Source organism: Choristoneura fumiferana, chromosome 7 (assembly GCF_025370935.1).
Source record: "Choristoneura fumiferana chromosome 7, NRCan_CFum_1, whole genome shotgun sequence".
Lineage (NCBI taxonomy): Eukaryota > Metazoa > Arthropoda > Insecta > Lepidoptera > Tortricidae > Choristoneura > Choristoneura fumiferana.
Genome location: NC_133478.1, coordinates 6,634,430 through 6,778,608, shown reverse-complemented (window position 1 = coordinate 6,778,608; position 144,179 = coordinate 6,634,430). Strand labels below are relative to the sequence as shown.

Genomic DNA, 144,179 nt, shown 5'->3' with positions numbered 1-144,179 from the left:
CCGCGCTGCTCCAAATTATTTTTCACCAGGAAATAAATTAAACTGGAGCTTAAGAAAAAATAATTCAGCTACATTACGTACTACATTACGGCTATAGCTGGTGAAATTACTGGCACGTGAGGTATCCCATCTTAGGCCTTTAGATCTGGTGTTGCAGATGTTTATGGGCGGTGGTGATCTCTTACCATCAGGAGATCCACTTGCTCGTTTGCCATCCAGTCGAATAAAAAAAAACATTTAAATCACGATCTCACCTTAATAAATCTAATAAATAACTCGTACTTACATCAAGTTGTGCAATTGTTTTTTAATCCGTTAAACAACACACATGCTTTTCACTCAAAACAAAACACTGGAGTTCGAAATTTAAATTTTAACTTTTTTATCGTGTTCTAATTAAGAAGCGTCCGAGACGCTTGCGCACGTTCGTCAGCCAGCACATTCGTCGCAAAGATCGCGGAGGCACTGCGTTACGTCACCGCGCAAGGTCGTCGGCGCAACCTACAAAGTCGGTTGGATCTCGGAATTTATCTCGCGGCCAAGGTTGTTCACGAAAAGCGGGGAAGCTGCATCTGTACTTATAGTACCTATTAGTTTTTCACGCGTAACTAGAAAAATAGAATAGAAACGTCATCGTTTGGATTTTCTTCCAGAATTGATGTCACTTTTATGCATCTCGTTGCCATCAATTCGTGGGGGAATTTTTGAAATATAGTTTTTGCGTAAAAAAAACATAAAAAGGTAGAGTATTTAAAAAAAACCTTATAAATTTCTAATTATTGTCTTGTAAATTATTTAGTTTAGTGTAACTTCAATTTTGTACCTTTTTAACCATTTTATTATCTTGAAATTATATCACCTTAATTATTTAAATCCTTATATTATGAATCTATAAGCCATCACATAAATCTACTAACCCTAAAATTGGCTGCGTATCTAATAAGATCCAGTGGCGTAGCGTCAGATATTTTTGTGGTAAAGCCGAAGCAAAGATCTCATATATCATTCATATATCATGTAGGTATGTCCTGTAGTCCTATTTTGTAAATATTGGGCAAGCCGATGGGGATAGGGTTGTAGGGAGGCTTCGCCACTGTAAGATACATAATTTAAGATCATCTTTTTGCATTTTTTAAAGTTATTTATGTTAGTTCTACAAGAATCCAACGAGGTCACAGAATAAGTAATAACGAGGCTTGAATTGAGCACACTTGTCTCACGTTGCCAAGTTTAGGGTTTAAATATTGAAAAATAGTGATAGAAATGACACACAATTATATTGAGTTTAAAAAAGTTAGCCACGTAAACTAGGCGTAGGCGCATTTCAGTACTTTCATAGATTTCATTAAATTGTAGTATTTACGAGTAAAATATACCCTATTTGTATCATGATTTCTACAATAACCTATTTTTTGAGTAAATAAAATGTAGAGGAGTTTTGTCAAAGACTTTAAATAAAACAAGAGGTTATTCAATTTTTTTTTCATAGTATTGGTACATAAACCGATTAAAAAAAACTTACTTTGTAATGGGATATTTCTAATTATGTCTTCTTGTCACGGATCTGATGTGTGAATCACAGGAAAATCGAAGGAACTCTTCAAATGTCTTAGGGAAACCAGTGATTTTTGCTCTTGGAAATCTAAATTTGGTGGGCTGGAATTGATAAGGGAGGCCAGTTAACAGATAAATAATATGGTGTACAATGGTCGTTACATACGCTAGACGTAAATCTGATGCCACGTAACGACCACGAACCGGAAGGCAAGACATTGGTAATTCTCCCACTAGGTGAACTGACAACATCACGAGAGTTGCAAGCAACCGGTGGATGCAAGTGTAATTCAAGCGTTTGTATAGAAGCGTGTAACTAGAGATAAAATAAATAAATATCATGGGACACTTGACACCAATAGACCTAGTCTCAAACTAAGCAAAGCTTGTACTATGGACACTAGGTAACGGATAAACATACTTATATAGATAAATATATATTAAACATCCAAGACCCGAGAACGAGATATTTATACAAATATCTGCCCCGGCCGGGATTCGAACCCGGGACCTTAAGCTGCGTAATCAGGTTCTCTAACCACTTAGCCATCCGGTCGTCAGGTGCCCTCATTACATAAACACGAATACGGTTGCGATATTCTAAGGCTCTACTATATTTTCATATCAGCAATTTTCCCCTCATGATATGATTTACATGGCCCTTGGAGGCTCATAAACGCGTTGGGGGGTCGTTAAGTGACGTCGTAAATAGCCTTGTGTCAGTGATGATACTCATGCCATAAAATACTTCATGGGAAAATAGCCAGTACGTATAACGATCTTTAGTACCTACGCGGCAATCTCATTGCTAAATTCATAATAGGGTCAAATGAAAAGACACAGGTAATCTGGGAGCCAATTTTTGAAGCACGTCTTTGAAAATATTAATTGAAAGTGGTGTAGGTAAATCTGGGTATTAGAGAAAAATGTAACTAGTTGTATCCCTACCATTTCTCACCTACGGTGTTCAGACTTGGTCTTTGATGGAAGCTCTAAAGTCCAAAATTGGGGTTTGCCAACAAGCAATATATGCTAGGTTTAAAACTCGTGGATCGGATCCGAAACATCGCCCTGCGCTCAATGACTCAAATCACTGGTGTAGGTCGAACGGCGTCTAAGCTGAAGTGGGACTGGGCTGGCCATGTTTGCCGCATGCCGGATGAGTTGTGGGCCAAGATAACCACCGAGTGGACGCCCACCAACTCGAGAAGGCGACCTGGCAGACCTAGACGGCGATGGTGGAATGAGCTGGACGACTTCTTGAAGGACTGGCCCAAATATGCAGCGGACAGAGAGCAGTGGAAGTATCGGGGGAGGCCTTTGCTTAGCAGTGGGACAGAATAGGCTAATAATAATAATAATAAGTTGTATCCCAGTAGCGTGACGTAGATATTTCTACCACGCAACACATCTGAGTTAGCGTAGGTTAGATTAACCGCGGAGAGCGTCATGGTTGAATGTCCGCGATCCCATGGCGCTCCCATAACGTCAGTGAACAAATGCCGATGTGTTTTTAGTGGGTAATGCTCCCTTAAGGTAGAGAGCCCCACAAAACTTTCCACGGAAAGTATGCAAGCATTTTCACACCACAAAAACAAAAAAAAAACAATCTTACCTAAGAGACAACCAGATGGCAGTTGAGTTGCAATGACGCTACGGCTCACCACGACACTGTTCTGGTTTATATTTACTGATCTACACACCCCACACTACACTTTACATTACACTATTAAGACTCATTTTTTCTTCCATAAATTTGATTCTTGTCGCTTTTGTTTTAAGCTAAGAAATATACTCCAAAACATAACCTTCTACATGTTAGGTCAACATTCAACTGACCTAGCAACAAGAAACGTTTCTACGTCTGTAGGTATCTAATTAAAAAATATCAGAATAAATATCCCCTTATGAATTTTCTTTTCTAAAATTGAATCGGGCAAGTAGCAAGAAATGAATCGCGGGCACAAGAGCCCTCAGCGCGAGGGCGCTCTAACAAACATTTTGTTCTGGAAGACCCTCTTCCACCCCACTTACGCTCGTTCATGTGTTTTTTAACATTTGATGTTCTTTTGGTATGACAATGTGTTTTGGATTTGGGACGGTTTTACTCGCTGATTGTTATTATGATTTACAGAGACAATTATAACTCCTAATCATTACTATTATTTGTGTTTTAATCTACGAGTAGGTACCTACCTAGGTATCTGATTGAGTTGGCTTATAACTTTAAAAATATGTTATCAATATGTAAAGTTGGTCAAAGGAATCATGTTAAGTAGAAATAGTTACGTAGATACTTTAAATATTTGAAATACACCCTGCATCTTTGAATTTAAACTGCCATGAGACACAAACATGTCGGGTATATTTCGACTTTTAATACGTAAGAGACCCGTGTATCATTTGAAAATATCTATGTACATATACCTGTGTTTTCTGTACTGCTTACTATGTTTTGGTGTGCAATAAAGAGTTATTGTATTGTATTGTATCTATTTGAATAATAAAATTGTAGCGTCTTATATGTTAGATTTTTAAATTTGTAGGTACAGTCGATTTCATAAAATTATGATCAAAAATATCTGAACACGCTTCTACGCTGTTAAGAATAGAGTCGTGTTTAGATATTTTTGATCAAATTTTTGCTCACAAGCTTATGAACTCGACTTTACTTTCCTTTATTCATACAGACGAGTCTTAAATAATAAGCTTAGGTGATTTTACCCGACTGCCCGAAGGAGGGTTATTAATTCTAATAATTAATAAGTGTCATACATTCATTTTTAGTACCTACTTATTTAACTAAAAACGTAAAGTCGTATTAAAATTTAAATTTTACAATTTTGCGTAAAATTCCCATGACAGGCATTATGTAAGTAAATCAATGTAACTACTCCAACTGCTACTTATTTTTCTTCGCATTCAAACAAGCTGACTCGTTAGGTAGGTTCAAAGTCTAATAAGCGCTAAACATTCAGTAGACACTTAGTTGAATGAAAACGCCAATATTTGTAAAATGTCTACGTTAGATATAAGGAAATTGGTGGAGGCTCCTACCCGTGGGGCAAGTGATAGAAGACGTGACCTATCGACTTTACATCGATCTTTTGTTTCATTCGCATTGGGTACAGTCGAGTTCATAAATTTCTGAGCAAAAATTTGATCAAAAATATCTAAACATGCTTCTACGCCGTTAACAATAGAGTCGTGTTCAGATATTTTTGATCATATTTTTGCTCACAAGTTTATGAACTCTACTGTACTCGGATTGAAAGTTTGGGTACGGAGGTCTACTTGTGGGCTTTGCGGAGAAATAAAAATTCCAAGTCTTGCTCCTGTTATTTAAGTTTTGTGTTGTTAGTCAGTCAGTCGACTTTACTCATAACAGGTTTTTTTATTCAAAGATTGAGGATCTTAAAGACTCAAGAGCTATCTTGTCGTGATGTAGCTAGTAGAGGCACTTAAGTAGAAAAGTGGGCAGGGACTTGATCGGCTGGGGCAGAAAAGGGTTTGCGTGGTTTTAATGAGTTGTCTTAACTTCCGACCCCTTGTTTTTTACTTCGTTATTGCACATATCAGAGAGGAAAAGGCAAGTTGGGGTAGTATTTTGATTAGCACCTACTTACTCGTAAGGAGAAAAAGTAGAGTTTGAAAGGGCAAAGCTCTAATACACATTTTTAAGCTTCTGTTGACATTCTTTTGTCTTTATCTATCATTTTGAAATTTGTGGTTGTTGTGGTTTAGGATTAGTTAAAGAATTTTGTTTGTTTAGTGTTATGGTTTTTGGCATTGTAGAGGTAGGTACTTTATGTCGAATAACTTCAATTGCGTTTCCACTGAATGAATGTCAATTTATTCCCTGAATTTGGTCATAATAGGAAGATATATTAATATTTAGAATCTATCATATACAATTTATATTTAATATAATTTATAATTACATGCATCTTTTAGGAAAGTCTTGAACTGTATCTTCGGATCAATGGTGGCGCCGGACAGAAATTTGGCGTGGGCAAGAGATATTTTGCGAGGCCCTATTTTGGCGCACTACACATTAGATGACGGATGTTTAAATGAGCAAAAAAACGAGAGACTTTCGAGGCGCGAGGCCCCTCAGACCGCGAGGCTGTGGGTGGTGGCCAACGTCGCTTACGCCGGCGCCGCCTCTGCTTCAGGGTTGTTCCAAATGACTCCATTTATTGCTGACGGGTACATGATCGTTAGTTGACTTTTGTTGCTACACATTTGTATAAAATATTTTTTTAATGATTTGATCATTAAAAACATATCCTTGCCAAAGACTTGTGAACATTTTAACTTAACGGCACCAAATTGGTATGTTAGTTCGAACGCCTAAAAGGAAATACAGCGCCCTCGTAGAAGCACATGCGTGCAAAATTGAATTTTGCTGCGTCATATTGACTAGGCGCTATCCCGAGTAACGTTAAATCTCACAGTCGAATGCGCAATAAATATCGCAGGATATTTTTTCCTTTTGTATATCACAAAAATAATCACTATAAAATGATGATATACTCGTAGTAGTGACAACAGGAAATAAAACAGTGTACAATATCAGCAGTGTGTGTGTGGTGTATTTTTGAGTTGCATAGTGGGTAGGCTTTCCACCAACTGGATTAATTGATCTGGTGAAAGTCATAAATAAGAGCCCAAGAGAAGAGAAGAGAGGAGCTAGTGGTGAAGATAGAGATAAATTTTAGAGCATGCTTGTCTAGGCTACAATAGCCTCCTGAGCTCTTTCGTACTTTATAAAAAATCAATTGACACTAAGAATAACGGCCGAATGTACTTTATAAAGTACTACAAATTGTTTATTGAATAAAGAATTTTCAGAATTTTGAAATAATGTCCAAAATAACAAAGCTGGTGAACCAAAAACAAAAAAGCTGGTGGTGGTGGTGATGGTTGTGGTGGTCTTGAGTATTACTACGCCTGTTAAAAAAAGTTTGGACTCAAGAGGATAGAATTCTCGCATGCTGGCTGGCTACAGAGAAAGAAATGAACACACTTGCGAAGAAATTCAATTCGTGTTGGAGCGATGGTCCAAGTCCTCTCATTCTGAGAATGGGCGTAAAGGTTATAGGCTGAGATGATGATGACGCCTTCTTGGCATAACAAAGCTATACTTGGACATAGGTCGTAAGCATTTTTTCGTAAAAAGCAAAAGTAGCGCATAAAATCCGAGTATTCTACATAGATAAACACTTCCGACCGTCGTCACTTGCACCTCGCTGGTGAGTTCGGAAATGGAATGTTTACTCCCCAACAAGATATTGAATTCTGCGGTATATTTCTAGGTGAACGATTTCATTTTCCGCCCCATTAGCCGTTGCTCATTGCGGTCCAGCAGGCACTTTTGCGATTCTCGGGTAAAAATCTTGCCTTTGACACGGGCCTAATTTTGGGCGGTAGTCGTTAGAAGAAAGGGATACGCCTCGCTTTCTGTTAACGGGTCACGTGGCATGAAAATGTACGTGTATTTTAAGTATTGAAACAATTTGTGATCTTATAAGCGCCCTGCCGCTGTATGTGGCGAAGCCTTTCTTAGCTGGCTCGTTATTTTCAGGGACATACAATTTCATCATCAAATTCAAATTCAAAATTCAAATTTAAATTATTTTTTTAGTAAATAGGCCACAATGGGCACTTTTACACGTCATTTTTTAAACTACCAGCGCTTTCGGAAAGACCATCATTGCCAAGAAGAATGCGCCGCAAGAAACTTGGCAGAAAGTCATTCATCATATAAATCCCACCAAGCCTATATAAAAATCCAACTGCTGGGCGAAAGCCTCATCTCAGAATAATTGCAGCAGCTGGTTGGGTTACTTAGACTTAACATCTCGGCAAATTTAAAAAGTTTATGTAATGGCAAAGTGTACGTCAAACGGTGACCAAAAGTTCACACCAATAATTAGGGATAAATCAAAATCAGGGAATAATTTTAAGACACCTTGTATGGTGTAAGCTCTATTCTATGTAATATAATCCCCTTATTCCTTGTAGTAATACCAACTTAAATAATATTACATTCATGAGATAAATAGTAGTCTCCAAACACCTACAGTATTTTAGGCTTGACTTGCTGGGCCCAGCCATCCATGGCATAGTCGAAATGTACGAATGTAATTGATGTGAGCTTCGGGGCTCGCATTGGGAGAGCAAATCGATAGATTTTGTATAGGTAGAGTCATTCACGATGTCACGTGCCGTGGTTCTTATTACAATGTCATTAATGTCTAATTTTGTCAAAATCACGCGTCTTCGTGGATGGCAATAGGTATATCACATTTACATTAAGTACCTATGTACTTATATTTTCGAAAAGCTGTGAGAGAAACCACAGAATTAGCAATAATATTTTTAGGACGTGAAGTTACAAAAAGAGCTGTGTTTTTGAAATATAGCATACAAGCTGTTGCCCGCGAGTTCGTAAAAAGTATCCTATGTATTAATCCAAATTATAAACTATCTGTACCTTTTTTCATTCAAATTCGTCGAGCGTGATTGAGTAACAAATATTCTTACAAATTTTCTGAATATAAACTGAAAAAAAAAGGATCTGCTAACAGTAACAGAAAAAAATGTTGCTTGTAACATAACTTGAGTGACTACAAAACAAAGGCCTACTAGTAGCTAAAAGTTAGGTGATGTCTTACAAAACCAGTTTTGCAATATCAACATAATTCTGGTTCCTAATTAGTACATTTTGGCTTAACGTCAATTAACTAAACTAGTTCAGCTCTCGATACATATTCAGCGATACAGCTACGATATGCACATTTATACACAGCTAGAAAGACAAACAGACAGATGTTAACAAAATCAGTGGAAAATTATCTTATTGAGACTCTTGAGTAGGTACTTAAATATCAAGAAGGCAATCAAACTAACAGACATTTAGACGCTGTAAGGTATCTTTGAGATTTCTCCTAAATGATACTCTCAACTCTCAATGCTGTTTTTAAGCTTCAATAAGCTTTTTCTGAGCTTAACTCTCATGCAGTTGAGGCAGACGGACTAGAACCAGCTGATAACACTGCTTTCAATTTGGCTGATAAATATGGTGGATGAAAAGCAAATACGTTTTTCGACTTAATAGTAAAGCTTCACTCATTAAAATTGCGACAAAATAGGTATGCATTAAAACTATTATCATTATCAACATATCAGCCCGTAGGATGTCTATTGTGGAGATATATATAGGCCTCTCCCATAGACCTCCAGTTGCTTCGATTGAAAGCGGCCTACACCGTGAACGAATAAAATTATCAAAAAGGAAAAGATAAATAATGATTTATGTATCTACGCCCCATGGCACAGTACATATGTAATGTACATACTACGTGTTAAACTAATGTTATTATGAAGGAAGAATTTCCAAAAATCACCGCAAAACTAAATTTCAAATGTACCTACTGTTAAAAAGTCTTCAGTAACAGCGTCCCGTTGGCACTTTCTGAGCACGTTACTCTGAAAATGGCTTGGCAATTCGAATCACACAGTAAATAGAAACATCCACATTGCACGTATTTTTCCGAACTCTCTCCATTTTCAAATATTACCGAAAAGATGTGTTTTCTTTCATGTGATTCGAGAATAGGCGAATCTACCTCTTTCCTTCCCTTTTACCCACATGATAAGCTTCTCAATTCGACTATTTCAATTGTTTATAAATAAAACAGTGTTTAAAACCCCCGATGCAAATAGAGGGGTGTTATAAGTTAGACGTCCATGTCTGCTGGTGCCATCGTAGCTCTCAAACGGATGGACCGATTCCGATGCGCTTTTTACAGAAAAGCGAGTTTCAGTTTTATGTTTGATAAAAATCGGTTCAGCCGTTTTGAGTCATTGAACTTAGAGATGACAATGTCGGGGAGTTTCCAAATTCTCTAAGTTGGTAAAGTTATTTAAATGAAGACGATATTTAAAGCGAGCCAGAGTCGACAAAACAGTATTTGTCTGAGAATTGTTTATTTAGTTATGTTACGGTTTGATATATGTTTGGCGACATAAAAGCGCCAAGCGCCCCGTAGTCGCGACAACGGGGCGCCACATCCTTCAGTTAGGTACTAACGACTAAACAAGATCACGTGGGCGTCCAATGCCTAACAAGTAACAGTAATGGTTCCAGTGAAATTAAGGAACAGCTAAAGGGATAAGACTTCATTTTTTTTTCATCATAATGTTTCTGATCTAAAAACTTAGCTATTACCAGTGGTCCGTCACTCAAACAATAGAGTTCTTCTCTATCGCTAGCGCTAAAACGTTGATTCTATTCTCATCGGAAGTTGTTACTCGAAAATTTACTCTATGACTGCTCACATCTTCGGTGGTGGTGGTGGGCCGGCTAGTGGGTGAACATAGCGTGTCGATTCTGGTATGTATTATGTATTAAATACATATAAAATAATGTTACATGTGCATTATAAAGAGTATAAAATCAGTATCATTCCATGTTTCATTAGCCCTAATGAAAAATTAAGTATTTTTTACTACCAACAACCAAAGGAGAATAGGTACAATTTAGATCTCTAATCAAAGTCTCTTCACAATGTTTCAGCTCGATATCGAAAACCATAGTGAAATAATGAATATCGTTACGATATAATATATAATTAAGTTAAGTTATGTAATATCTATATCTATTTAATTTAACTGAGCTTAAATGTACAGCAGTCCGATGTTTGACAATCGGTTATAGTTTCACAGTACTCTGTGGATAATGTCGTTGATTGTACATAGAGTAACACTTTATTGTAACTTACATTGTAATATATTATGTACAATTGTTTATTATCCCTAAAATAAATAATACTTAAATAAACAAAGTTTCTTCATACATGTATTTAAGAGCTTACAAAGCAGCCTAATAACATTTAACTAGACTTCATGCCACGAACGGCACGACGAGATATACAGGCTGATTCGGAAGACATGAGCAGGACCAACCCATCCTCCATCATCCAGGAGGACCATCCTCAGTAATTGATAACGGATCGTTCACAATTTCACATTTATTAAGTAAAATCCCATACTTTTAATTGCAAAGTGACCATGCATTTTTTAAATACTTCTTGTTTGCAACATTTAAAAAATCAAACACCCGACTGCCTTAAAAACTAAAAGGAAGAAAATAAGTCTAGTGGTCTAGAACTCTGTCAAGTAGCTAATTTAAAGTTCAACAGTCAGAACCTATTACCTACCAACAATTTTTTATACTTTTTGATATTTATTTGAAAACGGTAGATTAAATGTTTAGAATGGGTTAATTGTTAGCTTTCATTTGATACCTATTATGTTACAATACAATTTTTCTTTCATTCCCCCGCCATATTTTTTTTCGCAGACGCCATATTGTCATTCCGACACTTATGATGAATCCAATGATACCTCATAATTATGTTAAAATCCGTCCAGCTGTTAAGGCTGCAGTGAGGACCAAAGAAATTGTCAAAAATACCCACATACATACATACATACGCTCGAAAAACATAACCCTTCTTCGGGCAGTCGGGTAAAAAGATAACGTTAATCTCACTAACACTGCTACGATATAGTAGCCTTTACTAACTGAATCCGGTAGGGTTAGTCTAGCTCACTTCTCCCTAATCACCCTGTATATGAGTAGAAACGGTATGTTTGTGTAACATTATCTTCATGGCTGAATTATTCCTGCAGATACTTGCACTACCCAACGGGGTCAAGGCTGAAGTTTTATTATTCAGAAGCTCACGAGCTTTTAAGAGCTCGGAGGAAATTGCATTGTGCCAGGAAAATTGGTTCAAAACAGCTGTTATCGTCAAGCTCTCAGCTTTAGACTAGTCGTTGGTGAAGTTGGTGGCCTAGTGGTTTGACCTATCGCCTCTCAAACAGAGGGTCGTGGGTTCAAACCCCGGCTCGCACCTCTGAGTTTTTCCAAATTCATGTGCGGAATTACATTTGAAATTTACCACGAGCTTTGCGGTGAAGGAAAACATCGTGAGGAAACCTGCACAAACCTGCGAAGCAATTCAATGGTGCGTGTGAAGTTCCCAATCCGCACTGGGCCCGCGTGGGAACTATAGCCCAAACCCTCTTGTTCTGAGAGGAGGCCTGTGCCCAGCAGTGGGACGTATATAGGCTGGGATGATGATGGTGAAGTTGTATTTTTAATTGATAAAGTAAAGACCCCAGAACTGTTAAAAAGAAGAATAGAACAGCCACCTGAGAACTACGCGCCTATTCGGCTAAACTAAATATATATATCTGAAAGATCAATATTAAAAAATACAATAAATTGCTGACGCTTATATTATTTAATACAAGAGTGAGAGGGACAGTACGGTACGAACTTCGATTTTCGAATTTCGTAGTAGCCCCCCTCCTGCTGCCCAGAAGCGTTAAATTCGCGACCTAGTCAATCTCCCATGTCCCTTGTAGAATTCACTCAACAAGGAACCACTAAAATATGTAAATAATTGGTGTTCCATTCTCTTCTTTAAGTACTCGTAGAGTTGAACAAAACTGTCCGCAATATAAATGAAGGAAGTAGAATTCGTGGAAGCAAATCAATGCCGAAATAGGATGCTTGTTACCGTAATGGTGACAGTGCGGAGTTAGGATTGGATGCCGGCGAAATCTTATAAGGTACCTTCAGTACCTTCAGTTTTATTTTGTTAGAAACAACTCAATTACGACATTGATTGGTAGCAAACATCTATAGGTAATCTAATGCCGAATTACACAAGCAACAACTTGAATCATAATTCTATAAAACGGCTCAATTTGTGGTGAGTACTCTACTTTGTCACTGTTGTTAATTCGAAACATTTCAAAACTGTCTCAGTCAGTACTGTTATCTATGCGACAAAAGACTAGAGTTAAGCTACTTTTGAATTGAGTGGGTATATTATATTTTATTAAGTTGGTATCGTTACAAGACATGTCCGTACCGTACCGTTTCTACTCATAGGAGGAGGGCTCTGAGGAGGGCGCTGAGGAGCAGGGCTCTGCTTACACTGTATGTATTAAATCACTCGGAAAAAGCGGGGAATATCTTCAACACACGATATACACACAAATCTTCAACACAACGCATACCTATAAATGTGTACAGAACCCTCGGTGCGCGAGTCCGACTCGCACTTGCCCGGTTTTTTCTTTTGTCAATCAAACAAAAATGAAGCGCGTTAGGCCGCTTGTAGACGTCCGTTGTTTTCACCGGACAACGGACCGTTTTTTTATCGGACTTGCGGTTTTGTATGGCTTACAATGAATGTGTGTATATGCACTGGACACTTGTCCGGCGACTTAGCCATACAACACCGCAAGACCGGCAAAAAAACGGTCTACAAGCGGCCTCAAAGTTCGGGAGTGACGCCCACGCAGAACTTTAACTAGCTATGCTATATCTTCATATTTTTTTGATTTATTGTGAAAAGAACAAATTGTGTCTAATATTTTCTGTTAATCTAACCGACGGACTAGTTAGCAGTTTTTAGGACACTTTAGTCAACGGCCGTTATGAAGTAAAAGGACACATTGCAAAACTATGAAGTTTCTGAATATCAACAATATGAGTCATAGACAAAAATGCAATGCTTACTTGTTGCGTGCGACCAAGTAGTAACTATAGCATTATTCTTCAATGGTTGTCATTAACAATAATCAGGAATAACCATAGTTGTGCAAACGGGAAAGATTGAAAAGAAGAAGAAGAAGAAGAAGATAGTTGTGCAATGAGTGTCAGGATTGACTTCTTAGCCTATTATCAAACAGTGTTTGTTTTGCCGCTTCGTGTTTTACTCCACTTTGACTTGCAGTTAATATTTTGATTCTGTTCATAATTAACAGTTGTATAGCATTAATTTAAACATCACTAACACCACGGCGTGTTAGGATTCGGCAAAATATTCAAAATGCGCCCTCAAACGTGTCCGGGGCCGTTTCCCTGGGTCGCCAGCGCGTCCGACGTGAAATGAAAATGGACCGTTATGGAGAAACACGAACCGTGACTGCTTGTTCACATTGTGCATACTTAGGGGCTGTTTCACCATCCATTGATTAGTTTTAACCGACGGTTAAATGTGATGCCGTCTCCGTCTATTCGAACAAAACAAATAGAGATGACATCACACCTAACCGCCTGTTAACACAAATCAATGGATGGTGAAACAGCCCCTTAATGTAAATAAATTAACTCTAACAATTACTTTGCTCACCTGCGACCGCGTGAGCAAAGTAATAAAAGTAATTGTTTGTTCATCGATAATTATGTATGACCTCCGCAAAGTAATGCCTGATTCAATAAACTATGTAAATAAATTCATCATGAATACATTGTTATTTGTAAATTACTCTATTTTCCTATGATTAAGCCTCAAAGTTTTCTTTTTTTGTGCTAAGTATTTCTACGAGTATATGTTATTTTCTTTTTTTTAGATTTTTTTTCTTTATTACGTCCAATAGTCTAGGTATGTTGAAGTCAAATAACAAGTTTCTAGGTCAAAGGGTTTGTATAGGGTGGGTGGTCTGGTTTTTGAGTTTGGTTTTCGAATCAGTAATCCAGTCATAAAAAATGCAGGTTTTTAAACGCTTGTATGTCTATAACTATTTGAACTATGTTCATGAAATTTTGGATTGTAGACAAGCTAAGGGGCCTGAATAAATATACTAAAATTGATGTATGTAATAAATAGGTTTCGAGTTGTGAAGTGAAATACCTACTGCGAACGAGTTTGGATTGGTCAAAGAGCTGCAGAATAAACCCAGTTTAGACCTGCAAGAAAAGTCGTACAATTTGCATTACATTGCGGCGCTCAATTGACCGCTACAAACTCGTTTGCTTTACGGCCTCGCAATGTAACGCAACTTGCACGATTCATCTGGCAGAGACCGTATTGCCTAACGTTTTTGACGTACGCGATCACAATCAAATGACAGATTTCGCATACAAAACTGTCATTAATTTGCGATCGCGAGCGGCAGAAGCGTTAGGCAATACGGCCTCTGATCTAAACCGAGCTTTAAGTTCAGTTTGGATCAGCAAGATAAATTGTGCAAGGCTACGCTCATTCTGGTATCAGTTCAATCCATCACTCTAGTCAGAATGACGACACAATTAGCGTGTAACCCTTTCAACTGACGGACTGATGGTCCAGACTAATAAAAATTAAATGTTTTCAATATGAATATCCGTCAATCTGATGTGAAAGATAGAAAACTAGTATTATGATGGACTGAACTGACGGCAGAATGAGCGCATTACCGAAGTCTACGACTGGCACGATTTTTCTTGCTCGTTCTAGACTTTTCAGTAGCCGAATGCGAGCATGCCGAAGTTGGAGCGCAGACGAGATTAGTGCAATGCGATATGGCCGCATTGAGCCATTACGTGCGCCCTTATTTGCCATTCATGGCGGAGGATTTTCAGTCCACGTCCGAGCGTGTAGCCTCTGCTTTGAGTTGGCCATTTGTTTCATTTTTATAGGCTTTTATCACAACCTTTTTTTAGGGTTCCGTACCTTAACCTAACATTAACTAACCTAACCAACTTAAAAACTTGAAAAACATTGTCATTTTAAAGTTCAATGTTTCAGAAACGGCTGAATCGATTTTGATGAAACTAAGCCAAGAACCACTGCAAGGCTAGCTTTCAATTAGAAAACTGCATCGAAACCGGTTCATCTATTTGAGAATTGCGATGCCACAGATAGATATTGGTGTCAAACTTTTCACCCCCCCCCCCCCTTCAACGTATTAAAAGTTTACTTTTACAGCAAATTGGCACCAAATTTCCTGACTAGATTAAAATTTGGTACACTTTAATGAAGTAAAAAAACAAGAATATAAATTTCTACAAACAGAACCTACCTACCGTGCGACATGTCAATTGATGTATAGTGGGGAAACTTAAAATAGTTTTTACGTATAGGTACATCAATAGCAGCAAACCCTAAAAAAGGTGTGGTTTAATTATGCAATAATATCATTTAACTATTTTAAATAATTTAATCATTGCTTTCATGGGTAGGTGGTACACATAAGAAAGAATCCATACTAATATCTATTATAAATTCGAAAGTTTGTGTGTTTGTATGTTTGTCCGTCTTTCACGACGAAACGGACGACGGATCGACGTGATTTTTGGCATAGAGATAGCTTATGAGCGAGAGTGACATAAGCTACTTTTATCCCGAAAAATGCGCGGCACAGTTCCCGAGGGAGCAAGGCGCGATTACCGAATTTCACGCGGGCGTAGCCGCGGGAAAAAGCTAGTTACACAACAATATGAGCAATGAGGGCTATCGTTTTTTGTCTCACTGGATGGCGCACTGTTGCGTGAGGTTTTTAAGTATGGCTTTCAAAGTCTGTTTTTACGGGTGTGAAAACAAAGTTTAGATTAAAATCATATTTAATACACCTTAAAACCGTACCATAAAAATATCGAGCATGCCACAGTGTTGCATAGTCCCCGTTTTGTTCGGAAAAAAGGGAGGACAAAGGTTTCCGAAAGACAAAACTGTCTCAAAACACAGACATTCATTGCCCCGGAACGCATATTTGCCATAATTAATTTCAGATATTGCAAAATAAGTATTCACAAAATTATTCTAATTATAAATAAACCCGCGTAGCTCATCCAAAAACTATGAGATTTGACATTTCGGAGACCTCCTGAGGTCTACGCTACACTAGCGCCTCTAGTGGCGAATTCATACGCGATAGCCCTCATTGAGTGACTAAATCTGCACATACCTGTGAAGAACTTTAATTATGTGTATGTATGTGTGAAGTTCCCGATTTGGAATGGGCCTGCGTGAGAACTACGGCCCTTGTGCCTTGCATGATGAGCCAGTGGTGGGCAATGAGGGCTATCGTTTTTTGTCTCACTAGATGGCGCACTGTTGCGTGAGGTTTTTAAGTATGGCTTTCAAAGTCTGTTTTTACGGGTGTGAAAACAAAGTTTAGATTAAAATCATATTTAATACACCTTAAAACCGTACCATAAAAATATCGAGCATGCCACAGTGTTGCATAGTCCCCGTTTTGTTCGGAAAAAAGGGAGGACAAAGGTTTCCGAAAGACAAAACTGTCTCAAAACATTCATTGCCCTGGAACGCATATTTGCCATAATTAATTTCAGATATTGCAAAATATTCACAAAATTATTCTAATTATAAATAAACCCGCGAGATTTGACATTTCGGAGACCTCACGCTACACTAGCGCCTCTAGTGGCGAATTCATACGCGATAGCCCTCATTCACTGTGTGATAATTAACTGAGCTTTCCCAGCTAGTTTTAATATCACATATTATTTAAATTGTTGTAAAGATAGGTTAATCAAACAGTGTTTGGGCTCTAGGACGCCAAACATCTGTTATCGAGCGCCGTTAATTACAACCATCCAGCCACGAATCAACTTCTAGGAATACTGAGGTAAAAAGACTATGAAATGTATCTGATACAATTTAGATAGATAGCAATTTTATTTTAATTTTGTTCAAATTAAAGGATAAAATTTTTATGAAAAACTTTGAATAAAAACTAAAAAGGAAAAAAATGGTCTAGTTAACTAGGAAACTTATACTTCAAAATTCGGGACCATTTCAAAATCGTTACCAGATCAAAATTTTCCAGTAAGTACCTATTAAAATGAGTCCCGACTGTTATTGTTTAAGTTATTCAACAGAGTTCTAGACTATTAGACTTATTTTTTTTCATATTTTTTATAGGTAGGTATTCAACTAGGAAACGCTGCCAGCCGTTTGAGCACATAAAACGCCACATGTGCCATTTCTAAATTTAATTTAGTTTTAAGGAAATACATAGTTTTTATTTTAGTTTTAACTTTTTTTAATTTATTTTTTGTTTTTTGGTGTAATATTTTGTGTAAGTACCTAACTTCTTCTTCTTTGCTTGATCACTTCAGGAATGCAAAATATTAATATTAAAGAACCATAATATTATAAAACATTAGAATAAGGTAATTTTAAATTTCGTAATGATTGGGAATCGTAAAGACACTACAGACAATCATTTCTGACAGTTGCATGCTGTCAATTCTTTCTATTTACTTTTATGACCAATCCCATACACCGTTATAACATTTCGATAGCGAAAATAACAACATGTCGACGTCGGTTTCTATCGCCCGATATTGGAAACAGACTCAATCTCGAATCTATCGAACGAGGGAACTGGGAAAAGCCTGTTCAATCGCATCTAAGATAAAAAACGGTGATGTGACACTGCCGCTGTGGACCAAACTGATAACATCGGGAAAGGCAATCGTTTTTCTTTTCTTTTTAACATTTATACGTGTTATTCATTTTCGCTAACTGTAAGGGAAGTTAATTTCTTAAAGAAACTAAGTGGCCTGACTTCTACTTCTTCCTAAACTTGGCAGCGTACTTATCTAATAAGATACATAATTTTAGATCATCTTTTTGTATTTTTTTTTAAAGTTATTTTTGTTAGTTCTACAAGAATCCAACAAGGCTTGAATTGAGTACATTTGTCTCAACTTGCCAAGTTTAGGGTTAAAAGATAAGTAAGAATTAAAAGGGAAACTCCAACAGGTCAAATGAAACTAATTTCATCAAGAAAGTAGTGGTCTAACTCTTACTGTTAAAAAGAGATTTTGAAAAAAATGACTTTCTGCCAAGAGTCTTGCGGCGCATTCATCTTGGCAATGATGGTCTTTCCGAAAGCGCTGCTAGTTTAAAAACCGGCCAAGAGCGTGTCGGACACGCCCGAAATAGGGTTCTGTAGCTATTAAGAAGAAATTAAGTAATATTTTTCGAAGGATTTCGTATTTTATACGGAATATTTCAAGTTTAGGTATATTTTATACCTTAGGCTCCTATTTACTCTTAAACTACTAATAATTCTCAAGAAAACTTAACCGTTATAGTTTTCCTTGTTAGTTTGATATACTTACTACCGTCCTGTTTCCACCCATTGGTTTAGATTTTAGAGGGGGGGGGGGACGCTCGATTTTAATGAAAATTTGCATTTTAAAGTTGAATATTTTGCAAACAGATCACTAAATCGAAAAATCGTTTTAGCAACCCCCTAAAGGTTTTATAAGACCTATCCAACGATACCCCACACTACAAGATTGGATGAGAAAAAAAGAGGTACTCTAAAAAAAATTTTATTTTTATTTTTTATTATACCATTTTGTCGGCATAGTTTACATATATATATTCGTGCAAAATTACACCTTACTAGCATTGATAGTCCCTGAGCAAAGCCACGGACGGACAGACAGACAGACAGACATGGCGAAACTATAAATGACGTGTAAAAGTGCCCTTGCGGCCTATTTACTAAATAAATGATTTGAAAATTTGAAATTTGATACTTAATCAAGGATCTAAATGCTTATTATGCAAGGAAAAACAGTGTAAAAGTGTCTTAATTTGTTTATGCAAGCGCAATCAGCAAAAAAAACCTATCTGTGACATCGTAGATCTTAAACGGATAGAGCAATTTCGATGCGATTTTTTAAAGTGAAAGCGTGTTTCTTTGCGGTTTTCTAGCTTAGTGTCATTAAAATTGGTTCAGATATTTTTGAGATATTGAAGTTTGAAATGACTGGAGGCCGGGGGTTTCAACTTTTCCAAGTTGGATAGGTTATTTCCTGTTACCTACTAATTCCATATAGGTATTTTAATGGCTTTTACAACTTTTTAATTAAAACTTACCTGTTTTAAGACATCTTTACATATACATAAATATTGTACTCGTCATCATCTCAGCCGTAGGACGTCCACTGTTGGACAAAGGCCTCCCCCATAGACCTCCAGTTGTGTCGGTTGGCAGCGGCTTGCAACCACCGTAAACCCGAGGCTTTAACCAGGTCATCCATCCATCTCGTTGGTGGACGTCCTTTGCTGTGCTTGCCGATCCGCGGTCTCCACTCGAGAACTTTTCGGCCCCAACGGCTATCTGTTCTCCGTGTGATATGTTCTGCCCATTGCCACTTCAACGAGCTAATCCGCTTGGCTATTTCGGTGACCCTTGTTCTTCTTCTATTGTACTCGTAGGTTTAAGGTATTAGGTATTTCTCTTTTTAGGGGTAGTTGAGTGGTTTAGTAAAAGCACCTTTGTCGGGAAACTTGAACTCGTTTACTGATCTCTCGAACTACCACTGAATAGAAATCACTACATTACGTACATTATGCTAGCTTATAATACTAGAATATCTCTAAGGTACTGAGATGGCGGCGTGGCTTATCTGGATCGATTGCGCGTGAGATAGATATCACTGTATTCCAAATCAATCGACACGATCCAGATAAGTCATGTGCCAGCCATGGCACATATCTTCCCCCTTTAGGGAAAAACAAAAAAAAAGCAACAAGCTATAAAGCAGTAATATTACCTCAAAGTATAATTATAACTCCATGTTAACGGAGGGATTCGTAGCTCGATACGCCACCGGCCGGTGATTAGGCCTGTGCCATGATCGCTCTCGGCTTGATAACGCTCTTAAGTGGCTCCTTCGACACCTCTATAGCGCAGCTCAGTTGAGTTAAGCCGTGGAAAGACAGACAGGGAAACAACAGCCTTTACACATAGTGTTTTTTGACCGCGCGCCGTCGACGCCTGTTTTACGCCTCGGTGGACGGCGTGTAGTGTAAGCCAAGCCAAGCACTGTAATCATACGCTTGAAAATGAACTCATGAACGCTGGCCTTGGCATTTGGCGGTTCCAGCATCCGCGGTTGCCGTTGCGGTTGCGATTGTGTACTTAAAATAACAAAAATTAAACCCTTAGAGCTTTGGCTTATCGTGTTTTTTATACACGCCAGACAGATTTAAATAATTATTTTATACCAGTAAATATACTACTCGAAATTTAATACAAGTGGAGAAGCAAAAAGTTACACCTCACCTAATAATAAATAATAAATAAATATCAATAAATATCATTGGACAATTCACACCAATTGACCTAGTTCCAAAGTAAGCTTAGCAAAACTTGTGTTATGGGTACTAAGCAACGGATAAATATAATTATATAGATATATACTTAAATACATATTAACACCCAAGACCCGAGAACAAACATTCGTATTTTTCATTTGTATGACACGGGAATCGAACCCGGGACCTCAAGCTTCGTAGTCAGGTTCTCTAACCAATAGGTCATCTTGTCATCAAAATAATAGGGTAGATTCCTAAAAATAGGTACTTAGGTATACAGGGTAGCTCATTTAGATTGGTCAGTATGGGCACAGGTATGGGAAAGTCTGAAACTATAAGACATACGAAAATCTGTTCTTAGGAACCATGTCACGATTTTAATAACAAAAAAACTGTATTCATACTTTAAAAATAAAACTTGTAATCAACTCGGGAATCGAACCCAGACGTTTTGAAAAATAAAACTTACAGGACAAGTTTTTTTTAATGTTTGATGCAATTTTTCTTGTTTACTAAAATCGATGACATGGTTCCTAAGGACAGATCTTCGTAATTTTATGTTTTAGACTTTCTTTCCCATACTGACCGATCTAAATGAGCCAACCTGTATTTAATCCCTCAGTTAGATTTAAAAAAAATATCGGACGCATATTTTATTTCTTTGGATAGTTAAATAGAAATTTATGGACATATAACCGGTTAAAGTTCCGCGTGATGTCACACTTATGTATACTTTTTACTATGGAGTTCCGTCACGGGCCCCCACTCCCAGACTTTGATACGCTTCATCTTTGTAATTTTTTGTTAACTGACAAAAGAAAAAATACGTTTCCAACAATTTTCTAATAATCCAATGACGGACTTAATATAAGTTATACAGACTTTATTATTTTCAAGTGATGTAATTTTAAAATCTGTCTAGCTTCCGCTCCGGTAATATCACAAGGGCGTACTGGCTTGACAGTTCTTCGTAAAATCTTAAAGAGGCAGTGTTGTGTGTTTGGTTTTGTGTATGTGTGGTATATATGTATATATTATGTATTTTACATGTAGTTTATTTGTCTTGATATTATGCATTAGTGTGTACCTATATATGCATGTATGTGTATTTATAATGAATTGTTTGAGTTAATTTGAATGTTCGTTTCTTTTATCTTTTCATTGTACTCGTAGTGTCTACTCTTGTGTCTGATATCCTGTCAATCTAGGTACTATAATTCGGTAACGATAATTCGGTTACATATGTGGGTAAGCGCACCGTGTTGGGTCTACGAAACCAATCGTTCAAAGGTTGACTGGAAGAGATCCCTTTAAGGGATAAGTTCGCCTTTGTACATCTTATTATCCTGTGTTCTGTTATTTTCATGTGTTTTTATGTACAATAAAGCGCTTGAGACCCAAATTGACCACTTGTAACAGCTGAGATTATTGGTGAACGCTTGCCAATCCCTCATATGAGTGTCAAAGCACTTGTATAATTTTTTTATACCAACGAAGTTTGTTGAGGTCATACCCTTAACTTTAAGTTTGAATGAAGACAACACCGTGTTCAGAAATTTTGTAGATAATAATGAATAATTAAGAAAAGCAAACAAAGCTTAATTAATAAAAGCGGAGTAATTAACAGTCTATGTAAGCTTTTAAATATTATTATTGTTTAAAGATTTGGATAAACTGAGGGAGAGAACGTTTTATATAAATACTAGCTTTAACCCGCGGCTTCGCATGTGTATAAGTGTATAACATTAGGTCGGTTAGTACATTAAATTCGCATAGTACCTAATTCCCATCATCATCTTTTTTAATTTCGTATAGTTAACGCATTCATTGCCGCCGACGCATATATGCGTTTTCAGAAGTTCTCGCATGTGCGTCGGTGGCACCTGTGGAAGTCGGGTGGTAGTGAATGCGTTCAAGAACACTCTAAGCTGCGATTGAGACCTCAGAACTTTATCCCGGTTCTGTGGAAATAATAAGAGAAGAGGGTTAAGTATCGGGAGGGCTACTACGAAATTCGAAAATCGAAGGTAGTATCGTACTGTCCCCCTCACTCTCGTATTAAATAATAGGTACAAACGTAAGCGGGACGGCAAAATACGAAGTTCGAATTTTGCACTTCGTAGTATTAGGGCCTGGTATCTGCGTACAAATGTAATCCAAATCCGTCCATCAACACACAAACACACACAGTAGCACTCAGAACTTTCACAATTATATTTTAGCAGGATAGGAAAACGAAAAGAAGTTATATTAAGAGCCTCTTCTGTTGGAAACGAAAATGGACGTTATTTTCATTACGTCGCACTTTCCGTATTTCTAAAGGTTTTTGGAAACGAGTGCTACGTTCTGATGATTGGGCCCAGTGTTCAATGCTCACAGGGTTCGTGAATGGGTTTTGATCTTTATGAACACTTTATTATTATGACCCGCGTTTTTTTGCTTTTTAATTAGGCTCTTTCATCATCTGAGACCATTATGAGGGTTTCCGTGACAGGTTGTTAACGCTACTTATTATGATGTCCGTTTGACAACTTCGAGCGGCACGTTTGTGATTGTTCAAATAGGATTTGATTTGTAGCATTCGAACGTGGCGGATGTAGACAATGTCTAATTTTGCTATTTCTGTTTCTTTGGCTAGTTGAAGTATATTTTTGATAGTGTTTTATGCGGCGATTTACCTTAACAGTGAACAGTGATCACAAAATTCTCAATACTCAATATTTTATTGCTTTTCCACAATGTATGGTTATATACAGATGTTACAAAGAGATTTTGTGATCATCATGGACCCTGTTGGGCACAGCAATATTTATACAAGAGGGCAGCTTTTATATAATAAATAAATTTTATCTTATAGCTAAATATCACAATCACATTAAACTGACTTACTTTAATGCAATTCTTAATCAATTAATATTACATCATGTCCCTTTTATCTATTAGGATTATTTATTAACATTATGTTAAATTTATCATCTATCATCTAGGTATTCATTTATTGAGTAGTAGCATTTTTCTATCATGAATTCTTTAAGTTTATTTATAATTTTTTTTTTCGTTTTTTATGGTGTTTGGCAGTTTATTATATATTTTTACAGACATACTATGTGTACTATTGGAATGGATTTTTAAATTTGATGGGGGTAAAATTAGTCTGTTTTTGTGCCTTAAATAATGTGTTACAGGTAAGTCCTGCCGTTTCTTGAACAAGTTTGGATATTTACGGACGAATTTACATATTTCAATTAAATATATACATGGCAAAGGAAGTATTTTATTGTGCTTAAAATGAGGTTTACAGCTGTCTATGTTTTGTATATTAGCTAGGATACGAAGTAGCTTTTTTTGAAGAGTAAAAAGGGTTTGCGCGTCTGTACTATTTCCCCACAGAATGACTCCGTAGCTAAGCCAGGCGTGTGCGTACGCATAATAGGCACCGATTCTATTGTCTAGTTGTCTCCACGTGGTTTCTGGAATTTTACTATCAAGTTGAAAAAACTACAATCACCGTACAACGTCCTTCTCAAAGAGAATTTACTTTGACACTGGCGAAATCTGCCATATTTTAAAAGAGAAGAAGAAGATTGTTTAAATGAATAAAATGAGCCAATACTAGAGCGATTCCCAAAAAAATCAAAAAATTATTAGATTATTTTTGTGGGTAGTTTAACAAATTTTATGTTTGTGATGTCTTATTTTAGGTTCATCCGATTACCTCCATGTTAGAAAATTGCCATTCTCTACGCGGTGAGTTACTTACAACTTGTTATTATGCTATAGATACAGGCTGCGGCACGTAAGTATAGAGTTGAACGTTAATTATTCTGCGCATGTGGCAGTCAGTGCTTACACGCCAGCCCCGCCCGCTCCGCGCATCGCTCAGTCCCCCACAATACCTTATTTTGTTCTTCTGTGCATCGACGGTCACCGCTATACTTACATACGCAAGAGCGGCAAAAAATCTGGCCCTCAAATGTATGCAGAATCGGTAATTTTGTATGAAGGGTGGGCCAAATTTTGTGCCGCTCAGTATATTTCTGGGCTATACTAAGTCCTTGGCTGTCTGATCTTGTCTTGGCTTGAAGAGTCTTAGAGTTACGCAACGAGGCTTACCTTAGAGAGAGCTATTCTCGGAGTTTCTGAGTAATAGAATGATAACTACATTCAATAAATAATAATATAAAACACCTACAAATTACGTCATAATGTTTTACGAGATTTTTAATCTTTATTGTTATGACAAATTAAAACATTTTATTAATATTTTAAGCCATTCATCTATTCGAAGAACAAACAAAATATAAAATTTAAATTAGAATGAAAAAACTCGAGTTTTCATGAAATTTATACAAGACGTTGACAAGTACATAAAATTGGAAAAGTAATTCAATACATAGAATTTCAATATACATACGGATGGGGTAGTAGGCATTTTAACCTTTTTCCAGGCCCCGCTAATTTAGGTAAGCTACTACAAAATGAATCAAAGTTATATGTTGTTTTACCTATGAGGGATTCATATAAAAACAATTATAATTTTAAATGACTTCAATTGACTTTCTACCATATTGTATATGTAGCAAGCTCGAATATTTCTGTACATTTATGTGGTCACTACTATGCACTATGCCTGGAAAAGGGTAAAATGACAAAAATAGAATGAGTATTTTGCATATTGAAAACTTTTAAAATCCAAAAAACAGCAAAATTCTATTTAATACAATACAATACATGCATCGGTAGTCGCACCGTAGAAACGGTTGAAAGCTTCGTGTTGCCATGGTTACCAGACGCTGCAGAGCCTTCGCTGCCCGCCCTCCGTCGCAGTGTGCGCCTGTGTCCCGACCGCGCAGCACGGACCCTTTCAAATTCGACTTCGGTTCTCGCGTTCCATTTTCGAAACTATTTCATATGTTTAAATTTTGATTACAAGTTGCTAGTTCGAAACATTTTTTGTAGTTTTTTATACGTAGAAATACTGGCCAGAATTGAGTAAATATGGAGAATGAGCAAAGTGCAACTTTGGACCGAGTTTGGATGCAGTTGGAGTGGTTTAAGTGATAGAGCTTTGTGTATTGTGTGTGAGCCATGAGAAAATGTTATTTTGGTACACGGATCAACTTTGAGACATGACGGCGCAAGACCGAGCTAACATTTTTACCGACGACGACGAGGACTTGGTACGTATTTGATTAAAAAATACTTAAATGACAAATAGAGAGTGCCACTTTTATACGCCCCAGTGATGTGCGGTGTACAGTTTATCTCAGGAATTTGATATAATAAGAAGTGTTATTGCTAAAAATTAATTCTTTCATATAGTAGATAGGTTGACAGTAAATTAATTTAAACGTAAATTTTAAACTAGTACAAATGACTATAAAAATCTTGTTTGTTTTATGTGCCTACCTCCAACTCAAATTGCTTTAGATCGCAAATTAAAAAAAACTCATTGATTATCAGCTAAACGAACGTCATCTATTGTATATAGGTATGAAGTAACAAAACACTAAACATATCCATTTTTCACGAAACGCTTTTGTAACAGCACTTGAAACTTTGTTATACGCAGCGCATGTTTCGTAGTTTGTTTAAGTGGAGTGACGGAAAAGGGGTGATCGATGGGTTTGTGCTGCTAGAAAAAGTTCGGGAACTCAATTGTTATGTACACCTTTATTGTATATACGATTTGTAACGTATACGAATATGTATTATGTCAATGTGAGGCTTGTCAATTTACACGTCCAGATATCTAAATACCAAATTTTATCCAAATGCGTCAAGCCTTTTTAGCGTGAAGCAGTAACAAATACACACACACACACACACACACACACACAGTCACAAACTTACGTTTTTATAATATTAGTAAAATAACTCATGTCAAATGTCCATGTGGTGCCTACCCCTGTTTTGGTTAAGAATTCGGTTCTTGAAGTTGTTGACGCGTATGTATACCTAGGACAAACCGTCCAACTTCGAGAAGGAGGTCAATCGTCGATTCCAACTCGGATGGGCAGCGTTTGGGAAACTCCGCAATGTCTTTTCGTCCAAAATTCCTCAGTGCCTTAAGACGAAAGTCTTTAACCAATGTGTGTTGCCAGTGATGACATAGGGATCCGAGACGTGGTGCTTTACTTAAGGCCTTATAAATAGGCTCAGAGTTGCTCAGCGAGCTATGGAAAGAGCTATGCTTGGGGTTTCTCTACGGGACCGAATCAGAAATGAGGAGATACGTAGAAGAACAAGGGTCACCGACATAGCCAAGCGAATCAGCTCTCCATTTCTTCCGTGGATGTCGTAAGAGGCGACTGAGGATATAGGTTAAGGTATACCGTAGGCGACAGGCTAGCAACCTGTCACTATTGTACCGTTTTTGTCAAACTTAAAACCTAATATTGCTAAAAGTGGCTCCGAAGCGGTAACGTTTCGTGTGCTCTGCCTATTTACCCCATTATTTGGGAATACAGGCGTGATGTTTGTATATAAAAGTGTGTGTAAAAGTGAATGTGTAGTAAAATAACATAGCACTTAATGGTTTTCTATTTGATGAGGACAAGATTGACAAGTAACAGTTGACATCTCGTTGCTACCGCCGCAAATATCATCTCGATCACAAAAAAAAACAGTAAATGACAAGGAATAAAAGATATAAAGCTGCAGTTCATCGCTTTTTAAGACAAGGTCCTTTTTAATAGCCTATACAGTGTCCCTCAGCTGGGCAAAGGCCTCCTCTTTCTCCTTCGACTCGTCTCTGGCTTCGGCAAAATGTTGCCAGTCCCGCTGGAAGCGCTCCAAATCGTCCCGCCACCTTTTTTTAGGCCTCCCTCTGCTCCAGTGCCCGTGGCGTGGAACCCAATCAGTGGTGATTTTGGCCCAGCGATCCGGATAGATTAGGTCTATCGAAAAAAAAATAACTTGAAATATTCATATTGCATGCAACCCTTCTGGAAATTTTTACTTGTCAATATTAAGGAGTATTAGAGAGATAAAATAATGGGGTGAGATATATTTGGCATATTTTTAATGTCCGAAACTTATTACGCATAACAGGTTTCGCATAATTTATTTACGCCGAATCTTAAGTTTGCGGAAATTTAATTTGGCATAATTATTTGTAAGCCGAATGATTGTTTACCCGAATATTATATTAGCATCATATTAACATGGCCAAATTTTTATTATGTATAATATTGTTTCACATATATGTAATTTGGCCGAATTTTGATAGCCCGAAGTCCTGTTCAAATCTATGTCCGAAAATAAATTAAGTACTATTTCTTGATTAGTGTAGGTAAGTAATGGTAAATATTAAAACGGGAAATGATAAATCAAGCGGGGCTTCGTCGACCTTGTCACAGTCATATCCCCGCATTATAAAATACTATCACCCACTTGCTAGTTACTAATTTCCAGAGGAGTAGATTGTATTAGGTGAGTAAGCTTATGTAATAAAAAACAGAGCAACGTTGAGGAAAACCATCGTTTCTGTTGTAATATTAAAGGGTATAAAGCATATTATATCTAGGCAAAATTACATTATGCGAAAGTAACTTTCTGGGTAACTAATTTATGCTTAAGTCATTTTCTGCCTAAACAATATTCGGAATTCGCAAATTATGCGTTAAGCCCATTCGTCTTACATTGATTTTGCGTAAAAGAATTCTGAGCAATATAAATACGAGTACTATTATGCGTAAACAGATTATGCAAAATAGAATTATGACATAAAAAAATATTCGTAAACAAGGGGAACCAAAATAATGCTTCGGATTTTGAATGCTCTTTCTTTCGCAGCATACATGGTTGTATTACAGCAGTATTCTTTTTTTAATTTGGATAAGGGTATTTTTGTGTAGAAATTAGGCATGAATGTCAAAAGGATCCAGAGGTTCATTCAGCAAAGAACTTAAACGGTCGGATCACGACATGCCTAGGCATTAACTAGATTTTACGCAAACATCCACTTTCAAGGCTAAAAAGAAAATTCAAAGTCCCTCCTCATTTATAAATGCAACCCCGACTTGTTACCTAGGCATTCCACAAAAAGTAATAAATAAAACAACTCAGACGGGGGAGACACCGGCTAGGGGGAGACTCGGGGAATCCCAAATGCTGAAGTGTCAAACAGTATTCTGACAAATTCCCTAGGCGTCATCTCTACCTTAATACGTGTCGGTGTTGGGCAAAAATAAAAGGTATTTTTACAAATGGTACGACGCCGTAACTTAAGCCGTGTTTTGTACGAGAATACCTATGGGTATCCGGCTAATATACGACGCAGTTGTTACACGTGTGTATGATTGCGTTTGTGTGCTAAGAATATAAGTATGTAGAAGTTGAGCCATTATATCAAAGAGACAATTAAAGTTAACCGACCTCAAAATTATCTGACCCTTTTAAAGAACAACGACAAAAATTAAAATTTTGCTTATCTGTATTAGGCAATGGCAAATTTCAAAGACACAGTCTAAGAAAAATAATTGCTAAATTAACAGAATTACAGTCAAGGGCATAAATATCTATACAGCCATAGCGTCAAATATATGTACCTATACATCGACCTTATGTTTAGTGGCATAAAGGTGTGTAGATATTTTTGTATATATATATTAATATATCTATATATATGCCCTTGACTGTAGCATAGCTAAAAAAAATGACTAGAAAGTAAATCTCGGTTAGCAAGTAAACATTATTTAGGCGTCGATAAAATATTTATTCGCAACAGCATTTTAATCTCAAACATTTTTTTACGTTCAAATGTTATCGAGAGTCGTTATGTGTTCTGACAACGTTTTCCTTAGCATTAACGATATTATTATCGATTCGTTTATATTCTCTTCATAATTATCCTCAAACGTAACTGCCTTATCAATACCTTTCCCATAATAAGCTATGTATTTATCGATTCACTGAACACTCTTAGACGACCGACAGATTCATTTCTTTTCGGCTAACTACATGCAAATTCCCGAGGGACGAGAAATAAACTTCTACAGCGTAATCCGCGGGTAAAATATTACAGTGAATAAACACCAGCACTATCGTCCAAGAAGTACAGTATGGCGCCAAAATGGCTGAATAAAATGATCAGCTCAAGAAATTCATACACCGTATTGCCATGAGATTAGAGTTGCGTTGGTATTTTCTGAGCTTTTCGACAGCTCAGGTATGCTTTTGCTGACTGTACCTAGCACTGTTACCCTTGTTTCCCGGGAAGGTACTGTTTTTCGGCTTGTGGGAAAATTAACGGTTCCCCGGAGAGTCCGGAGGTAACGTTGGGATAGCGGCACTTTTACCGAGTGAGAATTTGCCCACGGTTTTCTAGAATTTAATCTTTTAATTCGAATAACACTTTCCAGGGTGGAACCTTTGTGATACTAACGTCATGTCAATGTCGGCGGCCGATCGTAAAATCCGCCAGATCACGAAATTCCTAGGCATATCGTGAAATGCCGCTATTTCATGAATTGGCTAAGGGACATCCGCCATATCGTTCAAAACTCACCGTTTAGCGATTTGCCTAGTGATGTTTAGGCAGATCATGAAATTCCTAGGCATATCATGAAACGCCGCCATTTCATGATTTGGCCAGTTTAGGCAGATCATGAAATTCTTAGGCATATCATGAAACGCCGCCATATCGGTTCTGGCACTTCGCCGGCCGCTGCCGCGGCACGCTCACTTCGCTCGCTCGGCTCGTGCGTCGTGATCACAATTAATACTAACCACTCCTCGCTTCGCTCGTCGTACCTAAATTTTTTTATATAAATAAATAACAACTAGTGAATACTTTATTTACCAACAAAATACTAACCTCTAAAATACGAGCAGACGTCCATGGTTTTTTCACATTGTGCACAGAATTCGTTTGATTCACATAAAAAGAACGGAGCTGATGTTCAAAAGCTTCTTTTGCACTTCTATTTTGAATTCAATCACTATTTTCGGTTTAAAGATCATTTTATTGCGACGCCGACATTTTTCACGCGCTAAACAAACACGGCCGGTCAGCTGGTCACGGCCGCCATTGCATACGCAGCGCCACCAGTGGCCAAATAAGAAACTATTTTACGATGTGCCCGGTATAGAGCTAGGAATATCGACGAATGCGTTGCTCTAATCGATCTGCCGTATTATTTCTCAGCACATCGTGATATGCCTGGCCAACGTTTAGGCATATCATGAAATGGCGGCGTTTCACGATATGCCTAGGAATTTCGTGATCTGGCGGATTTTACGATCGGCCGCTGACATCAACATCCCGCTTATTTGGGACATGTGTGGACACATTGGTGCCGTCTTATCTTGCTAAGACATCATTGAAGGCTGGTGCGGCGGCTGCAACGGCCGAAACAGCAAAATGCCGTAAATATGAGAATCTGGCAAACAATTTCATATTTGCGGCCTTTGCTGTTGAAACGCTTGGTCCGTGGGGTCCCGAAGCAAAAAACTATTTAATTTAAAAAAAAGAAGCTTTCCCGTTTTACTGGTGGGTGCCCATAGGGCTGGCTCTTTCCTCAGTCAACGTATTGGCATTGCTATACAACGAGGAAACGCAGCCAGCCTTATGGGCACCCTGCCCAATAGCAACGACTTGGGTGATATTTGTAAATATAGATTTTTAGGATTAGAGTAAGTTAGTTTTAGTTCTTTTTTTATTTATTTCTGTTAATTATTGTATATATTATTTGTTTGTTTATAAATAAATTTATACATCCCATACATTTGCCAATAAAATCATAGCGATATTGATAATGAAATGTTCCAACTTAGTAATTACGTAATTCCATTTCCTTGAGTTTGTGCCTATCTTGTCTCAACTAGCTTTACTTTATATCTTTAGCTGTAAATAAACCAACTTCTATCCTTTCTTACTTTATTTGTTCCATTTATGAGTGTGTGACATTAGCTTTTTACAGGCTAGCGTGTAATTAAAATGGTATCGTCTCTTCCTCCCCATATATTAAACACAACTATACTATGCCTTTTCTCTTGCATTAGCGATTTTTAGGATAGTGAAATTAAATTAATTTTGCTTTAGATATGGCAAAATTGATCTTATAAATGGTGTTAACGTGTGACGTGTCTATCCAGATACATTAGCATGCAAATATTATCTTTTTTTTTGTATCTTGTAATTAAAAGGCATGGGGTTCTTTTGAAGTAGTTTGGATGCAATTTGAAAGTAATTTTAAATTTATAGTTTAAAACATTAATCCCAATAAGAGAAAGATGCGATCAATTTCTAACACTAAGCTTCAGCCTGGACAATCTAGAACTTAGTTTCTCTGCGGAATTGAATCGAATGGGAAACAAAGAGGTACTGTTCAATCAAATCAAGAATCATATATCAAACTTTAAAGGAGTGTACACCGGCAATAAAGACTTATATACAAACTGTTATGTAACCACATTCATCAATAGCTGTATGTTGAAGTAAATATTACATTTTCCGTAGAGAGTTAACCTTTGTGATGCCACTATATTTTCTCCGCCCAATACTATTCATTAAGCCCCTCATTGAAATCAAAACTATACATTTACGGCGCCTCGGATGTTAATTAGGCAGGTAATGCTATTCAGGGCAGGTGTAGCCCAAATATAAAAGGACAAAACGATCTCACTCCTCTTTAAGTGTGTCTCCCAGTAGCCGCCGCTTCGCGGGCGTCCTTGAGTTTTTTGGAACGCGTCCAAAACGAAGTTACTCGTTACATAAGCCATCTGCAGTGAGGTTTGATTTATGCATTATGAAAATAAGCATATTACTTATAACATTGTACTCGAATAAAAAAAATCAGAGTTGACTCTTCATTTCCATTCTAATACTCCACAAAATTATATTTTGCTTAATGTAAGTTCAGTTCTTGAGAAAGTTGACTAGCATAGTTCTCCTATTGTAATTATTGGAAGCCTGGATTACAACTACCTCATCTTGCAACATACTTCGAAGCTCGGCGCCATACTGTTCATACCAGCGCGTCATAAGTATTTGCTTCAGGATTCTTGTTACGTAGGGCGTAACACAGCAACAATATGCTACGCGTCTAACATATCACATATTGCAATATTACTATGCGGTTTACTCATACATGATACATACACGTCATGACAACGGCACTGTACTAAAACGTTAATTGGATTTGCGGTTTTATATTGCTCTTGAAGCCAAGCTCTTTGAGCTTCTAGTGAATTGCATATAACCAATTTGAGTTGTATTCGACTTTTCAAATGTATTATTCAATAGATCTGTAAAGTCGTAACCTATTTAGTTTACTATAGGCAGTAGGCACTGTTATTTCCTCAACCGATTAAATTCATTTGGGTTCTACGAATCTTAAAAAGAAAATCAAAACTTTATAAGTATGGCTACAAATCACCAACCTATGCTGTTGTACATTTATTTTCATAATGCACCAACAAAAATAATAAAAATGCCCAGGTACCGAAAACCGAAAAACACCTTTTTCCCTGCTTAGGTCCATAAATCTCAAAACAACGCTACAACAAGGTCGTTACGTTCGTGCATTGTTCCCGGCCCTGCCATTCTCAGCCTTGCAATATTCAGGGGAGCTCGAAAGCGGGGGGTGTTACTCCGCGCAAGGGTCACTAGCGGACCTAGTTAACTGTACTACCTGTGCTGTATCTTCATGAATATCCAAGTTTATGAAGATGTGTTTGATTAGTAGGTCAGTGGTAATTTTGAGTAAGTAATGAAGTATTATACTTTTCATCTCTCCTGTTCGGAAAGTTTAATTTTCATGGGTAGATAGCCGGTGGAAAATTGCGTTTTCATCTCTAGGGTGGAAAGTATTTTTTTTTAATTTTTCGATTAGCCTTGGGAGTCGAAGATAATTGAGTTACGTCAATGACACTTTTTTTCACCGTTTCGGCATGGCCGATGCACGTCGTGACCAAGGAGCTTACATACAACACTGGAGGTTGAACGCCGAACATCCGTTTGAAACAAGAAATTTGATCTTTATTACGTCACGAACACATTCCATCTCTTTCTTTAGTAAGGTTAAGAAAGAGATGGAAGTCATTCGTGAAATGTGAAAGAAGGAGATGGAATATATAAATAAGTAATAAAGGCCAAACTTCTTCCTTCGGCGTTCAACCCCAGTTTCGTATATAAGCTCCTGTGACCAACTCGTTTTTTTTTATAGTCGGTCGTGGCAAGTGGCCAGTCGAAAAGGTACCGTTGGAGGTTGGATATAAGTAAATTCAATTTATTAATATTCTCATTTTTTTTGTAGTATTTTACTTTCCTCACAGTCGAAATGAAAAGTAGAGTGTCTAACTCGGGTGGAATTACCCATTTCCCCTCGAACTATTGGCGCTCTCACTTCGTACGAGCGCCAGAAATATCTCGGGTGAAATGAGTCACTTTCCACCCTTGGTTATCAATCTACTATTGTCGGATGCAGTAGTTGACACCTATTTAGTAAAATATGTACAGTATCACTAAATAAATTTGATATATTAAGGACCACTGTCACGGTCAAAGATTTAAAAAAAATCGTTAAACCTAGTTTACGGTTGATAGTCCCGTTGACTTTTAGATACTAGTAGGTTATGGGTTAACTCGGAGTTAAAAGTTAACTCTGATCTGCGCAAGGCAGCCTAATTGTATTAAAAACTAGCCTTAATCCGCGCCTTAGCTTGCGTCATCCATTAGCATCCCGCAGTCAAATTGAAATTCTAGAATTTAGTTGTTGGTTAAAAACACCATTAAAAATTTTATGTGCATAGTACACATACATGACAAATAAATAATAATAATAATAATCCGTAAAGATCCGTGCGGCGTTTTAGTGCGAAAACGTTTGATTTTAATTTCTACACGATTATTCTACACCTTGATATCAAAATAATCTTCAAAGTGGCGCACCGTGTGGAGTATGAATTAAAAATGCAAGATTCTGCCCATTAATATTCGAACAGCAAACCACTGCAGTTGACTCAAACTCGGGATTACTCTTCTATTCTGGAATATTCAGGAAACTCGGGAATACTCGGTATTCACGAACTGGCGGTTGCATCCGTTAATCTAGACCGACGTGCTTGCTTTATCTGGGTTTCAACTCCCAGCTGTTTGAGTTCTGACATTTCGCGGAAAGGTGCTTTCCGATGCGATGAAAATGAGATCGAAACGAGAATGGGGATAATAATACGTAAACAATAAAATATTAATACAGTAAAAGTGATAAAATAACACGAAAAATAATTATATATTCACATACTACATATGTATACATGGGAACATTTTTGGATTCTCAAAAGATTACGAGTCAAGAAATGTCGAATCTAAGCAAGCTAATATAACTAATATTGCTGTAATTTTTCGATGGTGCTCCAGGAATCGCATAATCAAGGTTCTCTAAAACAACTATAGCAATTATCTACTAGCATAGTGAATCACGCACCACTGAAGTAGTTCAATGGTGATTCTGAACTTTTCAACCTGCATTGGGCCGCGTGGGAAAACATCCCAAGCCCTCTTCTTTTCTTTGGAGATAATGATTCTAAAAACGATTGTTTTTGTTTTGTAATCCCAAAGCATCATCGGAAACTTGCCTGTACATTTACATGTCTTCCTTAAAGTTCTGATATCACCATAATAATGATTGAATTTTTTCCTTTTAAGTTGGATCCCAATTAAAGGTTAATTATCAGTCACATACTTGTTTTTAAATACAGCAAAAGGTTTATTTATTTATTTTGTTCTGGAGGCGCTTAACTTTGATATTTTAAGGTTCCGGGTTTCGTAGCTCAAAATGAACTAAGCTAGTTTTTTTCTCAATCACTTTTATCGTCATATAAAGCAGGCGATAATTACTGCTGGAGTATTTCTTCAGTAAGGACCTTTAAGACGATTTAGCGCTATACAAAGTGCTCACCATGAGATCTTATCAGAACATCGGTCTGCGAGAGATTTACCAAAATTTTGCCTTCGTTACGCGGTCCGGTCACTACTCTTCTAGTTACAGTCCTAACCTAACTTTCAACAATAAACTTTTATATTTTTTTATTAGAGTTAATTCTGCCTTATGTTGTATTGCACAGAACAGAAAACTTATGCATTGTATTATAAATTTCCCGCTGCAAATTGCCGAACATGGAGGCCTGTGTAAACATTTCGTGCTACAGAGACCGCGGAGGGGTTCTTGCGACGTCACTAACCCCTCTTTATACAGCCTTCGTCGCATCACCTTGACATATTGGCTCGAAGTAACAACGTACACTGATATTGTTCGCTGAGGTGCCGTTGCAAATATTGGGTACTGTTTGTTATTACAAGATGAGTAAGATAAGATAGATGTTTGCAAGTAAGATGCAATGGATTTTTTTTTATCTTAACAATAAATATTTCAAAGAGAATGCCATGCGTCAATAGTTTCCTTAGCACACAGCGCAAGCACTGCTGCTTGGTTTTTGGATTAGCTAGCGAGAGTGAGAAAGAGACTTTAGTAGTGGCGACCCTTAGTTAAATCTTCGCATAACTTCTTTCGGATGTTATGAAAATATTGAAATTTTCTCGCACTAAAAGCTTCCGATTGAAGCAGTTTCTAGGTGGATTGCTAGTTCCGTTTATATCTCGACTGAGGAATAGGTTGATAGTATTGAAAAATTATAAACTTCAGGTACAAACTTACTGATATTCTAAAATCACTTTATTCACAGTACACTTCGAATGAAACGCACAAAATTTTACAATATTGTAGATTTTTCTATGGGACCCTAAACAACTGCTATACTTGGTTTGGGTAGGTTTTTAACTAAATGTAAACAAAACAACGTCAACTGGTGTCTTAAACATTGAAATTCCCCCATTAAACTATCCAAATATTTACGAGTACAATTCTGTATTGAAATCTAACTACACTAGTCTAGTTTGCATTACAATGATAGATAAGTAAATTGTTTTAAATCCTTGAATGTACCAAATCTGGCAGCTGAAGTTTGTTTACATTTAGTTAAATACCTATCCAAACCAAGTATTGGTTGATTTAAGATGTTGTTAATAAGACTTACAACTCAGAAATCAAACAGTGGCTTCAATCGCCTACACTAAAGTTACATAATGCAGACAATAAATATGTATGTTAAGCCGCACACTAAGTTACAAGTTTCATAGTTACAAGTTTTCCGGTAAACTAGGTTGACGCCGTGTAAGGTGTGTTATGGCTAAAGTTTGATTAGTTGCTTTGACAACGTATTAAACTACCTACCTATATAATTTCCGGAAGCCCTAGACAGGACCACTATTATAACTTATTATAAGTTTATAAAAGCTTAAACGCTACACGCAAATGCACTCACTGCATACAAAAAGCACATAACTGCATAATATACAAAGTGTCTCTATCCTGTGAATAAAGATGAACAGATCGTGTTGATTAAGGTATTTTTATGTACAAAGCCTTATACCAAACGCCACAGCACGAACGTCTTTACTGATTTACATAAATTAGGTAATTTTATTTTGGAAAGGCAATTGTATGATACACTTTACACTTTATTTATAATGAATATTATAAAATACAATTAGAAAACTAAAACTGAATATAAGCTAAACTAAAACTACAAATTATAAATGTCGTCAAGATTTTAAAAACTTGTTTTATTTTATTAGGTATATTCATTCATTAAAATCAAATAAACTTCCTGAAAAGGAACTCTACATGGGACTTTGATCATTGTCCAGAGGGTAGAGGGTAGAGACCACGTAGAGACACCTTGTAGAAGAGATTCATTGTCATTATTATTTTCGGCTTGTACACTGTACAGGCCTCACTACTTCCTCTTAGATTTATAGGGCTTGGGATTTGGTTTCCACCTTATGTTTCATTATAATCGGTTCAACCATTTTGAATATTATGAATTGACAATATCGGAGGTTTCCAAATTTTCCACGTTGGTTTGTCCAAGTAAAATTAAATATAATGTATGTGAGTTCCAAAAAACAGAAGTGCGAGCCTTTGAACCCACAACCCTCAGAGTGAGATGCCATAGATGAAATCACTAGACTACCACGGCTAGAAAGAGATAACAAGATAATTTTCTCTGGCAAATGATACAGTGATTCAGGACAGCGTCAGCCTCATGTAGGCTGATGATAATGATGGTGGTTTAGAGCACGTTAGACAATAATACAATCTTTGGCTCTAAACCTCGGGTCTTAATAAATTTGCACTACTATTTAAACGTTGCAATTACAAATCGAATTCATCAAAACAATTCCCCAATAACACAGCGCTTACGTTTATTAAGTTATCCGGCACTAATTAGTACATGTTCATGGCCCATGAAAAAGCAATGTGCTCCGCTGCAGATATTTTCTCTACGGCGAAGGGGGCGCGATTTATGGACCATTGGAGTTACCTGCCGCTTATTCGGATCGTGACTAATGTGAGGTGCAGCACTATCCTTAAAGGTACATTGCGGGGTAGGATCAGTTTTTCTTGGTGTACTGCCTTTTCGGCGAAATATGTTTCGGCAAATTTCGCTTAGGAACCAACCTTACGCCGAAGTTTCCCTTCGATGTTAGTTTTTTTTTATAGCAGCCAGGATAACTGCCACTTGGAAAGTAGGTTTTAGGACTTGGAAAGGAAGTACCTATGTATGCATTTGACGAAAACATAAATGACATCGTAATAAAATTCCAGGAAATAACATTTCGCCTTAAAAAAATATGGGAAAAATTGTTTGGGAGCTAATAATTTGCTAAATATTTTTCACCGAAACATTAGTAAACCGTTTTTCTTAATGTTCTTTGAAGTAACTGCCCAGTTTTTGAATTAAAACTACTGTGAGAAACATACATCTAATATATAAAATTCTCGTGTCACAACTTTTGTAACCAAACTCCTCCGAAGCGGCTTGACCGATTTTTATGATTTTTTTTATGTATATTCGGTAGATCTGAGAATAGGACGTAACTATTTTTTATACTTCTACGCGAACGGAGTCGCGGGTAACGGCTAGTAATTAACAAAATGAGATACATGGGCCACTGAAAGTATTAATAGCCAAGCCCGACTTGTTTCAAACCAATCCGTGGTTCCTTGTCAAGGGTACGAACGGAAACTCAAATGTAAACTACACGCCAGCGCAGAGCGCTCTTGTAGCTCGGCTTCTTAGAGCGGGCGAAAGACTTCTTTAATCTTCGTCACAATTATTATTAAGCGGAACTTCATGTTATGTGTTCACCTTCCAGTACGCGATTGCCACCCAAGACTTTTTTGCCCATCTATGGGTTATCCACTAACTTACTTGACTTACTTAAGGACCTTAACATTTCCGTGGTGTGTCTGTAGATCGAGCTATCGAGCAAGCAATGTACGCCGTCCAAAACTTCTCTCTGCGGGCGCCCCGTTGCGAAATACGGCAGTATCTCACAATTTCTAACTTTGTTCCCTTTTATTACACCAACCTACGTAGAACCGTTTTCTCTTAATAGTCCCCCCATTTCCCTTTTTATGCTAAACCTACTTAGAGGGCGAAGTAGCTGTTATTTTTAAGTATCTTCTTAGTATTCCGGAAATATTTTTTGCATAAAAGCTACGAATCATAAAAGGGATAATGGGTAGGAAACTTCTTACTCTCTTTAACATTTCAAGCTGATATGAATTCGCAAGACGCCACTTCCTAGGCTCGAATGCAGAGGTTCCCAACCTTTTATGGACTATTTCCTAGTTTACAAGAAAAAAAAACTAATATACCTTTACGTAATCATACCAATTTTATATGTCTGTTTATTAATAAATAATCACAAAAATAAATATTTCCTTTGGACCTGTAACAACTACTAGAAAAAGCTCCAGCGCCCACAGATAGATATATACAGGTACTTTATATTTTCTGGATGATACGAATACATGTGCTTTAGTCATTGCTGCATGCTTGACTTCTAATAATATTCAAGGTATTTGCAGTTAATATGATGATTTGATAGCAGTGAATGGCAAAGAGAATCTCTCTCGAGTTAAAAACATAGTTTATATTCTCTATCACAGGGCAGACGATTCTATGAAAGCGCTACGCTAATCAAAATTGAGTTTTAAATTCGTTACGCAAAGTTAAAATTGAGTTGCCAAGAAATTCAGAGTTCGGTTAGTGCGTCATACAAAGTTGGCGAAGTATTCGGGGTTCCACGTTATCCTGCAAAAAGTCGCAAAGTTACCCGCAAAGACCCAACTTTGCACAAAGAGAAAATATTAACGTTGATTTTCTTGTTCTCGGTAATTTTGAAATATTTTAGAATAACTACCGGCGTATTTTATTCCGACCATTTTCATGCCGTAAATTATCCAAGTAGATAAACTTGATAAGTATATTTTTATATCTCGTCGCAAACAACTTCACGCTTTTGTTTTGTCTATAGAAGCCTAGTTGTGAGAAGAAGTTGAAAGAAGTTGGAAGAAGAAACTAGTTATTATTATCTCTCTGAACGTAATATTCTTGCATTTTATTACTGAAATTTCTACGACAGTCGTTGTATACAGAGTGCAATTAGAGAAGCAGAAAATACAAGCAAAAACACAACGCTTTAAATAAATTTAATCACTGCTTAGCTGCAGGCGACAAAGTGAAAATAAAAAGCACTTACCGGTATTTTCTGTAAGCACCTACCTGTATTTTTGTCCGTTATTTTCTTACTCAATCCGTTATTTTATATTGACGCTTAAAAGGAAGGAAATGGGTCTGAATTTATAATTTTAATTCTTTGAGGAGATAACCCTACTTGTATTGCCTCCCTGCGTATTTAATTTAAAATAATTGAATCGGGAGGCCTTTTCTATCATCAATCATATTTATTAGCACGAAGTCAAAGCAAACAAGGAATTTCTTAGGTAGGTAACCATACTTATACTTCAACAAGTGATTAGGATACCTACCTACTCGTACTTGGACCGGTGAATAACATTTCGTCACTACTTAAAAAAAAACTCGTACCTCAAAATAGATAATTTTCAGAGTGAACTTTACGAACATTATGCCAAGGTTCAATTTTGTTGTCATATTGATTTTAGATACGAGATTTATTCAAAGTAGAGACGATTTACAGGAATGTTCAGTCAAACTAAACCAAGTTGTCTTACTTTAATAATCTGTAGTCTCAATTTGCGTATTGAGTCAATGCGCAATTCTTATAATTCATTTCATTTTAGAGATAAATAAAACAGCTAAACTTAGTTTAAAGAGTTCCTATCTGTGCTATCTGTCCGTCCACTTGTCCGCCTGTCACGGCCCTGTATATTTTGAACCGTAATAGGCAAATACTTGATTTTTACAAAATGTATTACTATAAATGTGGGATCGTGCGTAGGAAAACAAACTTTTAATTAAAGTTAGAAAAAGTTTATTAAAAATTAAACTATCGAATACGTTAAAAAAGCAAGAGAAAAACAGAAAGCACAACTAGCACGTAGGCTCACCTGAAAGTAACTCATATCTCTTTCACTCACTCGCTTTTCTCATTCACTCCGCAGTAGTCTTCAGTCATTCAGTCTTTTACATCAAATCATTCGTACAAAAATTCACCCTCATTCTCACGTAAATAGCCACATTATTCAGATAACAGGTGATAAAAATAAAGTTACTTAAGTAATTAAAAACTACAAGGGTCTACCAAACTTTTCTTCAGTACGAGTAGTTACAAAATCAAAGTCAAAATATATTTAATCAAGCACTTATGAATGTCAAAAAATATATACCACCGGTTCGGAAAAACCTCTGTTGAAAAGAATCCGGCTAGAAATTTAACGACGTAGGTACGGTCAAGGACTTTCATGAGCCACCACGGAAGCTTTTCAAAGGAAAAGTCATTACGATTTTCTTTGTTAATTAATGCGATGTCACTATGACGTTTACTGTGAAATGGTTCCGTGGTGGGTCAGGGATTAAAGTCCTTGACCGCACAATATCATTTGCAGCGGTAGGTACCCTTTCCCCGTTTTCGCATTTGACTGTGTTTTGTTACTCCCTATTCGATACATCGTTTATTTTTGTATTCAATTTATCTAAATAAGGATCGGCAGCTGTCACATCACGTTACATCGGGCCTTTGTAGGATTTAAAGCCTATTTCTATTCCAACAAAATAAATGTTAAATAAACATGTTTACCTTTTCCAGGCAGCAAACAAGATTAACAAACTTTTGCATAACTTTCCTTATAATTCGCTTCAGGCATTTTTGACATTCAGTGAGTGGAAAATATCAAAGATTATTTATTTAAATGCATAGAAATTAATATTCATGGAGATATTTCTATTACGTATTCAAACTTGAAGGTGTGTATGAAGTTGTTTGCGTAAGTTGTATATGTTAAATTATAATAAAAAATGATTCTAAGGTCTTTTACTTTTCTTTTGTTTTCAATTTAGAAAAGCCCATTACAGAACATACGAAATTCTCAAGTAATTTCACAATGAAAGTTTATACGCCTACAACTGCGTAGAAGAAGCCATCCCAGCCTATTACATCCCACTGCTGGGCACAGGCCTCCTCTCGGAATGAGAGGGTTTCTATTGTTGCTTTCTTTTATTCTACATAAATGTCTACACGCAAAATCGAATGCACACGTTCGCCACATATATATACATACTCACAATTATTATTAAGGTAGACAGAGAAAAAAGAACACCGTTTCACCATGTTTCACCGCCATTCACCGCTCCTTTTAACTATCGACACAAAAAGGGGGGTGTTAAAAGTTTGACGTTAACGCCTGTCTGTCCGTCTGTCTTGTCTGTCTTTGACATTGTAGCTCTCAAACAAATTCACCAATTTTGATGCGTCTTTTTTAAAGTGACAACGGGTTTTTCTGCGGTGGTTCTTAGCTATATTTCATTAGAATCGGTTCTACCATTTTTGAAATATTGATCTTTGAAATTGCAATGTCTGGGATATTTCATCTTTTCAAAGTTGTAAGATTTGTTGTTTAAGATTGATATACTTACTACCATACTGATTTTTTTTTTCATTTTTCCACCCACCGGTTTAGATTTTAGAGGGGTGGGGAGACGCTCGATTTCAATGAAAATTTGCACTTTAAAGTTAAATATTTCGGAAACAAATAACTGAATCGAAAAATCGTCTTAGCAAACCACTAATGGTTTTAAAAGACCTATCCAACAATACGTTTGGATGAGAAATAAAAATCACCCCCACTTTACGTCTATGGGAGGTACCATAAAAAGAACTTTTTTTAATTTTTTATTATACCATTTTTTCGGCATAGTTTACATATATATTTGTGCAAAATTACAGCTTTCTAGCATTGATATTCCCTGAGCAAAGCCGCGGACGGACAGACAGACAGACAGACATGGCGAAACTATAAGGGTTCTGTGTTTGCCATTTTGGCTCCGGAACCCTAACAAGTGCGAGTCGGACTCGCGCACGATGGGTTCCGTACCATTACCGATACAACATTAGACATTAGAATAAAAAACACGTTTTTTTGCCCTGCAGTGGGACACATTATAAGCTAGCTAAAAAAAATATTTTTGAAGTGAATACCTATACGACTATATTTTATGAAAATTTAAAGCGTCTACCTGTTGCTGTTATTAATATCGAGCAAAAAACGACAAAAATCACGTTTTTTTATATGGGAGCCCCCTTAAATATTTTTTTTATTCTGTTTATAGTATTTTTTGTTATAGCGGCCACAGTTAGGTAGGTATAAATAATCTGTGAAAATTTCAAATGTCTAGCTACCCTAAAACTACCAAATTTAAAAAGATAGGAACTGAAATAGTCTTCCCTTGAGACCTGCTAAGTTTTGCAAACTTTTATTAGGTAAATACTACTTAGGCAAATTCTTGGTGGCTTAAAATACTTTCATTAACTCTCCCCTAGGATAATTTCTATTTAAATTATCTCCAGTGCAAGAACTGTTTATGCTCTGTCTGACGGTTGACATTTTTCAACACCCACGTTCTTCCAGTAAATAAACAGAGCTGCTAAGCATATCTGTATAACGCGACGGAATACTTGGGAACTTCGAGAATGGTGATAAAAACAAAATACCATTTATTTATTCAAACAACATCGATCGGTGGCTTGTAGGGAAACGTACTTTTGGAAATGTTTTGTAAACACACGAAAGTATATTGGAGATAGAGCTGAAAATCTGTCACGCCGTCGGTATCCACCAAGTGACTGTGTGGTGTGAGCCCAACTCTGTTTTTGATCTGAAATCAATATACCTATTTAAAATTTACTGGGAAAAAGAAAATTGTTAGCAAAAAAGTAAAACCGATCCAAAAAAATAAAAAAATAACAAAAAATGGAACCGACTACAAAACCCTTGAAAATTTTTTTCTAGGTAGGTACCTACTAGCTCGAAGTCGGTGCCTCAGCACGAGCAGCAATGGAACAATAGTCGTCTACCTCACCTACATACTATGGGTACGGTCTTCTTCATCAGGTCCAGTTTACCAAATGATATTTTCTAAATGTAAATGCTTATCTTAATGCTAAAAATGCCAAAATCGCCATAGGTGTGCCTATAAAATTTGAGGTTTGCCCTCGATTCCATCATCAGATCTTGATTTGGTGACAATGGGACCACCTCAGAAGAGTACCCTTATGAATAAAAAAAAATTGAAAATCGAACTACAATTGACGGAGTAATCGGTGAACATACATAAAAAAAATACAAACATTGGAACATAGAACCTCCTCCTTTTTTGAAGTCGGTTAAAAATTAGAATTTACATGATCATAGTTTAAACCTTTATGCTTCACCATAAACTCGCCTTAGATCAAACACCTAAATTGTTCATTAAATTTTGTAATTTATAATACGAAACTAATTTTAGAAGTTATTAAACATAATCCCTTCAACCGAGCAAAGGTTCGGGGATGGCAAACTTTAGCCCTTCAGTTGATTTACTTGTTTTTTATATAATGTTAGTTAATTAGTTACCTACCTGGTTTTTAGAAAGCTCAGATGCGATTTATGTAGGTACGGGTACAGGACGCTCCAGTGCCACAGCTTTTTATAAATCACGTCGCGAATTTTTGACGAGGCGAAATGTTTCTGCCCCATTTCACTATCGTATGAATACCTGCTATGAATCATGCCTGTGCTGTGGGAGTTGCGGGAATATAAAAATACAGATACATTTTGGTAGTCACTAAGGCTACGCTACCATTGACGCGGCGTGGTGCATGTTTAATAAAAGACAAAACTGATTTAATAGTAACTGAATGGCATATCAACACGCAGCCATAACTACTGAACCTAAAAGCATGAAATTCTGCATACATGAAATCTAAGCGAGGACTTAGGAGTTATTTTAGGGTTTTTGGAAATTCTTAGAGCTTGAACTGGCATGAAATAAGGAATCTTCGACTTGTTAACATCAACTGCAATCAAAAGATAGCGTTCCTAACGCTAAGATTATGTTTCGTTAAATTACCTTCAAGAATATTCTAACAAATTAGTTAAGAGATCAAACACACTTTGTGGGCTTATATCTTATACAGCTATATAACTTATACAGCTCGCTACGTAACTTTAAATTACTGAAACTCTTGAACCCCATTACAGTATACAGTAACTCTTTGACTCCTAAGCCCGCCATAACACAAAAGATTTTGTTGTTGAGTACCTACTAAAGATTAAGTTAAATGCCTGTCATTCAGTCTGAATGCCTCTTTATCATTTTAACATGTTTTAGCTGTTAGAGGGCTCATTTCGCTCAGTCGCCTGCCGACAGCAGCGTTGCTCTACTTATAATGAAGCCGGAAGTTTTAACCAGCGTTAGCTCTTAATAAAATACCGTTACATCGAAGTAGCTTTTACATTCGTCTTTTTTATAAGCAGCTTTTCTTCGTAAGTTGTGGTTAATAAATTTGCGAACCACTGTCGGGCCACTCTCAAAATTTTCTTATTTTTATTTATTATTATTTATTTTTAGTATCCAACTGAGCTAAAATTTGGCACAGTTCGGTCAGGTTGGCCTTCGCAAGAGAGCTTGTTATAGCTTCGCAGTTTGAAATATAATTAAACCAATATTAATCAAAAAGAGTAATTAACTGCAAGGCTTTAAAATCATTCTAACCACGCAACGCTCAGGGCTGTGAAAATAAGCCCGCAGCCGCGTGCGACCTCGATTACTGCCGCCCCTGACACGGATGAATCGCTTTGTGCTATTGATGTGATGATATTGCTTGAGTGTCAAGGTGGTTGATGGGATATTGATAAGCTAGCTGTTTTCGTCTGGGAAAATATAAGTAGATGAAATCAAAACCTTGGTCAAATTAAAAAATGTTACTTACTTGACATTAAAACATTACCTATTTCAAATGCTTCTATTATCCGCTCAAAGGTTGTCTGGTAAAGAAGAGAACCCTTTTTTGGGGTTGAATCGCCTTGAGGACCAAAGCCAATCATCATCATCATATCAGCTATCAGCCCTCATATCAGCCATAGGACGTCCACTGTTTGACATAGGCCTCTCCCATAAACCTTCAGTTGCTTCGGTTGGAAGCAGCCTACATCTACCGTGAATCTGCGGCTTTAACTAGGTCATCCGTCCATCTGGCTGGTGGACGTTCTCGCTGCGCTTACCGATCCGTGGTCTCTATTCGAGAACTTTTCGGCGCCAAGGGCCATCTGTTCTTCGTGCTATAATGGCCTACCATTGCCACTTCAACGAGCTAATTCGCTCGGCTATATCGCCAAAGACACTGTGTCCTTGGTTTTGTTTACCTGTTTTTAAATTTTATATGAGGTGCTTTATAGGAGACAAAGCGTGTGAGAAGAGAGGGCCCAGAGAGTGCCGAACGTCCCCAACTCCTTGGAGCTTACTACGAGGAGGAGAGGGTTCGAGGGGTTTCTTGTTTGGCGAGGCTTGTTCAGTTGTCATTCATTGTGGCATTTTGAGGGGGAGGCCTTTGTTTAGCAGTGGACGTCTTCCGGCTGATGATGATGAATGAGGTAAATATAATCTTTCACCAGAATACGGATATTGGATCTCAAAAACTTTTAGTTGATAAGTTTTTTTTTAGTTTGAATAAGTATTTCAATGATTGAATAAGTATTTCTATATGTTAAAATACATCGCAATAACATGGCAAAAAATCAGCGCTGCAGGCGTCTAACACCTCAGCATCATGCTGAGTCGGAGACCGTTTCGCTTTAGCGGGGACAAACAAAATTGTGTGTAGGTAGGTGTTATGTTCATGTGCGTTTTCATGTAATTATTTTTGGTTTATTTGTTTGTAATTGTGTAAATGTTATTGTATTTGTGTGTCTTTTGTAATAGTAAATAAAAGTCTCCTTTCTTTAGTTCTTTCTTACTCTAGTTGTTATAGAAATATACTGCATTTAATCGTAGGCTACGTAATTATTTACAGTGGAGCAGAAACAGGGGCGCCTGCAAGTGACGCCGCCGCGGGCTTATTTCTGAGCTTTTGACATGCTGACATTTTAGCGTCACGTGGACGCACCTTATTTAAAAATAAACTGAAATAGGTAAAGTGAAACGTAAATAAATTGTAAAGTAGGAAAAACCTAAGGATGGTATGCATAAAGGTTGTGGAGATTGAGTTGAAAACAGGACGGTTTGCTCCAACACTAAAGTACTAAACTTGTTAAGAATTTATTTTTCAATATTTCTTTTAGTGACCTCTTTTTGTTGATTTTTTTGCTTGTGGTCTGAACTAAATCATCATCATCATATCTGCCTTTATAGGCGTTCCACTGGAGATAGACTTTATAGAGACCTCTCAGAATGAGAAGCCTTGGACTGTCTTTCCCACGTGGAAATACTTCCAATTGTTCTAGAAACTTGAAGTGTGGTATGAAGCTAGCTCTCACATATTTTCTAAGTCGCTTCATTCTAATAGAAGTTGAGGATCAGCAGTGAACCATCATGATATTCCTGGGAAAATAGTTTAGATTTCATACCGCAGTCCTGGAGTCGATAGCTTTTATATATAGCACAACCAATATGAAGTCTGAAGATCTAAATTTTTATGCCTGTCTGTGTATATCAATAACAAAACTAAAATGACCCCTTACTGCGTACAGTTTTCTTAGAACCAAGGTTCTGATTAGACTGGATATTCATAGATGTAAATACCTACAAAGTACAAATAAAACAGCAGTCGAGCTACGTTTTAGTCGTGATTCAAAAATACGGCAACTGTTTTTATTTACCAAGAATATGTTGTAGACAATGAGGGTTACAGCTACCATTTTACTAGGCATATTGGTTTTGCGGCCGCTAAGTCTGTAGGATTACCTCCATACCAGGACTCATACTCATACTACGAAGTGCAAAATTCGAACTTCGTATCTTGCCGTCCCGCTGATGCTAATATTATTTAATACAAGAGTGAGAGGGACGGTACGATACGAACTTCAATTTTCGAATTTCGTAGTAGCCCCCAAAGGTTGTGCTCTGATCTATACCGATCGGAGCAGTCATTATCCGAACCACGTAAACGAATCCGACCGGATTTAGGCGTATGGCAGTTCGTGAGATGGTTTAATTCAAGCATTTTTGTTATAAATAAATACGGCTCAGTACATACTCGTACATCCATACATACAATACACACTTGCCCGTCCTATTGCGATAGGCGAAGACTAGAGATTGCCGTACGATCGGTAAGGAAATTTTCCACCGGCGAGGCGACACGAGGCGAGGCAAGACGAGAATTGATATTTGTATGGCTTCATGTCTTCAAATTTTATCGAAGATTCAGTATTGCACATTAAAACACACACTTTTGATGCAAGATTGATATCGAGATGATTGCCGTATTCTATCAATAGGTCAAACATTGTATCATATGTGCGTTTGTCTTTACTACTGCACAAACAAAAGTGCCATCTACGATCCAGGATCCGCATTGCTAATTTTATTAAATAGTAACTAAGCGAAACCTTTATTTAATAAAACATTTGGGAAACATTTTACAACGAAATGAATATTACGCCAACCAAGACATTCTACTAACCGAAAGTTGGCATTTTGAAAAGTGACTTTATAACAGACAGACCAAACATACAGTTGGTAAAACTGAGAAAATCTTTTGATAAGTTGGCAAGTGATCATTTGGCGAAAATAAATCATGCGAAAAGTTGGTTGAGAACTAATAATTGGCAACACAACTTTCGGCGAAAAATTAGAGAACCAGCGGTTTTTAATTTTTAATTATTATATGACAACAAGTTCATTACATGTTTATTCTAAAATATCATAAAAGATAACTGATTGACATAAAAGTTTCGAACTATCTTATCAAATAATGAACATATAATTATATTTTAACAAAATCTTACAAACACAACGTACATTATAGTACATTAAATAAAACACATATAATGTATCGTGTGAGATCATTTGGAAGATGTCGGCAGGTGTCGGCGCTTTCCTCGAAGGCTTAGGACTTGTTATAAATGTCTTAAGAATGAACGAATAAACGAGAACCTCGACTGCTTTAAAAAAAAACTACAAAGGAAAAACAAGTGTAGTAGTCGAAAACTCTTTTAAGTACCTATCTTAAACGTCAGCAATCGAGATCCATGCAAAATCTCAAAAAATCCCAATAGGTACCTAATTGAACTTTAAGTTACCTATTTAACAAAGATCTAGACAGCTAGACATTTCTTATTTATTTTTAGGTTTTAGTTTCAAGTTTTTTTACAGCAGTCGATTTTTTGATTTTACTATTGCTTTTTTTTATTTCATACTTTTTTTAATGTTCCTACTATTTTTTGAAGTTAAAAATTTGTGAAGTGTTAGCTAAATCTAACTATGTAGGGTAGAATAGTGGATTGATAACCAAGGGTTGAAAGTGACCCATTTCGCCCGAGTTAGATATTCTACTTTTCATTTCGACAGTGAGGAAAGTAAAATACCTACTACACGCGCATTTTATAAAAGTGTATTAAGAATAATCAGTTAAAATTTCAAACGGATGTTCGGCGTTCAACCTCTTATAGCTGAGCTCAGATATACGAAAAGCTTTTATTTTAATAATATGACGTAACTAAATTATTTTCGACTCCGTGGATAATCGTAAAAATTAAAACCAAAATGCTTTCCACCCTAGAGATGAAAACGCAATTTCCATCCGGCTATCTACCTATAAAAATTAAACTTTCCGAACAGTAGAGATGAAAAATAAATTGATATTATTGTTAGGTACTTTATTGTAGTATTTATTTTTAAATATTCTTAAAGCTCTGAGTAATATTATATATCTTAGTAGCAATACAGTATTGAGTTATTTAATCGATTCATTTTCAAAATAGATCTGCCAAATCGGAACACGAAATTGTTCCGACTTCAATTTAAACATGAAATTTTATGACACAATCAGTGAAATTCCCGAACCGAAAGCGGAAATTATGTAAATTAATTTATTATTGAATTACGTAAACGCGGAGATTGTTTCGTGTTCCCTTAAAAATAAAAATTGAGTACGTTTGTTCAAATTGCGACGAAATAATAAAATGTAAACGTCCTGTGTAATGGGAGGACGTGACTGGCATCAATAGGTGCGACTGAATTTGTTCTCTGAATAGCTCTAACGTACTTGTCGTCACTGTCGTTGCTGCTTTTTAACTAAGTACTTCAAATTGTGTACTTAGATACTATTTTCATGTGTTTTTTCTGTATTTTTTGTGTAAATTTTGCTGTATATGTGTGTCTTCTTTGTTAGTGAATAAATGTCTTCTTTCTTTCTTTAAATAGGTTTCTGTTAAAAAATATTTTATAATGTAACCTTTTTTTGTTCATTGTACTTTTTCTTGACCGTACTTGCGTTGTCTGTCATTCAACTTACATTATGTTTACAGTCACCAGCAACAATATCTGCCACAGCGGAGCGTGCAAAAATATCTGATGTACGTCCTTCCGGCCTTAGAAATAGAGTCGTATCAGATATTTATGCACGCTTGTTGTGTCAGATATTGGTGCTGGTGACTGTACCAAATAAGTCAATGAGGGCTAAAAGACAGGCGAAATATCGCTAGATGGCGTTAGTATCGTGAGGTTTTTTGACGTTAAGGTCTTGCCTGCAATTGGCTAATAACTAAATAAGCCATAATCTAGCAATATTTCAGCTGTCTTTTAGCCAACAACTGAAAGTGGGGCAAAATGGGCTTACTTTTTATGGGTATGCATTAGCTCGTTGAAGTGGCAATGGGCGGGCCATATAGCACGGAGAGCGGATGGCTGTTGAGGCCGGAAAGTTCTCGAGTGGAGACCGCGGATCGGCAAGCGCAGCGTAGGACATCCACCAACAAGATGGACGGATGACCTGGTTAAAGCTGCGGGTTCACAGTGGATGTAGGTCGGTGCCAACCGAAGCAACTGGAGGTCTGTGGGGGAGGCCTATGTCCAACAGTGGACGTCCTACTGCTGACTGAGATGAGATGATGATGCATGACTATGGATATGAAATGTCACTCATTTAATATTATATTTTGTATTTCAACTATTTTTCTAACTTTTGGGTGTGTTGAATAAACTTTTTTCATTAATTCATTATAATTATGTAATTGATTGACACTTCGGTGCCATCGTATTCCGGTTGAGATTCGACTTTTCCAGATACAAATACATTATACACTATATATGTATTAGTTCCATTCAGATATGCAGCTGTGTTAGAGACAGTCACACATAAAAACATTTCACGTCTGCAACAGGCACATTACAGTTAGTAGAGATATCTCCAATGTCATGTCATAACAGGATACTTAGAGCGAGCTTAGAGCCCTTAGAGCTGTTGTAAAGTATCTATGTTATCATTTAAAAATTTCTTTGAAACCCTCGCAAGAATGCCTTCAGCGCAATAGCTTCGGCAAAAAGGTATTGTATTGTATTGTATTGTAAAACTCTTTATTGTACTTACATAAAAACAAATAAAAATAACATAACACAGGACACAGAAAAAAAACACAAAAAGAAAAAGGTCACAGAGTTCTATGAATTTCAGTTAACGAGAGTCCCGAAGCACAGTATAAACCTAGTGAGTGATCTCCTAACCACACGTCGACTTTGCTCACGCAATTCACCCTGCTGTGCTGCTCACTCTACTGTCTCACTGGCTTTACACCTATTTGTCAAATTTGATAAGAATCTACCTGTATATTTTGTGTGAAAGAATAAAAAGTATCTTCTACATTACAAAGATTTGCTTATCAGCTACATTGCACTTACCGTCGTCACGAGTAAGTAAGTAGTTTACGCCACCTTATCACACCAATAGGGTCATCTGATGGAAAGCAATCACCGCACCTATGGACAATTGGACATCCATAACAAATACTGTTAGTGTCGACGATGTCTCCGATGAAACATGCCGACGTTCATTTGTCTATTACTGGATACCATCAAGACAAAAGCTTATATCTATCACCCCCTTAAAATTGTAGCATATTTTGATTATAACCAAAATTGACAATCCATTTATTGAATTAAAATTAGTATAATGATTTAAGATCGTAAAAGTAAGGCGCTCACAGTTTGTAGATAAGTAACTGAGTTTAAACTGTGCCCCAAGGAACGTGGAACAAATTACGTTCAGTCCAAATGCACTCCCATCTCCTGTAACTACCTTTGTTTGACGCTGTTGGTTAACTTAGAAAGCTAGCTGGATGTTTGTTCGCTAATGTAGTTCAAACTTAAATGGTAATGGCTGTCCCGACTTACGAGTATTGGTGGATGGATTCTAAAGTAGTTCAAGTAATATAATAAATTCGAAAGTTTGCGTGCGTGTAAACATGTGTTTGTTTAATACACTTTCACGTATGTAGATAGCTGAATTTTGGGAAATACACTTAGGTTAATTTTTAATCAAATTTTCCGACAATCAAGCATGTGCGAGTGTCTTATTTATCAAAATCTCAACTGTTAAATCTAAGCAAGATGAGTGTTGTTCATGCAATATGTAAATGGAACCATGATGATTTTTTCTGAATTTGCATAAATATTCAGTAACATTCCGGAAATAAATAATTAAAACAAGCAATTTATAGATTTGAATGAGATCTGCTAAAAAATCTTGAATGAATACTTTTCACTTCGTAATTAATATTGGTCGATTTAGTGGAAATTCAAAGATTTATCTTTCATCCCTTTTATAGACCATAAATAAAAATCATATTTATTATTATTATAAATTAAAACTTCACAATGCCTGTATAATATAAAACAAAATAAAGGTAACTAAAACTACATACAAACTAAAATTATAAATAAAAAAGTTGCCCAAAATCACTGCCAGGTGGTAAGGTGCCCAGAAGGCTGGCAGCATTACCACGCTGTATGGCAATGCTTAATCTTTGTGCTAAGAAAAAGCTAGCCCTCTGGTCACCCGAAGCCGTAATCAATTTGGATGACAATGATTTATAAATATTAAAAGCACTCAAACCCCAAGGACCCATGGTTTCTACCCCAAACGGCTCAAAAATGTAGGCACTACTGATGCCTACATATTTGCGCCGTTTGAGGCATTCCGCAGAGTCTGCAGCGGCACCGGCCCTGTTGGCTGTAGATGGAAGGTGGGACGGCGCGAGTGTGTCGACGCAAGTGGTGTCCCAAACCAACGGCCGTCCCATTTTCCATGGCATGAGCGTCATGCCGTCGGGCCTCTTGCCGTCGTCGCGGACCAAGCCCGAAGGTTCCAAAACGGCTGGTGCTCCGGCACTGACCAAGGCCCGGCGGATGACGTCGTTAAGGGCTGCATGCCGCGGGATGCGTCCAGTACTGCTGCGGCAGGAGAGTCCATGGTGGCCGAGGCAGTCGACCTGCATACCGCAATGGCAGCGATGTGGGGCAACACAAGCCACTCCCAAACGGAGACACACAGCGAGCCGGAATGTGTTGTCGTCAAGAAAAGTGCCTGTATTTGTGGATGGTAAGGCGTGAAGCCAAGCACCAGATTCCAATTTCGCAACGGCAAGGAGGCAGGCGCGCTCTGTAGGGTTGGTAGACGTATGGTAAAGGTTATCCCACACCATTCTACAGAGCGGCTCATCCCATTGCCGCTGCGAACTGGGAAAAATGGGTAAATCAGCAGACGGGCAAGCTGACTTCCATGCTGTTTTAGCTTCGTTCAAGTAAGGTACAACTAGGTTGTCTAGAGGAGTTTTGAGTATCTTGGCGACAAGATCTTGAGTATAGTGGACCGAGGATAGAAAGGCAGGGAGGGAAACGTGAGAAATTTGACGGATGCCCAAGCCTCCGTGACGAATGGGCAATGATGACTGAGACCATGATTTATCTAAAATGTTAATATTGAAAATGGATATGAAAGTATTTTTAATGATGGAATCTAGATTTTCTAAAAGATGTGGATATTTCCAAAGATGGTTGCAGACAATAGCGGATGATTGTGTAAGCTACGTGAAGGTTAATTTTAAATAGACGATCAGAATTTGAATTAAATGTTTGTATTTTATCATCAATGAATTCGGGGAAAGACTCCTCAAGAATTGGAGATCCAAGGAGATTTAGCGAACGTTTATTAACAATCTTGATATTAGGGGCAATAGCCTGAAATTTGAAGCATTTTGAAGAATTTAAATCTAAGCCGATACCCGAAATTTTTCGGTTAAAACCCGCAGGTCATCAAAGACTTCGCATACATTACCACCTAAGGTACCATCATCTAAATACCAAACATTGAATTTGGAATTTAAGCTTTGAATGATAGGATGGATGGCAAGGCTAAAGAGAGCTGGCCCGAGAGGATCGCTCTGTTGGCAACCAACAGCAGAAGAAATTGTGTGGTTTTTGTAAAGAAGTTTGGATGGAGAACTATAACATTGCCAAACGAAGTTGTAAATAAGCGGAGCGTGCTTTTGAACTTCTTTGAAAAGTATATCTCTTTTGACAGAATTGAATGCGTTCTTAACATCTACCTTAAGCACAACTTCGCCTGGTTGTTGCAATATAAAAGAACGAAGGGAGTGAACTGCTGCTTCGCATCCGCCTTTGGAACCAAAACCCAACTGAGTAGGCTGAAAATGCTTACTCAGCAGTTCGGAAGATGCGTTGCAGCAGGTTTTGGCAACAAGGCGGCGGTAGGTTGTACCAACCGCTATGAGTCTGATCCCACCGTCCTTTTTAATAAGGGCACATAAGTTAGCACCATATAAAATTTCAGTTATTGTTTTTTCCCGCCAACATACAATTACATAGAGCCGTCAGATTTGCAAGCAGCGTCTCGCCAGAGTTTCCAGAACTCTGGCTAAGGAGATCTTTCAGGTGTTGTGGTGTCAAGCCGTCAAATCCCCCTGCGGAACCACTCTGAAAAGAATTGACGGCTCTGAGAATTTAATAAAAATTAAATCTTGTTAAAAAAATCTTGTACTCTTTATATTATCGACCTAGGTAGGATAGGACGGGATAGGATAGAATATCTGTTTCACCCAGTTTTGTAACGAATATTTTTCGCATCTTGTAAAAATAAGACGCTTCTCCGCTCTCTTTAAAAATTAAACGCCAACATTTGCAAAAGAAATAAGTAAAGCATTTCAATAATCCAATAAAGATTTCTGCCGCGAAATTTGACCCGTTAACCCTGTTCCTTGAGTTGGAAACGAAACAACGTCCCCTGACAATATCGATTCCACGAAAACCGTGACAGCCCCAAACACGGAGTACCTAACTACCTATAATAGGAGAAGGCAAGTATAGGCATTCTCCACTAAGAAAATTAAACGGCATAGACAATGGCCATGAAAGAAAATGTGCGTTTTTGCACTTTAAAATCAGCGTGCAGTGTTAGTATTTTCGGACCGATACAAAGAAAAGAGTCTTTTAAAACCTCAAGTACTCTTTTCACCAATGAACGACAAAAGACTCGTTAGTTACCTATTTTTACTCATGTTATGGACGTCTTTGGGTGGCGGTAATTGTTAAACATACTTGTTATTCTATCCGGAAAAAAAATCATATCTGTGTGGTTGTTTTGTTTTGGTATGAGTCTGTAAAGACAGAACAAATAAAACACTTCATGGGTGAGGCCTTTGCTGTATAGCCGAGCAAGAAATTCCTTTACTCTTGTAAGGTTCTATGTTCCAATGTTTGTATTTTTTTTTATGTATGTTCACCGATTACTCAGTCAATTTTGGACCGATTTTCAAAATTATTTTTTTATTCGAAAGGGTATTCTTCTGAGGTGGTCCCATTGTCACCAAGTCAAGATCTGATGATGAGATCCTAGGGAAATCGAGGGCAAACTTCAAATTGTATAGGCAGAAAGTATCATTTGGGAACCTGGACCTGATTAAGAAGACCGTGATGACCAATGGAACTCATCAAAGCTAAGTAATGCTCGCTCGTCTATAAACGATCATGATTAATATACCTAGATAAGCGACTAAGAAGAAGCTTTAAGTTAATGATTCTTTCGAACTGATCTGATGCTGAAGCCAGGGTCGGAACTCTGTTATAAAACAAAGCAACTAAGTCGTGTTTGGGCTTAATGGAATCGTTGTAAGATGTACTTTGGCTACAAATCACTAAAAAGTGAAAAATAAAGAAAATTTTTAACAAAAAAGTAAAACCGACTCCAAAAAAAAAAAAAATAACAAAAAATGGAACCGACTACAAAACCCTTTAAAATATTTTTCTAGGTACGTACTAGCTCGAAGTCGGTGACTCAGCACGACCCAGCAGGAGGGATTGAAACCCATAGTATGTAAAAGAGGTAGACGACTATTGTCCCACTCCTGCTGACTCGTGCTGAGGCACCGACTTCGAGCTAGTACGTACCTAGAAAAATATTTTCAAGGGTTTTGTAGTCGGTTCCATTTATTGTTATTTTTTTTTTTGGAGTCGGTTTTACTTTTTTGTTAAAAAAATTATTTTGTTGTTAGCACTTGTTTGGTTGACTATTCATACCTGACCTGAGGTCGCTTGTAGACGTCCGTTGCTTTCACCGGACAACGGACCTTGGCTTACAATGCACCGGACACTTGTCACTTGTAATTTCACCGGATGCATCGCCCCCTCCCCTCGGCGCAACGGACACCGGTCCGGCAAGGGTCCGGCGTAAGAAAGGCAGTCATTCATGCCAGTGTATTGGTGTATGTAGACGCTACTGGACTTATCACCCGTTTTCTGTTAATTAGCCGCCGTCTACTTGTTGACATCCATTCGGTAAAAGTATTACATGTATACAAGGATATCCGTTTATAAACGGTCCGTCTACAAGCGGCCTGAAAGTGGGAGAAAATGCGGTACAAAAATGAGCTACAGGCAACTCTCGACACAAATGCCTCATGGCCCGCCCCTAAGGATATTTCATAACAATAAATCTAATCTAAAGATCTTGCTGCGTCAAAGATAAGCAAATCCATGTGTTGTTAAGCGTAAGTATTGCGAACAATAACGTTATTTGTTTAAAAGGTTGCCTGGATGGGAGAGATCGCTCTTAAGCGATAAGGCCGCCTCTTGCTTACCTTGTAATTTTCTCTGTGTACCTGTTTTCTGTATCGCTTACTATTTCTGGTGTACAATAAAGAGTAATTGTATTGTATTGTATTGTATTTGTGGATTTTTTCTCCTTATGTGTTTGTTTATTTGTTTTGTTGGAATAGGTTTCCTGGAAACGGAATCGTCTTGAGCGAATCGAGTGAACTTTGCTTACGTAACTAGATTCCGCATTACACGATGCGCTGCGAAGTTTTATGTTAGCACAAGGTTTCCGCTTATTCTGGTTAATATTGTAATGAGAAAACTTGAGGCACACAACACTAAAACATATGGTGTGCTTGGTAGTTCGTGACTTAGTATTTGTGTTGAAAACCAGGTTTTGTGCTTGTCAACGGCGCGCTTTCGGTCGATAGAGCATCGTAGCTGGAATTGAAGTTGTCATAGTTGGAAGCTTTTTATTTTCATTCTTATAATTGGTTACCTGGGTAAATAAATAAATTCCATTGTGTCCTTCAGATCATCAGAAAATATTACACAGGTTTTTTCTTTTTCTCAAAAAAAATTATAAAGATGACGAAGCGCGTCATAGTTTGGGAGTGGGGGGGAGACGTCACGCATTGCATTCACGTCACGATATGGATGGATTTTACGAAGGATGAAGGCAATGAAGGAAAACTTCATGTGGAAACCTGCACATAACCCGCGAAGCGAAGCAATTCAACGGTATGTGTGAATTTCCTAACCTGCAGTGAGCCCGTGTGGGAACTACGGCCCCAACCCTCTCATTTTGATTGGAGGCCTGCGGCCAGCAGTGGGATAATGATGATGATGATGAGATTGATGAGATCCTTTTACCTTAGAATCACTGAACAGAGTTACTCTGTTTAAACTGAAATTGTGGAGCTGAATCAATGTGTTTAAAAATAGGTTATTAATTTACTTCGTAAGATTCAAATCTAAGTATAGTAATAAGGCCTTGCCAAAATGTTCACGTATTTTATTCAATATGTCATTCAGGATTGATACTCCAATCTATACTCAGGTTTTACTGAACTGTTTACGGAACCCTTCATGTACAAGTCCGACTCGCACTTAACCATTTTTTTATTTCCTACTACTATATTTTAGGTGGGAACTATAGCCCAAGCCCTCTTGTTCTGAGAGGAGGCCTGTGCCCAGCTGTGGGACGTATATAGGCTGGGATGATGATGATGATTATGATCTTTTAGGTGTACCTATTAATGCTTTGGTCTTCAAAATAGATGATTACATTTTAAACTAAATGACATTTTCATATAATTTATTGAATCAGGCGTTACTTTGTGAAGGTCCCTATCAATGAACTAAAAGATTTTCTGTGCTCACCCGCGATCTAAAATAAAAAAACCTAGGTCGCATTTTCTTGGCCAAGTGTGCAAAAAAAGGGCGCAAACGCGTAAAGAGAGCGATGTATTTGTCCGCTTATACGCAGAAGGTCACTGGGAGCGGCCACCTTAACCGTCATAATAATATCTTGAATCATAACATAAAGCACTTGTTCCTCTTCCGCTGACGATAATAAGATAGTATCTTAATGAAACGGTCCCTTTTAAGTGGTCACATGTGATTACGTGTACAAAACGGTTATCATGTGTGACAAGAATTAATAGCTCACTGTGGGTACGGCGGGAAAGATAAAGATCTACATGAAGTACTTTGCTCATTTGAATTTAGTATTCGATGTGAACGTAACTTTACAAAGTTTTCTGGAGAATGAAAAAGAAAATAAGTGGCATTAACTATTTTGTTGGTGAGACTTGGTTGGTTAACTATTTTGTTTCCACAGTTGTTTAGGAGTTAGGGTCCTACCGTAAAATTCTGCACTGCAGCTATCTGTTTTTTATTACAATGGGAATTAATTAATAGGTTACAACATGGGTTTAGACAGCGCCACGGGGTTTATACAGGGTCGCTATATGTCGCTGAGCAACTCTGTGCCTATTCATAAGGCCTATAGGAAAACACCACGTCTCGGATCCATATTGTCCTTACTGGCAACACACTTACACTAGTTGAAGACTGGAGAAAAACGCATAAGCGATAGTCAAATAAACGTACTGGAAAAATTTACAAGTAGGTAAGTTCATACTGAGTAAGTAAATGTACTGAGGCTGATGATTTTTTTAATTAGAATTTTATTTCTGCCGTACTAATACAGTAACTAAATAAAAATTCAGAGACTTCCTAAGTACGTTCCATTGTCCACTTGGTACTAAAACATTATGGAGTGCTGCACGTTTGCCATTCAATTTAAATTTTATGAGTCTCATAAATTTGAAATGTTCCGGCCAACTTTCTGCAGCTGAATCGGTATTGACAACTTCCCCAACTATTGGAAAATTCGAGGGCTATTGCAATCACTTGGATAAGTAGTTTTTGGAGAACAAGAGGCGTAATTCATTTTAGTTGGGCAATAGTTTAAGTACCACACTATTCGGTATTATAATGGAGTCGGGAATGTATGCGACACGCTATCAATGTGAGTTTCTCTAGTACAAGCTTTTGTTTCGTAAGAAACTAATGTAATCTTTCTTGTAAAGTTTCCGGGAGACAACTACGGGATACACGAACAACTACACGTATTTGTTTTTAAGGATAAGAGGGCACCGTCAGGGTGCCAAAAAAGTGTTCAATGATACAATTTCAAATAAAAATGTTTTGTTGGATAATAAGTAATAATAATAATAATTTCAGCATACAACTTCGTTGCTGTCAGTTTCGAGATCCTGGGTCCTTGGGGTCCCGGCGCACACAAATTAATTAAAGACGTGCAAAAGGGGCCCTGGTCGATACTACTGGAGACCAAAGGGCTGGCAGCTATCTGTCTCAACGAATCGCCATCGCCATTCAACGAGGGAATGCTGCCAGCCTTTTGGGCGCCATGCCACGGGGGCCTCTTTGGGGTTCCGTAGTCAACTAGGAAGGAACTCATATTTAGATTTATTTTAGTTGATATTAAGTTTATATGTTAGGTATTTATAGTTAGTTAAGTTTTACTTATGATTATAATTTGTTGGTAATTTTATGGATTATTGTTAATTTATCAGACCACACCGTTAGAGACATCGGGACAACGTGAGAGTTGCGGGAAGCCGGTGGATGCAAGCTGTGGTGTTCTAAGGGTGAAGCCTTTGTTCAGCAGTAGACGTCTTCCGGCTGATGATGATGATGATAATGATGATGATTATTAGACCATAATATATGAGTTTATAAGTTCCTTATTTTCATTCGCGTTTAAGTGTCTTTTGAATACTAAAAGTACCTAGCCAAAAAGGAAAAAAGTGATATCTGACAGTTGGTAACGGGTGAGAGATCAACGAAAATATATCTGCAAAGTTTCACGCCGCCTGTGCGCAGGGGGCCGTTTAAAAGTTCAGAAGGTTGGATTCATAAAAAAAAGTTATGGTAACCTAGTGTTTTGACCCAGCAGCAGTGGGGGCACACTTAAAACGTCACCTATATTGGTACTAATACTCTTTGCCCAGCAGACTCTAAAGCAGAAGGCCGTGGGTTCGAGGCTGGGCTCGCACTTCTGATTTTTTAAGATTTGTGCAAAATTACATTTAAAATTTAACATAGCTTTTCGGGAAAGGAAACCACTGTGAGAAAACTATCTACACCGGACCCGCGTGGAAAATGCAGCCTAAGCCTTCTTAATTTGAGAGGAGTCCTGTACTCAAATTTGGGACGGGTATAATATTCAATACAAAACAATAAAATACATTGTATTGTTGTTGTTGTTGTTGTTTTATTGTACACCACAAATAGTAAGTGATACTGAAACCGGTAAGCAATAGGCGGCCTTATGGCTTAAGAGCGAGCTCTTCCAGGCAACCTTTTTGACAGAAAGAAGTAAGAGCTAATTTACAGCAGGTGGTGTATTTTCCGCAGCAGATATTCAAAGGGTTCCGACTAAAGGTTGTAGCTACATCCTATTTTTTTTCTGACTCTTCTTCTTTGATAGTTAATTTGACCCTCAGGCACAGTATAGTGACTTAATAATATCACTACACTAAGACGAAGACTCATTCTTTATGACATTAATAATAAACAGGATGCACACATTATTTACTGTGACATTATTATATATTCCATTACTTGCTTTTAATAAGCTTTAAATAACTAGCCTCTCCATGACACTTCAAATTAATATATCAATCGCAGTACATTATCGTGAGTAACATAATTCGGAGGAAGTAATCCATTCAGTGAATTGGCAAAACAATTCAATTTGGCGAGGCTTGCCGCCGAGCCTTGGGTACGGCTGGCGACATAAGTATTTTGTCATATGCTTCGAGTAGGGGTGAAATTGTGATGTAACATGGGATGCATTGTGTAAGGAAAATTTTGCCGTTAGGTTTAGTGCACATTTAAAGTGTTTTTTTTTATAAATTATTTCCTTCTTTCTTTAAAAAAATTACAAGCACGCTATAGCTCGGTTTTTGTTTAATTATGTTGATTTGTTAATAAAATGTGTGCAACGGAAATTATAGAAAAGATTCTATAGCTTGCTTGTGTTTTTGTTTTGCCAAGTCATCATATTAGAATATTAGTTTCATGCGGAGCCTTTTATAGACTGCGCATGGAATTTATGAAATAAAAACGGGCAAGAAAAATAAGTTTGTACTTTGTAGTCGTCAGTTTCACTTAAGTATAGTTTCATAAAAAAAATCTTTAATATCCATTTGAATCGTCATCCTCGAACGAATCCTCAATTGATCGCACAAAAATTTAATAATCATTTTATAGAAAAGGGTAAATTAATAAGTAATGCTAATAATTACAATAATAATCTATATAGCACACTGACATATGATTCATCTCGCTCTTTATTTATGCAACCAACAAGCCCAAATGAAATACTCAATATAATTTATTCTCTTAAAAATAGCAACAGCACTGGTTATGATGGAATATGCACAAAAATAATAAAAAGAGTAGCGCATATAATAGCATCACCTATTACCTATATTACAAATTTGTGTATATTACAGGGTGATTTTCCTGAAAAGTTGAAAGTAACAATTGTGCGACCACTTTTTAAAAAAGGAGACAAAGAAAATATAGATAACTATAGGCCGATTGCTCTCCTTCCCATTTTTTCAAAGATTATTGAAAAGGTGATCTGTAACCGTATTACTGAATATTTTGAGTCCAATAATCTATTTGCGCAAGAACAGAAGGGATTTCGTAGGAATAGGTCAATAAATATGGCTATTTTTGACTTACTACAAGTAGTTATGGATAATATGGATAAAAAAAGACCAGCATGTGCCCTTTACATGGATTTAACTAAAGCTTTTGACCTGGTTGACCATAATATTTTGATGAAGAAGCTGTATAAGTATGGAATACGCGGCAACATTTATAATCTTTTAGAGTCTTATCTAGTTGGTAGAAAACAAGTGGTACAATTAAATCATATATGTTTGAAAACAAGATCTGAGGTTACTTTTTCATCCAATTTCGGAGTAATTAGTCAGGGAGTACCGCAGGGGAGCATACTAGGCCCATTATTGTTTCTCATTTTCATAAACGATCTGCCACAGGCAATTGACCACCCAATGGTTCTTTTTGCCGACGATAGCACAGTGGTACTGACTGGAGAAAATTCACAGACATGTCAAAAAAATATAAATAATGCACTGGAATTAATAATCAATTGGCTAAATCTTAACAATCTATGTATAAATTTAGATAAAACCAAAATAATGAATTTTTATCAAAGGACAAATAGCATGGCTAATGTAACTGTGACATATAACAATCATATAATTGAAGAAACGAATAATACACAATTTTTAGGATTAAGTTTGGACAATAAATTGCTATGGAAAAATCAAGTTGACACTATATGTAGCAAATTAAATAGATTCTCATTTGCATTGTATAATTTAAGTAAAAAAGTAAGTCGGCCTGCAGTACTCATCGCCTATCATGCGTATATAACATCTACATTACGTTATGGTATCATCTTCTGGGGCAATTCGACTGATCGGGAGTTGGTGTTTAAGGCTCAAAAAAAGTGTCTTCGTTCTGTTTGCGGACTTAAACCAGCTCAATCATGCAAGCCTTACTTCATTGAATTAAAAATATTAACTTTTCCCTGTTTATATATATTCGAAACAGCTATGTATGTTAGGTCAAATATTAACCAATTCTCAGTTTTTAATAGTGTACGGCAGCGACATAAGATCGTAAACAAACGATCAAAAACAGCCTTATGTGCAAAAAGTGCATTCGGTATGGCACCCAAATTGTATAATAAGTTACCTGAATTTATAAGAGCATCCGAAAGGCAAGAGTTTAAAAAACTTTTATTCAATTTTTTGACTCAAAATGCATTTTACTCTATAAAAGAATACTTAGATTATAAGCCTAATAATATTTATTAAAGTTAACTGTAATTAACACTGAATATTTGCATGCCCATTAGCAGGCAGAATACACTGCACACAAATTGTAATACACATCAACATCCACTTGACTGTATTCTAGCAAATAAAGTATATTTTGATTTTGATTTTGATTTTGATATGAAACAGTTGGGAAATTAAACATTGAGAAAAATAATTTAGCGAAAAGCTAGAATCTTGTTGAAATCATGTAGAATGTAAACGAATGAAGATTTAACATGTTTTTTTTCCTGTATTTAAATTTATCTCTCAGCGTATAGCATTCGAGCGACCATGTTAGTAGAAGTCTTGAGGCCTATATGCAAAATTAAGCTTTTGTAAATCGGACGTCCGCTCAAAATATTCCATCCCGTTAGCCGGCATAAATCAAAACTAAACGTCTCCAAACAAGGATAATCCGATACTAAAATATCACCCTGAATCCCTAATGGGCAATATATCACTGCGGGTCATCCCTGTTTCCCATTTTCCGTCGATACCCAAAAATAAAGGCAGTGGACTGTAATTATACTCACAAAGGTTGCCGTCCACTGGTATTGAGGTGAAATTAATAGGGTATCCGACAACGAGTATCATGCGATCTTTTCTTTATCACCCTGTGGTAATGTCCCACTGCTGGGAAAAATCTTCTCCCCTGGCCATAGCATTCACAAAGCTACAAGTTACAATTTACAAGCGGTAGTCTCTTTTCAATGCATACTGTTCTCTTTTCAATGAAGACTACCGCTTGTAAATTGTAACATGTAGCTTCGTGAAATAGGGCACAGGTCATCCTGCCATTTAAAAAAAATATTTAAGTTGATGATCGTTTTATGGTCAATCGATCATAGAATGGATCGGAGCGCATCGATGAATACTTTCTACCATACCAACAATTATTCGTATCTAATCGATGTCAATCCATGGTAAAACGGAATTGCCTACTTTTATTCCTACCCCCGGATTTTTAATCCCACTTAAAAAAATTAAACAAAGTTTCGTCATTGTCAAAGTTGCATTTCAGGGGATCGCAAGGTATGCGCCCGCTAGAAATATTATATGAAGTTCTGTTGTTACCATGTTTTTTTCTATTTTCGATAAAAGAGCCGTTTTTACGAGAGACAACTTACAAGCCGTCTTTTGAACGAGAAGTACTCGGGCCGGAGTCCATAATATATCATACAAAAATGGAACGAAAAACAACGGAAAACGTATCAATGAACAACTTAACTACAATAAAAATATAACAACAATGTCGACAGTAAAAAAAAATAAGAGAACAAGAGTCGCTGGAAAACGATTACGAATTCAGTCTCGAATGTTAGTGCATTGAGTGACGTCTCGCGTCAAGCGGCCCACAGCTTAAAAACTCGGGTGTAATACCAGGACAATAAATAAATTTTATTATGCATACGAAAACAGTTCTCTCTTTGTAAATTAATATATCAAAGCGTAGTAAATGCCAAAGTAAAGATTTTCATCAGTAAATTAAAATATTTTATTCTGATTAAGAAATACAGTTTTTAATGGGAAGTCGATTTCTGGCAAATGTGGAAATGTTTTTTGATAACGGCAACATCTTTGTTTACATTTATCCATGGGATTAAAAATTCGGGTTTATTGCCATCCGCGAAGACGCGTGATTTTGACAAAATTAGACATTAATGTTAATGACATTGTAAGAAGAACCACGGCACGCGTCATCGTGAATGACTCTACCTATAAATATTCGTGTTTGAAACATCATAGTTTCCAAGTCAAATTGATGAGTTTGTTTTAAAAGTTTTTTTGTAGTATGTACCTACTTAGCCTTCTTTAGCCGTGGTGGCCTAGTGGTTTGACCTATCGCCTCTCAAGCAGAGGGTCGTGGGTTGAAACCGCGGCTCACACCTCTGAGTTTGTCGAAATTCATGTGCGGAATTACATTTGAAATTTACCACGAGCTTTGCGGTGAAGGAAAACATCGTGAGGAAACCTGCACGAAACTGTGAAGTGATTCAATGGTGCGTGCGAAGTTCCCAATCCGCACTGGGCCCGCGTGGGAACTATGGCCCAATCCCTCTTGTTCTGAGAGGAGGCCTGTGCCCAGCAGTGGGACGTTATAGGCTGGGATAATGATGACTAGCCTTTTTATTCGTCAATTGGGCCGCATAATACGCTCAGCACCCTCTTAATTCAGGTTTAATTCTCACTTTTTTTCGTTTGTGGTCGCCTAATTTCTCCACCATACAGCAGATGTTAAAGAGTAGAATAATTTTTAGCTAATGTAATGTACGATAAAATGCCCATTTGCACGACGGGATTGGTGGATGCTGGCCTTTACGCGTGGGGCGTGACGAAATGTGCTACTAATATCATATTATATTAAAAGCTGACTCAGCTAAGTGCGGCCAATTAATGACCGCCCCTAATGCAGGCTAACGTTAATGTTCGGTTTCATTGTTCATCGAGCCTTCGTCAAATCTTTAAGGCGAATCTAATTTTGACGGATTTGTCATGTTTGTTTTTGACAGACTTTTATTAGGGAAATTCTGAGATTTCGCGAAAATTTTCGTGGGAATTCCCAAAAATCACATCGTGGATTTCATTAACGGTTTATACTCTAGGATTCGCGTTAGCAGAATAAAGCAAATACTATGTTTTATCCCCAAGATCTAGCTATGTAACATACATATCAAATTTGGTCCAAAGCAGCAAAATATACACACATACACTTGCAAACTATTGCATATTAAATGTAATTAGTAACTACGATTTTGTTCAAACAAACACATTAGTGCGCTAATAAATTTAGGTATTCTAGACTTTATAAAGGCGACTCGGACTAAAGCCAGAGGCCGTATTGCCTAGAACATTTCTGACGCTCGCAAAAACTGTCATTTGATTGCGATTACGATGAAACGGTTAATATACCGGGTGTGGCCTGTAATACGAGCAAAAAATTAAAACATAGATCTTCCCCGTCAAACTGAAAAACAATGACATTAAGTAGTAAAGCGACTTTTAAAAATAATGGAGTCTTTGAATCTTCCTTTTTTCATACAAATTAAATACTGCTATCAATGTACGCCATCCTAGAACACAACTGACGTCGCCTGTCACGCTACAAACATCAAGCATTATGTCTTACATTGCTTCTTCGAATAAACTTAAAAGTGTAATAAAAATTAAAAAACTTACTATTTAAAATAATCGCTGAACTAATGTTGTTCAGTTTGACGAGTCTGATCTATATTTTAACTATTTGCTCATATTACAGGCCACACCCGGTATATATTACCTAATAGAATAACTAAATATAGTTCTAATGGTAAAATATAGGGAAAAATTAAATAATACTTTTATGTTTCCCTAAAAAATACCAAAATTAATTTGTTATATGTTCAAGCGTAGGTACACTTACACTCGGTGACTTCATAGCTTATGGTATCCTAAATAATATAAAAGAATAACTAGGTAGAATACGTAGATAGCTAACACGAACAAATTGCGCCGTGAAAAGTTTAATTTATGTTGCAAAAATTGTCAGCAAAAATGTCCCTACGCGACTCATTCATCTCAATGTTGGGTTTAACACTTTGGCCCTCGGGAATATGGTGACCTTTGGAAGCATTAGCCAGGATTACACCCATTAAATTGTGCGTTAGTATCGACGACATCAAAGAATAAACGGTTATCTACGGAATTGCAGTTTTACAGTAAAAAAAACGTATTTAGTTTTTTGTCTTGCCTGAGCAGCAGTTACTTATTAACAATGGAAACTGTTCTAGCTAATGTAATATTGCTATGCATTATTTCATGCTATTTGTTTTCCTAAAATAAATAAATACATATTTTTTATCCTAAAATAAGATAGATATTTTTTATTTAACATCTGTCTGCGTACTTACGTTAGTCTAAATAGCTGTTTCAATGTCTTGATGCCAGAAGGTAGTTAGTCTATTCTCTAATTCTTTTTATTTTTCTTTTTTTATAGGTATATAAGAGTTGTTCTTAATTTCGTTAACAGAAATAATACACTTCAGCTTTTTTTTAATAAAAAAACCCTCCGAAACCCTTACCGAAGTTCCAAATAGAACCGTTCAGTGAGTAAAAGTTGTACGTAAACTTCCAGGGCTATCTTTTTTTTTAATTTCCTTTTACATATAACTTTGTCGGAACTAAAAAGTAGATTGGGAATACAACTGGCATTTGTAGACTACGTCATTTATATTTTTTACAAAAAATTAACTAACACTGTTATTCGCTGAAGCTTCAGGTAATCGAATCGAATCAGGCAATTATCAAAAACACTAAACCTTAAAAAAGTGGTTTTGTGCTCTAAGGATTCCGAAAAAATTTAAAGACATACAAAAATAAGTTTCTATAAGTATACCTGTATGAAAAACAATGATGCGATTCATAGTTTTTGGTGCTTTTTCCTTTACTAGTGTTGTGAGCTTTTCCTTCCTTCCCAACGCATTTGGTTTTACTTTTTGCTCCAAACGTAAGGTCAGAGATCACATTTATCTACTGACAGACCAACACAGTCCAGGCAAAAGCCTTTATCACCCCCACTCATTTATTCTAAGCCGACCCTTCAATTACTCGAAACCCTTCTTTTTGCTTGTAGAGTTTTTAATTTAAATTTTTACCTCTATTCTAATTATATTGTCCTAAACAAACTTCATTAATCAAACAGCGGCAAAAAAGATATCCAAAAATGACCAGATGGAAATACAAAATTGATTGATGTCGTTTTTCATGCCATTACGAAGCGAATTTCGTCACTCAGAATGATTATGAAAAAGCAACGATTAATAAATGGCCACGGCATATTTCTGTAGCTAGGTTTTTTGTTCGCACTCTCGTTTCACAGACACTCACTTTTTACAAAGTGTAGCTTCAGTGATTGTCTTTTCACCGAGAATAATCTTGGAACAAAGTTTTAATAATTCTAGGTGGTGGTCATCGAACACTTTTTTATTTTTATTTGACTGGATGGCAAACGAGCAAGCGGGTCTCCTGATGGTAAGAGATCACCACCGCCCATAAACATCTGCAACACCAGAGGTATTGCAGATGCGTTGCCAACCTAGAAGCCTAAGATGGGATACCTCAAGTGCCAGTAATTTCACCGGCTGTCTTACTCTCCACGCCGAAACACAACAGTGCAAGCACTGCTGCTTCACGGGAGGATTAGCGAGTAAGATGATGGTAGCAATCCGGGCGGACCTTGCACAAGGTCCTACCTTCTGCAACACTGAGTTTAATATACTAATTAAAAAATAATAGGTACAACATGTAACATGATTCGAGCATACCTATTTCGATGGTAACAGTCTTTTATTCCAAATGCCTGGATCACCAGAAATATTTGTGCTCTTTGAGGAAGATCCTGAGGGCGTATTTTATTGGGTCAATGTAAATAAAGTGGGCTGATTCTTCGCAATTCTATCCCGTGGGTCCATATTCCACGCACCGAACAAATATGGCCCTACTTGAGTTCGCAGGCGTTTAATATACCTCCTAAAATATTTATTGGGACCTTTAACGGGAAAATGTATTGGATTGATTGGCTGCTATAAGTCACCGGATTTTATGTTGTGTTCGATTTTTATGTTTTGTTATATTCAATAAGCTCCCGCTCCCGGTGTTCTTAGACGTACTTATATTTATACATATTTATTGAACATAACTTTTTCGTTCACGTGCTATAAACACGTTTTGATGGGCCTTTCATAAGATTTATAAAAGCCGTAGCGATATCATAATAATCTTACTTCTGAACGCCAGACTAGTTGATTTGAGCCTGGCCGTTGTTAATAGAAATACCAACAGAATTTTCTTTATAAAATTCCACCTTGCCAAATTTACGAACCATCCTTTCAAATTCCTCGCATAAGAAAGAAACTTAATCGCGTACCAGAACGGAACTTTTTCTGGCGGAGCATTCCATACATCTGCCAAAGAAATCATCGTGAAATAGATTAATAATATTTAAAAAGGGTACGCGATTCAGACCCTATGATAGTTAACCTATATGCAACAAATGTGTATTCATGCAGCTCCTCCACTTCCTCACTCTAAGAACACATAAAAATCACACAAATGTAACTATCACTACACGACGTGTTTCAAACTCAATCAGATTTCATCCTTAGAACAACACAACCATCGTTAAGCTAACAGATGTTTAAAATATACCTTGTTGAGTTTCTTGCCGGATTCTTCTCAACAGAGGTTTTTCCGAACCGGTGGCAGATTTTTTTTGACATTAAAAAGTGCTTGTTATAGCCTAAATTGAATAAAGATATTTTGACTTTGTCTTTGACTTTGACTTTGAAACAGCTAGCTAGCGTAAGGTCGCGGGTGAGCAAAGTAATTGCTTATAATTTTTTGGGGTCTATATCGGCTCACATACTTATTGAAAGTCCGAATGTAATATTTGTCAAAATGAATCATTATTGTTCAAAATTGTTATAAAACAAACCTAACCTACAGTTTTTTATAGGAGTATCAAGATTTCAGAACAATGTAAGGGTAATTATGACAAACGATGATTCGGACAAAAACTACGGTATGACTAGCGAGGAGTATGCGAACTTTGGTGCTCCCAATTTATTGATATGGACCTCACTCCGAAGGCAGGAAGAATTAACAATGGTTGTTGTTACAGCGTCCTCGCCAGCAAAGTCTGGGCGGCGTGCTGCGGCGTGAAGGAAACTGGAAGTGCTTCATGTTGACGCTGATGATAGCTGGCTGCCTCGGATCCGTCGCCTGGTGCAACACCGCCAAGATTGACCGCGAGCTTATTGATCTACACACGTGAGTCTACATCTAAATAACAAGAGTGCATGATGCACTAGAAAATGTTTCGAGCTGAAGCAAGGTTAATTACGTACAGATGTACCTAGTGAATAATGCTATTCTTATCGTAGTTACATTCGTATTTGTCGTGCTAATTCTGTCAGCTTCAGTACTCATCAAGACGGCGTAAAGGAAGGTCGCATCGAGAGATTAATAATCGATGTATGTACATTGTGTTACCGGCAGCCAAGCTTTCTTTCAGGAAGTGTAAACGTATTTCTGTAACTTAACCATAACATTAATTTAATTAATAAACTAAATTCAGACTTGGTTATCTTTCTAACAAAATTATAATTGCCCGCAAAGTAAATTAACAAGGTAATAATCAAAGTATCTATTATTACTTAGCTGTACGTTACTGGCAATTATAATAACGTTAGAAAGTTAACAAAGTCTCAATTTTAGTTTATTAAAATTAAGTAGTCGGGTGTTCCGAATTTTTCACGATGTCAAAGGATTATTCATTATATCTGTACCTACTGGTGACTGATCAGTGGATAGCAGCAGTAGCGGTAGCAATCGACAGTGAAAAATGCATGGTTGCGACGACCAGTTAGTCTCTTGGTTGTCGCAATTTACGAGTACGTATAGCAAGTCGTTTAGTCGCTCGAGTAATCATCAATTCGTACATACGTATGAACATGTTAACATCAATAGAAGTGCCAGTCATCGGTGACAGCAATGAGTCACCGGCGACTAGTAATTGTCAGTACATAATAGCTCTGATGATCACTGGCACCTTCGCTTCGTCGTCTAGTGCAACATCTTCAAGATTATCGAAAATACAAACTGAGACATGGATGCACAGAAAAACCAGAAAAAGAGACCAGCGCTGGGAATCGAACCCAGGTCCTCAGCAATCCATGCTGCGTGCTATAACCCCTACACCACCACTGGACAGGAGTCTGACACGATTTTCTAAAAAAAAATCCAAAAAGACTCCAAAATTCTAATCATAATATGCAAGATTGACTGCGAGTTCATCAATTTACACTCGTAAATACCTCTAGATATCTGCACGAAGACATCACAAAATGCTTCTTAAAAGCACAGGCTGATTACATACGGTTAAGGCCCTACCTTATGTATCTATTTATAGGTACGTACGTAATTTCATCATGGATTCACTAAGTATGAATTTCCGTACAAACGTTCCTTTGTACCAACATAATTGGTAATTAAAATAGTATGATTTGGTTTGTTATACGAAAAGGTCGAATTAATAAATATACGTTCATTATGAAGGAATTTCACGGGTATAAGGACCTCTCCAAAGTTCATATTACTCCAATTTAAATTTTACCTTCATTTATCGAACAAATACATCTCAAGTGGGTCTATTGAAATAACAGGCTCCGGTATTTTGGCAATGCCCAATATATAAAACAAATATGAATACTGCAACGTAATAATCATTCTGCTTGCACATTCCACGTTGAACCTGGGCAAAGTTAGGTCAGTTCCATACAATTTGGCACTATTTAACCTAAGATTTATGTTGAAGGAATACTCTCCTCTGGTTCGCGCAAACCCGACTATATAACATATTAGTCCATTACCAAAGTTTGGTTAGTTAAATTTATGTTCTCAAATGTCAGAGGTAGCTCTGGTGAAAGGTTTCTGCGGATAAGCAAGGTAAAGTAGTTTTGTTCATTGATAGGATCTAAGCAAAGTAACGCCTGAATCAATCAACTAACTATAGATCGACAAACAGACAAACGTATGAAATTACACAAAAAGGTTCCTTTTTTGTTACCATCATCATCACATCATCCCAGCCTATTACATCCCTCTGCTAGTCACAGGTCTCCAGTCCTCTCGGAATAAAAATACCTACTTGGGCCATAGTTCCCACGCAGGCCCAATGCGGATTGGAAACTAAGATTGAATTACTTCGCTGGTTTGCGCATTTTTCCTTTTGATGTTTTCCTTCACCATGACTCGTTTTTACTCCAACACCAGACGGACCTAACTTCTAAATTAGTTACTTGTCCCTCAGATTCCCGATAAAACGCACAGTCCGTGAGTCACCCTGCGACGTCGGTTACGCCTACATCCCCATCGCGTTCGTGCTGCTTCTATACCTGGTGTACCTGGTGGAATGCTACCACAGCACGGCCAGGATACAGCTGGCGAGGAGAGTGGACACAGCGGCTGTGAGTGCCAGGGTACATGCCATGAGGACAGCGACGCCAAGGGTTTGGTAAGAACAGTTTTTTAATAACTGACTATCATCTTCGCAGTGGGATTATCTTAGTGACTTTGCTAATCATCGCCAACACACCTGACTTCTGACTCTGTATTGCGAGCAACCCTGCAATGTCGGTTAAGTCTTCATCTCCATCGCTTTCGTGCTGCTCGTATACCAGATGTATCTGATGGAATGCTAGCACAGCACGGCCAGAATACAGCTGGCGAGGAGAGTGGACACAGCGGCTGTGAGCGCCAGGGTGCATGCCATGAGGACAGCCACTCCAACGGTTTGGTAAGAACACAAACAGATGTGAGATTTGTTCTACCTAAGCAGGTTATTAGATTAATTTTTAAACACATCGGGGCCCAATTGTATAATAGAGTACAAGCAAATATTTAGTATTAGTATATTTCCATACAATGTTTATGATAGGTATGTGTGGAGATTAAGTTAAAAAATAATAGGACACTAACCCCCTGTTTCACCATCCATTGATTAAATTTATTTGACGGATAAAATAAATGTGATGCCGTCTCTGTTTGTTTTGATCGAATAGACGGAGCCGTCTCCGTCGACGACATTTATTCGTCAAATAAAATTGATCAATGGGTGGTGAAACAGCCCAGCCATATCTTAAATCTTTTTAGTTGACTGCGCCAAAATTAGCCATGTAAATTGAAGTGGCTAGGTTCACTATTCCTATGCACGCATAATGATCAGTATTATGAATTATCAAAGGGCATTAACATACTAATTAGACGCATTACGGTGAAAACGGCCGATCCCAGCTATTACCCCCTAAATCCGCAGTAACACCAGTTTCAAAACATCGAAGCTTGTGAATAAAATTACCATAGTGCTGATGTGTTGATAACGCGTGGAAATGGTATGCTATCGGGACCCGCGTAACGATAGTGATCATGTGATCAACCATAATACTACGACGGTGGCTCGGCCTTGGTACTTCGGGGCTTTATTTATGGCCCGATCTTATAAAAGACGCCAACGGAAGCTTTGTTCCAACCGCCATTTTTATGAATAGGCGGATTGATTTATTCGACGTTTGAACTCGATTCGGTCGTTTTGAAAATCTGAAAAAAGTCAGGTAAGATTGGTGTATGTTGGAAACAGATTTTTTAAAATATAGTGGTTATAGGAGGTTATGAAATATGCATTTATATCAGTATAGAGTTTTACCAAATCATCTTTAAAATGAAGAAGACTCCATTGACCAAAGAGTATTAGTACCTATAGAGGAACCATTGATATAATTAAAGTCGTAGTTTGACTGTAGTGTTTGTGTACCGAAAAAAAAATGCAATCCTATGAAGAGCCGATGACGAAGCTACATGACTACTCTTCTATCAAAATAGTCTGTCTATGCCCCATCAGTTTGATTGACAGGACAGCATACGCAGTACACAGATTACTAGTATGTAGCTGACGCAGTATATCCAATTTCAACTTTGATAACGATTTTTTTTTGGATATTTTTCTTACACTGCACAACCAGAGGCTTTATTGTCTCACACTTGAAATAACAATCGGTAGAAAGAGAAAGAGGGCTCGTCTTACCGTGTGACAGAAAGAAATAGTGAAAACGATTTTGATTTCAAGTACACAATAAGGCCTCAGATTTTACCACCATCGATTGATTTCAAAACAATCGACTGCAGCTAACTCTAAGCGAGCGAACTCTAAGTCCAAACAGCTCCTTTGATTGAAGCCAACATTCTAAACGAGTTAACTCGATAATTATTGAGGAATTCTGTCGAATACACTTAAATCCTCATGAAAAGTGACTATTGAATAGAAACAGGATCTGTTTCGGTCCCGTGGGATCACGCTAATCGCCTTACCGCTTCACGCCTGCGATTCAGCCACTAAATTTGCTTTTCCAATTACTTAAGTGACAATCCCGTTGATTAATACACGAAGGTCCTCGTAATTAAATAATAGTCGGCTGTTTTTGTATCGCGGTAACTTAGCTATTGGTAGGTTAGTTATTTTTTATACAAAATAGGAATTTACTCGTACAATAAAAGAAGGTTAAATCTGAGATTAGACGTTAAACCTATAAATTCCTATCATTCATAAACACACTAAGTACTAGTTTAACGATAAAAATAAACGAAAGAAATATTGGAATGATAAAATTTTGACAATGAAATTGTCAAACATTCAATAATAAACATCTATTCAACATGAGTTATTTTGGCATCTGAGCAATACGAGGGTGTAATTATTTCCAAACGTAAAATAGGTTTCTCTGAGCAAAACCGCTAATTTCACATTTTAAAATATTATGAAGGTTAAACACGTAGTTTAATAATTCTCATATTTTCATTTTGACTTAAAAGAAAGCATAAAAATAAAATAAAAATACCACTTAATGTAAACAAAAGTAAGTACCTACTCAAAAAAAATTAAGCCCCTTACGGACCCTCTCGCAATTCTAAAACATACCTTTACACGTAGCTGTATAAGTTATTAGTACTGTGCAGTAATAGTAATTTATTGGTGCAGGTGGAAGGCGATTTGCTACCACTACGTGCGTCGCAAGCGGCAGGTCACGCGATATCGGAACGGTGACGCCTATACAACCACCCAGGTGGGGTCCCATGTTTATAATACTCTAGTTTATATAGTTAGGTGGCTAACATCAAGTCTTTCTTAATCTTAAGGCGTTTAACGTATCTAAGCACACTTTACATTTGTTAAGCGTCCGAATTTCCGCGGTTTAATTTACGCACCGATGTATTTTTGCTGATATGACACCAATAAGTGCGGAAACTAAGCGAAAGAACTGCGGCTTGATTACGCCTACAATGCCAGTCAATTACTAGCCGCACATAACGCCCGATCGAAGTTCGTTTGTAATTTCTACTTAGATACGCCAAAACGTGACGTAATTCCAGCAAATGTGTAGTGATTGAAACACCATTGCGGGCGTAATCACGCTAAAATTCTGACGCGTAATTTTGGCATAATGTGTTTGAACCTTTCAACAATTCATTCAACTTGGAAACTAAATTGACAGCTAAAAAGTACAAAAATGATTTGAATGAGTTTCATTCCAGGTTTCAGATTTTATTTGAAGAAACCTAGTAGTATTTGATAGCTCGATATTTTTATGCACTTCCAATGGTCCGACTGACTGTAAATTTGTTACAAGTGTAGAACTTCAATGACGTTGTAAAAGTGAAAACAATCAAATCCACAAACACATTTTTTAAAGTCACATGAATATTCCTCATCATCATCATCGTTAGTCAAAAGAAGTCCATATTATAAGCTTCGCCCAAAGAAAGCCACAGTGACCGGTCCCACGCCACCTGCCGTCGTTGGACTTCTGCGGCCTTTACCAGGTCACCAGGTCTTCCGGTTCAAAATTCATCATCATCATCAGCCCACAGCAGTCCACTGCTCGACATAGGCCTCTTCCATGGCGCGCCACAACACTGTCTTCAGCCCCTCGCATCCATCCGCCGCCAGCGACCCTCTTAAGGTCGCCCGTCCACCGTGCCTCAGGACACCCTACACTACGTGGTTCAAAATTAAGAATCTTTAAATTTACTCTGTAGGTCTACTATGAGCGAGTGAACACGCATAGCGCTAGTACTTCTTTCGCGCATGCGTGCTGCGGTCAGCGCGACGCATCACGGAACCTAGTCCTTGATTCCTGCACTCCCATCACTAAAGTGCGCTTCAGCAAGGGTTTTGCTTTTGCTAACATCGAGGCGGCCAGTGGTTAGTATTACGCTTAAAATTAAGATGAGTAAAACCATCTCTTACACAAACATGCGTAGCTCCGGAGACATCAACTATACCATAACCAATTTAAATTGTTTACCACTGTATTTTCTTGAAACATTAACATTTTTGTTTTTAATGAACATTACTGGAATGTAAACTCTCACACGCTGAAAAAACTACAAAAAATAACCCTAATTACTGAAATAAAACGCTAGCTACTCTATAATTAAATGAGTTGATTAAGGTTAATCATGTCACCAGAATTGCCCTGTCTATACATAGCACTAATAATAGGAGGAATAGAAATTACATGTGAGCTAAAAACACGACCACGACACACGTTTTTTTTATTTCTGATAAATTTGCCAGATGGTCCAGTTCATTAATATTAACTACCTCGTTATTTTGTTGAATACGTTAATGCTTCTAAGGATCGACCACAGGTGCTCAAAATACACTGACGCCCTTTAAATGCACTGACGTGCGTACTTCACCGTGTTTTGAACACTGGTACATGGTCGATCGTTAAATTGTTTATTAGTGACTTATTAATTTAATTACATTTTGTAAATTGAAGTAGGCATAAGTTTTAATAAACTCAGTAATAGTTTTACAGAATTATTATCTCTTTCAAAGGCAAATGTTATGAGTCTAAATAAGTGTTATCTTTTGACTTACGCACGGCTGCGACTTTGCCTTTGTGGAAACGAGTTTGTTTAATTTCCACAGAAAATATTCAGGGTAAGGAATATTATTTTTCAGAATTCGAAGATCAAAGGTCGAGGTTTTTCGCCGAGCACGAGCGTTTCGATGACTTCATGGAGATGCGGGAGGGGTTGGACTTGATAGGTGTTAGTTCTTTCAAGGAATACATGGTCGCATACAGGTACAAATTAGACTTTATGCTACATCTCTGATGTGGTTTGCACGGAGCGGGTGGGCGCTTATTGAAAAAAAATTTGAGCAGCGATAACTGCACGCGTCATGCGAAGGATTTTACCCGTAAATCTTACCGCAGGCGTGCGCCCGCTCCGTGCACCCGCACTAGCTGGCGTAGGCCCTTAGGGTCATGCACGCACATAATAAGAAACAGAAGTTTGTTTTCCATGGACACAAAATAGGATACAAACTAAGTTATCAAACTTCTATTAATCTTAAATGAGCTCAAAGTTAGCCAGGAGACATGCTGACGCACAAAAATTTATCAAAAAATATTTGCTGCAGACCCAAGCTTTTTTTCTAATTTCCACGGAAAAGACACAAACAAATTCTGTGTTGGACCCTTAAATGTTAAATCCACTTTTTTATTACTTGACAAAGTATTTAAGGGTGTCTTGCAATAAACTAGTAGATCTAAATTAAATTTTAAACTCAGTTTAGTAGACTCCAAATGAATGGTATTCTCAAACTTAATTTAGTTTTAATACCTTAAACTAAATTTATTTTTTACTGCTGGTCTTAAGTTTGCAATGAAGCAGTGTATTGAATTTTAATCTATATACAATAATTAATCACTAATTACGTTAGTAACTAGATTTTTTGTTTGTACAGGGATGCAGATAATTGTCCGTGGTACTCGTCTCAGTGGCTATTTTGGACTCTTTCCTGCCTCTTACTCTCCTGGCCACTTCGAATTGTCATAGAATGTAATACCGCCTACGTACATTATACAGTGAGTATTTTTGTCAACAGTTTAAAATTTTAAATTAGAATAATTCAGCTCCCATTTAATCTGTTTTTTTTTTAATATCTCGGGTCGCTGAGGTAGTCCAACCGAGACAGTGAGCTTTGCCAAACGTTGTGCCACGTTGTGCAGATTTAATTTTCCATTAGAATGGGCGCTGGGTGCTTAGGGAACTGAGATTATTTTTTTCTACAGATAACTAAAATATTCGGCACAAACTACGAGCTGGATGCCAGCAGGCAGCTGGATATCGACACTCACATGTCAGACACACTTCCACCTGTTCCTCAGAGAAATTACGGGTGGGCCATCGCGGACGAGCAAAGTGCGCTGTTGTGTTCCGCACCCCGCCCACCCCGAGCACTTCCCCTGTCCCATGCCTCCACCGTCGACAGCCTCGAGCTATTCGCAGCCATCCGAGAGAACTGTGCCTTAGTCCCCTCCTACTCAGAAGCCATGCGCATCGATGCTGCCCTCAGAGAAGATCCATCAGAAAACGAACTAAACAACGTGGCAATCAACATAGAACCAGAGCTACGGCCGAACAGACCAGCCATTAAAGCGGCCTCATTCGATGACCCCGGACACAGGCCCAGAATCCCATTAACAGGCACGCATTCTAGTCATAGCATTTCAGCTAGCGCCAGGTCACATGAAGCTAAGCAACAGAATAGGAGATCATGGGCGGGTATGGTATCAACAAATAGAACGGCGAGACAGATTCTCGAAGAGATCCGATCCGCTGCCCCAGTTTGTTACCAGCCAATGCCAGAGACACAGCCGTCACAGATTAATAGAAACGCTGAGAGTACGCTTTACTTTTCAAGGGAATTGTCACCGACGTGTTCTAGAGATCCCTTTGGCGGTCGAGCGCAGACCACACCGACTGATGAGCCACCGTCTTATGAAGAAGCGCTGAAGCTTCCAGCTTTAAGGAAGCTGACGCGATCAATCACGGGCACCGATCTAGCCGGACCCAGGAGAGCTTTTCTAAGGGATGTTCTGTCAAATAGGAGGTCTTGCCTCGAAGGGGTGGGGGTGCTTGCTGGGGCTAAGTCCGTGAGACTGCCATACAGCGACCCCAGTGACGAGACACCTCTATAGCGCTTTTATAAAATCGTGCAATTATTGACTCTATGGTGCATTCTTTACTCAACTAGTGGTGCCCGCGGCTTCGTCCGCGATAAAGTCTACGTTTTTATTCTGCCTCTATTTATTTTATTTAGCGGTATTGGGTACTAGTGGCCAGAACCAAGCTGTAAATAATATAAAGATAGTTTAGTTAGAGTTAGTTCATTGGAATTTGACATTGTTCAAGAAACAACAAAGTGGCCATCATTCAGACTAAAAATAGACCTATTCTATGTTTTAGATTTAAGGTACGAGTCGAGTTGGCTTTGGTGTTGGGAAGACGGCTTGAAATAGGAATAATCGAAGTAGATAGTTTAAAGAAAGAGCTTGCACAATTATTACTATTTAGTATTCGATAGTTGTAGATAGTAACGGAGTACATTCAACGTCGGCTTGCGTACAATTTATTGTAATTAATTGTAGATAGGTTTTAAATGGATCCGAGATCCACTGGACTAAACAACAAAAAACATTTACCTATTTGATACTCCTTTCCCCTTCGCCCGCGTACGTAACCGGAGTTTCGTAACCGGGTGCGGAAGAAATTTTTTTCGGTCTTTTTTGAAACCGGTTACGAAAGAAAACTATTTTGTTCTTATACGAAACCAGTTACGAACGAACACTTTTTGTTCTTGCACGAAACTAGGATCAGGGATCGACTTCTGGTTTTTTACTGAAGCTTATTTTCACAGTAGTGTTTTTTTTTTCAATCAGAATCGACACAGACATAGTATTGACTTTTGTGTATACTTTTGGCCCTTCGGGCCGATGTAAACTTAACATAACCTAAACCTATCTATGATTCTGTGTCGATTAAAATTGAGAAATTAAAATTTGTGAATGAGTTTCGAAATAAGATTCTATATTCTGTATGGGTAACCAGTTTAGAAAACAGAATTATTTCTCTTCATTCGAAACCAGGTTTCCGAAAAAGAAAAATAATTCTGTTTTCTAAACTGGTTTCGAACCTTTGGTTTCCAAAGTGGCCGAAGGGCTCCTTTCAAAGAGAAAAATAAATAAATTTATGAACAGCTTCTTGATTACTGCGGTCTGGGAAAGCGCTTTTTTTAAATGACCCTCGTATATTTTATTCTACAAAAGAATTTTATTTTTGTCACTGCTATTAAGATTTTTCTTTAGAAATGTAAAATCACCATTTCGTTCGTAGGCTTTCAGAGAGCCGTCAACAAGTTATTGTGAAAGGAGGTGATTACTTAGAATGAGACTTGTGTAGTGCGTGTATAAGGCAGTGCCTTACAGCGTCATTCTTTGGGCCCTAGACATTTTTGGGACGTAGCGATATTGCGTCTTATGAATTAGGATTCATTTACTTTTACCTTACGAAATTTCGCGAGAATTGGAAATGTGTTTTATAAGTGAAACAGGGAAAATATTTATGTAGTACCTACATTAAATAATTTAGACAGTGAGTTACAATTTCGTATAAGACTCGACCACCTGAGATAATGTTGGTGGAGAACTTATCGTGAAATTGGGATGTTACCTTATCAGATGAGTGCATATTGCTTGAGTCAATATTAAGGTACCGAAAAACGGGGTGAGTAGGGACACAATTCAAGTTCAAACCTCGATAAAAAAATATTTTCATATGTGACAAGTTGATTTTATAGATAAAAAATGTTCCAGTGCTTTGAATTTTAGATTAATAATGGTTATCCGTCGTTTAGTTAAATAGTTTAAACAATAAACACTAAAGTATAGGCGAATTCCAGCTCACCCCGCAGTGGGGTCAGAAGAGATTGGAACAAATAAATAAAAAATGACGCTAACAATTTACCAGAAAAAAGGAGATATAATATGTCTAAAAATATAACTAAACTACTTTAGAGCAAGCTGAGCCAGAAATTTTAAGTAGCAAGTGAAAACACAAAATATTAGTTCTATCCCCGCTCTCCCCGCAATCCCTTCTCACCCCGTTTTACGGTACATACACCGCGAGTTTTATTAAGAGAAGAAATTGCTGATCTACTCGTAATTATTAGCAAAACCTTATTTTATCTGCCGTAAAGCCTAGTTTAGACCTGCACGAAAAAACATGCAAGTTGCATTACATTGTGAATCCTTAAAACCAACGAGTTTGTAGTGGCCAATCGAACGCCGCAATGTAATGCAACTTGTAATATTTTTCTTGCAGGTCTAAATTGGGCTTGAGAGTATACGAATTAGTACATACTGTCAAGCAATATAAATCCGACTTTTCAACCAGTAAATCATGAGAAGCAATGTCTATACGCTATATATATACAGTGCACTAGTTCATTAATTATTATAGTAAGTATATTGTATTTGTATACTAATGTATACATAAATGTTGTTTAGAATAAGTACGGCCCGCGTGTACTGGATTGTTATGAGCATTTATTCTAAACTTGTTAATGTCTTACTGACCCTTTCTCCTTGTCCGTCCTCGTCTTCTATGCCTACCTTACTATTATTATTTTTATTTTTGACTTGCTTACTATTCTACTGTATTGAATAATGTTTTTGTAAAAGTATTTTTCATCTTTCTAAAGTTTATGCACATCTACTATCCATTGCTGACGGGTCTAAAGCGTGGTTTCCATTGCGAGTTCTAGTTGGTCTTATATATTGGTGTTTTCATTGAGGCAAAGCGAAAGGCAACGTTCGCAATCAACTATCACATTACTAAGAGAAGTGGGGCTAGATGTAAATATAAACTAACATGATTAGTTACTTTTGGACGTATCCTCTCTGCTTCAATTGTCTATTAACTAAATGGCGAATAAAACGGCCTTTATGGAACTGGCTCCGCTTGCATTGGAAACCACACTTAAGGGTGAGTCTACTTTGCGAACATTTACTTATTCCGAGTGTACTTGTTTACCTATTTGGTGAATACGGCGAAGTGTAATGCAAGTAGGTACAAATGTTCGCTAGCTAACGTAACTACTAACGTAACTGTTGGACAAATGCGTAGATCAATTTGTGAGCATTTACATGTTTTGTACTTGCAGTGAAGACCGTGCTTAATTTTGCCAAAAGTGATATTAATGTAATTTACCGTTAAGATGTTTAGATATTTGACTAATTAGGCGCACTTTGTTCAATTAATGTCAAGTACGTCAGTCAGGAACCAAATTAGGTATTTTGTGAGCCATATAAGGAGAAGTATAAGATAAAAGTGCAAGAGCCAATAGCTGCCATCGTTAATTTTATGTCATTAGCAATTAAGGTGACAGCAGGGTGGCATCTATTGGACATTGTGTCGAGCATTGGGATGTTTACCTTGTGTCCAAAAATTGTTTTTGTACTTCATGTGCGGGGTTACACTTACAGTCGAAGAGTTAGAATCGTAAAATTCTATGACATGAAAATGTTTGTCGAGGAAAATCGTTATTAAAATTTACGGTACAAGGAGACATGTTTTACTAGTTAAACTACTTTGAATGTGAACTACAACAGTGCCATAATAGAATACAGTGAACAAAGAAACAATGTATCGTGTTATTTAACGATTCTGTAAAAATATTAATTAAACGTTATCTCTAAACATGTATACACGCACAGTCATATGAACAGTATATTAATATACCTATGTCTAGAATAAAAAAAATGTTGCACGTTTCACTATACTCTTTGCAATGGGTGGGTAAAACAATGGTTAATTCGTATGAATAAGTACGATTTAATTTGCGTTTATAGACTGCATTCATGTTTTATAAACTACAAGGTGTTTTAAAATAATTATTCGGAAAAAAATATTGGTCTGACTTTTTTCGAGACATTTCGTTCATGAAATTTAAACTCTTTTTCTTTAAAACCGATCAGCGATTTCAAATTCAAATAGTCAAAATATAGCCCTAAATTTTATTCACTTATCCAGAAAAACACACGACGGGAAAGTACTCCAAAAATAACAGTTTTCAATTCGAACTAGACCTGCCCTCTCATTGCCCAGTACTAGGACATAATATTATAGGTTTAATATCTGGAGCTGAATTAATGAGTGTATAATTTTGGAATACCTACTCGTAGGATAGATAGAGTATGCTAGAAACTGCATAGAAAACTCACAAAAATACCTAATTATAAATCAAGTGCCGTAAAATAAAGAATCTTACGTCGGTGGGTAAGTTGTAATTACGCTTTTACTATACTTTATATAGACGTATTGTAAATTATTGATACACATACTTTGATCTCATTGCGAAGTTAAGAGTCAATCATAATAACTTATTTGTAGACTGTTGTAAGTAAGAAGGTGCAACTGCAACTGTGGGGCAATTCCAACTATCCTTAGATGGCAACGAAATTAGGATAGTTTGACATACCCCACAGTTACGTTTCGCCTTTTTCATGTATTTCAACGTTTGTCAATGTATTTGTTCTTTAATTTTTGTACTTATAATAGTAATAAATGGTTTACATACATACATTAACTCTATAGAGATGTGCTACTGCACCTGTGTGTAAATTTCTTTAAATAACACCGAAATTATTAAGATTAATTTGAAATGCCTCACTATTATATTAGTTCTGGAATGAGAGGTGTATATTACACGTGTATGGCAATTCAAACCACCCTTAAATTATACCGAAACTATCTAGGAAAGTTAAAAATGCCCCACATTTACATAAGCTTTGTAAGGAGGGGCTATTGCAGTACTTGATACTTGAAAAAATTAAAGCATTTTGTGCATAGTATGCGTTTAAGAAAAAAAAACCTAATAGTCATGAATTACGCATTCTCATTGCTCAATTTAATTTCACATGCAGCAGCCGATTTCTTTTGATTGGTCCAATTATTGTTTCAGCACGCCGGGAATGAAATTCAGAAATTATATTCTAAAAAGTCGTATCGTATTATGAAATACGTATTTGATACGACCTGTTTTCGTAATGTGTTACATTGTTATCGTGTTTTACGAGCCATGAATGAGTCAGCTGTTAAATGTACATATTGGGCAGTTTTGGGTACTGGATTTAGGTCGTCTATGGCCACATTTTCGAGCAGTGTTGTGAAAAAGTAGTAGGTAACCACTTTTTGTATTGTACTCTTTTAATGTGAGCTGTATTTGTTCATGTGAAGCACTTTGGGCGAGGGTAGTAAAGAGGTAGCATTATAATGACCAGTGGATGTCATAATCTGAAGACTTGACACTTTGTAGCCCCGCCATCTATCTGATGTGTTTACTCGCTCAATGTAGACGACACTTAAAAGGATTGTGTATCCACATGGCGATAACAGTTCACACCCTCTGAACAATAAAGGCTGACTTTGTTTGTTTTTTTTTATATAATTCTTAATTGGGTAACCTTAACGACATTAAGACTAACACTTATTGTTTTATTTAATGAATAAATTGTAAAACTAATTTCGGTCATTACTTTGTTTAAATAATAAATCAACATTTTATAATACTTTCTAAGAATTAAGATTGTTTTGTGATTAACGCCATTTAAAATAATTATCGTAATTAATTAAAGTTCAGGGAGTGGAAAACGTTATTGCCTTTTGTATAAAAAGGAAAATTTCCACTTTTTCTTCACAATCTTGAAATGCTCTAAATACCTATATAAGGATTGTTTGTCATTGACTTCATTTTATCACGGTTAAAAATTATAAAATATAAAAATGAAAGTTGTTTGATGTTAATTTATTTTCTGACTCTAACTATATTAAAAAGCTTTTAACAAAGTTTTTTTGCTTAGTTTTGTTAACTTTGACAATGTGATCAAAGAAAAAATAAAGTTACGCTAAAAGTAAATCAATATTTTCGATTGTAAATTATTGGCGAAGAAGAGAAGTTTATTATTTTCAATAAACTATGTTATAAAGTAATAATTGTTTTAATTTATTTTAACATTTCCCTTAGCCCAATATTTAGCAAAGCGTGATGAAATTTGGGATGCAAAGTTAGAAATATAGCAACAAAGAAAATTACAGATGCTTTTAATAAAGAGCCTTTCAATAAATTTGAAGTTTTTTTTACATACAATACACATCGTAAAATATGACATTTCCGGGCAAATTAAACAATGATAAATTGTTATGGGAACTAATAGACACAACTTTAGAAATAGATACCTGTGAGATATGTTTTCAGTAGGTAACTGGTTCGTAGCTGGCTGCAACTACTAGCTAAAATATATGCGTAAACAAGGGAAACATGAATTACTAGACAATATAATGCATTAACTTATTGAACATGAAACTACCGTGGGACTCACTCATATTAAATATAATGATCCGGATGTTTCCACAAGGGTATCGGAGCACATACGCAGTATGAGGAAACAGGACGACAAGGGGGGTCTGCTGTGGCCGAGCACTCAATGGACTCGGATTTGACGCACTATATCAGATTTGATAAGGTATCAGTACTTGCGAGGGAGAAATTTTTCATTCCGCGGAAAGTGCGTGAAGCCATCGAGATTAGTCGTCGGCCGAATTTCAACCGAGATAGTGGTTGGACGGTACCTCCGAGTTGGAAAACGGTGTTAAATACTCGTGCTGCGTCATCGGTGTGTGTGAACGTACCTTTACAGAGCGATGTGGTTAGTGTTGTGTGCTACCCTACATTTGACAGTTGTAATGATGATGAAAACTCGGGTAGTTGTGTGCCGGTGTCAGTTTCGTCGGGTAGTCGCGCGAGCAGAGCAGCGGCGCGCAGTGCGCGTGTTGCAGCAGCCGCTGAGTCGCGTTGCTCCGAAGACGAAGGGCTACGGATTAGCCCGAAACATGTCGAGCTAAACTCGATTTAAGACGTGAGTTATCCGGGTCATTATATTTAACATTAACTTATTGAGATTGCATGAGAGGGCTGACCGTGGGCGAGACCGCTTTACGTAGGTGTAATACATCATCACGCCGGAGATAGCTGTTTGAGGAGTTTTGGGCGGGTTTCTTTAGGGGCTCTTTGATTTTAGCACAATGTCCACAAGGCTCGACTCTCGCAAATAAATATATCAGTACGTCAGTTTGATTTAAAAAATCTGTTTTTTTTTTGTTATATAATAGGTACGAGTATAAACAAAAAAATACGGACATACAGGGAGTGAGGATGGTCAGAGGATCATGGGGTTTTAAATTCAAGGTTCGATTTATATAACTGAGCTAGTTTTAAATAAATAAATAAATATCACGGGAAAATTCACACCAATTGACCTAGTCCCAAAGTAAGCTTAGCAAAGCTTGTGTTATGGGTACTAAGCAACGGATAAATATAATCATATAGATAGATACATACTTAAATACATATAGATACATAAAGTAGTAGTGTAGTTATATACATAGTTTTTTTCTGCAACTTTTTAAATTATGATCACTGTTAATTTTTTTCTTGTTCATACAGATTAAATGTAATTTTCAATGTAAGCGACATAATACAAAATTGAATGTTTATCTACATAAGAGATGTCCAATAAATATAAAAAAAATAAAAAAATTAAAGGCCCCGTACCAAGAGACAGCGATAACACCGCAATATCCGATACATTTAACGATTAAACTTTGAGGATCAATAAATTATCATAAACGTAAATAGCTAGCTTAGTGCTGTTAGTCGGGGACATCCTGTATAGCCGGTAAAATATTTCGTGTCACGTGTCACGTCACACCTACATACGTACATTTTTAACGAACTTTGAGGCGCTTCATATTTGTAATTTTTCGATAAATTGACAAAAGAAAAAATTCGTGTTCAATAGTTTTCTCATAATCTAACTGACAGATTACATACTTTTTTTTGACAAAGAATCTACCCAATTAAGGGCGAAATAAAATTATAGGAAGAAAAATGATTCAAACCTACCTTTGTAAACAAAGCAGTCGATTTTCTTTCACAGTATTTGCATTCTATTTTATACATTCCGTCCCTACAAAGTAGCCTGCCCCTAAGCTGGCTTTATCTCGTTCATACAATAGTGGTTTCGTCGCATGAAAAATACCGTATTTATGGCGCTTTTATAGAGTCGGTGACGATGACGGCCATAACGGGAGGCGGCTTAGTTCCGTAAATAAAAATAAGTTTATAATGTTGCGAGTAAAATCTTTATCACTGTCCAGGAGCGACTAACCTCAGTATAAGGCAGCCTGTCCACTGGAGCGGAGCGAGGTAGCGGAGCGGAGCGGCGAACGAGATAAAATCATTTATTGCATCAGAGGGCCAATTGCGCAACGTTTCTGACACTCTCGATCACAAATGACAGTTTTTGTATGCGAAAACTGTCATTTGACTGTGATCGCGAGTATTAGAACCCTCAGGCGTTACTTTGCGGAGGTGCAATCAAACAAGTACAAGTAATTACTTTTCTCACCTGTGACTTTATGTTAGCTAATTCTATGCAACAAATGTGTGTTTATGCAGTTCCAACTATCACCGCCACCACACTATACTGACGCGTTTCGAACTCAACCAGAGTTCTTCCTCAGAGCAAAAGAACCGTTCACCATGCTACCAGATGTTAGAATCTTCGTTCATTATAATTCATTTCATTCTTCTGTTAGATGTTGGTCTAAGTCTAACATCTGGTAGCATGGCTTGGTGTACGGTTGTGCCCAGTGTTGCCAACTCCGAGAAAGTCGCTAAAATTAATTCCCCAGGATTCGCCCAGGAGCGAGCGGACTCAGGCAGGATTTGTCAGGTTATTAAAGATAGAGTATTTAAATAAATAAATGCAAAACTTAGATATGAGAGAAAATTGAATGTCTTGTTTTGAATATTTTTTAATAGCTAAAGCTAGAGCATATACGAATGGAGCTTTAATTAAATTTGTCGCTTTCCATATAGATCTCTTGGCATTGTATAATATTCTGTTTCGATTTGTCAAAAAATGTATCCATTATTGGTCCTAGAACTGTTTTAATTAGTATTCCACAAGTCGCCAGATAAGTCGCTAAACCATTTTTATCGTCAAAACTTTTTTTTGGTCGCTAAGACTTAAGCAAAAGTCGCTAAATTGGCAACACTGGTTGTGCCGCTCTGCTAATGAAGTATGGTTAAGTTCGAAACGCGTCAGTTTAGTGTGGTGGTGGTGATAGTTAGGTTTGTAAGTAATTATTTATAGTTTTAAACTAGGATCCTTTAATGAGTGAAACTAGTGGGAAGTTATAAACCACTATAAACACAGTTAAATTACTATACAGGTAGAGAATGGCCCTACATTTAATTGGGTCCGTGTAGTAATGACAACATGACAAACCTACGGTACAACCCCAAATAAAGGGTCAAATAATTTATGTTCTTTAATATTGTTTACGTCTAAAGTTTGCTTTAAAATGGCCCTTATTGTATATAAGTATAGGAAGTTGCTACTTAACATTAATTTATATACTGTATCTACCTATCTACTTTTATGAGTTCTTTTAAAATGAATCATGCATAGATCTTGTTAGGTAATAGCAAGCCGTGACGTCACTTATTTGCAGATTCAATCAACCAACTGAGATGAGATAATTTCACACGACAAAAAAAACTAAGTCACACTAATTAATTACAATCGCTGCTACGAAACGCTAGCGAGTTGATAAAAGGCGAAGTTGATAAAAAAGTTGGTAAAACCGAATTGATAAAAGTTAATCCTGATCGATCGCGTCTCCAGAACCGCCTTGTGTAACAAGTTGTGCTTTCCAATAATGAGCAATTTAATAAAACACGCTCTCTCCCGCTTTGCTGTAATCTCTCTGAACCGGGAACATTTAAGAGCTGTGGTCCTCCGTAAACGCAGCCTTTCCGAGACGAAAATTAATTCCTTGCTCAGAGCAAATTGGATTATCGAGAGCCCTCCCAATTTTACCTCTTTAATGCGGGATCGATATAACGCTTATAAAGAGTCCTGTCTTTGGAACACTTGAAGCAACACTGTATTTGAGTATTTTTATCCTACTAATATTATAAATGTGTAAGTTTGTAAAGATGTATGGATGTTTGGAGGTTTGGATGTTTGGATCTTTGTTACTCAATCACGTCTAAACTTTTCGAAATTCGGTATACAGATAGTTTAAGACCCGAGCACGTAGGATAATTTTTATCCCGGAAAATTTCATAGTTCCCGCGGGATACTTAGCGATGAAGGAATACTACGCGGATGGAGTCGCGGGGAACAGGCTATCTCGAGAACTGGGTACATTCCTGGGCAAAAAAATCCGTTTAGTCTGTCGGTTAAGTTATTTGTCAATCACAGAAAATTATACAAAGATGCGCGTCAAAATGCATTAGTGGGGGCAGTGACGTCCTTAGTAATAAGTGTTTTGGTAAAAATTTCAGTTTTAATACAAGCATTTTTTGCTGACTGTACTTTTTATTGACTGTATTTCCTGTCTGTTCTTGTACTTGTATTGTCACCTAAACTACATATTTGCATGCGAAATTTCAAGTCGATGCCAATACCAATTTTCAAGTCAATCCAACTAGGTACTGGAAGTTGGTCGAATTTAACTTCCAAGATTTGATTACAGACAGACAGAGAGACGGACAACGGGACAGGTGAAACTAAATAAAATCTTGTAAAAAGTGTACGTATGTAACGTCACACGGAACTTTAACGTGTCCATTTTTTTTGTGTAACTGACAAGAAAAAATACGTGTCCGATATTTTTTGTACATCTAATTCTATTTTTCAGGAAACCAGTCCATTATTTGAGATATAAAAGTATTCTGCGTTCGTATCCGAATCGTTATTTATCTACTTTTAAAACTTAATCTGAATCCGCGCAACTGTTCACGCGTGATTGAACCACAAACAAAGCAACAAAATATTTCCCCAATTATAATATTAACAAGTTGTATGAGTAATGTTGATAATAAGCAAGGAATATAAAGCGTTACGGCGTAAAGTAATCAAATTAATGCCAAGGACGTGAATACGGCCTGTAATTAATTAAATTCCCTGTGTAAATTAGTTTGATGTAAACAATGCTTTGCGACTGTAATTATATTCAAATAAATCGCGAAAAACAGTAATTTACTAGGTCTATTTACCTTTGGTTAGGGAAGTATTTACCGTAAGTAAACCACTTGTTTATCTAGTAATGAATGGTTTATGACTGTTAAATGTTTGATAAATATTTTTTCTTCTTAAGATAGGTACGCAGAAAAAAGTTTTTCGTCACACTTGCTCGTCAATGATGGATGTTATTCCATGCCTGCAAACTAAAGGACAATGGCATCAATTTTCCCGGGGGAGTTATGGATTTACGTATGGTTTTTCTCTCAAGGGGGTTATGACTTTAGTTTTAAAAAGTAGGTAGGCACGTCATTTCAGACTAAAGAGGTTTCAAGTCAGCCAACCTTTTATTTACAACCTGATACCATAAAAAGTTTCCACGCATCATGAACTTTGTTATTTTTATATTTTAAATTTATATCAAATTGTTTTGCAATAATTTTAGTATTTTTTTTTCCAATTTCGTAATAGCCCCTCAGCTAACGTTCCGCGCGTCAATCCGTAAACTGATATTGTAACAAGTTCTATTTCCGACAGTAAATAGGCCAGTCTTCCTCACATAGCGAGTGTCCTTAACACACCTGTGTTTAGGAATGCCATTATGGATTCTGGTTTAGTTTAGTTTAGTTTATTTATTCATTCAATACATCATTACATTATAATTTACATAAATGTGGTGAAGAAGAAAAGCTTATGGACTCTTTAAAAACTTCCATAATCTGGCTACAGCTCATAGATTGTCACCGCGCGGTTTATTAATTAATATTTTTCGATTTTGTATATAAATTGGGTGAGTTTGGCTGTGGTGAACTAAGGGTGATTTAGGCAACCCGATGGGATTTGAGTTGTATGAAGCCGACGCCACTGATAAGCTTAACGTATGAAATCTCATTACGATACAGATATCTGTATCGTAATGAGAACCATTACGCTACAGCCGTGTTTATTATAGAATCCAATTTCGTAATGCTGGTCATTATCTATGGTTTTTGAACGCATAATGGAGGATTTACTATATGGGTGTAGATAAGAAAAGTTTTTACTTTATGAATAAGATGGTAAGAGTTTGAATGTTGATTGTACTGTCAATCACTCACATGAGTGCATCTGCTAGATCGACTAGATAGTCGATCCAGATGCAAGCCATCTGTGATAAAATAAGGTGAGCAACAATTACTATTTCTTGTAATTCTGGAAAAGTTATTTATGTACAGTAAATGACTCGTTGCTGGAGATACCAATGTTCAATAAATAACACTCTGCTGTCACTTCTATTGCTAATGACATAAAAATGACGACTACTGGGACTATGACGAGCACTCGGACGTTTACTTTACTTAAAAATATTTTCAACTTTCAAATCATTTCAGCGACGAGCGCTTTTCAGCCCGATCGGCAGGTGCATGCCCAGGAAAGGGAAGAGTGGCGGAGAAAAGGGGAGGCCTTTGCCCAGCAGTGGGACATATTACCGGCTACATACAAAAAAATATTTCAGGCAGGGTTAAGACAGATCAGCTGGAAATCATAGCTTGGTCTTCCACATCTTTGACCTTTAGATATATCTCCATTAAACACTGGTACCTATCCATCACTACAAAAAGCAAATTATCATACAAACTTAACATTTAATCCATCATCACATTACAATATCACTACGCTACGTGTTTTTCCTCAATTAAAGCCATCATCAGCCCAACCCGAAACCAATACGACCGCCGAACGATTAACAAGCCTAATAATGGGCACTGTCGACTCTTGCATTTTTGAGTTTCACCAACCCTTACCTGTATCCCTAAATTCAATCAATGTCCTTGCGCTTGGTAGAATCCTATGATTTGTTGAGCTCGACCCAATTCGAGCCCACGTTGATTCAACCTGGTAACTTTATTTGGCTACGTTTTTCGGCCGTTTTCCTCGTCGCAGTTCACTTGTTTGCTATAATTTCGGATCCATTTACATTGGATCCGTTCCATATTTTTTGCGTTGCGTTGCGTGTTTTATGAGTAGGTAAATTTGTTCTGTGAGTTGAATTGAAATTGACAGCTAGTGATGTTATGACTACCAGGTACTGTGTATAATTTGTTTAGTTAAAAAATAAACTAAACAGCTGCTTTACCACTTTGTAGACAGGCATTAAGTTTCAAACATGGCAAGCTTGAATGTAGGTATTTTGATTCTTAAGTGAGCTTTAATTTTTCAAATCAATTAAGGATGTCTTTACATGTTTTGTAGTACCTACACTGTCCGATTGTGTGCCTGGTTCAGGTTACGTGTATACTTTCGTTTTGTTTTGCTCCAATACTCAAAATTCCAACTATTATTGTTTAATTTATTTATTTATTTATTTGGACCTTCAACAATAAGTACACAGTAATAATATATTAGTTTTTATTTAACTTAAAACTGACCGTGATTGACCCTTATCTCACCTGATGTTAAGTGCTGATGAGGCCAAATGTGTATCTCACCGGTTCAGTAACAGCCTATAATATACACTCTAGCCTTGAAAAGCCGTAGATTGTATTTATCCGGAAATACAGACGACGGGAGCAAATTCCATTCCTTAGCAGTTCGCATTATACCCATAACACAAGCTTTGCTAAGCTTACTTTGGGACTAGGTCAATTGGTGTGAATTGTCCTGTGATATTTATTTATTTTATTTTATTTTATTATGAAAGATGAAGCAAACTGCACGCAGATGAAATAAACGTATATTAATAGTATTAAACTCAAACTCAAACTCACAACATTTATTGACAAGAAAAACACACACACACATTAATTTACAACTACCCATAGCCACCATAAACGTAGACTAGTTCACCCCTATGGCTCAGTTAGTCAGCTACAGTTATCTGTAAGTTGTGAGTGCGATATCATATTAAACACAAAACCGACGTTATCTCAAACAGAACACGCATTGATAATTGCAATTCTAAATTACTGGCTTCATTATTTAAGAGACAACGCGGTAATAACAGGCAGTATTAAAAAAAGCCGTCGCAGATTACCCTCGCCCTTTTCATACAACCTGTCACTTGTAAAAAGCCTTTGACTGGAAGCTTTCCCTGTCTCTGAATGCCACTTTATCTCGAAACATCCGATTAAACGTTGAACACAGAGCTTTGGTGAACCTTACGCAGCATAAATAAGCTTTTCTCTGAGAATTTCCGAGCTTCGAAGCTATACACGACAACCAATGACGTGTAAGCTCGCGTTTATTGAAGCTTTTTGACGTGTACTGAGCCTCCTCTACCTGTGGAGTTTTTAACGTTTGAGAACTATTTGTACCTATCATGTTCACGTTTACTTGTTATGATTTTTTTGATAAAAATCATTTTTTTTTTGCTTATTGTGTTTACTTACTTTGCATTATGATCCAAACTACATTTAGTCAGATTTCAAGTAACTCTAGTAACTAAAAGTGGGTGAAATTCTGAAATCAAATAATAAGAGGAATAACAAAAGATAGACAGTACTGTACGAATGCGACAACTTTTTGATGTACACGTTTCTTAAAATAATACACGTTATCATTTGTATTTCCTTATTTAATGGCGACCGCCTGCAAAGGTGCCTTTTTGCAATGACGATCTTTACCAATGAACTAAAATAATTTCCTTGCTCACCCGCGACCTTACGATAGCTAAGCTTATGCAAAATATGCGTGTTCATGCAGTGCATACAGTGACACAACCGTACACCATGCTCCATGTGAGCATGGTGTACGGTTGTGTCACTCTGAAGATGAGCTCTGGTTGAGTTCGAAACGCGTCAGTGTAGTGTGGTGGTGGTGATAGATGGGTTTGTGTGATTTGTGTGTGTTCTTACAGTGTGGAGGTGGAGGAACTGCATGAACACGCATATTTTGCATAAGCTTAGCTATCGTAAGGTCGCGGGTGAGCAAGGTAATTATTTTAGTTCATTGATATGGACTTCCGCAAAGTAACGCCTGATTCAATAAATTAGACGATCTTTACGTAGTAGACAAGTAGTACAAGACAGATGTAAGTAATAAAATAAACACAACGTGACTAGAGAAGTTTTTCTATCGATGCCAATTCCAATGTTTACTAAAAAGGTTACAAAAATAAAGTAAATTGAAGCTCTTGAGCGTCATGAAAAGCAAATATGAGAAGCACAAAAACAATTGAGTCCTTTGTAAAACAAATGAGAATTATACATTTTTGACAAGGGTGTTTGGTACGTAAAGACCGGGTCCGTCAATGACAGTAATGGACAGTGACGTATATCCCTCTTTATAAAAACAAAAAGGCCATTACGGTGAATATAATACAATATGTACTTATTGGCGCCTAAAAAGCTATATATAGTAAATCCCTTCTTGCTAGTAGTAGTGTTTTATACAGTGCTGGCATGGATGGGACTGACGTTACCTACTATTTTTATGGAGGGTAGAGTAAGAAAAATTCACTCATATTGGGGAGCAGTTGCAGAACTGTCCAGCTGTAAAGCCCAGTTTAGACTTGCAGGAAAAACTTACATTGCTAGGTCATTAAGGGGACGAGCTTGAAGTGATCAATCGAGTGCAGCAATGTAATGCTACTTGCAAGATTTTCCAAACTATATTAAACTGGGCTTTAATTGCAAATAACAGTTCAAATCCCTCCAGAGAGGCACCAGAGTACTCGTAGAAGAGAGTAAGAAATGAAGTTGAAGTTGTTTATGGAGTCTCACTTCAGTGAGGCGATTTCGTCAAGTGCCTCAAGTCAGGCGTTTGTTTACATCCGAATTATCTTTATTTACTGTTAAATGTCTAATTAAAACTTTACCGATGCTAGGTATTTAGCATTTGGCGCTTTAAAATTTAACGAATCACTTCGTTCCCCATTATTTCATTTGTATAATTTTACTTGTCATACCATCGTTTGCCATAAATACATAGAACTGTGCTGTTTTCAGGATTTTAATGTCATCTTACAGAATGCATTAGATTAGGTTAGTTCAATATCAATTCCGAAAAAAGTACCGTTTCAAAAATAAATTAGTTTATGAAAATGAAAATGATGGAAAACGATACATTATCGGACATGAAATTCGGGTAAACGATAGAAAACCAAAATTTACCTACGTGCTAGTGCTACTGTATTGCCACGTATTTAACGTCTTTCAAATACACAGAGAAGCCTCTCAACCTCTAACGTCTATAACTTTTCTATTAGGAAATGGCAATTTGATTGTATCCAATTGTAAGTTAACGTAAGTTTTTTTTTAATACAATAAATCGGTCATGGACAAGAACCAATAATGTTTTTTTTTCGAACGAATCCTACTTTTTTTAAACTTATTAGTTTTAACATTAGTTTTATTAGACTAATGTTCAAATAACTTATGATCTGAACTAGTGAGCTTTAAGGCATTGCATCCTTGTTGTCCATTACTGGGTACTAGTGCTTAATATGTCTATGATTGGTGCCGTCATCCTAATTAAATAGGTTAAAAAAAAACTTAAGTGAGTCGCCTTCTAGGGTCAGCAGGTTAGTCGGTATAATTACATTTCTGTGCCAAAGAAATATTCAGGGCGCCCGCTAAATTGCCAACGAACCGGTCTTAACCAAACTTTAAATTTTGATTAAGGCAAAATCAAGTTAAGCATATAAATCGTTTCTTAAAGCACAAGGAGGGTATGAAGCTAGATTTTGTTCCTATCGTCTGGTCACTAAAAGCCGAAACAAAAACAATTCTGCTCGAAATTGGAACCGTGCGATTGTGAAACTGTGAAACAAAACCCAGACAAATAAAAGCTTTTTTCAACGGAACTCTAAAAAAATTCTGTCACGAATTTCGTTTCAAAAAGTATTGTGCGTTCAATTAAACGGAATAACTGCCAAGATTTATTCATTCGTTTTATTAATTGGTATACAAGGTGGTTGTAAGTCATCCTACAAATTTGAATACGATATTTGATTCAACATCGGTATAAAAACATGATTAAAATGTTAAAGGAAAACAAAAATAGTGGTTCATGTTACTGTAATATGAAACAATAAAACAGCATTAAAGAATGTCCTTTGATGTTTAAATATTGGCTTGTTTTAGCAGTAATCTTCCATATTTGATATTTTAATTTCGCATGACGAATCTGATTGCGTATTTAATTATTTAAATCGCATTCCTGCCCCACGCCTTAGCATAACAAGCTGTTAGAATAAGAGAACAAATATTTTATTTTAATTTCTTAGATTAACATTGCGATAATATGAAAAGAATTACAATTTGCCGTGAGTTCTTGCATTGTAGAAATATTAAGAAATAATTACATTCCTCGGCTTTTTTTCTTCGAGTAAAATATAGCTCGTTTTGATGCCGTACTCACAAATGTGAAATAATATTACAATACAATACAATACAAAGACTCTTTATTGTACACCAGACATAGTAAGCGATACAGAAAACAGATACACAGAAAAAAATATTACAAGGTGAGCAATAGGCGGCCTTATCGCTTAAGAGCGATCTCTTCCAGGCAACCTTTTATTAAATAGTGTGTTGGCAACAAGTTTCCACGATTTGTTAATTTAATTAAAGCGTTGTTTGTGTATTAGCATTGATGTTTCTATGTGTGGGTGCAAAAATCCCATTGGCATAATTTTATATTACATTTATGTTTTTAACCATGTGACTTACTCGACTTCAAAAAAAGGAGGAGGTTATCAATTCGGTTGTATATTTTTTAAAACCACTGGAGCTAGAGATTTGAAATTTGACACGCGTATTCCTTCCGGACCACAGAGATGTATCTACTAAGGTTGTTCGAAGTTCTAGCAGAATAGACAGCAGGTTATTTTTATTTTTCCACAAGGGTGAGTAGGACAGGACAAGACGGCTTTAGCTGGTTTGAAATATATATTTTTTATTATTTACTGAGCGGCAAAAAACTGGCGTTCAAATGTATGCAGTAATAGGTATAATTTTGTATGTAGTGGACCAAATTTTGTGCCGCTAAGTATATTAATTATATTAATTTAATAAATCATGAATTTCTGTTTTTTCCACTTTCACTTCCGACTTCGCTTCCGTTAACCCCCGCCTCCGTATCCGTCTACGTTAAGAAAGTACTCGTTACAACCCTACCTACTGTAAAGACTAGACTAGAAGACTACTATGTTCAAATGCAAATCTGTTCCCACACGTAATTTAAGTTTTCCTATTTACAATTTTCCCCACTCTGCTGTCCTGGATGTATGTCACCGGAATTAAGTGTGTACACTTGAATAATGTATCTCAATTCAAGTACCAGGATAAACGAGGCGGATAAATGTACGGAGAACACTCATAAAATATGACGTTGACTATGAACATATGGGGTAGTGAAATGTATGCCATTTGTTATTGTTGGCTTGAAGATACTAGGTACTCGAAATGTTCGGTATTCTTATTCGAGTTACTAAGAAGCGGAATTCGTATGCTTATGAACAGTTAACATCCATTTTTAAGGTTCTGTAACTCAAAAGGAAACACCGTTGTAGGATCGCTTTACTTACGGTCCGCCTGTCGGTCGGACATGAAACTTTTCTAAGTAAACGTTGGAAATACCAATTTAAAATCACTAACAAAAAATTGGCAGTTATGAAAAAGTGTATTTTCATACAAAAAACCAGTTGTGTAGATTTATGGAATTTGGCAATTTACTAAGAAGTCACAACACCAATAATTAAAGAAGTCCGGAAAACATTGATCACGGTTTTTAGCCCCCGGCGTAAAAAGGACGGTATTTATTATAAGTTTAACGCCCAAATCTGTCTGTCTGTAGAACGGATAGTCCGATTTCGATCAGGTTATTTTTAAGTGAAAGCTAGTTTTCTTGCGATGGTTCTTAGCTATGTTTCATTAAAACGAACTTTGAATTGACAATGTCGAGGGCTTTTCTAAGTTGGTTAAGGTATGTAGCGGAGAAGCAAGATAAATTAGTGCAGTTCATTTTAAAATTAACTTAATTACGCAAATTCTACGTCCAAAAGCTAACCTATTTATGTTTTAATTGCTAATAATAATTGCTATAATATTTAATTTAATTGCTATAATAGTCGTACAGTTATTTTGTGTGGCACTCGTAGATGGAAGCGAAGTTTCAAAGGGCTTGATTAGGGAATAAAGCATCAATGAAGCGACGTAATCATAGAGGGATTGATATAACAACATTTGATGTAACTGTAAACTGTAACATTGGTATAATTCGATATGTTCGAGAAGAAAACTTTTTATGACTGTTTTATGAAATTAACCAAACCAAATCTAACCCAATGCACGCACATCTTATACAATAAAATCGGCCAAAATAGGGTAAGTGACTTAATAAGAAAACAAACAAGCTGAGATATGTCGTGCATAGGAGAAATTCGTGTCTGTATCACTGGCCAGTGGTGGTGTAGTGGTATTGCACGTGGCACGGAATGTTGAGGACCTGGGTTCGATTCCCAGCACTGGTCTTATTTTTCTGGTTTTTCTATGCATCTATATTTCAGTTTGTATTTTCGATATGGGTTTTACGGGATGACCGTTTAACGGTGGACTGTTTTATGTGGATTTTGAGGCACTGGAGTCGGTGAAGCAGTTTAAATTAATTAAAAAGGCAGAGATTAATTGCAGCCGTGTATTTCTCAATAGCACGCACGGAAGAAGGGGCGATATTGCCAACAATAAAAAGTATTAAAAATGAACAATTTTTAGCTGGTGTTGCTAGCTATAAAAGTAACAAAAAATTTGGAATTGAAATAAAAAATACAAAAAGATTCCAAAAACCAATCAAAATAGGGTAATTATTTTTCTAAAAATTTCGTATTGTGGACGGAATCTTTCAAGTTTAGGTAGGTATATTTTATTTAGGTTGCTATTTTTATTCTTAAACTACTACGAGTATTATATTCTTAAGTAATCTTAGCCGTTAATTAAGCCGTAATTTTCCTTCCTTGTAATTTTATTATACTTACTACCATCCTGAATATTTTCCAACCAACAGTTTAGATTTTAGAGGGAGGGGGGGAGAACGAACGATTTTAATGAAAATTTTCACTTTAAAGTTGAATATTTCGCAAACAGATTTCGCAATTGTTTTAAAAGACCTAAGTACGTTGACTACGGAACCCAAAAAAAGAATCCTGTGAAGTTCACTTCTTGAATAAAGCGTATTAATCAAATGTAGCAATAAGAAGCGGCCACTACTTAGCAGTCGCTACTTAAAAAACGGAGACAGTACAGAATCGCAGTGACGTGCCGTAAGTGTCGCGATTTCATCGCATGTAAAGTTTCATTTCATTTCAGTTCAGTTCAGTTCAGTTCAGTTCAGTTCATTTCATTTCATTTCATTTCATTTCATTTCATTTCATTTCATTTCATTTCATTTCATTTCATTTCATTTCATTTCATTTCATTTCATTTCATTTCATTTCATTTCATTTCATTTCATTTCATGTTCTCCACACCGCTGCTTAAAATACGCAAACGGTGCGGAATCGCAGTTTGCGTATTTTAAGCCACCGTTTTTTAAGCAGCGGTGTGGAGTGCATGCGATAAACACGGTACGCATACGATGCGTCACTGCGATTCCGTACCGTCACCGTTTTTTTAGCAGCGCTGTGGCCGCTCCTTTATACCAAATATTATAGTTGAAGCTCGAAAGTTTGTCTGCGAAAAAATCCCGAGGGAATTCCCAAAAATTATATCGTGGTTTTCATCGACGTTGCAACATGCCAAAAGTTGAAATTTCGTGATTTTGTCCAGATTCCGTGGGAATATCGGGATAAAAAACCGGCAAAGTGCGAGTCGGAGTCGCGCACCGAGGGTTCCGTGCAAACCTATTAGGTAGTAACTTTAAAATTATTAAAAATATTTTTATTAAGTATAAATATGATGTAACTAGAAATTTACGGTTTTCGCAATTTTTCCTTTATCTGTGCTATACGGAGGTGCTATAAGACGTTGCTTCGTACCAAATTTCAAGATTCTGAGTTCACGGGAAGTACCCTGTAGATTTTGATTCCCTTGCGAGTTTCGAAAATTTGCAATTTTTTTTTTTATTCAACTGCAACTCCAGTGGTATTGCAGATGCGTTGCCAACCTAGAGGCCTAAGATGGAATACCTCAAGTGCCAGTAATTTCACTGGAATTTGCGGCATAAACGGCTGTATCTTTTGATTGCGTTGGCTTAGAAGTTTGATTTTTCACAGCTCCAAGGGGCAGTAGACCTGAGTATTTGAAATAAATTTCAGCTTGATACCTTGACGCGTTCTTGAGAAAAAGAGTCTTGACAGACGGACGGACAACAAAGTAATCCTATAAGGGTTCCATTTTTTCCTTTCGAGGTACGGAACCCTAAAAGTAGCCTATGTTAGCTTAATTGATTTTATTAGTTATCAACAAAAATAGCTAACAAAATTGTTGGGTAAAATTCAATACCAGTACTAGTACCATGTATTTGTAATTATTCCCGATTCGTAACTAATAATTACTTACCTGTTGTGTTAATAAAAAATATAGCAATAAAATGAAAAATACGCCTGAATCCTTATAAAATGACTGGTTGAATATAAAATCTTTCAGAAACCATAAAACGTGAAGGAAGCAAGCGCTAAACATGCTCACGAAACAAATAAACACACTATAATGTTCGTCGTAAAACGTACCCCTACAATCATTTGGACCATTTGGACCTCAGTTTGGACCGACGTTCACACTAACTGTCACTAGGAGGCGTTTTAATGAATTTCAAATAACATCGGGATCAGATTTGATGACAATAGCTCGATGCCAGCGACAAAATTGTTGCCAGTTTTTTTTTATCATTCAACCTTTTTTACTTGTTTTTGAGCCTTCAATGTACGCGAGGTGACGACGCGGGGGTTTTACTTCTCTCGACTTGCTCCTCTTTTAGAATACCTGTGCAATCTGTGCATATTGAAACCGGGTGTACACGAGGTAAGTGAATATATTTAAGTATCTTTGTAGTGTGTGGTGTTTGGAGAACTGATGGCCATTGGGACCGAAATGTTCTCGAATGGGGGGCGTGGATCGGCAAGCGCAGCTTAGGACGTCCACTAACGAGATGGACGGATAAGTACCTCGTTAAAACCCAGGTCCACGGTGGATGCAGGCCGCATAATGGTCTATGGGGAGGCCAATATCTGTGATGGTGATGATGATGATGATGATGATGATGAATAAATATTATTTATATTAAATGATATTGTAACGGATAACTCACGTCTTAAATCGAGTTTAGCTCCTGAGAAGAAGGGCTACGAAATAGCCTGAAACATGTCGAGCTAAACTCGATTTAAGATATGAGTTATCCGTTACAATATCATTTACTTAATATGAGTGAGTCTCACGGTAGTTTCATGTTCAAAATATTATTTAATTGTATAATGAAACATAATTTGAAGTTTCGTGCCCAACTACAATCTGGTTCTCAAATTTAGCAGAGATCCAAGGTCACATAGAAGATAACATTTATTTCCGGATTTTCAGCAGATAAATCCACTAAAGGTTGCCGTTAGCATGATTGATAGAAAAATGCTTAAAGAGCATCAGATTATTCGAAACTATTGTTGTGGTTAGTAATATTAAAATACGAGTAGATCCTAGATATCTACAAGGTGTTAATTAAATAACTGAAAACCTCAGACACCCCAAAAGTTTTTTTTTAAGTCACTGATTGCTTTTTTTAAAACCATCATTATTTTGAAAGATATTAGTGTGTTTTGCTAAGTCAGTAATTCTACTCCATTTCTAACTCTTACACGGCCTGATTTAAAACATAGTGTAATCGATTCTACTCTCGATTCTGAGCAAACTACTTTCTGGTTTTCAGTTATTTAATTACCAGCCTGTATTATTATGAAATTGCCGTAACTTTCGACAATTATGAAAAATGTTCCATTAAAAGTTCTAAGAATGCTTAATGTTCAATTTTATGTCAAAGTCAAAGTCAAAATATCTTTATTCAATTTAGGCTATAACAAGCACTTATGAATGTCAAAAAAAATCTACCACCGGTTCAGAAAAACCTCTGCTGAGAAGAATCCGGCAAGAAACTCAACGAGGTATATATATATTTTTTTAAACAGATTTACACTATTATTAAATGATATGTATATATCACAAGTAGTTAACACAACTTTATTCTTAACACAGTAGGTTCGCTATTTGAAGGGATCGCTAATGCGGATCGGAATTATTTCCAAATATCCCTGTCCATGATATAATCATTAACTTTATAATACGCCTTTGATATTAATGTCTTCTTGACAATAGATCTGAATTTTCTATCCGTTTCATTTATAATATTTTTTGGAATTTTATTATAAAAACGTATGCAATTTCCCAAAAAAGCCTTTTTGGTTTTACCTAGTCTGTACGATGGAACTTTAAGCTTCCCTGTGTTTCTAGTAGCCTTTGGCGTATCGATGTCCAAGATGATAATAGTAGATCGTACCAACAATAATTTATTAGAAGTTACTGAAATTGCATTGTGTTGTAGACGTTGTAGTCAATCATCTACATGAGCGCTGGTCAATAATAATATAATAAGAAGTGTAGAAGATCAAACGACAATTGCTAGATTTTTTAATGGACAAAATGGATTCGTTTTATAAGGTATAGGAACAATTAAAACAAAAAAAATATTCAAAAATAACCTAATCATTCCCCTGGCCCTATAGGTATACTACGAAGTGCAAAATTCGAACTTCGTCTGTTGCCGTCCCGCTGACGCTAATATTATTTAATACGAGAGTGAGAGGAACGATACGATACGAACTTCGAGTTTCGAATTTCGTAGTAGCCCCCCCTGGTGAAGAATTCCCATTATGCTAACTGCCTGCATTTTCGCATTGAATTAAAAATGCCAATAAAAAATATGGAAGTACCGCAACATCACTAAAACTACAAAAACCTGGCCAATTAGATTAAAACTTATGGAACTCGCAGGAGTTAGGAGAAATCTCATAGTATAAATATGTATTATGCTCGTTCAAACACGAAAACTTTTCGCTAAACATTCGGCAAACAAATTTCCGTGTTCCTCTAAAACCTGACGCTACGTACGGCTAATTATACATAATCAACAAGTAATATATTAACTCGTCAACTTAATTCTACAAACAAGCCACAAGATCGTATTAAATTAATATCTGAAAGCCTAGCGTCCCGACGAGCTAATCTAACTGCATTTACGGCAGATCTTGTATTTCAAAGGCCCTGTGAAGCGTGCTTCATTTGATTACGTCTTGTTTATGTTTGCTTTTACACACTGAATACATAATTTTATACGGAATCTTCCAAGTTTAGGTATATTTTATACCTTAGGCTGCTATTTAAGAGTAAAACTACTAATAATTCTCAAGCAAACATAGCCGTTATAGTTTTCCTTGAAAGTTTGATATACTTACTACCATCCTGAATTTTTTCAAATTTTTTCACCCACCTGTTTAGATTTTAGAGGAGGGGAAGCTCGATTTTTATGAAAATTTGCACTTTAAAGTTGAATATTTCGCAAAAATATCAATGAATCGAAATATCAACTTAGCAAACCCCTAATGGTTTTAAAAGACCTATCCAGCGATAACTCACACTATAGGGTTGGATGAGAAAAAAAAATCATCCCCACTTAACGTCGATGGGAGGTAATTTATTTTTTATTTTTATTGTACCATTTTGTCGACATAGTTTACATATATCCGTGCAAAATTACCTTTCTAGCATTGATAGTCCCTGAGCATAGCCGCGGCCGGACGGACAGACAGACAGACAGACAGACAGACATGGCGAAACTATAAGGATTCCGTTTTTGCCATTTGGGCTCCGGAACACTCGTCTCTTCTCGCCCCGCCGGTGGAAAATCAGCTACACTGACGCGTTTCGAACTCAACCAGAGCTCATCTTCAGAGTGACACAACCGTACACCATGCTACCAGTTGTTAGACTAACGAACCACAACCACCGTTTTAATTTGTCACCGTAACTCCTCAAGTACCCACATATATTTTATGAAACAAAACAAAACTACCCACAAATTATTAATAAATTTTTTAACCGTCCAGTTTTGAAGGACGGTTAAAAATTTGGTTAAAAACCTTGATTTTTAGTTATTTACTGTCAAGGAATGTTTAATTAACTACCATTGCTGAAATTAGATCCAAGCCGTAGCAAAATTCTTTTAGTTCATTGATATGGACCTCCGCAAAGTAACGCCTGATTCAATAAATTACATAACGTACTACTTACAAAGTAAACAAAATTATGACTTCATCTAATTACTTACTTCTTTTATTCATCATCATCATTATTACGACATCACAAAAAATGTTTAGCACCTCTTCTTCTATGACCTTCTAGACCCCAATGTTATCCTGAATGGACTATAGTTGGAGTTCGGAATAACACATAGGCTAGTTTATATCTCAAAATCTCAACCGTTAGGATTAGAGACATGAGGTGCGGGCGTAATTTCTGGGAATTCCCATAGGTTTAGTGAATTCCTGAATTTAAATTCATCCGCCGGATCTTATTTACGCAGTTTGGCAGTGTAATTTACTTTGTAATAATTTATGTGTCATTATGAAATAAACGATTAATTAATTATGGTTTACGCGTGCGAAGGTGCGGGTAAATTCTAGTCGGTGATAAAATTAAGGAGCGACCACGCTGCTTAAAAAACCGTGATGGTATGGAATCGCAGTGAAGTGCCGTAAGCGTCACGATTTTATCGCATGCTCATCACGTCACTCCTCAAAATACGCAGATGGTGTGGAATTGCAGTGACGTGTCGTAAACGTTACGACTTTTCGTGGAGAGCATGCGGTAAAGTCCTGACGCTTACGGCATGTCACTACAAGTCCGTGCCGTCTCCGTATTTTGAGAAGCGGGGGGCTATCTTAAAACTTAACACAGCTTAAAAATCTTAATCTTAATTCGAAAATACAAACTGAAATATAGATGCATAGAAAAAACAGAAAAATAAGACCAGCGCTGGGAATCGAACTCAGGTCCTCAGCATTCCGAGCCACGTGCTATGTACCACTACACTACCACTGGACAGTGATACAGACACGAATTTCTCCTATGCACATATCTCAGCTTGTTTGTTTTCTTATTTAGTCACTTAAGCAGCGACACTAGCGACATTTAGATGTCGCTAGTGTCGCTGATAGGCTGTAGTCATCGAGAAACTTTTAGCACCCCATTGGAACTAACCGCTCACCCGGACAAGAGGTGTCGTTATTAAGCAATCAAATTAAGATTGTTTTTTTTGTAATCTTTTTGTATTTTTAATTTCAATTTCAAACTTGTAATTTTTTTTTTGTTAAATCTTAATTACCTAACATGGCTTATTTATAAATAAGTTTTACCGTTCTGGAATGAAAAGTAAGATGGCCTATCATTGCCGTCCAGTTTCAAAGCCACGGAACCGCCGGCAATTAACTAAGCCCAAAAAGGCTTTACTTTTGATCCTGTTGGCGACAAAGTGCGACGATCAGTAAGACGGCAATGAGATTAAAACGGACTGTGGAGATTTATCGGCCTTATAAGGTGGTTCAAAGTCAATCAAAGAGCAATGAAGAAGGATATGCTTTGGTTTGTCTGCGTAATTATCTTTTATCTATATATTTTTAATTTGTTTTGTTATGCTAGCTTTCATATTTGAAAAAAAATTACTTGCTGCCAAGTTTCTTGCGGCGCATTCTTCTTGGCAATGATGGAATTTTCGAAATAGGCGACACTAGAAAAGACTCACTGACCGTGATTGACCCCTATCTCACCTGATGTAAAGTGCAAATGAGGCCATACACCACAGTTCCATCTTGACTCACAATAAATTTTTTGTTAATAGTGGAAACTGTTGTAGCGACTGTAATATTTTTATGTGTTTTATACTTTGTATTATTTCTAGCTGGTTGTTTTCGTAAAATAAATAAATAAATAAATAAACGGCTTTTGAAACCGTTACCGGTATTGCCAGTGTAATGACGCTTCGACATTTATAAACACCATTAGGCTGCGTTTCAGATATGCGAGGATGCGTTGCGAGGAATCTATAATATAAAAGTGAACCGCCAGAATGGGACAAAAACGAGACAGAGCAGGATGGCGCTCTACAACACCATTTTGACACGTTTCTCCCAAACAACGCATTATTTCTCTGGAATTTTAAAGCAATTCGATTCTTTGACCTTGAGAATCGCGAAAAACTTGAGCAAATATGTATTGGGTGTGTAGGTACATTTTGTATATTAAGCAAAATAAAATCACAAGTTTTAATTTCGAGCCAAAAACGAGCAATCTATTATCTATGCCAGTGTTGCCATTCAGCGAAAAAGAAATCTATTCATTATCCTGCATTGCAGTCTGTAAAGCTCTTTACCCATTCATTGCCGCGCGCCAGATTACGCAGTCATGAAATTTGGTACGTAGATAGCTGGATGTCTGAAATAACACATAGGCTACTTTTATTCCAATATTCCCACGGGATAGTTGTTCTTAACACAACACCTCAATGAAGATTACGATATAAATTTTGGGATTTCCCACAGGATTTTTTTTAAATCCCGGAATTTCAATTATAACTACCTGATCGAATAATTTACGCGTGCGAACTCTAGTATAATATGTTTTTCATGAAACAATAGAAAGCTTCATTTACCTACCCTCGCACAGCACAGCTCTAGTGAAAACACCTTAGTACAGCGAGGATAGTAAAATTGTTTTAACTGTATCATCATCGTTTATTAATCGAAAGTTATTTACGACTTTTAGGTGGAACCATTTTAACAAGGAAAGAACGGATCAAAACGTGGCATAATCTTGCTTATCTTTAATTGGGATCGTTAGCAAGTCCAACGGGCGGGACAATGCACAAATTTGCCGGCCTTATACTCCTCTAAGCCTATTATGAACACAAACAGAGGACGGAGTTCAAATAGCTTGCCGCGAGATATACTTCATTTATAAAGTTACTCTACCCGCGGCTTCGATTTTAACCTTTACATCCGACAGTTGTATATAAATTCTGAGATTTCACTAAATTCACGAGCATGAAACAAAAGGATATCTTAAATGAATCCAATATCACCTTGGTCAAGACGAAATAATGTTTTCTTTATGGTGTTCGCTGTTTGTAATTGGCATAAAATAAATATTGTCTTTATGTTCTTTATTTAAGACATTCGCTTTGAAACAAGAATTCTGTAGTTTTGCTAAGAATATAAATAATTTATTTTTAGTGGAATATATGTATGTATTTGGGCAAAACTCGGGCATTTCATACTGAGACAACATATTGTCAGGTGAATCCTTTAATATTCTTAGCAAAAGAGACATATTTGCCGAGGCAAGACTCATGTATTTTGTACTGTAAGTTTCAAAACGTTTTAGTAGCATGCAGAACACCCGTTAATATTCTGGTATTTTACATATGTAAAGCTAAATTCTGTAGGAATGTCATGTTAAATCATGTTAAGTTTCTCGATCGCGGATCGCCAAGCGCAGCGTGGGACGTCCACCAACGAGATGGACGGATGACGGATGGTAAAACACAGGTATTGGCTGGGTGCAAGCCGCTTCCAACCGAGGCCACTGAAGGTGTATGGGGGAGGCCTAAGTCCAACAGTGGACGTCCTATGGCAGAAATGATGATGATGATGATGATGATCATGTTAAATAGAAGCATGTTTGTTATTCCAATGATTATTTGATCATTTTTGCGTGAGGCCCTGTTTACATTACGAGTTGAGTGATACCTATCTGCTCGATCGATTTATTGTAACTTCTTAGCATCGCGGCCCGCTACGTCATACTGCTTGAATTATATATCTTCACTATTACTTGAACAAACCATTAAAGTAGCTTTATCTTTTTGTTTTACAGTAAAAGTACAACTAAACATGAAATAAACAAGCCCTGACATAACCGAAATAAATCACACCGTTTGAATAAATTTTACTTAAGTACCACATTAATAATAATAATAATAATGATTTATTTGCCAGAATACACAGAACATAAATACAAGACATTCAACTTTAATGAACTAAAATGAATTCACAAACCCTTTGTTCACCCAAACCACGGTATCACAGTAATTTTGTATTATAAATTAATACGTGATAGGTTTGATTTTTGTCACAATGTCGCGATGAAATTTCAAAACGTCAAGCCTCGGAGCCAGCAAAGTTGCGGACGATAGGTGGCGCTGATGTCGTGTACAGAGCCAATATATAAGTTTTCCAAGGTAGGTACCTAAGCAACAGGCGGCCACATCGCTTCAGAGATATCTCTAGTAGTAGTAGGTAGGTAGTAATTGATTGCCCTTACCGTTTTCGTATCAGAAGACTCTTGGTGACGTTTCGTTGAATCTCTATTGTGAGAAGGAAGCCCTATGAAACCTCGCAGTCGACATTCGGCTCGATCACAATAGGAAGCGACGCGAAAGAAATACAGGAAATCGGAATATTCGTTAAAATTTCGACAAAGCTTTATTAGACTGTATTTACAACAAAACAATCGTTAACAACAACACCGTAAGTGGTTTCATCTGTTTTTTTCTTTCTTCTCGTTCATTTTCCTGTCCGTGGAAAAACACAAACAATCCGTTTCATCTTCAAAGAGTGATACAATTTATACGCTCACAAAGTTGCGAGTGATAAATATCGAATTACGTGTTGGTATATTTTGAAACCTCTTTCTTGACTTCGATATGCGTGAAGACGAAAAAAGGGCCAGTAGCTACTGTTATTTATAGTTTCGCCATGACCGTCTGTCCGTCCGTCCATAGACTAATTAGCTTGGGAACTGTTAAGCTTGAACCACACAGTGCGGTGGCGGGGCGGTGCGGCGCGGCACAGAGGCGGTACCGTTTGTAATATTCGAGCTAACATGAAAGAGGGCACACAGAATACCGCGTGGAAATAAGCGTGGCGCGGTATTCTATGTGGCCTCTTTCACGTTAGATCGAAAGTGCAAATTTTCATTAAAATCCAGCGTTTTACTCTTAAATAGCAGCCTAAGGTATAAAATATACCTAAACTTGGAAGATTCCGTATAAAATACGAAATCCTTAGAAAAATATTACTTTATTTTTTCGTGATAGCTACGGAACCCTATTTTGGGCGTGTCCGACACGCTCTTGGCCGGTTTTTAAGCTCACAACATAACGTATCAATTGCAGAACTATGCCGGTCAAAATAGCCTGTACAAGTATGAACACAGGTATATTGTGAAAGGCGGCGAGCCATGGCGCGATCAAAGCCAGCGCCCCTTTGATGTCGCCGCTGCCAACATTGCTGCTAATAATCCCATTATTGTATAGCTTTAGCATCGCTTGTGGATGAGTGACCTAAAAAGTGATGTATTTTAAATTGATTGCCTTAGTTTTGGTTGTGGTGACATCAAAGGCATAGTACGAGTATGTTTGTTGAGTGAGTTCGGTGTGAGACTTTTTTTTTTTCTTCTTAAAATAATTGGTAGGTACGCATAATAAAGCTTTAAGTACTTACTCAACTCAAAGGCCTCCACTCAGCATGTGTTGCCACACGTAATGTACCTACCTACCTATTGGCTCTGTGCACGACATCAGCGCCACCTAGCGTCCGCAACTTTTTTGGCTCTGGTGCGCTGACGTTTTGAAATTTCGTCGCGACATTGTGACAAAAATTAAACCTATAACGTCATCATCATCATCATCTCAGCCTATAATGTCCCACTGCTGGGCACCTATAACGTATTAATGTATAATACAAAATTACTGTGATACCGTGATTTGGGTGGACAAAAGGTTGAGAATTCATTTTTGTTCATTAAAATTAAATGAGTTCAGTAAAATTTATTCAAGACGTGTGTTTTATTTCCGTTATGTCAGGATTTGTTTACTTCATGTTTAGTTGTACTTTTACTGTAAAACAAAAAGATAAAGCTATCTTATTGGTTTCTTTGAATAATAGTAAAATTATATAATTGTTCTTATATCGCTAGTAATAAATGAAATATCGTTTTCAGATCAAAATGAGTATCATTTTGAAGACCGGTTTTGTGAGTATCACTCAATATAAAATTTCAACCACAAACCGTTTCATAAGGAAAATTGTTGCTGGACATGTCTGAGATGTAGAGGAATTAAGAACAAAACAGGGACAGTGTTCAATAATTCAAGCTCGCATCATAAGACAAACATCTATTACTAAAATTAGTTAAAGTCTATACAAATTGCTTTGTTAATGACAGATTAATATGAGTATGACAGATGACAGAGCCTAGATTATTTCTTCTTTTGGTCACTATGAGCGCTGCGATAGATTTCATTACCTCCACCTAGTACTTCGCACCCTCCCATGTGGAGCCCACACGTTATAATACATACATATGCAAGCCAGTTCCTTTGCCCCAGTCGAAAGACGAAGAAAGAAGAAATATATATGTGGAGTGTGGTATGCGTGTATTGAAGCGTAATGAGATGATGTACGTTTGAATTTGAACGAAGAATGAATACTGAGTTTGAGTGAAGAACAAATGAGATGTTATGGCAGTTGACGACGTACGAAGAACGTAAACAGACGTGTGAGTTTATTGTGTTTTCCTTTCTAACGAAATTTTATACGATTTGTATCATTTTTTTCAAATTCGCTGGCCAATAAAGGCAACTACAAACTACTGCTCCGTTTCATTCACAAACTGGTTCCCACAACATTATTTATTAGTAATCTGCGAACAAGAATATGACGTGGCTCCTGTGTGAAACAAAAATTACTGCCGTCGTGGCAATAATCTCAAAAACATTTTCTAGCCCTTCTCAGTGCGATGCCTCCGAAAGAAAAAAGAAAGGTAGGTAGTTTGAGTCATCCGAAACGGAGCGTACCCAAGTATATGAAGAAATTTTGTTTTGCCATATGTAAGTAAAAAAAAAACAATTTTATATTTATAGCGACTGATTTAGATTTGATTTTGTTTTTATTTTTCAAAACATGATTGTGTCGATAGCAGGTTTCTGCTACTGAGAGAAGAAGATGGCTCTTTCATCAGTAACAAAAGGAGTGTTAATAATAACAAAGACACCTTTGACTACGTTTAGTTTCTTGTAAGCGCCATGATGTATCAATTTTCACCGCTCCTAAAACTTCAACGTCGAAGCAAACTGAACAGCAATCGAATCCGACCGTTCGTTTGAAGCCAGTGAAACTTTATTCATTAACAACCACCGGTACCCGCGATTACACGTTCCAAATAGGAACCAGTACAAAAAGTCTTCTATCGGCTTACGAGTTTAAAATTAGAATTTCTAATCCCTTTTTTTATTTCAGCAACAGCTCGTGGAGAAATTAATACTGGCTGAAAATGGTGAACCTTAAATTGTGTATTTTTTATTAAGGGTGTCCCTTGAAATGTCGACAAACTATTCGTGGAATTTCATTTCATCGAAAATAATTCATAGAATATTCAATACTAATATTTTGTCTTGGAGTAATTTCACTTCATCGACTACTCATTACATATTTAAAAAAAAATAGAACAACAGTACAAGGATTATTATTTTCTTAAAAATACATTTCATCAACTATTCATGAGACAGAACAACTAAATATCGCTGTTTATTTCTTCGACGTATTATTATAAAACACCAGAAAATAGGTTAGGTTTGAACTACGACCTCAAAAAAATGGCTACCAGAATAGTAGGTTAGGTTAGAACAGTGACCCTAAAAAAATAAACCGGTACCAGAAAAATAGGTTGGGTTGGGTTAGAACCGCGACCCCAACAAAAACAAATCGCTGCCAGAAAAGTAGGTTAGGTTAGGTTAGAACTGCGACCCCATCAAAAATAAATCGCTACCAGTAAATTATGTTAGGTTACAACTACGATCCCAAGAAAAATAAATTGCTACCAGAAAAGTAGGTTAGGTTAAGTTAGAACTGCGACCCCAACAAAAATAAATCGCTACAAAAATAAAGAAATAAATAAATTTCATTCAAAAAGTATGAAATAATAAAATATGAAATGAAGTTCTGCCAAATAAACTATCTATTAAATAATATTTCCAGAAATTTAAAATCGGTGATTTAAAAGTTCTTATTTTAATTATTCGAGGTAATGAATTGTAAAAAATCTCGTGGGAAGTTTAAAAAATGCGAAGAACTCATGACATTGCGATGGGTCCTACGTACAAGGGCTTAAGTGTAAAATTCTTACTTTACAGGACGGGCTTTCAAAGTCAAAAACTGTAGTAACTCAGAGATGGTGTATCCGAGACGTCTAAACCTTGGCACACTAACTAATATAGTACTCTGTTCTTCAGAATAAATTTTAATAAAATATTTTTTCATTAAAGTTATTGTACATACGCCCATATACGTGAATTTCCGGGAAATAAACTATTGTTCAAAAAGGTAGCAAAAAGATCTATGTGGTACTTTGGCTCATATACGTGTTCAACTTTAAAATCTTTGGTGAAAAATACGTCACCCAAGATACTTGGAGAAATGAAAAAAAGTAATACAATCACATTACGATGTAGCATATCGGGGTAGCGGCGTTCCGCTTGACGTACAAGTACCTAAATGGCAGTTATGCCCACAGATTTTAATAAAACCGCCCGGGATTTACCGCGTAAAAGTATCAAACGTAAATTTTGCCCTTTTACGTTAAAATTGCATCTAGTTCGGCCTTTTTACTTCAATGATAACTTAAAAAATAATTAAATAACAATGTTTTTTAAGCCACTATCTAAATATTATATGTAGTTTATACATATCTATAACGCACAAAACTCAAAATTGAAAAAATCACTTTGGCCCTTATACATAGGACCCATCGATGTGTTGAAGCAACGACATTTATTTTATTGTGCAAAATTAAGTAACGTAAATGCCCAATAGATGACACCCTTCTGTCACCTCTATTGCTAATGACATAAGATTAACGATGGCAACTATTGGAAAAGTGACGAGCACTCGTACATTTACCTTAGCCAGTCATTAACTATTATGCTTTGGTACAAGGTGTTTCGGGAGACGGCGTGAGCAAGACTTACTCAATGGGAACTTTGCAAGAATTAATCGTGGTCTACATACCTACTTATAGTTGCACGCCCGTGCCTAATTTCGCGTCTCTAAAATTAGCGGTTGAGATTTGGGATTTTATACCAATTGGGCATCATTGGAGTGAAAAGAAACCTTTGTGATAGGTAGCTAGACGTTCAGCTATCTACATACCAAATTGCACCTAAAACCGTCTCGTCGTTTTACGGTGAAGAAATAATAAACACACGTCCGCAATAGGTACTCACAAAATTTCGCATTTATAGGTGTAGCTTTAAATTTTGCACAGGCTTGCATTTATTCGTGGGAGAGCGCTAAAGACGAAACATTTCTATGTTTGTGGTTGTTGTCGTTCTTGAAATGATTATTTAAAAAAAAATCGTAGTACCGATTCCAATAATTGAGATGTTGACCACTTTTTAGGTCAAAGGTGTAACAAACAGGGGAGGTGATGTAACAAACCGTTAAAGGACGAACTAATAGGGGAGATTTTTTCTGGTAAGATCGATGAGAAAGGCGCCATGGTGTCGCGACGGCGAGGCGGCAAACGGTCCAATCTTCATAATAATTCATATAATATACGACCGAGTAGTGTAGGGTGCGGCGAGGTCCACACGCATCTTCAACTCTCAATTGTTTCATCCTTGTAAAGAAAGGGTTGAATAGGATGGCGGCATTACGTCTTAACGACAGCTTTGGTCAACAAAATAGTAGATTGTACAATAAGAGCATAAAACGAGTCATTTTACCCGAGACGTTTATATAGCCACCCGAGCCGGAGAGGTGAGCCGGAGAGGAGTCGAGGGGAAAATGGGTTTAATGCTAGAGCTCTACACTGCTTTTCACTTCGATTGCGAGGAGATGAATTAGCATTAGTGGAAACAATTGTTCACTTATTAGGTACTTACCTTTTTTTCTCATGCATTGCTATATAATTATATTTTTTTAGTTATATTGATTTATCATAGCTGTAAAGTTTCGGATAAAAAGTGACGTGTCCCAATACACCAAACCAAAAGCAAATAATGTGCATCGAAACTACACAGTTAAATTTCATTCTGAACGTGTTAAATACGCCGCAGTGATGACAAGTTAATCAAAACAAAGTCTTATTTCCAAACTGAGAACCGAATTCGAACTACATTTTAACAAATGAAATCAGAGAAGCACATTATTAACCGTTTATTAATGCAATTTAAATAGAGTTAACATAAGGTTTATGTAGTAACTATAAAGATATAAAGGATACAACAAAAAACAACAACTTGGCCTATACATTTAAACATTCCATTGCTAAGTACAGGTCTCTTCTCTGCATGAGACGGCTTGCGCCGTAGTTCCCATGTGGGTGCAGTGCATATTGAGAACTTGAAATGAAAAATAAATAAATAGAGTTTATTTGTCATAAGTGGGTATGCAGTGGTCTCAATTTAATAGATTATAATAACATATCTCGTGGTATCTAAGCTTCTAATGTGTGTGTTCTATTTTGCACACGAACTCTGAAAACTCAGAAGTCCGAGTTTGAACCCATATCCTCCGCATGAAAGGTCAAGGTCAAATCTAAAGAAAGAATAAGAATGAAATAACTAAGTATCTAACGTACCTAACCTAACCTAACCTGCAAAGAAAAATAGTCCCCAAAGTGCGGTTACATTTTTAAATGTAAATCATATGTCAATCGTTCCTGCGGTGCGGGATTATGATATCTTACAAATTCTTGGCAGACTATTGTATTATTCCCCTATGATGAGTTTTGTGACACTTGAAAATTATCCGAATTACGCATCGTTTCCATTAAAGAGACTCCATCGAATACGATAGAAAAATATTTATTTTGTTAAATGACGCAATGTGTAAAACGGAACAGAGTAGTGACGTGACACAAAATTATCGGCAATAGCCGCGGTTCATTATTCGATAACAGGGAACACTACATTTTTTAATTTTTAAACAGAACTTGCAAGATTTTGTAAACCAACCACCAGTGTCGAGAGTTTTAATACTGATGCTATCTGTAACCATATTTCATGGGTACCTACTATGAGAGGCGTGAGATACCCACATTATTAAAATTAACTCAATCTTTAAAAGAGTCTGAGCTGTAACCAGACTTTACACGTTCCACGCGAATGAAGCCGTCGGGGAAAACTGGAAAATATATATAATATTTTTAATATAATACTTCTTCAAAAATAGGCACTAATATCTCTTAGAAAAATCGATAGTTCACTCGATAAATGGTACATCTCTAAAACAGTCAAACTCGAAACGTCACAGAACTCATCATAGGTGAAAAATATTATAAGTCGCGGACAAATCTAGTTACGTACAAATAAAAAATCGGATATCAACCGGATAAAACTTTGTTGTCAACCCCTGTTTTACATCTACAATTATGTATTTAAATATTATGTACTATGTACAGGGATGATGCATTTCTTCCCGGTTTTAGTGTAGAAATTGACAAGCTAGCGTTACGTCGTTGTTTCACAAACTCGTTGAAATGTAATCCGAGAGACAGTCGTTATTAATTAAAGGTGTCAACTGAACATTCAATTTGACGGGGATCTAGTGCAGAAAATCGCATAAAGTCAGATGAAAAGAGGAGCGACGGAATTCTTCAAGTAGATTAATTTAGTCTCCTTTTGGTGCTAGAGATTAAATGGGAAGACATTTTACTAATTTCAAATAAACATCGGAGAAATTGACGCCAATCGCGTGACAGTTTTTGACAGTATTAAGATCAATTAGGAACAATATTAGGAACAATTATTATTTTTTAACCTGTTAGCCCGCGACCCGTCCCTGTAGAATTCGTTTATCGCTATCCCGCGGAAACTATGATATGTCGGCGGCCGATCGTAAAATTCGCCAGATCACGAAACTCCTAGGCATAATCGTGAAATGGCGCCATTTCATGAACTGGAGGGATATCCGGCATATCGTTCAAAACTCACCGTTTAACGATTTGTCTAGTGACGTTAAGGGCCGTTAGGCAAATCATGAAATTCCTAGGCATATCATGAAACGCCGCCATTTCATGATTTGGCCAGTTAAGGCAGATCATGAAATTTCTAGGCATATCATGAAACGCCGCCATATCGGTCACTCCATTCATTCATCACCATATCGTTCGCCGGCCGCTGCCGCGGCACGCTTGCTTCGCTCACTCGGCTCGTGCGTTGTGGTCACAATTCATACTAACAACTTCTCGCTTCGCTCGCCGTACCAAAATTTTTCTTTTTTTCGGCATATCACGATGCCTGGCCAACTTTTAGGCATATCATGAAATGGCGCCATTTCACGAAATGCCTGTAGGAATTTCGTGATCTAGCGGATTTTACGATCGGCCGCCGACATATATACCGAATTTTCATGTGATCTCTATGTATATACTTGTGTTCTCTGTACTGTTTACTGTATTGGTGTGCAATAAAGAGTTATTGTATTGTATTGTATTGTAAATCGGTTCAGCGGTTAAGATGTGAAAAAGTAATAAACAAACAAACAGACTTGCCTACAAACTTTCACATTTATAATATTAGTGGGATACATCCCGTTTAACAGATATTATCATTTTTGTTTTGTTTTTAAGCTCAACTCTTTAAGTTTCAACTAATAAAATACCAATTTTAACTTAAAGTCTACATTCGTAACGTAACTGAGCAATCCTTCATTTTTGACGCTTATTCTCTCAGGAAAGATAAATGGTAATGTTTAAAGCTAACGTTAAAAAAGCTATTTCTGGGCAACGACTGAATTTTCTTTCTTTTCCCTTGAGTCTGGAAAACTTGACGAGCGCTGTATTTTGGTAAGTTCAACTTTTAAAGTTGAACGTGGTTTTTGAATAACCTTTGTCCTAGCTTTAATACTACGCCACATCCGTGGTAGAAGGAAAACAGGCACTAGCGCCTGGACCAGAGGAGTACGCCTACTCTTACCAATTTTCATAGGTGACAGTGATGGACTGGCTGTACAATCCCAAGTTCCAGCTCTGTACTAATATACAAGTTGTCTTCAAATAATTCCTGAACATTTTAGTATTTACTTTTAGCATAATTGATTAGATTACCTGAACATTCCTGTAGAGGTTTTTTAACCAAAATTTTTGATTCATAGTGTACTCACAGCTTAGACGCGGTCGCGGTACACTGAAAACCGATCGCTGCATAGAAACGTTGTCAAGTATAAACAAAAATCCCTAAAACATATTTACAGGATTATTCAGTCAACAATTGCAAGACATCTTGTAAAACTTTTGAGATACGACAGGATACGACGTGATTTATGCGATATTTCAAGTCAAGCAGGAGGCTCATCCTTAAAATAAGTCTCTCGGACCACGCAATGCTCCTTGACAGACAGACAGGGACGTGTTGCGTAGGAGGGTTACTTAACAGAGTTAGCACATGAGTGCATACGAGTGAAATAGTAACAAAATCATTTATTTTGGGCGACATGACCCCGCACTATAAATACATTAGGCAAATGCGTTCAATAATAACTTAATGTTGTACAGGTAACGGTTGGGGGAGAAAAGTCCTCTAGTAGCGACCACAAACCGGAAGACGAAGCGTAGAGAAGCCTCCCAGGTGGATGCAAGGGGCGAGATGTCACACCAGGTAAGGTTAGGTCAGCTTTTTGTCAGCAAAGCTCGAGGAGGTTCAATTATACCAGCAATTAGCTCCGCGAAGCGAGGCTCTGTCATTTTATACTTAAAATTATATACTTACTATTTACTTATAATATACATTATGTCTTATATTATTTAATTCGACTATTCATTATGTAAACCGTTCATTATTTTCCCAGAAAATATGCAGTTTCTTGCTATACATTTCATTCTTATACTGATTGAACACGCATGCAGATTGAAATTTATGCATTTGATTTAAAACCAAAATTAATTTAGTGCAATTGTTGTTGTATGGGATTGCGTACACACCACTGCGTACGTTTACCCCACAACGACCCTATGGGGTGTCTCTGACCATGGGGCGTTAAATTCAAGGTTCGATTCTACTAGCATAACTGAGCTACTTTTGTTTAGTAACATTTTCAAATAACTTTAATTTAGATTATTTATTGATCCTCTATACTCCGCCTACACACTACACTACACTATGTCCGTCCGACTACAGGACCAGAGCACGAAGCCTATTCCTCTGCAGCGGGGAGTCAGACAAGGAGATGTGATCTCTCCGAAACTGTTCACCGCTGCATTGGAGGATGCTTTTAAGGTTTTGGACTGGAAAGGACGAGGCATCAACATTAATGGCGAGTACTTCACTTATCTTCGATTCGCCGACGATATTTTAGTCATGGCTGAGACCATGGAGGACCTCAGTGCTATGCTCGCTGACCTCAGTAAAGTTTCCGACCGAGTTGGCCTGAGAATGAACATGGGCAAGACAAAAGTCATGTCTAATGTCCATATTGTGCCAACTCCCGTAATAGTCGGAGGCTCTGCGCTCGAAGTTGTTAACGACTATGTATACCTAGGACAAACGGTCCAGTTAGATAGGTCCAACTTCGAGAAAGAGATCACTCGTCGAATCCGACTCGGCTGGGCAGCGTTCGGGAAGCTTCGCAGTGTCTTTTCATCCAAGTTACCGCAGTGTTTGAAGTCAAAAGTCTTTGACCAGTGTGTGTTGCCAGTGATGACATACGGATCTGAGACGTGGGCGCTAACGATGGGCCTCATGAGGAAGCTCAAAGTCACTCAAAGGGCTATGGAGAGGGCTATGCTCGGGGTTTCTCTGCGGGATAGAATCAGAAATGATGATATCCGCAGTAGAACTAAGGTTACCGACATAGCCCGAAGAATTGCGAAACTGAAGTGGCAATGGGCGGGGCACATTGCTCGCAGGACTGATGGCCGATGGGGTCAAAAGGTTCTCGAATGGCGTCCGCGGACCGGGAGACGAGCTGTCGGTAGGCCTCCAACAAGATGGAGCGACGACCTGGTTAAGATCGCGGGATCGCGGTGGATGCGAAAAGCACAAGACCGGTCTGAGTGGAGAGCCTTGGGGGAGGCCTATGTCCAGCAGTGGACGTCTTTCGGCTGACATGATGATGATGATGATGATTGATCCTCAAAGTTTAATCGTTAAATCAATGTATCTGGCTTTATCGTTGTATCTTGGTACGGGGGCCTTTAAATATTTTTTGACATTTATTTGACATCTCTTAGATAACCAGTTATCAATGTGCTATATTAAATGTGCTGTATGTCAGTTTTGTATTGTATCGCATACCTAAAAAAATGAAATTAACAGTGACCATTATTTTTTTAAAGTTGCAGAACAGAAGTAACTCAGTTATGCGACTTGAACCTTGGATTTAAACCCTATAGCCAAAGACTCCCTTTATAATATGCTTCCATGTATAAAGAATTCGTTTTCTTAACTAAAGCAAACGTCCCTACGTCAGACACTAATGCTCTTCGTTTTATTCCATTGGTGTTCCAGTAGTTTATTCAAATAAGGCCGGAGACGAAATTGCCTCATTATTGCATTAACGACGTGGACGGCGTTAAATTTGGTGTAAAGTTCGAAAAAACTGACGGAACGGTCTTTTGTTACTTTTAAGTTATAGGAGGTTTTCTATAGATATTCAAATAGGCTGCTGGAGCGGAGCAGGGTATACATACTACATAAATACGAAAAACGAAATTCCGAAAGTCGGAATCACGAACTTCAAAATACTGATTTTTATAATTCCGAGTGTTTTAAAACTCCTAATATGACTGTTCCGATTCTTCATAAATCCGATTTTTATAAATCCGAAAATTAAAAATATCTAAGGTTTAAAATACCGATTTTCAAAATTCCGAATATCATTAAACCGATCAATAATAAATCCCGACTTCTGAACGTAAGCTATGTAGGTTAGATTGATAAAAAAAAGTATTAACTGATTCATTTTCAGCAATGTGACACAATGTCGACGCAGTTAAGGCGCTTCGTGCCTTGACTCAATTCTAACCTAACCTAACCTAACCTATGCAGGTCAATTTACCTAAATTGATTGATATTAATACGAGATTCGAAATTCAAGATTCCGATTATTAAAACCACGAAGTTTATTTTGCTGAATGTTATATTTCCGAATTAGCGATGTCATTTCGGAAATTTGATAGTCGGAATACTGTACTTCGGGCCAATAACATTTCGTGTAATTCATTCTTCGTAGTTTTAAAAATCGGATACTTATTGAAAAAAAATCGATATTTTGAAATTCGGAAAAATAAATTTCGTGAACTTAATAAAGTAATCGGAATTATATGTCTTTGGAATTGTGAAAATCGGAGTTTAGAAAATCGAAATTAGCAAATTCTGAATAAATATTTCGGAGTATTTTGGTGTTCCCAGCGGAGCAAGGCAGCGATGCGGATTGTGGGGGTGATGCGAAATGGACTTGCGGACTGTATATGCCTATAGACATGAAGCTAGAAAGCGGAGCGGAGCGAGAAAGTAATGCGGAGCGGAGTTACGGAGATGCAGAAGTAGATAGCGGAGCAGAGCGAGAAAGTCATTCGGAGCGGAGTTACGGAGATACAGAGATAGATAGCCGAGCAGAGCGAGAAATTAACGCGGAGCGGAGTTACGGAGATACAGAGGTAGATAGCGGAGCAGAGCGAGAAAGTAATGCGGAGCGGAGTTGCGAACTGTTTTTCCATTCGCGGAGCTTGCCCACTCGCGCTCGTTTTTCCGTCCCACTTCTCAATCGTTTGTCTGCTCCGCTTCCTCGCTCCGCTCTCGGTTTTGTATGTTTTTTTAAGCTAGTTACCATCTCACTCATTGTAAGTACAAACAGTACGTAAGAAGATAATTATTTAAAACAACGTAAGGTAAATGCGTTTGTTTGCACATATCTTTGATTTGTTACGATATTTAAGTGAAAGATCCAATTTCAAGTTAAATTAAATGTAAACATCGCACTGTGACAACGCATGAAACCGCAGCAATAAGTTTCAATCATAACCTAGTGGTTACAAGCCCAGGCGAACATTATATTGCTTGCCATGAAGGTTTCAAATTCTGTTCTGAGCTAACGAATGAGCAATGTATTGGTAACAAAACGGTGGGATCGCAGTTAAGATTTGTCCACTAATTGAAGTGATGGCAACTTGGGATCTCCGCTCGTCACAACTTTGTAGAAGAGCGTGATGGATTCGAAACTCGTTTTAACAAGATTTTCCTCTTTCTGATTATACCTATGTGAACTTTTCGGGGACGAAATCCATGAATATTTAAGAGTATCTCAGATATTCTTCGATGAGCGCTCATTATAAATTTTGTATAGGTAGAGTCGGTGACATATATCTCTGTATCGGAATCGGAAGCCATGGTGGCCTACTGGCTTGACCCATGGTATGTTAAGCAGAGGATCATGGATTCAAATCAGGGCTCGCATCTCTGAGCTTTTCGAAATTTAGAAAGAATAATCATTTGAGCTTTTTGCTGACAATACTTGCATTGTTATAAATTACTTTTTCTGTACCAAACAAGTCAATGTCATTGACCGTTCTTCGGAAACGATCCTGGCCCAACTACCAGAATTTCACAACCAGATTATTATATTGTCACCAAATTATTAAATATTGTTTTGTGTTAGAAAAATAGTTTACAAATTCCCAGGACCTTTTGATCATCATCATGTCAGCTGTTGGACCTAGGCCTCCCCCAAGGCTCTCCACTCAGACCGGTCTTGTGCTTTCCGCATCCACCGCGATCCCGCGATCTTAACCAGGTGGTCGCTCCATCTTGTTGGAGGCCTACCGGCAGCTCTTCTCCTGGTCCGCGGACGCCATTCGAGAACCTCGAGGCCGTCAATCCTACGAGCAATGTGCCCCGCCCACTGCCACTTCAGTTTCGCAATTATTCGGGTTAAACAACATCCGTTCATCCATCCCAGCCTATTTACGTCCCACTGCTGGGCACATACCTCCTCTCAGAATGAAACAACATAAAACCTTTTAATTAATAACAAATAACTAGTTATCCTTTACAATTTTTTTCTTAAGAGCGTTTATACCTGCTGAGCTGGCAACGTTGCAATTTTTATGGAATATTCGAGAAAAACTAACAAAAATGCAACGTTGCCAGCTCAGCCGGTATAAAGGCTCTTAATACTATTACAACATGACGATGCAATAAGTGTTTTAGGTAAAACTGAATACTGGCTCCTAGTTTTTGCTTATTAGGTCATAACCGTATTCGTTTCACATTCACGACCCTGACAACGTCTTACAGACCACACAACACGACCTTGGTTTCGATTTTGCTATCTGCCCACTATCCCGGGAGACCTACGCAGCCACCATGTTAAAAAAGAAATGAAGATCACGATAAATTGGCATACTTTCTTGGCAAGCTACGTTGGCATGACGCAATCCTGCGTCGCCAACATTACCATGTTATCTTACCTCAATTCAAAGGAAAATATAGCTTGTTTCATTGTAGCAGGGTGTGTGTTAGTTTTCTTTGTTAGTTTGTTTGCCTGGGATGTTTGCAGACTAGTCGGCGCCCTGGCGTCGGTCCGTCGGTGAGATGAAGTCATCGTGTTGCGAAATGAGTTATTAAGGTTACCCCTTACGGCAATGGAATAGGGTCCTAAAAATCTAATTATTTCGTCAGTAAGGCTAACTATTAACAAATATTGGACACGTATATTTTCTTTTGTGAATTAAACCAAAGATGATTAATACCTAAGTTAATAAACATCGTTAATTGATAGAATAATCTACTTCTACACACATGGATATTATAACATCTACCGGTATGTCTTATTCTTATTTATTTGCTTTTATCTATTAGAATTAGTGAACCAATTTTGATTTATTTACAGTTCCAAAGCCAAAAAATCTCAGATTTACGGTAACTTTTTGTTAATAGCTGGTAGATTAGATACATAATTCATATACTTGATGATAATTAACTATTACACGGATTTATTCACGGGTTGCACTGATATTCAGCATTATAGGAGCGTGCAGGAGATAAGGACTAGCCAATATAAGTGTGGAAAATGTCAAGCAACAAGGGCTAATAATTAATCATAAAAAATCACGATACTAAAACAAAGTCTCCTTTACCTATCATTAGTAGCTGTAGCTGTTCTAATCTTCTGAGTCAATGATTGTTATGAAAGTTGGTTTAATAAAGTTTATACGTTAACGATTTTGGTTTGGCGTGCATGTCGGGGTATGTATATCTACTGCCTGCTACTGTAGTAAAAGGAGTATGGCAAATAAATGATGTAGTCACTGCCTCGATTTTTTTCCTCGCTTAATGCATTGTAAGACGTTGTATGATATACATGTCGAAAGTAGGAAATTCCCAACTCGTGCCGGCTCAAAACACTCGCTTCGCTCGTGTTTCAAGTTCTCCGCCACTCGTTGGGAATTGCCTACTTTCCGCATTTGTATCATAAATAACTATTAACACAAACCTTGTATACGTCATACTACATGTACCCATGTTTCATGGTTTGCTATCGCCAGGTTACCACAGAAACTCGCGTCAAAGCCACTCGCGAGCCTGTGTACCTACACCATGTGATTAATTCATCTAGTTACGTGAGCCACGATCAAAGGACCGCAGACGCCTACCTTCTGAATAATAGATTAATGTACGTCACACACATGGTCTCGCAGTGCCGCTACTAAGTCTTCTTAAACGCTAACCACATGATTAAGGCTGTTTTGCGCGAATAAATAAATCTAGATTTAGTAGTTAAGCCTGGCTTAAGCTTGGCAGTTCCATACATTTTGACACTACTAAACTGAGCTTATGTGTTACCAGCAAGTAGCCATAAGTGCTGGATTGACGTTAAATCGCTGACGTTTAATGTACCTAAGCTAATTTTTTAAAGCACAAAGTATAAATTCGGAATATACCTACCAGCTACCAGAGAGTAAATGGGAAAGTTTTTCAGAAATATTTAATCCAAAATTTATTGTATTAATATGATGATGATGGCTTTTACAAATGTGAATTTTTGTGAGAAAGTGCGAGCGTGTGTGTGTGTGTGTGTGTGTGTGTGTGTATTCACGTTAAAACGGTTAGGCGGATTTGAATGAAATTTGGTATGTACCTATATAGCTAGACGTCAGGAATAATATATATGGTAAGCTACTTTTTATTTCGGTATTCCTAGAGGATAAAACCCTAAACCCTTAACCACTAAGTGTAGAAAGGTGAAACTTTAATGATTGTCCTTCAAACGACTTTAATGAAGATTGCCGTGTACCTATAAGGTGGTCCCCACCCCACGGCTAGTGGAAATAGCTATATCTCCTTTTATTGATACAGAAACACCTGTTAAAATTTTAACTGGTGACTAAAAATTTACCTAAAACATTTGTTTTTTAATCGGTTTTAAAATTCAAATAAGAAAATAGCTACATAGAGTATCATCATATCAGCCGTACGAAGTCCACTGTTGAATCATGTTCTGTTAAAAAAAATCCGGCAAGAAACTCGACAAATCATTTTTTTTAAAGAAAAAACATTGATCTACAATGTTTTTTTTATTATTTTCCATCACAAGTATAGGTTTTAATAAGTCTACATTTTTACAAGCTTCTTCTTCTTACTTTGATATTACAAAACTTGAGCTGTTATCATGTCCATGTTTTTCAGCGAATTTTAAGTGATTCTTTTATAATGAAAACAAGCGTTACCTAACATCCCGTATTCAAAACTTGATGTTAATAGAGCTTTTTAGTTTAATGAAATATAAACTCGCCCATGAAATCCTTTAAACTAGTTTAGCGTACAAAGGCGAAGATAACAATGAAATGCACAAAATACTGCTGCAAAGCCTGCAGGCTAAATGAGAACAGTTTATTCTATAAAACAACTCCATCTTTATACTTCAGTGTATAGGCCCGAGAACAGAGATTGCATAGGTATGCGGTTCCACCCGGGTTGAACTTAGCGAAATAAATTTTACGATGATTTCTTTGGCATATGTAATATAATATAATTATATTACTTGCAGTGAAAAAGTTTCACGTTGGAACGCGATTCAGCTTCCTCGTTATACCTACGTTAAAATTTAGTTTGTTTTTCCACTGGAAAAATAACCAACCTCGCGAACCTTTGGTTCGAATTCGTAGAACAAAATTTAAAAACTGATGAATAGTGAAACAGCCCCGTCCACGTTCGAATCAAATCTGTTTATTGTATCACCGTCCCTTGATATTTATATAATATTTTGTTTGAACAGGGATGAAACGAAAATAGATTTTACATTTCAATCAATTTAAAAACCTGGATACTGAAATCTAGGTATTTATGTATACTAACTAGTAAGTACCAGTACAATAATTTAAGATTGTTGTTCATATATGAACAACTCTATTATACAAAAATTGAGACACAAACACAATACGTTAATAAATTAAACGTTAAGATACATGTTCAAGGCGAACTTATCCCTTTAACGGATCCCTACCAGAACATTAATTCATTTAATCCAGTAAACGACTTTTGCAGTTTCTATATTTAATTAAAAAATTCAGAATCTAATACAACTGGAACTACATCGCAGGTACACAAGCAGCAGGCGAGGTCGCTTTGGGGAAACTTTACGCCAAAGCACCCGCTTTACCCGAAATTAATTTCGTTTTTCAGCAGTAAACCATTCAACTTGGAACATTTAATATCGTACCTATTTTATTTTAGCCTCGAAATATACAAAATGTAGATTTTATTTTGTGAAACGCTATAGGCGTGAAGTAACCTTTTGAGTACGGGTAAAGGACACTGGATTTGAAAAAAAAAAAACTATTTGATAAAACTCGCTAATATTTTCTAAGCCAGTTGCTATTTAATTGTATTTTACAATGAATTGTAGTCGTCTTTGAACCTTGATCTCTGGTATAACCAATTTTTTGAACAACTTTGTTAAAAACTAAATAAAACTAAGAAAAAAAAATTAAAAGCTGTTTATTTCAATAAAAGAATACACGCACATTCCATTAATTAACTACTAACCCTTAATTAATAGGATTGTTGCAGCCATTGTTTATAATATTACTTAAATAATATTTATTTTAATTTTAACCTATGCACCTTGAATTTGTAGCTTGAATGACATTTCTATTCATCTTATTATCAATTCTGTGTTAATAATTTTATTCTATAAAGATATTACAGAATTAAGGTATGTATGTACGCTTCGCCATCAGGCATACAAATGGTTTAGTTAAACATTTAAATTCAAGTAATTTATTTGTTCTACTGTGTATTTATGAACAGTTGGCTACCTCTGACTTCATTCGGTCAAACATCGTGCTCCAAAACTAATTATGTGGTTTATCAGCGGTGGTCACACGCAGAATATAACGTTTTGTCGTGCCATAAATTAACGTATTGTTCATCCAAATGAATTACCTACCTGCCTGGAATACTTTCTAGGGTTCCGTTCCCGAAGGAAACCCTATTTATGTCGTTAAACCGTCCGAGCGTCTGTCTAGATCACAGTATCTCAAGAAGCGTAATATATAAAAAATACTTAGGCAGTTGAAATTTAAATAAAATAATGATAAATTTTTAAAAATCCTGAAACATTTACAGTTTCAGAATAAAATACATTTGGCCAAACGAAACATTTCAGAAACAAATATTTAAAAAAAAAATGTTTTGTTTAGACTTTAGTGAGAACCTGTCTGTGGGCTCACCTCTTAAAATTCACCATACCATGCTTTAAGTACATCATTAGTGCGCCACAGTTCCAAAATTGCCAAATCATGTCAACCAATCTCGTTCCAAGACGCCTTTTCCAGGGTTTCGGCTTACATCATTTGTCACTGTATACGGTTGATACAGGGAGTGTCACGGAAGTCTCGACATTGTCTAGGGGAGATCATTTGGATGTGAGATCCTCGTACATGCGATACGATGAGTTTACGAATTTCAAGAGCGTCTGCTGACAAATAACTAATGGTGTTTTCTATACCTACTGCGTTTGTCAACAATGAAAAACTTTTTGAATAGAATGGAATCATTTATTCGCTATTCGCCGAAACACATTACACATGGAAAAAAAAGAAAAAAAAAACAAGTTTTTGCGGAATCGCGAAGCAGTCCTAGCTCAGCAGTGTTTTGAGTGTTTTAATAGAGTTTTATTCTCGACAGAGATACGTTCATGTTCTGTGATAACGTCGTTTTAGCTTAATTAACAGTTAGATGTATGTTCGTTGGAGCATTCATTGAACATAATAAGTAAGGAATAAATCTCATAGAGGACCCGAAGTAAAATCGACTTTCACTGGTTTGTTAGCCAGGTCAAAATATATTTTAGCAAATAATTAATTAAGTTTCTAGACAAAACCCATATGGGTTGCCAAAAAAAATGTACCTGAATAAGTATTAGTTGGGTAATTAAGATTATAAAAAATAATTATCTTTTCAAATTTCACTAACGTGCTTTCCAATAGAACTAAAAGCTTCTATTTTATTTGATAAACAATCACAAACAGATGAGTAGGTACGTACACATTTCAAGTAAGAATTTGTAGCGATTTAAAATGACATGTTTAGACACCCAAAAAAACCAAAGATAAAAAAAATACCACGAGCTTTAAGGTGAAGGAAAACATCGTGAGGAAACCTGCACAAAATTGCGAAGCAATTCAATGGTGTGAGTGAAGTTCCCAATCCGCACTGGGCCCGCGTGGTAACTACGGTCCAAGCCCTCTCATTTTGAGAGGAGCCCTGTGCCCAGCAGTGGGACATATAAAGGCTGGGATGGGATGGTTAAGAAAACACTGAACTGAAATCATAATTTAACTTTTTTCCGGCAAATAACCATTAGCCTGTCACTTATATTATAGAGAATGTCACACTGTCCGAAATATTCCGTCTCTCACTGAAATTCACAAAAGCTGTTAGAGTTTTGGCATGCGCCATAAATCAAACCAAGGTGTGAGATACCTTTTAAGATGAATTCGTAAGGTATATTCAGAATAGTGAACGGTTATCCCTGGCTTTCTGTGGTATTGATTTTTTTGAAAATTGTGAATATTATAGAATGGTGCAGTTGTGATCAAAGACATGTTAACACTTTACTATACCTTTTCGCTGTCACTTGTGTTTGATCTTTCCTATAAAATGCTGACGAAGAACTATTTCTCATAAATAACTTGTAAACTAAGTGGTCATGTATTTATCTATCTATGCATATAATGTTTTAGACGTGTATTTAAAAAATAAAAATAAAATGGGTATTTCAGACCACATAGGATAGGGGATCCTTTTTGTCCATAGCATTGTTATATGTATGGTTATTTTTATTATATTATTGCCTTTTTTTTAACCCGCTGACAATTGTACGACCTTCTAAAATCTAGTCTTTTCTTTTTTCTGTTGAGTTCTCTCTATGTATCTCTTCTGTATCGATTACTATTTTAGTGTTCAATAAAGAGTAATTGTATTGTTTATTAGTCCTTTACCATTTAAAAACATAAAAAGGAACAAACTCCAAAACCTAGAAATTTTATTCTTCTATTACCTAATACCTTGAATTCTCCTATTGTTCTCTATATCGACATAATCGTATATCGGAATCGCTACCAGACCAAATCAGTATACCAATTTTCACATTGAGTTTGTGTCGTTACTACAAAACTATTAGGTGGCTTTTCCACTACATACATACATACATACATAAAATCACGCCTCTTTCCCAACACTTCATTTACTTATCCTCGGCTCGGCTCGGAAACAGCTCGGCGGAGCGAGGGTACGTAAATGAAGCGTTTCTATTGGTTCTTGGCAAACACATTCCTAGCACATCTTTGATGGAAACGCAGCCTTATTATCTACTTGCTGTATTTTGTACCTTACCTAGAACCTCAATCGTCAAACGGGTAAAATTTGAACTGAACTTAAAACTAGACGTAATTGGGTATTTCAGAAAAAAGTGTGCCCTGCACTTTTTAACCGACTTCAAATAAGGAGGAGGGTATCAATTCGATTGTATTTTTTTTATGTTTGTTACCTCAGAACTCCGTCATTTATGAACCGATTTGAATTATTTTTTTTGCGTTCCGTCCGTTCCGTCCCATAAGCACCAAATCCGGATCTGATGATTGGATCTTAAGGAAATCGCGGGAACTCTTCAAATGTTCTAGGGACACCTATAGTAAATTGGGTATATTTAGTAGTAACTCGTGCATTTGCTTTTGAAAATCATCATTTGGTGAAGTGGAACTGATGATGAAGACCACAGTTGACCATATCGGAGTTACTACTCAATAACCAGTATTTCACGGGGTTGAATTTTAATAACTTTGGTAAGCAATTTATACTCCTCGTAATGCATATGGTTAAACGGGTGATGAAGCACCAGGCAGAACTCCTCAATAATGAACGTCTCTGCATCGGAAAAAGCAATCTTTCGTAAAAGGTGACGAGCGGTTGATATTAAACTATTGTATCTTAGATTATTTACACTAAAAAGCGTGAAAAAACAATTATAACAAAAAATTGAACCGACTACAAAAAACCATGAAAATTATTTTCTACCAGTCTGAAGTCGGTCGGTGCCTCGGCGCGAGCCAGCAGGAGTAATTGAAACCCAATATAAAGTGCGTAGGTTAGGGTAGATGACTATAGGTCCACTCCTGCTGGCTCGTGCTGAGGCACCCACCGACTTCAGAGTGGTAGAAAATTAAAAAAATAATTAATGGTTTTTAGTAATCGGATCAATTTTTTGTTATATTTTTTTTTATTAAACCTAACAAATTTTAGGTTATATATCTACTCCGAACCACGAGCACTATCGATTTAAGCAATAAAAAAGTGTCCCACTTTTAATTGTCAGTTTTGTGACGCAGTTAACCATACATGTTTTCTGGACCGTCACAAAACTGACTAATAAATTTTGTATGGAAAATTAAGAATAATTAAGGCAAAACGGGTACATTTTTTTCTGGAAATCCCCAAATTATAGTACAAGCAATTTTGTGTTTACAGTAACTGTCTATTACAAGTTCTTTTAGCGATACCGAATCTGACCTAAAATTGGTACATTGATTTTCCTGTATACAGGCTGATACGGGTAGCAAGCGTATGTGGTGACAAATAAAGTTGAGCTTCGGACATTACGTCATGGAATATAAAAAAGATCGGGCGCGTGCCGCGAATAATAAACCTACAATAACGGTATCACGATTCCTCAGGCTTCGGAAAACTGGAGATATTAGATTTTAAGGAATGGCGTAATCTGGCAATGACGTTTTTATTTTGAGAGTTTGCTTGGCGCCGCCTTTTTGTGGTTTTGTAAATTAGTGTTTGACAAAGTCTGGGAAACTTTTCGTACTTTTTTTGCTTATAGTGTCTATAGATTTTCATACAAATCTCGATAGTCATTTTGGGAGTTTCTCTTCGTAGGAATCGATAATAATATTTATATAACTTCCCCCAGTATGGAAATTTTGTAAGGAATGAAATTAATAACAAGAGTTAACTCAAAAACGTTGCGTTTTAGCGCAAATTTACCTTACGAAAATTATTAAAAAAAATCGTAACGGAACGGACACATCCATTCAATATTTTGGGAACACATCTGGAGACCCTGTTTTTACAGCTCGGAATCATGGACTCAGTGTACCTCCCAAATTTTGTTGAAATCGGAGAGATAAACTCAGGGGAAAAAAAAGATCCATACGTGCATGGCAGAATACAGTCGACTCTCGTTAATTCAAACCTTCTATAATTCGAACCTCTCTATAATTCGAAGTTGTCACGAGTTCCCTAAAACATCTCTTCATATGGTTTAAACCATTTGATAATTCGTAAACCTTGATAATTCGTAATATTTTAAGAGCCCCTCGAAGAGTCGACTGTATATACATACGGATATTCCCACAGCAGCTACAGGCACCTCGGGTCACCGGGGTCACTCCAGGAAGTCTTCGGCAACGTGAAGGGTCTGCTACTGCTGGGTCTGTCTGTCTGGAGGAAGCCCTCCAGGAACTAGGCTGGCATGAATAGTGCCTATAGCTAATCACGCCCGATACTACGACGATACCTTCCACCATCACCGACGCAGTACCTCGCTCTCCATTGCCTATGCGTGAGCGCGGCGTAAGGCAGTGCCTCGTGCAAAAGATCGAAACTTGTCGAACCGTTCCATTTAATAAAATCATATCTCACAAGAGCATAACACATTCGCTTCCGCAATCGCTACGCGGCTACGCTCGTTGCGCGTAGCAGCATTTTTCCGCTTTGCAGCGAAAACTGCCTACGAACAGAGAACGCGCCTAGCGTGTTCTTAGCACTGAAAGTAAAATGAGATCTATAAAATATCTAAAATTAACTTATTCCACAGATGTACAACACATTCAGTATAATGTATCAATGGCGCGACATGAGAAAAGCTGAAAATGTCGTAGCCGCCGGCTACGAGCGTAGCGGGTGCTACGCCGTAGGCCGCTACGCACGCTGCTACAGATTTATCATATTTTCTGGGTTATCGACGTTAAATTTAAAAAGTGTGAGAGATACTTATAATAGTTTAGGCTGTCCATTTGTCTCGCAATCATTAACGTTATAAATAAGTGAAAAAGAATTGATATGCAACTTAGTCATTTTTGAAACGTCGACTTAAAATACATATGTATACGGACGTTACTACTGGATGGACTCAAGTAAACCTGACTTGAGTTTTTCATCTATAGTCTTTTATATGTCTAAAAAAAATCAACTAAATAATTTATAGTCTCAAAATTGACTATTTATATGCCCAAACGGCGGTTCCCGACGCGCTCTAGTAACATGGTTTACCTGTACGTACACTCAGCATCGCGAGTAGATGAGCGGTGGAGCTCAAAATTACGTACACACTCGAACAACAATACAGGTTTTGTTTTATTTTTTATTTTACGAACCTATACTTTGTTTTTTTAGCATAAGAAAGAAGTTACCTAAGCGATTTTGACGTGTCTTTTTATTGAAAAACACTTTAGAAAAATATGTCACAGCAAATATGTACTTAAAAATTTAATAAATAAATTAAAAAAAATATCATGGGACACTTGACACCAATTGACCTAGTTCCAAACTAAGCAAAGCGTGTACTGTGGATACAGGCAAGGACACAGGTACATTCTTTTGGTACCTATCTTAAGTAATAGTTACTTTTTTTTTAAAAAGGTTTCTCAATAAAGACAACAAAATATGGAACTTGTTTTACGATTTTTAATTTATTTTTTAAATTTGTAATTTAACCAAAACTGTTTACCTTACTATTCTGCAACCATACAATAATCATGACAGCTACATAATTATGTGCTTCTTCTTCTTCTACCCTGCAAGAAACCAACATATGTTACACAGGCTCAACTATATTCACTCAAAATGCTAGCGTGTTTCATACTCTGGTACGAGTTCATTTTCAAAGCTGCTCTGAGCATATAACTAACTGATCTGAAATAAAACAAATGACGTTTTAACTAGAAGACATTCACAGAAACCCTAATTAACCTACGTTATTTTTCTATTGTCTACCGTATTATTTTTAGTTTTTAATTCTGTCAAAAAACTACATACATTAACAGCGTTTATACCTGCTGAGCTAGCAACGTTGCATTTTTGTTAGTTTTTCTCGATTATTCCATAAAAATTTAATGAAAATTAAATAGTAGATTGTACAACAACAGCATAAAATGAACCATTTTACCCAAGACGTTCATATAGGTGGATAGACGTCGAGGGGAAAATAGGTTTAATGCTCGAGTTTTACACTCTGCTTTTCACTTAGATTGCGAGGAAATGAAATGGCAATAGTGAAAACAATTGTTCACTTTCTATATAACTTTTATTTTTCATGTATTATTGTATAATTATATTTTTTTTTGTTTATTGATTTATTTGATGAATTTTTAGTTTTATTTAAACTAAAAATTATTAAAAAATATGTAGAAACTTTTTTGATTCGTGGCTGTTAACACCTGATTACATTGGTCTTAGAGGAAGATTTTACTTTATGCACTCGAGCATAAAAAGTCATTTTATGTCTTCTACATCCAGCATAAACACGAACTTTACGAGCATAAGAAGTGAAAAATATTTTCTGATAAAACACTTCTTAATATATAAGTTAATGTGTATACTCCAATAATTATTCGTGATAGACTTTTATATTCCTTAAAAACGAATTAATGTTTATGACCGGTTTTTAAAGAAAATAAAAGTCTATAACGAATTAATTATTGGAGTAGACACATTAACGTATATATTACTAAGAAGTGTTCTATCAGACAACATTATTAATTTTCATTAATTTTTTATGGAATAATCGAGAAAAACTTACAAAAATGCAACATTGCCAGCTCAGCATGTATAAACGCTCTTAATGTTTGAGACATACGCCAGCAAGAATGTTCATGTCGCTCGGGACCCTCTCGGTTTTCTTCATTTTCCTGAAGATTCAATTAAGAAAAAAAAGGAAAACTGAACTTTTTTTCTGACTTTCGAACGACATTAGTATAATAGTATAATGATTACTTATTAAATTTAACAAACTCTTAACAAGAGATAAGGCAAAGTAACCAATCGATCAATCAATAGAGTTGTCGATTGTTTTGAACCGCTCATAACTTGCGCTGCTCACTGTATGCAAGCATGACGGTCGTAAAAATACCCAGCCTCATTGTGACAACAACGGCGTAGGTATTTTCACACGTAAAGGTAAAATGTGAATTTTGTGAATGCATTATGTAGATCGAGGTTCCTGGGATGTTTGTTAAGAATGTGTAGTTGTATATCTGTGTTCTACATATACGTACACCGAGAGTTGTAGAGAACGGAAAAGAAAATTAAATTCTTCTACGAAGGAGATATGAACACAATTTTTCAATTACGGAACCAGCCAAGCGTGAGTTGTTTTCAAGATAATAATCGAGATATGCGAAATACACTATGAATAGCCGTATCTAAAATATCCAGAGTTAGCAGAGCCCTGCTTTCAAGCAAAATATACGCAGTGTGACACAATTTCACACCTAGTAATTATTTTAGACCCCCTGAATTTATAATTTTATTTTATTTTTCAAAAAAAATATTTAAGAATATAAACTTATAGAAAATACAATCATATACCTAAGAGCTAAATACTACTAAATAATAAATCTACTAGCTTACTTAAATAATATTTTTATATTATAAAAAAGACCGCCTCGAATCATTCCTGGCGCAAAGGCGCCCAACACGCTAGCCGCGTTCCCGCGTCGAACGGCGATAGATAGCCTTTGCATCAAGAACGACTCGGAGCGAGAGTCTAATCCCCGGTGTCTTCTTCTTTTATTTTTGGTAAGTATTGTACCCACTGCCCAAATTTCATAGTCATGGATCGTTCTTACCTGTGATAAAGACATACATAAAGAAACTTTATAGAATAATGAAAATTTGGCTCTCGCGCACTCTTAAATCTTATCTTATTTGAGTTATTTAAAAGTGTGTGTGTGTGTGTGTGTGTATAGGTATAGACTGTCTACATGTAATACGATAGCGATTCTCTCTATGTTTGTTTATAATGATGAATATTTAATACGTTTATTATGTATTCAAACCAGCTTAACCGAAACACTTACTTATGGACAATTTCCCGTAACTATCAAGATGTTAAACTATGAGTGAAAGGTGGGTTTCCATTGCACGCTGCCTTACTACGCAGTAAATGAGTGGATTAGTTGGACGAACACCCTCCTAAATGTTTTATGGATTTTTTTACCGTGTTTAACAAATATTTTCATATACATTGATCGATGTTCAAAGTGTACGGCGACAAAGGGGTGATTTCGTTTTAAATTGACTCATAATTATCTCCAGTAATGTATCAGATTATTTTTAAGAATGTGTGTAGCTATATTATTATGTTTTTTGCAGAGAACTAATATGAAAAATAAACAATATATTTACTACATGCATAAAAGTGCTATAGAAGATAATTGATGTAAAAGCTAAATTATATTAAAAAAAGGTCTACGTGGTTTGTGCATATTTTTGTGTAGGTAGGTATATGTTATGCCTATCCAATTTATTAAAAGTGTAAACAAACCGATTTCATCAAAATTCTTGTATAAACACCCACTGGATCGAATCACTAACACATTTATCTATAATTCGTGTCTTTTAACTAGACGTCTAATCACTTTTTTCACAAAAAATCACTTGATTTCAATATTTATTTTTCATTTGAAAAATCTTCGTCAAAATCTGATGTTATTTCTTGATTGAAACATGTGTATAATCTGTAGTATCATAGACTAGCGTAGAGATGATGAAAAATTTTTCATTTTAAAATCGATTAATGCGCGGATGAATAAGCGATTTTTATTTACTTTCCTTAAAATTAAAAAAATAGTTACTGCTTATTTAATTGAATAAACAGTCTTTGGAATTAAATCAAGTATTGTAAATAATAAAATAGACAAAAATACGTTGATCTTTGTAATTAATAAATAATCGTTTTACTGAACAGATTAATAATTTTGCAATAGGTTCTAGGTTTTCACATCACTAAATGTCTATGGTTGGGTTAATGGCGTCTTTGTTTAAGCTTGTCATAAATTGGATTGGAATACAATATACTACAATTATTTTTGCTTACTATCCAGGGGTTTTGCGAATAGTCACATCCGCAAACGCAGTCGCGGAACTTCCGCATCAAAACAAATCTGCTATAATCAAAACTATTCATGTGGATACGAATGTAGCACAAGCCGTAAAAAGAATATCACAAGAACCAAAAGTAACGTGTGACGCTAGAGTATGGACACAGGCTCCCGGCCACAAGATTACTAATTCAGAGGGTACGACTCGACCGCAGTTCACGCCGGGTCGTATTTTAGACCTCTAGCTATTGATGCCAATTTGATATAATACTGGCAACGGGTTGATTTTTGTTAAGTTTCCCATACTTTTAAAAAGAAGTCGGAACAACTACACATGCATCAGCGACTGAACAGTTAAGTAGTTAGAAAACCTTAGTACAAAGTACAAAGCTTAGGGACCTATCTCGTTCGAAAATATGAATAATTATTCTCGAATTTTGCGTGTATTTACGTACCTATGTTGCTATTATATAAGTATGTCCCGCAATGTATAGCTACTGGAACGACTTTACTGGATTAACGTAAACAGGGTTACAGCCTTATAGGTAGCCAACGCATCTGCAATCCTTGTATATGTACTTATTTCGAGGATCTCGGAAACAACTCCAATGATTTTGATGTAATTAGGTGTATGGATGTTTTCGGTGGCCAAAAATATAGCTCTAGCTTGGTATTGTATCTAGAAAGCGCGTGTTTAATATTTATTTAGTTTTTAAGTTTGATATATAGTACATTTTATTACACGCAAGAAATTTAGAGAACGAATTCTTCTGTAACTTTTAGTTTTTCAAGTTTACCTATTTAGTAAGATAAGTAAAATTCTCCGAAAAAAACATGATTTGGCAAAGTAAAAGAAATCCGAGCGAAGGTCGATAGCCCACCTACATTTATTTTAAACAAAGAGTAAATGCAACCTGCAAGCAAGCTCGGGATTATGTTCATGGCTGCTGTTCCTACAAAGACGTAATATGTGACGTCACAGCCTTGTGGCGTGCACTGCGCAACGCCTTTTGTTTGGCAGCCATCCCGATGACGTCATCTTGCGGTTAAACTGACACATACTGCTTTCAGTTGTCATTTTACTGAGTAAGGGATCCGGATTAAGGTCTATTCATCCTTCCGTTTCTTATCATGTAAACAAACACTTCTCGAAGACACTGTCACACTTTTTTCACGGATTACTGAATAACCATCACCTAAAATCTTGTTTTATACTTATGGAAACTCACAAAGTATTGAAATCAACCAAGTAACCACTGAAAAATATCATTTCTAATAAGATTGCCTCAATAATCGAAAGAATGAATTAATAACCTCAAAAATATCTGCCATTGCCATGTCTAGATTTTGTCTATGATCGAATTGATGGGAAACGACAACTTATCGATATGGATAAATGTGGCATTATTACCTAATGTAGAGATTTCGGAAAATGCATTGAAATCAATCATAATAATTACTCGGAATTGTTGTGGTTGATTTCAATATTTATTTTAAACGAGGACGGACACGGACAGTGCGTAGGTGTCTATAGTTACGCTAAACGTCATTTCATATTGAGCTGAATCTTAAAAAAGAAGAAAAAATATAATGAAAACTTGGCTGTAATGGTGTTCAACCTTTGCCTTTTCCACTTGAGGAAATAATGTTAAATAAAATAAAAAGAGTTCAATCTAGAAATGTCTTCGTTTCGCTACTTCGCTTGATGTCGTACGTTACGTGTGGTCTTTTTGTGATATTTCTGACGACTTGGCTAGCTTACGGATTTATTTATGTTAATAGCAAAATAATCGGTCACATTTTATGTATATTTTATCGACTTTTCCAATCACTAGTCATTGTCTATGATCACCTGTGACGTCACGTTTGTTTACATGATAAGACACGGAAGGATGAATAGACTTTACTTACGCTCGAGGAGAATTATACGTCACAACCCGTGGTCACAACCGTTTATAACGCCATCGAAGGGACAGTAAATATTTAGTCGTTAAACCAGTGTTATTTTGGTACCTTCGTCGTACCTAACCAGACTTACCTGAGTAGAATAGGTAGAAGCATCGAATTAAGGAACTGATCTATTTATGTAAGTATATAATATGTATTGAGACTTTGTTCTTGTTAGGATAACTGGTGTTGCAATAAACGGTTCGAACTGTAAGTTTGTATACAAATAAGCCGTGGTCAACCCATCGAGCCTCAAGCACTTTAGGATCATGGGTCCAGAGTGCCTAGTAAGAAAAAGTTTGACCTATGGCTTCAGAGGTCGTAGATTCAAGCCACGGAAAATGTTATAAATTGAATAGACGGATGTTATAGGTAGCACAACAATGTATCTCAGAATTTGCAAAACCTGAGAACGTTTTATACAAATGACACTACCGAACTGAGCTTATAGTACTATTAGTTATTCTGTGCTTATTATTAGCAGTAACTTGAGATTTAACTTTACCAACAAGCGACCATAATTTAGTCAACGAAATAAGCACTTAACTTACAAAAACTACACGGAAATGTAGCGAGCAGGAAAACCCAAATACCCGCGTCCATTTCCTGACTTTTTGTGAAAATTTCATTATGTCAAAGTCGTTTCTCTCAGTAATATGTTAGCGTTGCGCGATTGAGGCGGTTATCAAGGGAAATTACTGTCTCTAAACAACAGAGCCAAGGGCGCGGGCTAATTCAGAATTCACTTACCGGTTTAATACCGGCTTGTTCCGCGAACGGTGTCGGAAGAATTCGGTATTATCGGTAAAAAAATGTATTATATGTGAGAAGACGGTTGAGGAACGTACTTATACCATACACTTTTCAATTTTTTTGTGAAATGTACTCTTTGTACTGTGGATATGTTGAACGCTTTTTTGAGGAAGCAATAAGCATTTTTTTTAAGCTAACGTGTAAGCTAACCTGTAGCGTGACAAGGAAGAAGGAAAAATCTAAAGACTGCATTATTTGTAAAAGTCACTGATCTAATGTCGTTTAGTTTGTCAAGAACGATCTTTGTTTCAATTATTGGCTCCTGTTAAAAGCCCCACCATGTAAAATAGTTCAGGATTGGGAATTAACCACTTGACAGTCCGACGATAGAGCATGGTATCCAAGACCAAAATGCTTCAACCCGTCCGTGGATATTTTAGTGTCATAAAGTTTAACCTTGATTTTGTGCACAAATCTTATATTATAAGCTATTATAAGTAAATATTAATTTACGTCACAGTATTTTTTCGGTGCGTCCATCGATAAAAACCCGGACGGTTGGAGGCATATTGGTCGCGCACTCCGGACTGTCAAATGGTTAAGCAATTATTCTATTAGCAAAGTGGCGAAGTATGTGTCAGTCAACTATTCTTTCATATTTCATAAAACATTTCCTCATTTTCTACGGTTTTTACTGCAAAATAATCTCTTAAGACCGTCCGGCGCCGGACCGTCTGCCGGCGGCGACGCTAAGTCGCGACCAGTGTCATTCCGGCGACCGTGCGACCTTGATCCGGGATAAAAAGATAATTTTAGTTCCACTCGATCGCGTTGGTTCTGAATAGCGCAAAACTCGTAACCATTTAGCGCAGTAGCGCATTTGATGGTATGTTACAATACATTACAATGACTCTTTATTGTACACCAGAAATAGTAAGCGATACAGAAAACAGGTAAGTACATACACAAAGAGAAAATTACAAGGTAAGTTCTTACCTGGTAAGGAATAGGCGGCCTTATCGCTTAAGAAATGAAACATCGTTATCGGTATGTTCTTTTGTTTTTAATTAAAAGGTTGCCTGAAGACCACGATTGTTCTGAAGCTATTGTTATTGACCTTATTACTGTAGGCCGCCTATGGCATTCTCTTGTAAAACTGTATGAGCTGTTGTATGTAGTAGTAACGTGTCCATATAGATGAGTCGACGTTCCATATTCGAAAAAAAAAATGACTTAAGTTAAGTCATCTTCTGAAGTTTTTTACCTATATTCTGTTATTCTTAAAGCCAGGGATACACTAGGGGACAGATGTCCTGCGACACGTGTAGCTAGCGACGTCGAGTGTCGCCAGATATGTCAGGCGAAATAGACCGGCTTCGCTGGACATGTCGCCGACACACTGTCGTGAGACATTAGTCCCCTAATGTATCCCTGGCTTTATGCAACAGCTCAGTTTCAAGTAGGTATAGTACCTAGAGAGAAAGAGCATCAGCAAGCATTTATTTACACATATTCGATAGACAGGGTAAAATACATTGAGAAGGAAAATATAAACAAAAAACATTGAATAGTATTTTCAGCACAACAGTATTAGTACGATACAGAACGGCCAGCACGACTGTACTATGCTCGATTTGTCGCTCAGGGTCAGCTTTTCTGGCTGACCCAATATGAAAGAGTGCACAAGGCGACAAAGAGACATAACCAGACAATGACATATAAAAGATTGCAATTAAAAGAAGATCTCCGAATGAATGTTTATTTTCGCTTTTTCACAAGAGAACTGTTTTTTTTAAAACGCCGCCCGCTGTCATCTGTCACGCGTTCAGAAAGCAACTTCACTCAACATTTTTCAACTTTATAAAAAAAACTTATTTTGAATTAATATTCTAATATCTAACACAATTACTAACATGAATAGCCTCCAAATACCTGCTTGTTACTACACTGATAATACAAATGAGATAACCGTCGGGGGAGAAAAGTTCTCGAGTGGCGACCGCGAACCGGAAGACGAAACGTTGGCTGGCCTCCCACCAGGTGGACTGACGACATCGTGAGATTTGCGGGGAACCGGTGGATGCAAGTGGCGAGTTGTCGTTCATTGTGGCGTTCTAAGGGGGAGGCCTTTGTTCAGCAGTGGACGTCTTCCGGTTGATGATGATGATGAATAAGAGCGAAACCCTAATAATGCAAATAAACGCAAAACCTACACAATCTCACTTAACTCCCACGACGTCCTTAAGTCGTATACTAACAAACAGATCAATACATAAATACACAGATGTCTACTAGTGAATACTCGGCTTAAGTCGATAGACAAAGCCAGCCCGGTCTAGCTTAGAATGACTAGATTAGACATGTACTAAGACAACAGCTATCGATAGGATTCAATAGACAAAAGCTCTCAGAATCCAAGTTGGCGTTGAGATAAAAGTACCATGAGATTGTATGGAATGTTGATCGCCGACGATGATGACAATGAAAGGTGACTACACTTGGTTTGGATAGGTATTTAGCTAAATGTAACAAACTTCAGCTGCCGGATTTGGTACATTCAAGGATTTTAAACATTTTACTTATCTATCATTGTAATACAAACTAAACTAGTGTATTTCAATGCAGAAATGTAAATGTTGGGATAGTTTAATAGGCGAATTTCAATATTTAAGACCCAATTTGACGTTGTTTTGTTTACATTTAGTTAAATACCTATCCAAACTGAGTATAGACAACGATGTCGTCTTGATACTAGATATATACGTATTTTAATTAGCCTGTTACCCGCGACTCCGTCCGCTTACTGTTCGTTTGTCGCTATCTCGCGGGAGCTATGCAATTTTTCAACATAAAAACTATCCTATGTCCTTCTCCAGGACTCAAACTATCTGTATACCGAATTTCATCTAAATCAGTTCAATGGTTTAGACGTGATGAAGTAACAAACAAACCAACAAATAAACAAACGAACAGACTTACAAACTTTCGCTTTTGTAATATTAGTGGGATACAGGACAATAATAAAATTATAAATTCGAAAGTTTGTGAAAATGTGTGCATGTTTGTAATCGCTTCACACTTAAGCCGCTGAACAGATTCGAGTGAAATTAGGTATGTAAATAGCTGGAGATCTAGAATAACTGGAAGGTTACTTTTTATCCCGATATTCTTAAATATAATCACAATTTAGGTGCGTGTGTGTGCGTGTCTGCGTGCGTGCGTGTGTGTGTGTGTGTGTGTGTGTGTGTGTGTGTGTGTGTGTGTGTGTGTGTGTGTGTGTGTGTGTGTGTGTATGTATTAATTCGTATTACTTGATATATGATTAATATTACTTGAAAACCTTCAAAATATTCATATCGTTAGGTTCAGTTCACGCTTGCCTTCTTTTTCTCAACAAAGTTAATTAAACTCCATAAGGCTGGAGGTTAAAGATGCTAACAATTACAAATTATGGCGCTTGAAATATTCATAACAGGAACAAGGTTGCTTATAAAGAATACAAATTTTGCTATTTTCCAGGCATCAAACAAAAGCTTACAAGATTAACATATTTATGAACCGTAGGTTGTTGACATAAACCACTCATGACTGGAGAATGGATATGGTTGCAAGTTTCCCTTAGGCACCGTATGTACTGTTATTTTACTATATGCCAATGTATGAAGACCAAATGATACGACAATGTATGAAGTATTTTCGCTATTGTAGCATGGAATGCAGTCAATGACCTTAATGCTTACTGTACGTTTCCAATTAACTCTAGCCGTTACCCGCGTTTCCGTCCGTACAGAATTCGTTTATCGCTATCCCGCGGGAACTATGCAATTTTCCGAGATAAAAACTACTTATCCTATGTATGTCCTTCTCCGGGACTCAAACTATCTGTACTATATCGGATTTCACCTAAATCAGTTCAGTGGCCCGTAATACATAAGTTGTTTTAATAGAAGAGACTCCTAAGACCCACCCCGTACAGTACACTAGACGGCCACGACCACGACCAGTGGCCACAAACGACCACGGGCCACGTTTCTCGAAGAGCGGAGAGCTGTTGGGGAAGAAAAGTCCTCGAATGGCAACAATGGCAACCAAGAACAGGAAGACAAAGCATCGGCAGGCCTCTCACTAGATGGACTACCGAAACCGTAAGTTGTCGGCAACCGGTGGATGCAAGTGGCGAGTTGTCGTTTATTGTGGCGTTCTAAGGGGAAGGCTTTTGTTCAACAGTGGACGTCTTCCGACTGATGATGGTAATGATGATGAGAACAGTGAACTTGGGCAAACTAAAGGCAGCTGTCGTCGTAAGTTTCCTACAGATCTCGTTTGAGTTTTAACAGCATTTTTACTTATGCAGAGAGCTTAACACAGAAAGTAAATAGAACATTAAAACGCTTTCCGAAATTGGCTCTAATTACTCAGACTCCTTACAAAGATCATCATCCATAATGGATTTAATATAAATTAAGTCGCTCTGCGTGATTTCGTTTATAGCTATCCCGCGGGAACTGCATTTTTTTGGGATAAAAACTGTACACTTTCCAGGATAATTTACGGTGGAGAGTGAAAAGCGCTTATTAAGACTTTTTTTGTGTATGAATATCAATACATACACATATATATTTTTATATTCAAATTCAAAAACATTTATTTGTATATTTTTTATGTGTATGGTTCGGTAGGTCTGAGAATAGGACGTAAATTATTTTTCATTTGAGTTGCGGTAAACAGCTAGAAAGCAACAATACCACTCTAAAATACCTTTTTTTTATTTGACTGGATGGCAAACGAGCAAGTGGGTCTCCTGATGGTAAGAGATCACCACCGCCCATAGACACCTGCAACACCAAGGCGATTGCAGATGCGTTGCCAACCTAGAGGCCTAAGATGGGATACCTCAAGTGCCAGTAATTTTACCTATTCTTAATTTAGGAGTTTTACATTTCAATTTGAAAAAAAACGTTTACACTTTTTAAAAACGTCCCACAAACGAATCTCATACAAACTTTCCAATCACAAACGTATTCAACTTTACCATCCTCTATTTCCAATTGCGAAATCCGCAAAAGGATTCCATTACACTCCCTGAATAAAATATTTGCCAAAGAAAGGTCCAGGCCGACCGTAATAAATACCTATTTATGTTTAAGTGCGCTTCAGGATGTTCAAATTTTGTTACATAAAACCGTAAAGGTCTTATTGGAGACATATGTAGCGTAAACTACGCGATACGGAAAGCATTTGTGTCTGAGAGGATTGGGGAATAATGAATGGGATGCAAAGCGAGCAACACAATGACTTTGCAGCTCGAATAATAACAGAACGGTCAAGTCAATGTACGATACGTATTCTGAAACTTCAAGATCACTATAAATACGGAATATTACTGCAATGTTCTGCCGTCAGAATGCAGCACTAGCACAAACCGTAAACAGGTTTTTAAAAGTCTTGAATGTCTTTTAAATGTCAGTCGGATGCCATAATCATATTACTTAATTATTTTTTTGAGATATAGCTTTTTCGTTACTATCGGTGTAAATATTATGTTATTTTGTTACTAATTTAATATGTCATGATCCGCTGACATTGTCATGGCGGCTTGTTTACGGTTTATACTTTACCATTTATTGGTAGAATTTGGTGATTTTTCGATAGGTATCTTCCACGCCGTATTGTTGGAGTCTGGAGTTTGTTACTCTAATACAGGGGTCTTCAAACTTTTTGACTCAAGGGCCACACTGCACTTAATGTAAATTCGTGCGGGCCAAGACTGGCTGGTCATGGAGTAATACATTAGTTAAGTAGACTTAGGGGCTGTTTCACCATCCATTGATTAGTGTTAACTAATGGTTAAATTTGTTTTGCTCGAATAAATGGAGACGGCATCTCATT

General features: G+C 36.9%; 2 protein-coding genes and 1 pseudogene across 2 annotated transcripts in view; 1 reads left to right on the top strand and 2 right to left on the bottom strand.

The window, feature by feature from the left end:
• The window catches only part of LOC141429575 (uncharacterized), an 11,968-nt gene extending 11,510 nt beyond the window's left edge, over positions 1–458 (bottom strand). Inside the window, exon 1 of the mRNA XM_074089950.1 lies at positions 287–458. The gene's annotated coding sequence lies outside the window, so the exon portion shown is untranslated. The remainder of the gene's footprint in view (positions 1–286) is intronic.
• Positions 459–25,334: 24,876 nt separating this feature from the next.
• LOC141429578 (transmembrane protein 151B-like) lies at positions 25,335–84,759 on the top strand. The gene is made up of 8 exons (XM_074089956.1): positions 25,335–25,675; positions 70,026–70,174; positions 72,216–72,419; positions 74,937–75,021; positions 75,995–76,160; positions 76,929–77,052; positions 77,718–77,838; positions 78,046–84,759. Exons 1-8 carry the CDS (start codon positions 25,625–25,627, stop codon positions 78,952–78,954), a joined length of 1,809 nt encoding a protein of 602 aa, XP_073946057.1. The 5' UTR covers positions 25,335–25,624; the 3' UTR covers positions 78,955–84,759.
• LOC141429854 (uncharacterized) lies at positions 51,777–54,821 on the bottom strand (annotated as a pseudogene).
• Positions 84,760–144,179: the final 59,420 nt, after the last annotated feature.

Excerpts from the sequence above, each read along its gene's own strand:
- LOC141429578 (XM_074089956.1), top strand. The coding sequence starts at position 25,625 with ATGACGGCGCAAGACCGAGCTAACATTTTTACCGACGACGACGAGGAC. Across the intron at positions 77,053-77,717 it reads GAATACATGGTCGCATACAG|GGATGCAGATAATTGTCCGT; the intron begins GTACAAATTAGA and ends TTGTTTGTACAG. Across the intron at positions 77,839-78,045 it reads CCGCCTACGTACATTATACA|ATAACTAAAATATTCGGCAC; the intron begins GTGAGTATTTTT and ends TTTTTTCTACAG.